The sequence below is a fragment of the Sciurus vulgaris genome (genome assembly GCF_902686455.1).
Source record: "Sciurus vulgaris genome assembly, chromosome: 1".
In the NCBI taxonomy this organism is placed as follows: domain Eukaryota; kingdom Metazoa; phylum Chordata; class Mammalia; order Rodentia; family Sciuridae; genus Sciurus; species Sciurus vulgaris.
In genome coordinates this window covers 87,325,127-87,441,567 of record NC_136461.1, presented here as the reverse complement: position 1 = coordinate 87,441,567, position 116,441 = coordinate 87,325,127, and the positions used below count along the sequence as shown (strand labels likewise).

Below are 116,441 nucleotides of genomic sequence, written 5' to 3'. Positions count from 1 at the left end.
TTCAAAACATGAATATATAAACTTTCATTCATATTTTCACATTCTTATGAATATTCAGTTTTACTTACATGTATATTCATTCCCTCACCCTAATCCTAACTCTGCCCAAAATTTAATACTAAACCTACCCTAACCCCTATATCTAAATGAATTTTACAGGAAAGCACATATAATAATTTGGTATTCTTGTGTATTTCCACTTAAATATATGATTATCAATGGTATATTTGCATATATATATAATCTCAAATTCATATATATCTTACCTATGCATCCTCAAATTAAAATAAGATTATTTATACAAATCTATTTAACCATCCCCTTTTTCAAAACCTATGTATTTATGTACATTTTCATACATATTTTTATGTATATATTCTTCAGGATATTCAAGTTTCCCTTTATACATTTTTATTCCCTAAACCTAACCCAACCTGATCTCAAATTTTATACTATTCCTATTCTTACCCCTATAACAGTTTAAAGGAAAGCACATATAGTAATTTGATATTTATTTGTATTTTCACTTATATATACCATTATCAATGATATATATGCATATATATTCATTATATATTCATCGATATATCCATACATCTGCAAATACAAATGGGTATTTATAAAAATTACATTAAATGGTTTCCTATTTCAGAACCTACATATTTATATACCTTTTCATACATATTTTCATGTTTACATTCTTATGAGTATTCACATTTTCCAATATACATATTTGTTCCCTAACCCTAACACTTGCCATACCAAAATTTAATACTTAACCTATTCCTACCCCCATACCTAAACTTAATTTTACCTAAAATCATATATAGTAATTTGATATTGATGTGTATTTCCACACATACATTCTATTAATAACTGTATACTTGCATAGATATTATTGTATATTCATGTATATAATTTGTCCATGTACCTGTACATTAAAAATGGGTATTTACATGAATCACATTAAAGTTCTTTTTCAGAAACTATAAATTTATATATATTTTCATGCATGTTTTCACATGCACATTTTTCTGAATATTCAAGTGTCTTGGTATATATATTCATTCTCTAATCCAGACCTAAAACCAAACCACAATTTAATACTAACCCTCTACTTACCCCATACCTAAACCTAATTTTACCTAACCCTAACCTAACCCATAATTTAATATTAACCCTATTCTTACTCCTATAGCTAATAATTTGATATTTACATGTATTTCCACTTATACATACAATTATCAATGTTATACTTACATATATATTATTATATATTCATATATTTAATTTATTCTTGTACCCACACAATAAAGAGTATTTATATGAATCACATCAGGCCATTTTCTCTTTCAGAACCCATATATTACATATAGTTTCATGGATATTTTTACATGTATATTCTTATGAATATTCTAGTTTCCTGATATATATATATATATATATATATATATATATATATATATATTTCCCTATCCCTAACCTTAAACCAACCCACAAATGGATACTATCCCTACCCTTAACCTTATATCTAAACCTGATTTTACCTAAACCACATATTTTGTTATTCATGTGTATTTCCACTTACACATACAATTATCAATGGTATTAGTTTATATATAGTATTACATATTCATATATATAATTTTTACTTTCATCTGCAAATTTAAAAGGTTATTTATAAAACACACTTAACCTTTCCCTTTTTAAAAACATATTTATACACATTTTCATACATATTTGTATGCATACTTTCTCATGAATATTTGAGTTTTCTCATATACATATTCACTCCCTAACCCCATTTAAAATTTAATACTAACCCTATCCTTACCCTTTCATCTAAACCTAATTCTACATAAAAGTATATAGAATAAGATATTTATGTGTATTTTTACTTATATATACTATTATCAATGGAATATTTGCATATACATATTATATATTCATATACATAATTTATTTCATCACCAAATTTTTTAGAAAGGTATTCATACAACTTGCAACAGATTTAATCCTAACTCTACCCATATATCTAAACCTAATTTCACATAAAAGCATATATAGTAATATGAATATTTGACATATATTCATTAATGGTATATTTGTATATATGTCATATTCATAATTTACCCATGCATCCTCAAATTTTAAAATGTGTATTTATAAGTGTCACATTAAATTCCCTATTTCAAAACATATGTATTCATATACATTTTTATCCATATTTTCACATGTACATTCTTATGAATATTCATTTTTCCCTATTCTTGTGCTTACCCTGACCATAACCCAATCCAAAGTTTCAAACTAAACCTAAATTTATGCATATACCTAAACCTAATTTTACATCTAAGCATATATAATCATATAAATATTTGTGTATTTTTACTTTTATTTTCAATTATAAATTTGTATACATATCATTATGTCTTTATATAGATAATTTATTTATGCATTCCCAAATTTAAAAAGTATATTCATGACTCATAATAAACCCTTCCCTATTTCTATAAAATGCGTTTGTTTTCATACATCATTTCATGCATATTCTTATGAATATTCACATTGCTGATATACTATTCAGTTCCTAACCTTAACACTAACCCATCCCATAGTTTAATACTAACTGTAACCTTACCTCTATATCTAAACTTAATTTTATACTAAAGCATATACAGTAATATGGACATTTATGTGCATTTATTCAATTATCAATATTATATATTATACAATATTACATGTTATATATTCATATATAATTTATCCACACATCTACAAATTTTTTAAAAAGTATATTCATAAGACTCACATAAAATCCTTCCCTATTTCAAGACATATGCTTATAACAGATTTGATACATATTTTCAAGCATACATTCTTATAAATATTCATATTTCCTGATATACATATTTAATCTCTAACCTTCTGTCCTAACCCAACCCAAAATTTAGTACTAAACCTTACCCCATACCTAAACCTAATTAAACATATCAGCACATATAATCATATGAATATTCATGTGTATTTTGAGTTCTATGTTCAATTATCAATGGTATATCTGCATATATATATTATTGTATATTCCTATATCTTATACCTAAACTTAATTTTACATAAAAGCATATATTGTAATATGATTATATGTATTTTGTCATACATTCAAATATCAATTGCATATTTGCATATGTATTATTATATATTCCTAGGTAATTTATACATTCATCACCAAATTTAATTAAAGTGTATTCATATGACTATCATTAAACCTTTCCCTAGTTCAAAACATATATAATATATATATATATATACACATACCTATATATATTTATGTTTTCATACATATTTTCACATGTACCTTCTCAGTCTCATATTTGAATTTCTTATTCTAATAGGCTATCAGTCAAACCAAAATAGATCAGGAACAACCAAAACATAAAAATTAGGAAGAACTACAACAAGCAAATGCAACCAAACCAAAAACCCCAAACCAAACCAATGAAAAAACAGATGTTCTATGTTCTTACATAAAATTAAATATCGTAAATATGTTAGTTCTTAGCAATTGTACTTAACAGTGCAATTTTAGAGAAATGGCTAATAGTTTTTGAATTTGAAAAATACGAACAAATAGCTGGGAATATGTAAGAAAATTCTGAAAAATGAAGAGTAGGGAATTGGTGAGAGTAAGGTGGTAAGAAAAAACTCTAATAAATATTAAGACAAAACTACAGTAGTTATGTGAATGTGTAGGCAGAGAACTTCAATGACGCACCCTAGATGTAGGTCCTCCTATTAAAGAAAAATTCAATGACTAGTAAAAGGCAACACCATAAAACATGTTCAACTCAAGTTTGGAGTGTAACAATTTGGAAAAAACCTAAATAATTTTTACCTCATATCAGATACAACTGTTAAAAAACTCATAAGCCCAAAAGAAAATAGAAGGAAAAGTTTGTTAAATTGAGTGTCTGAATGAAATTTGAAGGGACAGAAGAGATCAGACAAGTAACTTGAAAGATTTAATTAAAGAAAACTTAAAAGCTTTTGTGAGTTAAATAAACACACAAAAACTCCTTGTAGCCAAAATAACAAAACAAAATATATTAGGAAAAAATATATTAGGAAAAAAGTTGCAGCCAAAATGACAAGGTTTCAGTACTGTTTCATATTTCAAGGCCCATGCAAATAGAGAAAAACAAAATAAAAAACAACTAAGCAAATTCCTTCAGTTCATTATATTGACACATTAAGAGTAACAAGTAAACTTAGCAAGTTTGATAAGTTAACCTAAAACCATTTGATAGTTACAAGTTTAGATTTTTAGGTTAAGACCTTTTGTCTGAAGATAAAGGTACATATCTGCAGTAAAAAAAAAAAAAAAAAATGAAGGAATACTAATTAAGGCAAAAACTAAATAGATTCATTTAGGTTATTAGATGTGGTTATATATATATATATGTGTGTATATATATATATATAAACATACATATACACACAAATATATTATTCAGGAAATAATTAAAAGTGACAAAATATTTTTTGGTTACTTCAGCAGGCACATATATATGTATGTCTATTTGGATTGTAGTATTTGCATTTACTAAGTTGAAAGGCAAATAAAAAATTCATGGTATTCAAGACACACCAGGGGAATATATAGTTATTAATAGATCTATTTATACATCAAGTGTTTCTTTTGCTCTGAATTTTGATATGACTGGTTAAATAAATTACCAAAATCTTAAAATTCTTCCTACTTTCTCTGTCCTCACACATCTTATTAAAAAGGTAAGCACCCAAATAAACAAGTACTTAATCGGTAAATGACACAATGAAAGCAAAACACAGTTCTTTAGAAAACATTTTATTTTCTTGGCACACAGAGGTATAAATGACATTTGCCCACTAGATAGAGCAGTTAAGACTAATATCAGAAAGGATTACAATTCATATGTTACAATATTCATACATATGACAGGTTTCATGTTTCCTTAATTACTTTTGAATAGTTCCTAAAATATCACAGCACACTGGTAAAACTGGCAAGTTTACTTCTCATTTGAAGAGTAAGACTGATTTGGATTAATGAAAAACCAAGGCACAGATCATTGTCTAAATGTAATATAATAAAATAACAATTTTTCCAACATTATTCGGGAATGAAGCATTCTACCTAAATGTTCTTCAGTCAAATGGCATTTATCCTTCTAAAGTCTAAAACAGTTACTTTAACTACCAAGGATGGAATAATGCATAACATGCCTTTTTTTTTTTTTTTTTTGTGCGTGTGTCTGTGTGTGTGTGTGTGTGTGTGTGTGTGTGTGTATGTGTGCTGCTGGGGACCAAACCCAGAGTCTTGCACATTCTAGGCAAGGCTCCACTAGTGAGCTACATCCCCAGTCCACCTTTTTAAACTTTAAAGTAGACCATGCAGAATATGATAATGTTCTTTCATTAATACTCCTCATTAAGAATGCAATAACTGAAAGACTTACCAAGTGGGTATTTCCCCTACAGTAGATAAACTCGCACGGCTAGTTTTTCTAAAATCATCAACTTGGTATTTATTTAGTCACACTTAACTGTCAGTTGTTAGTTCTTGCTTTGGTTAAACATGGACACTTGACATTTGATGTATTTATAGATTTATAGATTTTTGGTACTCAGAAATTGTAGCTTGCATGTTTCTCTTTATTTTCATTTCTCAGTCTTAGTTAAGGTTGTTAAGAAAAATTCTACTGTATCATTATTTTATATATAAACATATACATATCCCTGAATAATATCAAATAGTAATGAAAGGATTTTTACGACTACTTTCTTCCAAATGAAGCTATGATGATATAATTTTAATTTACTCTCTTGAGATAAAAACAATAAAAAATTCCACATAGGAAATAAGTACTATTCAAAAATGTCAACTTATATAAAAGTTAAAAACTTTTTTCCTTTTATGTCATTTTCAGATGTAAGGTATCTTAATAAAAAAATTTCAAATTATTTTATTGGGTTCAAGATAACTACTAAATTTGTATGTGTAGTTTTTTTATATTAAGATTGTTCTCGGCCTAGGGGTGTGGCTCAGTGGTAGAGTGTTTTCCTAGCATGCATGAGGCCTGGGTTCAATCCTCAACATGACACACACACAAAAAGATTGTTTTCAATATTGAACTTGTCAATGTAGGTTTTCGTTAATAGGAACCAGTATTCATTATGATCTGTCAATAGATTTTTGCATAGAAACTGAAGAGAGCTATCAAGTTTTAAAAAATTAATATAACATTGTTTTCTTCTTGAAAGTTCTCACAAATATGACCAATTATTTCCATTTTGAAAATGTAAGCAATTTTCCACAAAACAGGGAAGTGGAACTCAAGGCTAATTTCACAAAACTGTTTTTATGAAATAAATTTCTTAATGTTCTGCTTTTCCCCCATTCTATGCATCATTAGCACAAGTCAGTTATCTTTAACAAACTATTAGCATTTAAAACATTTGAAAACATATTCATATATGAGTGAAAAAAATCACATCTTGAACAACTGTGCTTCATTTATGAATATATATTGTAGGTGGAAACTGATCATTCTATGTATGAAGTACTTCTGAAATATGTACTGAATAAGGTATTAAGAAGGCTATAGAAAATGGTGAGAATATTAATGAACCTCAGTCCATTCAGATGTATTGTTCTTGAATATATACCACAATTTGAAGATAATTTTCCATTTTTCCATTTTCACTTTTGTAAAATTTAAGATTATATAAGTTTTCTTTTTCTAACTCTGGATTTCTATGCTTGAAGAATACTTAATGAAATCAAAAGAAAATTCTATTGGTAATCATAATTTTTCTCTTATTCAAATTGAAATCTATCTTCATACATAAAAAAAAAGAAAAATCAATGCTTTTATAATCTTACCTAATTAGGCATCAATATTATATGAAAGATTTTTAAAATCACTTGCATTTGTGTACATAGGCATTTGCATTATGATCTTGCATTGCATAATGAAGTTGCATATATATTAAATATATTTGAACAAACTATAAATCATAAAGTGTTTCAAGAATAGTAGCAATTGACCAGGCTTGTGTTTCACAGCTGAAAGGACAATATTGGCCATTCTCATTGGTCAGTTCTGGAAGTCCTTTCCAAGGGGATCTGAAAAAAAGAAAGGAAAATTTATGAGATATAATCTAACACCTTTTAACAAGACAGGAAGCACCTCATGTTTTTTGCCTTCTAGTATAGAAACAATCATTTGTAACAAAATCAAGCAGAATATCCCAAAGTAGTCCATATAAAGAATTTAGATTAAAATTATTCTTTCCTATTTCATCCTTGGAATTTATGACTTTCAAATATAAAGGAATCCTTTTATGTGCTAGAAATATAGGAAAAGACCCTCACCATTCCAGGCAATGTAGAAATATTCTTTTAGGCATAATTTCATTATTTTAGAACAAGTTATGAGACTCAAGTTGCAATTATGTAGAGAGTATGCATGATTTTTTTGTGTGTGTGATACTGGGAATTGATCCAAGGCCTCATACATGGTAGGCAAGCAGTCTACTTTTGAGCTACACCTCCATGTGTGATCTTGATACAACTATAAAACTAAATAAAATAATAAGTAAACACTAAGAATTGTAATTGGGGAGAAAATGACAACTTTTGATTTTACTGAATAATAATAAATTTTACATATTATGCATTTACATTCTAATATTTAGTAATTTATATACATTACCTCATTTAATGCTCATAGTAACCCTATGATACAGGAGCTACAATTACTCTTATGGAGAATTAAGAGGTATTTATAAAGGTTAAATAACTTATTTGTTCTAGGTCTCACTAGCAAAACACAGCTCTATAATTATATCTAATTTATTCTTAATTTCAGAATATGCCCTAGAATATGAAGCAAATTTCAAAAAAATGAAACTATAGGAGTCTGTTATGTTTCTAAGTTGAGAATATATTAATTCCCTTATTTTGCTTTGTATCTCATGGCTGTGTTACACATATTCTTCTCATACATATGCAGTATTTCATAATAAAAATGGAAAAATAATTTCATTAGATAAATATGGGATATTTTTGATAATAATAACACCTGCTAGGAATTATATTTAGTGTTTAAATAAAGATATATATATATAGATGAACATATACCTTTATCTTATTTATTTTTATTTTTATTTGGTTCTGAGGATCAAACCCAGTGCCTCACACATGCTAGGCAAGTGCTTTTCCACTAAGCTATAACACAAGCCTGGTATTATATTTCTTAAAAAATCTTATCAAATAGAAATGTAAAATATAAAAAAATAACTTAAATGTCTCTAAGTATTAAAGTTACTTTAGGGCAAAATGCCAAATCTCTGAAGTTGGATACATGGGTACCTGTAAGAGGTTGAACAATATCCACAACATTCACATGTTGAAGTGCTAACTCCCAGTATCTTAGGATTTGAACCTTTTTGGAAATGGGGGTCACTGCAGATATGATTAGTTAAGATGAGGTCACATTGGGGTAAGGTGGGCCCTAATCCAACTTGACTGGCATCCTTATAACAGGAGAAATTTGGACACAGACATGCACACAAAGGGAATGTCCAGTGAATATTGAAGGTTTGCTGTCACAGCCCTAATGCCTTCAGAGAGAGCATGACTCTGCCCATGTCTTCTTGATTTCAGATTATTGACCTGCAGAACTTGAGACAATATCCTGTTATTTAACAGCTTCTGGGAAGTCACTCAGTTTGTGGTACTTTGTTATAGCAGCTCCAGCCATAGCAAAGTTCTACTGATATTATGTAACAAAACAAGGTTATAAAACTAGTAAAACTATAAGGTTATAAAACTATGCTGCTCATGATTAAATGTGGACACTAGTACATGGAACATACCCATGCTGGTATAGAGAACTCTCTTTTCCTGAAAAATTTATCCCTAAATTCATTAGGCAGGCAGAACAAGGAAGGTATCCACAATAAGGGAGAGGAGAAAAGAAGGAAAGGATAGTGTTATGGTTTAGATTAGGTGTTTCCCAAAAGCTCATGTGTGAGATAATGCAAGATTTAGAGGTTATGGTTGGGTTATGAGAGCCTTAACCCAATCAGTGAATTAATCCCCTGGTAGGGATTAACTGAGTGGTAGCTGTAGGCAGGTAGGGTGTGGTTGGAGGAGATGTGCCATTGGGGGCATGCCTTTGGGGTATATGTTTTGTCCCTGAAGAGTAGACTATTTTTCTGCTTCCTGGTGTGATGTCTTGAACTGTTTTCTTCTACCATACCCTTCCAACATGATGTTCCCCCTCACCTCGAGCCCTGAGGAATGGAGCTGAGCTCCAGGGAATAGAGTCAGCTGTCTATGCACTAAGACCTCTGAAACAGTGAGCCCCCAAAATATGTTGTTCTTGTCAGATTTTTTTGGTCGCAGGTTGAAAAAGTTGACTAAAATAGATAACAAGTACTTCAGAGCAAGAAGTCATAGCTCAAGAGGTATAAGGAAGGAGGTCACAACAGGTGTGAGGGTGGTCCAGAATGAGTAATAGGAGCTCAAGAGGCACAAGGAAAGCACTCACATGTAGAGGTTGCCTCGTATGGAGTGTTAGACAATATGGGAAGGGCCTTTATATCTCAGGGCATCCCAACAAGAGATGTCAGAGTCACAGCAGGCACAGATAGTTTGAAAATATAAGGATGGAAAAATATATGTTAGTAACAAATAAAATAAATATGGAGTGCTATATTAATATTAAACAAAGTAGATCTTGGAACAGAGAAGTATCAGTGATAAGGAAGGTGATTTCATAAGAGAACATAACAATCCTAAATGTTTATGCACTTAATAATAACACATGGAGCAAAAACTTAAACAACAGCATAGAGGAACAAGTATAGCAGGAAACTGCAATATTCCTTTGTCAGTAATTCATAGAAGTAGAAGACAGAAAACCCAGAAAGAATTAGAACATCACCATCAACCAACTTGAACCAACTGACATTTCTAGAACACTCCACCTACGGATAGCAGGATATATATTTTTTGCAAATGGAAAACAGATGAGTTACCTTGACAGAACATTCTGAACCATAACTACTGATAAGTTTATAAGGATTTGAGTGATACAGAATATATTCCTTGACTACAATGGAATTAGTTTTGAGAACAATAACAGAAATAACCCTGGAAAATTCCTGAACATTTTAAAACCAATGAATTTCTAAATAACCCATGGGTGAAAGATGAAATCAAAGGAGAAAATAGAAAGGACTTCAACTAAACTCAGAATGGAACCACCATTTGACCCAGTTATCCCACTCCTCAGTCTAAACCCAAAGGACTTAAAATCAGCATACTACAGGGACACAGCCACCTCAATGTTTACAGTAGCTCAACTCACAATACCTAAGCTATGGAACCAACTTACATGCCCCTCAACAGAAGAATGGATAAAGAAAATGTTGTATATATACATAATGGAATATTACTCAGCCATAAAATTAAATTATGGCATTTGCCAGTAAATGGATTGAACTGGGGACTATCATGCTAAGTGAAATAAGCCAATCCCCCAACAACCAAAGGCCAAATGTTCTCTCTGATATACTAACACACAATAAGGGGTAGAGGAATAGAAGGTTATTGGATTAGACAAAGGGAGAAAAGGGAAGGAGATTGGGGATAGGAAATACAGTAAAATGAACCAGACATTACTGTCCTATGTTCACATATGAACACACAACCAGTGTAACTCCATATCACGAGAATGGCAAGTTATACTCTCCATGTATGTATAATATGTCAAAATATATTCTACTGTTATGTATAACTAAGAAGAACAAATAAAAAATTTTTAAAAAGAAAGTACTTCAACTGAATGAAAATAAATATACGACATGTCAGCATTTGTGGGATATGGTCATCTAATAATTAATGGGAAATGTATAGCACTAAACACCATATTAGAAAAGAAGAGAGGCAACCAGGTGTCGTCACACACATCTGTAACCACAGCTACTCAGGAAGCTAAGGCAGGAGAATCACAAGTTCAAGACCTGCCTGGGCAAGTTACAAGACTCTGCCTCAAAATAAAATTTTAAAAAAGGGTTGGGAATGTAGTTCAATGGTAGAGTGTTTGCTAGATGTATGCATGGCCCTGGCTTCAGTCCTTAGTACTGCAAAACAAAAACACTAAAGACGAACAAACATACAACAATCATCAGATTTATAGAGAACAAGCATATTTAGGTGCCAGAAATGAAACCCAGAGAAGAGTAAAAAGAGTTAATAGTGTAGTTAAGAGCATAGCCTGGAGGACCTGACTGCCTGGATCTTAGTAAATGCTGAACCAGATTACTTGTTGTTTGACTTTGTACAAGTTACTTCATCTTCTTAACTTTGTTTATAAAATGGAGAAAATTAATGATAGCTCATATCTGATTTATTATCTTGTGTTTGTAACATATACTAATATCTCAGTCCTCTAAACAATCCCACCTCACTCATTACACAGATGAGAAAACCAAGGTTTACAGAAGTTAAGTAACTTCCCATGGTCACAGAGTGAGTAAATGGAGGAGTGGATAACAACCGTAATGTGGTGGTGGTAGTGATAATAACAGCAGCAATTTTATATATTTGTTTGGATTAAATGAGTTATTTTACATACATACATTCAGAATAATTCCTGGAACATGGTTAAGGGCTCAACAGATATTCCTTCTTGTTATTACAGTTAGTAGTACCAAGTAAACAAGTGAAAACTAGTGCTATTGGTACCATAAGGTTTCTCATGAAAACAGGAAAGCAACACTGTCAAAAACAATAGCCAAATCAAAGAAGAGAACTGAAGGGAGACATGGGGTCTGGACAGGAGAAATCTTGTTGAGTGGTTTATCCAGGGTGGTAAGAGCCAAAGCCAAATGAAGGTGGTAATGACTAAGCAGGTGTAGGGAACATTCCTCAAGCTCATCTGACAGCAGTCACTGACACCATGGTCTAAGTAAGCCAAACAGTCTGAACAGAGAAACTGAGGTAATGGTAAAGACTCGCCATGGAATGAAGGTCTTTGCAGCTGCTTAGGCTGAGTTTGAGCTAAGGGGAGGCCTTGTTCTGACATGCATCCCAGAAAGCTGTGATGTGAGCTCACCCACACTGCCTTGCATCATGCTGTGTGCTGGAGCTTGCCATTCCCCCAGTCCTTTGTCTCAGACCTGTTGCTGGGCAGAACTGCTTTAGGCATGCTTGGTTTGTTTACACTACCTGGACCCTCGATGTATAGTTCACCTATAGGCTGACTCTGTTATACTTTAACAAGCATGTTAACCTGATTGGATAATGTGCCTATATATGTCCGGTGCAACCCTAAATAAAATTAGATTTGTGCCTTCAGAGCTCCATCTCTGATGCCTGAGTAAGTGCGCTGGGTAAGGCTAGGTAGGGTAGGCATTATTTGTCCTCACCCTCAGCAAACCCGTCTCTGAACATCTACAAGTAGGTGGTCAAAAATGAAGAAAGAAGGAAGAGGTTACTCCTGAAGGAGACATGTGCTAATAAGTGAGACAGGACCAGGTTTGAGTTAATAACTGTATAAAGGGATTTTGTTTTAGAATGCGTTGACAGGTATCTTTGTAGGTTAAGTGGGAAAGATAAAGTGGAATACCAAGAGAAGATAATTACTGGAAAAGGTTGTATAACAGGTCTGAAGTGATGAATGAGATAACAGGTAAAAGTAGAATGACCTGATGCATGCCAAATAGTCTTTTAATAAACAAAAGGGAAGAAAGAGAAAATAAATGCAAAAAAAAAAAAAGAGTACAGGGCAATGACAGAGTTGGGCTTTCTGTGACTATATTTAAGCTAATGAAAATCAATGATGCAATCTCTGCAGTAACAGATTGAAATCCTTTATTTTCTTGTAAGAGAGCAGATAAAATTTATGCCAGTTATGCATAATTAGTCTGAGCAATAAGATGATGGCATAATCTATAATTTGAGAAATTATGATAAACTTCATGGAATTTGTTCCATGAAAAACATGGAACTCTGACATTGTTAATCTATTAATAATTAGGACAGAGGAGGTGAGAAATTGTTTTTAGAGTAACAGTCAAAAGGTCAATTCTGATATTTTAACTATAATGAGGACATTACTGAAAATTGTGTGTGTGTGTGTGTGTGTGTTTGTAATTTAAATTAATTAGTTTAAAAGAACTGGTCTGAATGTTTTGATATTTATTCTTTGCTAACCACATTCTAAAAATACCAGCTAAATTTTGAAAATCAAAGACTATTCCATTTGTACAAATCATACAATATCAAATCCTCAGCTTTTAATAACTAAAAATCTACACTAATAAGGGAAGGTAAAAATTCCAGGATGGTCTCTGTTGTGTTAAAGAGTAAAGGTTTCAAGTTTCATTGGGATAACTGGAGCACACAGAAATGAGCCCAAAGGAAACCTAACTTACTTAATACTGAAAGAACTGACTATATACCTGTTATAGAAATTATATGCCCTTGACAACTTACCTCTCAAGATGAACATAATGTCGGGAAAGAACATTTTTAACCAAAAAGATAGTCTTTGCACTAGTCTCTGGACCCATCAATCTGGAAAAATATAACTTGGCACGAAGAAAATACCCAACAGGCCATAGCCACTCCTAAAAAAAAGATGATTTGAAAGTAAAGTAAAGAAAAAGAACTGTGAATATCTAAAAATTATTTGAAAAATAATTCAAACTGAAAACTCAGAGAAATGAAATTCTTACAGGTCCTTGGTGATAATTGAAACCTCTAGCAAGATTGTAGTTGTCATTGTCTAAGGCATTGTCATATATTCCACAGTAAACCATATCACTGCAAAATGATTGGAACTTAAGTTAAATAATAGAAGCTCAGATATATAGAAAGCATTAGAAACATTTCAATAGCAAAAATAAGAGAAATAATCATTTTGACTTCCAATTTATAGAATAAGCTCAGCGTTAAAACATAATTTAACCTTAAACTAGAATATAATGAGTTCAGAGGCCTTTAACAATGTGTTTAGGAATGATTAACAAAGACTGACTAATATAAAAAATATCAAATATTCAGCTATCTTGCATTCCAGGAGTTACCTCGACACTAAACATTGGTTTAAAGTCAAGTATTTCAAAAGTTCACTATATGTAAATAATAATTGAAATGCCATGTAATAATTTAAATTACTAAACATTAAAGATAAGGTTTTATTGCTTATAGATCAGAAAGGTTGTTTTTTAAACTTCTCCATAAAGTTATTTAAAAATTATAATTTGGCATATTATCAGAGTACAAATGGCAAATCAATATAAATATTGATACTATGTAGAATTCATAACATACAGCAAACAATATTACAAAATTATTGCAACAGATAATACAAGAGATACTTATACTTGATTTAATTTAAAAAGAAAGTTTCTTTTAAGTAAGACAGATGTGGCCACATGAGGAAACTTTGTGTTTTAGTTTTGATCAATGGTTCTTAACTACACTGAAAATATGAAAATCTCAGAGGTAGATAAGAACATACAAAATTTTGCATCTTGTGATGGAAATGAGTACATAGTAAAGAACAAAAATTTGACAAATGTGAGGTTATGTCAGCAATTGATTCAGAAAGCAAACTGATAACAGATATCAAGTTTTAAAGAAAAATTGTAGAGGAAAAAGAGAAAGGTCATTAGAAACTCAAGAAAAAAACCAAAGTTGGAAAAGATAAGAAATACACTATGGCATGAACACACAACTATAAAATAAAAATGAAATAATTTGGGATACAAGGAAAAAGAGTAGTATAATTACATAGAAAGGATGGATAAGACTGATGTTGAGAACAGAATTAAATCCTCATTACTAGAAGTAAGTAATACCTAATGCTTAAAATAATGAAAAATAGCTGCATATACATATTTTTTATAGAAACGTGGAAGTAACTATTAGTAGAAACAACATAAAAAATAAAGAATGTCTTTGAGGGAATAGAATTTCGGGGTGAAGAAATGCAGCAAGAGCATGAATTTTTTGTGTGGTGTTGGGGATTGACCCCATGTAATGTTTTATATAAATTCTCCTAGGTATATGCACATATGTTCCAAAATTGTACAAAAATGTACAGATAGATCAGATGCTAATGATGCTTATTTCTAGATAAAGGGGTTTAAAGTAATTTTGTTTTTCTTTGTATCTATCTGTAATTTCTAATGTTTATAATAATCCTTTACTACTTTTATGATCAGAAAATATGCACATCAGAAAACATTCATGACATATTAGTTTTACAAACTAAAACTGATTACTGAAATTAGAATAAGACAGAGGCATTTTGAGTACTGATGCTTAATAAAGGTACAGATGATGCTTTCAAAAACAGTCTGAAATTTTGAAGATGTTATCAGTAAGAAAAAATAATGGCTGATGTTAATATATTTGGGTTAAATATAATATCAACAACATTCTTAATACTTATATTCCAACTTACTCTGGATCTAAAGTTTTCATGCCAAGGGGACCAAGTAATTTTTTTTCTGCAATCTCCAATGCTTTCCATGCTTTTTCTGTAGTAAAGAGCTCAGGGGCCTAATGAATGTCAAAAACAAATATATAACTTTTTCAGATCACAGAAGAATTAGTTTCTACCCACATATACAAATCATCAACTTGGAAAAGAATGAATATTATTTTAAAATGCAGTGTGGGCAGAATTTGAGAGCAGATGCCCAACCAGATCTAATTCCCATGAGATTGACTTGGAAGCACTGTTCTTGGCCTTAGAAGTTAGGGAAGTGTATGAGTACACTTCAAGTACAAGTCAGGAAAGTACATGAGTATGCTTCAAGAATGTACTAGTTGCAAGAGGAAGTCGCCACAGTTATAATGAATACAGAGCTCACTTAAACTCATCTAATTGATTCTTTAGAATATTTACAATAGTTTCCTTTAAGGCATATCTGAACCCACTTTCTGCTTTTGGGATCATAATAAAAATACAGGAGAGTATAAAGTTACTTGTGATATAGGGAAGGAGATAAGAATCTGCATTAATTTTGATGGTTGACCTAGAGTTAATGTTCATGATTAAATGAAATCAAATGCACAGTGAACCAAAGCTGTCCTATGTACCTTTGTGTTTTTCATTCTATTGTAATTTATAATACCATGTTTAGTCATCTTTCTGACAAAGTGGAAACAGCTCCTCAGGCCTGAATAAACACAAACCTCTATTTTACTGCCCTCATAGTTTAGACTAAGCAGAATTTAAAAAGGACAGATTCTAGAATCCTTGGCTATATGAAACGAATAAGAGCAATACAACAAAGAAAACATCATATGAATTTAAGCTATTCATGGTATTTCACTAGTTCAGAGCTTCCCAATAGCATGCTGAGGCACTGGTTGTGCCACAGATGATTGGAAATGAAGACATCTTTAGTTTTCAGGACAAATGGGTGGGTTCTGGGGGCTCATTGAAATAGTTGGATTTGGATTAAACAGTAAAGTACATTTAGCACAGTGTCTTGCACAAATATCATTTTCTAAGTGTATTCAGGATGTGAAAAATATATTGGGAAGCGCTTTGTTGGTTATCTTCCATTGTTTCTATTTTTTGATATTGAATGTTAAATGTAAAAGGTGATAAGCATATCTTTTTAATTAGAAAAAACTATTTAAAACTAGCTAATGAGCAATATCCTTTTCAGCAGTTCAATGAAAACAGTAATAACAAATTAAGTAAATCCAAATACATTTCTGACATAACAAACAATGCACTTACCACGACCATTGCTATGGTAAAATTAGGCCTGAGCTGGTAGTCACACCAAGGACTTGAAGCTCCGTAACTATCTTTATATATGCCACGTTTGTGAACTAGATTTGGATGCTTCTCATTAGAATCAGAAGGATCTTCTGAAACATGAAACAGTTTTTCAAAGTTGTCTTGTATTTTTCTGTTCCATTCTTCATATGAGACCGTTACAACCTTCCCTGAAAAATGAAGAAAGACACGTCTGTTTCAGACATTTAAAGCAACGGAAACCTCTAATAAGAGCCAAAATGTCATATTTAGTATACTCACTGTTATCTACTACAAAGAAAATAAATTGGCCACTTTTTGGAAAATGTAGCTAATATGAATTGAGGTGTGATATAAATGTAAAAACATTCACTGGATTTCAAAAACTTAGTATTTCCCAAAAGATTATAAAATAGCTCAGGAATAATTTTATATTAACTACAAAATGAACAATATTTGATGTACATTGTCTTATATAAAATGCTGTAATTAAGTTCATCTGTTTCTTTTTACTTTTGTCAAATGTGAGTATTAGAAAATTTTAAATTATGTATGTGGCTCAAATAACATTTCAACTGGACAAAATCTTCTCAAAAAAGATAAAGATTTCAAAATTTTTTGTGAAAATAGAACTCGTTCACGGTCACACTGAGGTAAATGAAAAGCACAATAAGGCAATAACTGTTGTTTTTCTTACCTCAGTTTCAAGGTGCTATCAAAAATATGGTTAGTAACTGGATTTTCTACAATTTTCATACAATAAATTAATGATTTTTCTTTCTTCTTAAAATTTAGGGTTTTGCAATATTAGCTAACTGCATCAAATTATGAGTACATAGTTGAGAATACAGATAGTATTAGAAGTATCTTTGTAAATAAAAGGAAGAACTTACCATGTCTTTTTATTCTAACTTCATGATAAGGAAAAATATTTTTTTTGGATAATTCCAGCAACCAACGAACAGCAGATTTACACAAGCCCACAATTTCCACAGCAGACCCATCTCTAAAATTAAAAATAAATTTTATTCTCTAAGTAGGATTCATTTAGGCACTATTTTAAGAAGGTATTCAATAAGTAATTGTGATGAATAGTATAACCATTGCATTTTAAAAATAACCATCTACTAAGAAATCCTGACTTTATAAGGAATATGTATTACATCATATATATTTTTGCTGGGGATTGAAACCAAGGCCTCAAACAAGTTAGGCAAGTGCTCTACCAGGGAGCTACACCCCTCAGTCCAGTAGCAACTATTTGACAATTACTTTATAGATAATTATGAGTAAAGATAAATTTTGAGGAAAACAGCTTCTCAGCTTAATACAGTGCAAGAAGCTATGTGCTGATAGCTTCTGAAATCAAAATGAAAAACTCTTAAATGACAAATTCTTGGACAAAAGTTTAAAAAGTTAGGGAGAAAAAAGGTTCCCTTTTTATGAAGTGAAAAGACTTCATAAAAGACACAATGACTGATTTTTTTCATGTTTACTAAAGATACACATAATGAAATGTTAACCACTGGAATACTGCATCATAAAACTTGATGTTGAAGTATTTGTAGAGACTGAAACCATAAGAATTTCCAAAAAAGAACAGATAGCTTTGTAACATAACATATATCAAAAGGAATGTATCTGCATAATGAGGGGAAGGAGAGGATGCATCTAAGAGGAAGCAGAAGAATGGAAGATAGATTTTTATTGATTTAATATTAAGAATACACCCATAATAGAGTAAAAGATTCTATACATATGTGTTTTTAAAAACAAGAATGGCAAGTTACACAAGCACTATAAAATAGTGCTTATTTATAGTGCAAATTACACAAGCACCATAAAATAAACACTACCTTGGAGTGGCTGGGATTCCTCTGTTTCTAGCTCTGTCACTTTCTCCCATTTTATCCATCCATGTACCACAATTTAAGCGATTTCCTCCATAAATAAATCCTGTTTTTTCATCAACCCCTGCAGTTATATTAAAGCCTAAAAAACACAAAACATTTATAAAACAAATGTTCTAGAACAGGTACATAATATATATAGCAAATGAAGATTAATGTCTAACATTTGATAATTTAAAAATATCTCAAATATTTTAAATAGTCCCTGAATATATACTACACAACATATATCACATGTTATTTGCACATACTTAAACAAACATGAAAGTTTAAAGCATAAAAATATACATGGAACTATTCAACCCTGATTATAGGATAGTCATTAATTCTAGAGAGGAAGGAAAGGAAAAGATAGATGAAGCTTTGGATATACCTGATATGGTCATTTCTTTTCAAAATAAAATAGAAATATCTGAAGAAAATATAACCAAATGTGAATACCTGTTTGATTTCAGTACTAGGTTCAAGGTATAATTTATACTACTATCTGTAAGCTGAAATGTTTTGTATTTAAGAAAAATTAATTTGAAGATATAAAAAAAGTTATTTAAATATAAAATCTATTTCTATTGACAGTGAAGAACAAAAAGTATCAGTGATTGTTAGCAGATGGCTTGGGTTAGTAGGGTTAGTATCTGGAGCTACTGCTACAAATATTAATGATTTTAAATTAATGTATAAAATGTAATTTTGAACATACAATATTTGCCAATTAGTTTAGTGAATTATCTGGACTAGAAAACTTAAAAGGTTTATTACTTTATGCTTAAAATGATGCTACTACATTAATATTAATATTATATTAATAAAAAGAGCAAGAAGAGTCCATAATCATATTTTAAAATCAAAAGACATATATTTCCATGTAATGTTTTCACACAGTAATATTTTCTTAAATTGTTTATATTAAGGTATTTTTTATTTATTAGTTTTGACATTCGTGTACCATATTTTCATAGATATAATTTTGTAATTTTTTTCATTCTGGTCATTAAATATTTTCTGCTAAGTGTAAGGGCATTTTCTTTCTTTTATATAATTATAAATGATGGTATGATCAACATCATTATGTAACATGACTTTCTTTGTGTTTTAGATTATTTCATAGGCTACCCAGGGGTGGACTAAATTCATGAAAATATATAAATATTTTATATCTCAATAAATACATTCGTAAATTTTCTCTTTCTGTTTTTTGGTACCAGGGATTGTTAACCCGCCCTTTTTATATGATTTTTCTAAGAAAGGGTCTCACCAAGTTGCTTAGGGCCTCACTAAGTTGCTGAGGTTGGCTTTGGACTTGTGATTGTCTTACCTCAGCTTCCCAAGCCAATGGGTTTACAGGCATGCATCACTACATCTGAATGCAAATTGTTTTAAAAAAGAAATGCCATCTGTAGTATATAAATACCTCTCAAAACTAAACACTTTTGTTTTTGTTTGAATGGGTCCCTCCCCCCAAATTTAAACATTGTAATCCTGCCGACCTCCAGTGTATCTGAATGTGACTTTATTTGGAAACTGAACTTCACAAAGGTAATCAAGTTAAAATGGTCATTAGGGTGGACCCTAATCCAATCTGGTACTTTCATAAGATGAAATTTGGACACAAACATACCAAGAGGGAAAATGATGTGAAATATAGGAAGAATGCCATGTGAACATGAAGATTCCATCTCTAAATAAAGAGATCCGAAATACATTTTTCCCTCACAGCCTTTAGGAGAAGCCAGCTTTGCTAAGAACACCCTGATTTTGAACTTCTAAGCGTCTGCATTGTGAGGCAGTACATTTTTGTCATTTAAGACACCCAGTGAGTGGTACTGTGTATTGCCATCTCAGCAAACTCGTACCCACTATTTTGTTGTTGCTATTAACAGACTTACAGTGCTTGCCTCCCATAAAGATCATAAAAGATAAAGTGAAAGCTCTACTTTGTGACATGCAGTGGGGTAGGATTTCTGAAACAAAATACAGTGATGTGTTGCTCCCTGTCAGGCAACAAGGTCCGATGTACCTCCTCAGGGCCCGCCTGAGGAGAATACTGGGCCGAACAGGATGATGAGTGTAGGCAGCAAAGGAAACACACCAGAGCCTGGAGGAGGCACAGCAGGAATCTCAGCAGGAATCTCGTTTATTGAGGAAATCACACAGCTTTTATGTAGGGTGGGGGCTAGGCAGGAACCAATCAGCTTAAAGGTCAGCAAGGCATGGGGGGTTCATGCAGGTGAGAGTTCCACATGAGTATATGGCAAGCATGAGCTGATCATGTTTGCGGAACTGTTGTTAACCAATCCCTGCCGGTGGTCCGATTTATCGTCATTAACAATTGAAACCGCCTTTGAGGCCTTGATCTTGCTCACTCGCCAGGGAGTAAGGAGTCAGCCTGAGTTAGTTAACGTATCATTAGTCCCAACAGTGATGAACACTATAGATAAAGTCAGGGTGGGTGTCAAGCTGGGAAAAAACATGAGTAATATCTAAAACTGACAATGGACAAATATCTAGAAGATACAAAGAACATCACAAATCAACATGGGAAATGGATGTCAACAGAAAGAAGAATAAAGGCAAATCAATGATTTATAGAAAAGAAAACTTCCCTAAAAGGACAAATAAACATCATAAGTATTCAAATTTATCAGTAACATAACTGAAATTAGGATTACATACTGCTTTATACACATATTAGTGGATAATGTGTTGACAAGTGTTGGCAGGCCTATGGGCTCATCAAAAGTCACTTTGATGGTTTGTGGGAACATAGATTGGAATTCCTTAGTAATTATGGAAATAATTTGTTAGTATTTAGTAAAAGGATATAAGAATATGGTATGTATATAGCTCAGATATGCATCTCTGCCAGGGAAATTATCACATATCTCTATAAAGATACCTCTAGGCACATCAAAATCTTGTCTGTGGTAGCCAAGATTTGGAGGCAATCTAGGTATCTATCCATGAATACACAAAATGTATAGATGCACATTATGTGGAATTCTATGAGACAGGTTAGAAGACTGACCATAAACAATAGAATGACCATATTTCAGAAACAATGCTAATTAGTAAAGAAAAAATAGATTTAACACATTATAAGTTTGTGTGTTTGTGTGTGTGTGTGTGTGTGTGAGAACCCAGGACCTTATGCACACCAAAAACACAGGTAACAAAAAATGAAACAGATAAGTTGGGTTTCAACAAGATTAGAAACTTTTGTGTATCAAAGGACAATTTCAAGTTGAAAAGACAACTTACAGTATGGAAGAAACTATACTGTTAAATAAATTTGATTTAAAAACTTTTAAACTGTATATGGTAAGAGTATAATATGCAGAATATACAAAGAAACCTATAATCTAACACCAAACCCCCAAACAACCCAATTTAAAATGGGGCAAAGGACTCGACTATATATTTCTCCAAAGAAGATATACATATGAATAAGAAGCACACAAAACAATGCTCAACATCACTATTCCTCAAGGAGATGCAAATCATCCACTAAAATGGCCATTATTTAAAAAAAAAAATAGTGTTGCAGAGGATGCAGAGAAATTAGAGTATTTGTGCACTGTTGGTGGGAATGTAAGTAGTATAGTCACTGTGGAAAACATTAAGCTCCTTGAAAATTAGAAATAGAATTACTGTGTGATCTACCAACTCCACTTTGGGGTACATATCCAAATAAATAAAAGCAAGATTTTGAAGTGATATGTATACCCATGTTCATTATAGCATTATTCATAAAAGCCAAGGAGTACATAATCCAAAGGCCTACTAAAAGAAGACTGGATAAAGAAAATGGGGAGTACACACACATACACACACACACACACACACACACACACGTACATACATGAATGCACACAAATGCACAATGAAATTGCAGCCTTGAAAAAGAAATTCTGTCAACTGCTATACTATGGATAAATTAACCTTGACTTCCTAAGTGAAATAGGTCATAAAAGGACAAATACTATATGATTTCATTTATATGAAATATCTAAAGTAGTCAAAAATCACAGAAACAGTCAGATATATGCCCCTGTCTGGAAGTCAAGGAGACCAGGTACAGTGCTGCCAATGGCCCACTGAAGGCAGAGGTCAAAACAAAATTTGAAGTATTTAAAGTGAATACAAAACTATTTCTGCAATTCAGATGATTAAGTGTGTAGTTGTGGGCAATGGTGCTGTTGGTAAAACATGCCTCCTGATATCCTACACAATGAACAAATTTCCATCTGAATATGTACCAAATGTTTTTCACAATTATGCAGTTACAGATATGATTGGTGGGGAGATATATACTCTGTGACTTTTTGATACTGCAGGGCAAGAGAATCATGACAAATTACAACTGCTGAGTTATCCACAAACTGATGTATTTCTAGTCTGTTTTTTCAGTGGTCTCTCCACAACTGAAAATGTAAAAGAAAAGTGAGTGCCTGAGATATTTCATCACTGTCCAAACACTCCTTTGTTGCTTGTGATCTCAAATTGATCTCAGAAATGATGTACTTTTGAGAAACTTGCCAAAAACAAACAGAAGCCTGTCTTTCCAGAGACTGCTGAAAAGCTGGCCATTGATCTGCAGGCTGTCTAGTATGTGGAATGTTCTGCACTCAAACAGAAAGGCCTAAAGAAAGTGTTTGTTGAAACAATATAGGCTGCCCAGGAGACTTCAGAACTGAAGAAAAGCCACAGGTGTGTGCCACTGTGACCATCTTTCCAGAGCCCTTTCTGGTATCATCATCATACTAAAAGTAAAATTTAAATCAAACTAAAGATTAAAAATTAAAATTTTTTTTCTGCATTAATGACAAATGCCTTGCACCTACACACATGCATTTATGTGAAACAAGGCCCATACCCGTGCCCCAATACTAGTTAATTTTGAGTAATTGTATATTGTCAGAAAAGTGATCAGTACTAGTTTTTGTTTGGTTGCTTCAAAAAAAAAATTAAAAACCTATTTTTGTCATTGTTTAAAAGCAAAATAAGCCAGGCACGTGGCACACACCTGTAGTCCCAGCAACTTGGGAGGCTGAGGCAGGAGGACTGCAAGTTCAAAGCCAGCTTGAGCAAAAGCAAGGTGCTAAGCAACTCAGTGAGACTCTGTCTCTAAATAAAATACAAAATAGAGCTGGGGATGTGGCTCAGTGGTCAAGTGCCCCTGAGTTCAATCCCTAGTACCCACCCCACCAAAAAAACAAAACATGCTTATGATGACTTTGTAACAGACCAATTTGTTGAAGTCATTCCCTGGTTCCAACCAGGAGAGTAAACTGGGACATCTTGATTTTTTTTTCTTCTTATTTTGTTGGGGCAAGGGGAATGAATGTTTGTGGAGTTTGATTTTCAGTCTTTTTTTAAAATTCATTAACTGGTGGACAGCTTTAGGTGATGCCACATTACACTTCCTTGATCTAGTTTAGAAAAGGGTATGCTTAGGAAGGAGTATGGAAAATGACTTATTAAATAATATACTCCTCTTTTTAAATTTTTAAAATTCTGATTCCTTGTACACAAATGGGGTACAACTTTCATTTCTCTGGTTGTACATGAAATAGAGTTACACCGTTCTTGTAATCATACATGTAATAGGGTAATGATGTTTGTCTCATTCTATTATCTTTCCTTCTCCCATCCCCTCCCAACCCCTCATTTTCCTCTACACAATCCAACCTTTTTCCATTCTTGCCTCCCCCCACTCTACCCTGTTAAGTTATTATCATCCACTTATCAGAAAAATCCTTCAGCCTTTGGTTTTTTGGGATTGGCTTATTTCACTTAGCATGATATTCTCCAACTCCATTCATTTACCTGCAAATGCCATAATTTATCCTTCTTTATGGCCGAATAATATTCCTTTGGGTATATATACCACAGTTTATTTATCCATTCATCTATTGAAGGGCATATAGGTTGGTTCCACAATCTAACTATTGTAAATTGAGGCACTATAAACACTGACGTGGCTGAGTCACTGTAGTATGCTGATTGTAAGACCTTTGAGTATAGGCCAAGGAGTGGGATAGCTGGGTCAAATGGTGGTTCCATTCCAAATTCCACCAAAAATCTTCTACAACTCATAAATGAATTCAGCAAAGAAGCAGGATGTAAAATCAACACTCATAAATCTAATGCAATTCTATTCATAAGTGATGAATCCTCTGAAAGAAAATTAGGAAAACTACCACACATCCATAGTAGCCTCCAAAAAAAAAAAAAAAAAAGAATACTTGGGAATCAAGCTAACAAAAGAGGTGAAAGAACTCTACAATGAAAACTACAGAACACTAATGAAAGAAATTGAAGAAAACATTAGATGATGGAAATCTCCCATGTTCTTGGATTGGCAGAATTAATATTGTCAAAATGGCCATAATGCCAAAAGTGCTATACAAATTCAGTGCAATTCCAATTAAAATCCCAATGATGTTCCAGGAGGTATCAAAATACCAGACCTTAACCTATATTACAGAGCAATAGTAACAAAAATGGCATGGTACTGGCACCAAAATAGACAGGTAGACCAATGGTACAGAATACAGGACCCAGAGACAAACCCACATAAATATGGTTATCTCATAGTAGAAAAGGTGCCAAAAACATACCATGGAGAAAAGAGAGCCTCTTCAACAAATGGTGCTGGGAAATTCATATGCAGCAAAATGAAATTAAGCCCCTATCTCTCAACCTGCACAAAACTCAACTCAAAATGGATCAAGGACCTAGGAATTAGAACAGAGACCCTGTACCTAACAGAAGAAAAAGTAGGTTCAAATCTTCATCATATTGCTTAGGACCAGACTTTCTTAACATGATTCCCAAAGCACAAGAAATAAAAGCAGGAATCAATAAATGGAATACATTCAAACTAAAAAGATTTTTCTCAGCAAAGGAAACAATCAACAATGTAAAGAGAGAGCCTACAGAGTGGGAGAAAATCTTTGCCATGCACACTTCATATAGAGCACTAATCTCCACAATCTATGAAGAACTCAAAAAACTTTAAACCAAGCATACAAATAACACAATCAATAAATGGGCTAAGGAAATGAACAGACACTTCACAGAAGATCTACAAGCAATCAACAGATATATGAAAAGATGTTCAGCATCTCTAGTAATAAGAGAAATGCAAATCAAAACTACCCTAAGATTTCATCTCACCCCAGTTAGAATGGCTATTATGAAGAATACAAGCAATAAGAGGTGTTGGTGAGGATGCGGGGGAAAAAGGTATACTCATACATTGCTGGTGGGGTTGTAAATTGATACAGCCACCCTGGAAAGCAGTGTGGAGATTCCTTAGGAAACCTGGAATATGCTCCTTTCTTTTTCTCTCCACCTTGAGTAGATCCAGTATTTGATGAAATTCATGAAAGCGGGTGGCAACTGTCCTGCCTCTTCTCTTTTCCAGTGTGCACTCTCTACATGCCTGTGACTTCAAGGAAGGTTGTTTGCTATTTGCTGATTTTTCTGGGGGAGAGGGGAGTTAATTTCTAACATCTACTGATAAACAAACAAAAGTACTGCATTTTTAAATATATCACATGGATTGAGTTTGTAATTAAAAAACAATTTTTTTCCTGTCAATCATTGTCTTATATACTTAGCATAGATTTGCAACTCAAAACTATGATATTCCTAGAACCCAGCTGAAGCCTGGGCACATAGAGGTTTGGTGCTAGAAAATAGATGTCTGCAGAATGACTGACATCCTTTCAGGTTTGAGGATGTAGGTCCACTTCATTAAGAAGCCAGGGATGTAGGCAGAACACTTAGCAATGAGGGGAAAAGCCAGGGAAAGCCTTTTGTTTCTGTTTTGCCTATGAAAACTCTATCCCATCTCTAATGAAAATCATGGAAAGAGTCTTGAGAGAATCTCCTTAAATTTTTAGAGGGTTTTTTCCAGCTTTATTTGGTTGTAGTTTCCAGTTTTTAAAAATGTTGGATAGAAAATTTAATTTTAGAATTTTTTATCACAAAAAAGACTAAAAAAAAGAGGAATGTAATTCTGACACACATACAACATAATTGAATCTTAAAAAGTTATGCTAAATGAAATAAGCCAGAAACAAAGGGTGGATTTTATTTTTTCAATTATCTGTGGTACACAGATGCTATGATTCAGATGTGCTAGAAGTTTGGTCCCTAATATAGTGGTTTTAAGAGGTGTGGCCTGTTGAAAGGTGGTTGCATCACTGGAGACATTACCACTAGAAAAGATCAATGATGGCCTTTCAGAGTGGGTTAGTTTCCAAAGAATAAGTTGTTATATATGAGTAATCTTGACCCCTGAATCTTTGGCTTTCTTTCTAGTCATGGGATCTCCTCCCACATAATCTCTCCCACTACGAGGTCACCTGGCACGGTGTGATGTAACCAAGAGACTCACCAGAGGCTAAACCAGCAGGGAAGACTGATCTTAGATTTTCAGCCTCCAAGCCTTTGAGCTAAACAAATCTTCTTCTTAATAAAGTAGCTGCCTCAGGTATTTCGTTATAGCAACAGACATTTGACAATACATTCAAATAGTTAAATTCACAGAGACAGTAGACTTGTAATTTTTAGGAGCTGGGGAAAGGGCTAATGTGTAGCTATTATTTACTGGATAGTTTCTGTTTGGGATGGTGAAAAAGTTCTGGAGATGGATTGTGATGACAGTTATACAACAATGGGAATGTAGTTAAAGCCACTGAATTGTACACTTTAAAATAGCTAAAGGAGGAAATTTTATAATAAAAAATTTAAAAAAATTTAAAAACCCTTAATAGTAAAAAAAACCCCAGCAATCCAATGGCAAATGACACAATTATGGAAGATGAATTGCAAATAAGTGCATGAAAAGATGTTTAACATTAGGGAAATGCAAATTAAAACCATAATGTGTAGCAGTCTACAGAACCATTAGAACTTCTTAAAAAAATTCTGATAACAACAAATGGTGATCCAATGTGGAGAAACTGGTCCTTTCCAGTTTGCTGGAGAGGAATGTAAAATGGCACAACCATTCTGGAACATAGTTTGGCAGTTTCTTGTAAAATAAAACATGTACTCATTATACAACTGATTCATATCATTGGGGCATTCCCTGAGAAATAAAAACTATGCGTCATGCAAAAATCTACATGTGAAATATATTATTTGTATTAATCAAAAAATGGAACTACATAACTGTCCTTCACTGGATGAGTGGTTAAATAAATTCTGACATCCATAAGAGGGAATACTATTCAGAAACAAAAAGAAATAAACAACTAAGACATGCAACAGCTTGGATGAATGTCAAGGGCATTATGTTTAGTGAATGAAACCACTTAAAAGGTTAAATACAGTATGATTCAATTTATAGAACATTCTCAACATAATAACCACATATAGCAAGAACTGATTAGCAGTTGTTAGAGATCTGGGTGGCAGCAGAGTGGGTAGATGTGACTATAAAGGCGTACACAAAGAACTTTGTGGCAATGAACTAGTTCTGTATCTTGATTGTGGTAGTGGTTACATGAAGTTATACATGAAGTCAAATTTCACAGAGCTGCATGCACACATACATGCAAGTGTGAGCATGTGTGCACAAACACATACACACACACACACATACAAATGAGATAATGTAAAGACTAGTGAAAATCAAATAAGGTATAGGCTAGTTGACATTATCACACTAATGTCAATTTCCTGATTTTGATACCATACTTCAGTTATATGAGACATACACATTGGGAGAAGCTGAGGGAAACTGGGTGAAGGGTTCATGGTCCTCTATGTATCACTTTTTGAAACCTTTATGAATCTCTAATTCTTTCTAAGCTATAAAGTTAAAAAATCAACATGCATGGCATTTGCTGTTAAATCAATGGAACTGGAGAATAACATGCTAAGTGAAAAAAGACAGATCTAGAAAGTCAAGGTTGTATTGTTTTCTCTCATATGCAGAAGCAGACCAAAACAAGGAAAAAAGAAAGGGGGGCAGATCTCATGAAAACAGAAAGGAGATCAATGGAGTAGAGGAAGATGGAGGCAGCACAGGAAAAGGGAGGAATGGTAGAATGAAATTGACCAAATTATGCTATGTATATAGATGAACATACCATGGTGAATTTTACCTTTATGTGCATCTATAAAACAGTAGAGCAGAGGAAAGGGAACATGGTGGGGTCACAGGGAATAGGGGAGGAAAAGAGGAAACACTAGGGACTGAAGTGGAGCAAATTATATTCCACGCTTGTGTGAATATCTCAAAATGAACCCCAATACTATGTATAACTATAATGTACTAATAAAACATTAAAAATGACATACAAATAAAATACCACGTTTTATAAAAAAATAAATATACGACAAATGCATTAGAATGATTCTGTAAGAGGAACAGGGGAAAATGAAACAATTAGCCTTGCACTGGTTGGTAGTGATAGTGTGCCATAAGCAATGTGATGAATTCTTCAGAAGTTAAAAAGTTTGTCAATTTTAACTTGATATACATATCCCCTTTTTATAAAAAATATTTTATAGGAGTCTAAGCCAACAAAAGAGACCACAGAGGAAACCCTAGTATACCACTTAGCAGCTGTGTGACTGGGAAGGCTACTCTTCAGTATTCTCATTTAGTAAAAATGGAAACAAAATAAATTGTTCCAAATGTTCTTGGGAGTATTAAATGGGAATAACATAGGTAAAGTAGTAAGCACAATGCCTACCACATGACAACTCATGGCAATTGATATTAAAGGTCATTATAAACTGTAACCATCAATATTGCCTTGAATATTGGCTGACAAATGATATAAAATTTTATATTGCCTCTAGAAATTAAAACCTTGGTGAGATTAGAAACAGTGTTATCTTTCTCATTGTTATATCCTGAGGTTTTGCACACAGTGAGTGAACCATTACAAGGTTTAATTTCTCTGCATCAGTAAATATTTACTATGGAGTTAAATTTACATACCTTCGTCCTTCATGTTTCGATCTATTTGTGGTCCAGCATTCCTTTCTCGGAACTGTATGCCCTGCATGTGTCTTTGCATAGCTTCCTGTATTACTTCAAACAATGGCTGATCCTGTTTGAGACAGCATGGATGTGACTGCTATTAGAAATTGCATACTATCTTCTCCTAAATCCCACAACTGAAGTAATGTAAAAACACTTATTTCTCCTTAGAGGGAGAAATAGGGATTGAGGTAGGGCTGTTAGAAAGCAGCAGCTCCCATTATTACACCAAGTAATACAGTTTGTCATATGAGTATTTAACATTGTTTTAACTATTCAGCCCTGTGACATAAAATAATTTGTAATTTTGCAGATATGTGAAAATGATGAGCTCAGATAGTTTCTATTAGAACAATAAATGAGTTTAGCTTGTCATATTGCTGTTCTTACTCATTTGCACAGACAGGTAATAGTGATAAATTATGTGCAAAAGTGGTATTCTCAAACATGGGAATCTATGATGACTTCAGAAAATATCCCCAGTGAATGTAAAGAGTCCAAAGATAATTTTCTTTGTCCATAGTAATAATAAATGTGATACTTGGGATCACATATAGGGAGATATATAAATGTATTTTTAAAAATAAGGTAAAGCATGTTAACTGGAAACAAAGTTTAGAGTCCTTGTATATTTGATTATACTTTATTTTAAAAAAACTTCTGAATAAATCCAAATCTATCATATAAAAATTATTGTAAATTATAAAATTTATGAAGCACATAAAAATACTGTGGAAATTTTTAACAAGTTGTGAGAAAATAGAGGTATAAAATACATGCATACTTGATAACATTAATCCATGTAGGACAACAGAAGGCAGATAAAGAATTATTTTTTTGAAAATGTTTTTTGAGTATTTCATGATATATATAAACGTCATGGGAGCACAAACATATGTTAGCCCTGAAGCAGTTTTCACCACCCCTGAAGTCACATATTGAGTACATGATAACAAAAGGAGATCAGAAGTGACAAAAATGTAGTATTATACATTCCTTATTGGGAAAAAAGTCAAAAATGTCTATCAGTTCTACATTGTTTATAAACTCTGAATTCCCTGGACTGGCTGCCAAGGCCCTCTGCATCTGGTTCACCCTTTCCACATTCTTTCACTACCCTAAGGTGTTCCATACAGAAAGTGAAACTAGGCTGAACAGTATGTCCTACACTGTTCAATTCAATATGCTTCACTATTCCTTTCACCTTTCAAGTCTTCCCAAAACTCCCCCCTCAACTCTCCTAAAATCCTACTTACCTTTTTATAGTCCATTTAGGTGAAATTTTAGCTACTTTATAAATCCTCCTTCCTGAGTCACACCTACTACTTCTCTCTCCCTTCTATGATACTGTACAGTACTACTTCTGCATCTTTTGCAATGACCATGTTTATGGACCCATCATCTCTTCTACCATGTTGCAAGCTCTTTAGGTAAGAAGAAGTTTTATCTCTGTAATCCCTCATAGGACCAGCAGGTGTTAAATAAATATTAATATTTGAATAATTTTTAAGACAGATTTTTAATTATATTTACTTTGTATTAGGAAATAAGTCATATTTCAAGAAAAAATGCTTTAAGAAATTATCTTTACCAGTGTACCAGCAGGCAAAGGAACAGAATCATCTGTTGGATACATTCTGGAAACTGGGCACTTGAGAATGTCTAGACCGTTTGGAACCATTTTACAGTAATCCTGAATACACTGCAGCCACCACCACACAGCATCCCGGCAATTATATCTGGCATAAGTTCCTTCACCGAGGAGATTAGGAATGAGACCATGCCTCAGGGTACCAGCAAATGCTAAAATAATATTCCTAAAACAATAGAATTAAGTGGATCATTTGAAATAAAAACAAAATTCTAAAATTGAAGACAAATATGGTCACTTTTGGTGACTGTGTCATGGAAGTATTTTCTCACCTTTCTTTCTTTATGTATGTATTTTTAGAAAGCAGTCATAATATGATAAACATGCAATGAATTAAAAGTAAGAGATCTTGGTGGCAGCCCTGGCATTTTCGCTGACAATTTGTGTGTCTATCCCTCTTTGGTACAGTTTTTTCATCTATGGAGTCAGGGATTGAACTGGGTGATTTTTTAAGTTTCCTCATAGCTCTAAATTCTACTTTTGAAATCCACAGTACTTCAAAATTCAAGTAGCTATTAGGCATAAACTTTTATAACATACTAAAAGTGAAGCAAATACATAATAAAAATGAATAGAAGCTGACTTTGAAAAACAGCTCAATTTAAAAACTTGGTATTTGAAATTTAAAAGTGTTATTTTGCTATCATACACCAAATAAGATGTAAGATTTGGAATATCTCATTTGTAAGATGGGGTTCCATTCTAGAAAGATCATGAAATTAAGAAATAAGATGGCTGAAGTCTAAATCCTAGCTTTGCCATTAATATGACCCTGGAAAAGTCATTTTAAAATGTCTAGTCTTTACTGCTTTTTAGCCAAAACATTCAGAAATTTTATTAATTAATTCTATGTTTCAGCTTAATGTCTCTCTAATAATAGTACGATAGAAATTTTTTTATTTTCTAAAATACAAAAGGGTCAGTATGCACAGTAACAGTCACAATTAATAAAAGATGAGCATGCTAGCAATCTTGACCATCCAGAAAAGTGTCACACAATGAAAGCTGAATAAAAAGATCTCTGATCCATGAATACCTCTACAAAGGGAGGAAAGAAAACCACCTGTGGTATAGATAGCCAAAATGGTTTTCCCATTTTTCATTTCCTAACCAGACTTCCAGTTGGTTATGGTTAGATGATGTGAATACTATTTCTCCTGTGAACCTTGTCCTCTCCATCCCCAGGATTAGATTCAGGGGGTCTGCCACAGGCACAAAGAATTGGCATGTCTAACAAGTTCTCAGGTGATCGTGACAATACTGGTTTGTGGAACATTCTGAATGGCACTGCTGCAGAAGTTTCTTTTCAACCTTCAATAAATTCATTGATATCATTGTGACATAAGAAAACATCATTTTAAATCTGGAAACTGAAGCTTGCAAGGTAGCAATAAACAGAAGAAAATCTGATATTTTTTCTATAAGACTCAAAAAGCTAGCAATACATTCATTATAGAAGACATATGTCAAAAATTTTGTCTTATTAAAATAAACTTGCAAATTCTGAAAATAAACTGACCTGTAGTATAAAGACTAGAACTTAGTAAATTCAAAGATTTTTCCTCCTTTACAATTTTATTATATTATTCAATGAACATACATATATATAATTAACATTGAAAAACCTACGGAAAACATACCTCTCAAATGTTGAGATTAGATGGATAAGAAGGAAAGTTTGAAGAACATATAGAAAAACATTAAGACATAAAACCGCACTGCAACTTTTCAGAGGATCTCTTACCTGGCTTCTAAATACCGTCCAGTAACCAGCAGTAAACCTTTAAGTGCAATAAAAGTATCCCTTCCCCAGCAGCGGAAAAGACCAGAAGAAAAATGAGGTAAGCCTAACAGAAAAGACAAATATATGTCAATATAAATATATGATGATCATATATGTAAATCATAAAAATAATATATCAATCAAAAATAAATGCAAATTCATGAGTTCTATTATCATACAATATTTACTGTAAACCTGGGGTAGAAGAGTGAGTTACAATATGTCTGCAAACCCTCTAAAATTATCTGCAAAATATATGTCTATTATGTCAACTTTTGTGGAATGAAATTCTACATTCTTATTTATTTATTTATTTATTTTGATACTGGGGATTGAACCCAGGGGCACTTAGCCACGGAGCCACATTCCCAGTCTTTTTTCTGAATTTCAAGAAAGGGTTTTGCTAATTTCCTTAGGGTTTTGCTTAGTTGCTGAGGCTGGCTTTGAACTCATGAGCCTCCTGCCTCAGCCTCCTGAGTCTGCAGGATTATAGTCATGTGTCACCCTTGACTCAGAGCAATTCTATATTTTTATCAGGTTCTTTTTCAGTTTGCTTATTGGAGATAGGTTCTTCCTATGCTGCCGCAGCATTCTCCAGTTTCAGCTCCTGATGCCGGGAATATGGCATGCACCACCACACTCGATTTACCATATTCTTAAAGACCCAAAGGAGATTAGGAATCAGAGCTAGATTTTTTTTTTTAAGGTTCTGTGGATAGTACCCAGGGACTCTTGCATGCTAGGACAGCACTCTACCACTGAGCTACATCCCCTGCCCCAAGAACAAGCACTAGACAACTGATTTGGAGATATCTTTAAACAGATAAAAACCTTTGTTTTGACAAATTAAAAGCAAGAAATCAAATATTTAACATACAAAGTAACATAATATGATACTAATTACATGCTTTAAAAGATTCTACCCTGTCTTTAAGGACAATAAATAAATCTAAATATGAAATGATTACCTGAATGAAAACCAATTAAATATGTTTATTAATCTATTATTCTAGAGCCAAACATCACCAAATTTCCTATTAATTTAAAATAACTTAATAGTGCTATACTTTGTACACAATAAATAAATGCAATGTTTGTCAATTAAAAATAAATAATTTTGAGGGGTGTGGTGGCAATAAGCCTCTAATCCCAGCAATTAGGGAGGCTGAAGCATGAAGTTTGCAACTTTGAGGCCAGCCTCAACAACTTAGCAAAGCCCTAAGCGACTTAGTGAGATCCTGTCTCAAAATAAAAATAAAAAAGGGCTGGGATGTAGCTCAGTGATAAAGCGCCCATGGTTTCATTTTCAGTACCCTGCCTCCCCAAAAAAGAAAAGCAAAAACAAATAAATAAATTTTTAAAAGGTGTTATGCTTTCATAAAAAATTTTTGCAGATGAAAACAAGGATTTTATATGTTAAATAATGAACATTCCTGGTAATTACAAGGTTTTTTTGCATAAGATAAAAATAAGATATGTAATGGAAAAAATGTAAAAATTTACCTTTAGACTGAGTTGGGTTTCTTTCTTTTCTTCACTGTGATGCTGGGGATTGAAGAAAGGGCCTTGTGCATGTTAGGCAAGTGCTCTACCACTGATTTATATCCCTAGGCCACTTGGTTTCTTATAAAACATTTGAAGAAATATGATTGTTATCTGTATTTGTACTAAAAAAACAATAGTCAAAAGAAGTAAAGCAGTCAGGCATGGTGGCACATGCCTATAATCCCAGCAACTTGGGAGGCAGAGGTAGGAGGATCACAAGATCAAAGTCAGCCTCAGCATCTTAGCGAGGAGCTAAGCAATTTAGTAAGACCCTGACTCAAAATAAAAAGGACTGGAGTTGTTATTCAGTAGTTAAGCACTCATAGTTTCAATCTCTAGTGCCAAAGGGGACAAAAAAAAAAAAAAAAGAAGAAAAAAAAGAAATATTGGAACTAAAGGCAATATTAAACATTTTTTCAATGCTGTCTCCAAAATAATGGTACAGAGTTTATAGTCTGTCTTTGTTAAAAAGTAAAGGCTATAAAATATGTATCACTGATACATGTAAATGTTTATATTAACTTTTAAAATTTGTTCTTTTTAGATATATGTGACAGTAGAGTGTATTTTGACATATTATATATACATGGAGGATAACTTTCCATTCTTGTGGTTCTTGTGGATGTGCAGTTACACTGGACACATGTATTCAAAATGTACATAGGAACATTATGTCTGATTCATCCTACTGTCTTTCCTATTCACCATCCCATCCACTTCCCTTCATTTCCCTTTATCTAATTCAATGAACTTCTATTCCTCCTTCCCCCTAACCCATATTAACCTTTTGATCTCTATACAACTTATAGATCATATACCTTTGGAAAAATTTCTGCTTTGTCAATTATTATAAAAGTTTGTAATTATAACATGTTTTGCAATACTATCACCAAAGGAATGAATTCCCAGCCATTTTAAAATGAATCTCCAAAAAACCTACCTGCAAATCTGAGTTTATTCTATTTTTGCCAGTAAGCACAAAACATTCCATGGTAGAAGTAAATATCAGAATTTCTATTTATTTATTATATCATACTTGGAATGTGAGTGTATCAGGTACTATTAACATATATTGGTACATGACTTATAAATAAAAGGATATATTATAGCATTATTTAACATAAGCAGCATACAATCAAAAGACTGAGATTACTATTTGATGTAATAAGCTTCTATGAAATAAGCTAAATCCTAAAATTCTTCATATCAGCCTTTTTCCCCCCCACAATGGCTCAGTTCAGTTTCATGAGCATTTGCATAGATTCACTGGGGAATGATAGGTACTAGAAGAGCAAACAATCGAGAAAATCTGAAACAAGTATAGAATTAAACCAGAGTTTTCATTTTATTCCTTTTTAAATTTTTTTTTTTTTTTTTTAATTTTTGTGATGACTGATCCTAGGGCCTCACACATACTTGGCAAGTATTCTACCACTGAGCTACATCTCCACTTTTAAAACAGTTTTATAATTTTTTTATGATCATTCTAAATGAAAAATGAATTTTTACTCTAGTTGTACCATGGAGCCTTTTCATCTGATCTGAGCAGATGCAAATTTAAAGAAAAATAAATTTAACAGAGGGAGTCATGTAGATATATACTTTCTATAATTTCACATATTTCAAATTAGTTTCTAGAATTCTCAACTTCAGTGACTTCAAGTATTAAGTATTTTCTAGAAATATGATGGAAATTTATTTAAAAAGAAAGCCTGTTCTTTAACCTATTTTGCTTACTCATATTTGTTATTTGATTCAAGTTTTTAATATACTTGCAGGAAGGGATGACAGTAAACATGGCTGGAGGTATTTTATGTCCAATCAACAGAATCTGGATGCATAATAATAATCATTTAAAATTTGTTCTTACAGGACACCTTTAAATGATCTTTAGATAACTGCAAAGTTAAGTTTATTTTTAAAAACTGGAAAGAAATATAGGAAAATGGGTAGAAAAATAATGATTTAAAACATGTATTTTAAATAATGATCTTAAACATTATTTAAAATATGCCATGAGTTGGAAATAATAGACACATGCAGAAGAAAAGGATTAACCAGATACAATAAAAAACACATATAAATGCTTGGTACATAGTTATAACTAAATAAGAATATGGTTAGTATTTTATGAGTAGCTATAAAATTTTACTAAGCAATAACAGTCTTGGATAACCTCATGAATTTTAAAAATAGTCTTTTTCTCATAGGTTTTCTATTTGAATAGTATTGACTTATACATTTTAACTTTCTACAAAATTCCTTACCTGCAGCTAGAGAAGCACAACACTGCTGCTTTTCTTTTGTGATCTCATTCAATCTATATGGTACATCTGGAAGTGAAGGTGAAAGAAGTGGCAGGGAAGGGAATTTTCCTACTCCACACATTTGAACTGAACCCAATGAAAGGTGTTTCACAAAGGTTGAACCGTTCTGAACAAAGCTGTAATGAAAGTGATAGGGTTTCAAATATAATTTGTAAAAATATAAACTTTTTGGCACTTTTATTTTTTCCCCTTCAAATGATTTCTCTACATAAATGTATAAAAATAGTAATATAGTAGAAAAAATATTGTTTGATTAGATTTGAAAGCTTCTTTCACCTAACCCATTATTTTAGCTGGCTTTAAGTCCAGGCCTTGCTGTAATACTAATGGTAGGACTAAAGTTCTCTTTTTCCCTGAAAATCTGAAAAGATGCCCAAATCAACTTGGTGACTCTCACAGTACATTTTCATTTGGGGTTGCATTTTAGAAAATTTCATCAAAAAAGGCAAATTTCATTCATAATAACAGCAGAATATTTTTTCTTTTAATTGATGAAAAATTAAAGAACTATATATGCATATTCTAAAAATTATATCAATTAATTTTAACAAATCAATGACTAAATAGAAATATATAGAAACAAATAACATAAAACAAATTAATTTTCCCAAAATGTATTTTATTGGCTTTATAGAACAGATTTTAAATAGGTTTTTTTTTTGTATTTTGTTTCAGACTAAAGAATGCTAATAAATTTACTAACCACTTAAAAATTTTTCCAGCCCTGAGTCTTCAAAATTCTTGCTTTGGTCTTTTAAGAGCATGTGTAAAGTGAATTTGTGTATAGTTTCTAGCAAACACTTAAGTTTGGTTGGATATACCTTGACATCTGCTTCCATGCTGTATCCAGAAGAGTGGTATATGCACCAATTAATATAGCATCAAAGTAACAAGGGATAAGGTATCGTGGGATCTGCTTCAAGTAGAAGAACATAGCCTGCAGCCATTTACCAACCTGTTGTAAAAATAATTTAAAAGTTATTTTGGTGTGTTGACAAGCTAGGTGTATTTTAAGAGATAAATCATAACATGCAACTGTACTATCCCATAATTCATTTATCGGATTTCCATGTATTAAAACTTAAAAGATGAAGGGAGGAAAACATGCTAATATCATATTATATACATATATATATAATATTATAATTCTTATTGTGCCTTTGATTATTTGGACTACAACACAGCATATTTATTTAAGTTACCACTTACTTCAGCAATAGTTCCTGATCGTGAAATTAGCCGGCCACTGACATAATCGATCATCCAATCTCCAGATCTCAAATTTTCACAAAAAGGATGCCCCAAGTCATTCTTTGGCCTTATTTCTGCCAATACGGACATTAACCCTGAAAATTCAGATATATCATTCTGCATTACTGGCAAAGAGTGAAAATGCTCCCATAGTTGAATTATGGCTAGTCCCTAATGATTTGGGGTAAACAAAGAGGCGGACACAAAGGCCACTTAGTCCACAATGGCACTCAGCATAGTAGGAGAAAAGTGTGGGGTATGGACTGGAACCAGAAAGCAAAGGCATGTTGAGGGAGACTATCCACAAGAGTCATATGAAGTGTTCCAAAAGTTATAACTTCTGGGACTGGTCTACTTTTTTTTAATGTTATAATAGTCAAAGTGAACTGGCATTCTTGTCTTAGGGCACGAAGGAGAAGAAAATCCTGTATCTTTCCATGAAAGTGGTAGATTCATTATTTTTCAGGCAAGGTTTAAGAAAAATCACAGAACTGGCTTCAGAGACAGCAAGAATACCTATGATGATAATAAGAATAAATCTTGCTTTAGAGGAACTCTGAGGAGGAACCTGGAAGTTAGCAAATTATCAAAGTGAGGTACTGGGCAAATTCTCAATTAGGCAAAATTATTAATTATTAGGCAAAATTCTCAATTAGATGCATTAGAATTTCTCTGTGTACATAGCAGATCTGTTATTACAATGAAATAACAAGTGCATTTCTTTTATCATTCAATTAGATAATCATAGCTTAGCTATTATGAATTATGCTGTTATAAACAATGATGTGCCTACATCACTGTAGTATGTTGATTTTAAATCCTTTAGATATATGCTAAGGAGGGGAACAGCTGAGTCAAATGGTAGTTTCATTTCTAGTTTTCTAAGGAATCTCCATTCTGCTTTCCAGAGTGGTTGCACCAATTTGTAGTCCCACCAACAATGTATAAGTGTACCCTTTCCCCCATATCCTCGCCAACATTTATTGCTACTTGTATTCTTGATAATTACCTTTCTGACTGGAGTGAAATGAAATCTCAGTGCCCTTTAAAAGACAAATGAATTTTTTAAAATGTGGTATATATACACTATGGAGTATTACTCAGTCATTAAGAAGAATGACTTTGTGACATCTGCCAGTAAATGATGGATCTGGAGACTGTTGTGCTAAATAAAATAAGCCAATTCTCAAAAACCAAAGTCAAATATTTTCTCTAATATGTTGAAGTTAACCTACAATAAGGTGGGGTGGTGGGGAGAAAAATAGAAGTTCAGTAGATAAGCAAAGGGGAATGGAGGGAAGGGAAAAGGGATAGGAAAAGAAAAGACAGTAGAATTAATCTCATATAATTTTCCTATGTACATATATGAATACATTACAGAGAATTCCAGCATCATGTACATCCACAACAATGAGGTCGTAATTAGAATAAGATATATTCCCTGATTGATAATTATATCAAAATACATTCTACTGTCCAAATAACTAAAAAGAACCAATAAAAATAAAAATTGAAAAAAAATCATTCCCACCTTATTAAAAATGTTATTTTGGTTTCAGTTATGTCAACTAAACTTATTCAGTTGGAATTTAATGAATTTTACTATGTATATGGCATATTTTGAGAAATAAATTTAACATAAAAAAGTTTTTCCTTCAAGGGGCTTATGATCTTTGGGAAATAAAGCTTAAAATACAAAAAATGTGGAAAGCAAGACAGTACAACATAACATTTCACATGTCCTAAAACTTTTATGAAAGATGAATGTTGCTCAGTAAGTGTTGTTATCACTGTTGAATAATGGAATGACATGATGAAAATAGTGTTTCAGGAAAGAGATCTGACAATGACCAAAGGGATGGAATGATATGTGGAAGAAGGAACAAGGGGTTGGGAAACTGGTTAGTTGGTTTGTAGAAAGGATACAGTCCTACTTACCTTGGATGGTAACTTTGGGAATAAAAAGGATATGGTATACCAAAGAGACTATGGAACAGAATCCACAAATCATAATTACTGATTATCACAGATGAAAGGAGCAGATGCAAAAATGGATTCCTAGATTACAACCTAACAGAATTCATAGCATTACAAGAAGGGAGTGTAAATTTGTTTAAGGGAGAGAAAGGTTAATGAAGTAGTTAAATTTGATTTAATTTGAGAATGCTTTTAACAACCTTTAGAAATAACCTATAGGTGGCTGAAATTATTAAATTACTACAGGGAAAAAAGATTGGTAAAATGTAAAAAAATAAATCAGATAAGGGCAATTATATTTTTAAAAGATAAGCAGAATCACTTTTTTTTTTTCCCCAGGGCCGAGGACTGAACTCATAGCCTTGCGTGTGCTAGGCAAGCACTCTGCCACTGAGCTAAATCCCCAACCCCTAGAATCACTCTTGAGAAGTGTAAAGAGAATTAGTAAAGAACCAGACTTAACTTTATGAAAGACAAAAGTCAGAAGACGAGCTTATAAAAGTGTGGTCTTTTTATTGAAGTAGAAGGAGTTCAACAGCTCAGAGTGAAAATGGAGTGGGACAACTGCTTCAAACAGCTAACACATACATTTGCTTACTACTCACAGAACAAAGCAGTTTGCATTGAAAATGAGAATGTTTTGCTAATAAATACAGTTCTCAGAAAAATTTATTAGAACTTATGTGTTTGATTTTGTAAGAGGTATAAAAGCTGGAGACAACCACAAAAAAGATAAAAATCTATAATCTTCTTTTTCAAGGTATAATCTACTTAGTAGAATTTTACAGTTAACAATGTCTGAGTGCCAATTATGAATGAGGTATTGTCTAAGTGTCTTAAATGTATTAATTCCCTTAATTCTATCCACAATCCCTTGTGGGAGATATTTTTATTAGCTCCATTTTTCAATGAGAAGACTGAACCGTAGAGAGTTTAACCACTCCAAGGTTATGTAGTTAGTCAGTAGAACTTAGGTCTAATTTTAAAGCCTGGTTCTTAAATGTAATGATAAACATTCACAAAAAGTTATAATTACCAAAATAAGGTAATATATTCCAAGTAGTATAGTAAATAAAGGTAATGGGTATCTGTCTGTAGAACAAAGATATTACTGCAAAAAGCAATAGTCTGTAAAGGTTCAGTAGGGCATGATGGTGGAAACCTGTAATCCCAGCAACTTGGGAGGCTGTGGTTGGAGGACTGCCAAGTTCAAGGCCAGCCTGGGCAACCTAGTGCAACTGTCTCAAAATAAAAAATAAAAAGGACAGGAGATATATAGCTCAGTGGTAGAGCACCCATGGGTTCAATCCTGATACTGCAATGAAGGTAATAATAAAAAAAAAAGAAAGGCTTTATAGAAGATGTAAGAATAAAACTGGCCCTTAAAGAAGGATTAGGTGGACAAAAAAATAGGAGTCAAAAGAGAGGCATGATAAATGGGCATTTCTCTCTCTCTCAGTGCTGGGAATCAAACCCGGGACCTTCAGCATTCTAGGTAAGTACTCTACCACTGAGCCATGTCCTTAGCCCTATAAGTTCTCTCTATAGGAGAAAACAAATATGAAAAAAACAACAAAAACCCAATTAGGGAGATCCAAGATGGCAGGCTAGAGGGTGACGGCATCTCCTGTCACTCCAGAACTTAGGATTCAAGATGGGGAGGTATTGAAAGACTCGGACCAACATAGAGCCACGGGGAGAGTTTCCTACCGGGTGAAGCTCGGCCTGGGCGGCAGGCCTGGACAGGGGGCAGCTTCTCGGAGCAGGGCAGGGCAGCGAGAGTCTTCCCCAAAAAGCCCTACTCCCTCCAGTGGCAGGTACATACATAGCCAGCTTCTTGGAGCAGGCCCGCCCAGTGAGAGCTTTTCCCGCGAGCAAACCCCAAGCCTTGAACCCAGCGGAGGACCCTGGCCCACAGGCAGCTTCTGGGACCAGGGAAGGACAGCAAGAGGCTTTCCGGAGCAGCCTGGCTCCCTCTGGCGGTGGCAGGCCCTGTCTACAACCAGCTTCTTGGAGCAGGCCCGCCCAGTGAGAGGATTTCCACACAGAACCAGCACTGAGACCTGGACCCAGTAGCGGGCTAGGGGCAGCTTTCTTCGGAAGCACTGCATTATCAAGTTCCTCCAAGACTTCAGGCTACTGAAGGATGGGAGGTGATATACTGGAAATCTACAGGGACACTATAAGCCAATAGAGGAAATCTGCAATATCTGAGTCCCACTGATATCTGACCAATATGAGAAAACAAGGGAAGAAAATGTCCCAAACAAACCTAGATACTATATCAATAAAACACAATGACAGCACAGCAGAAGAAATGTCAGAAAGGGAGTTCAGAATGTACATAATTAAAACAATCAGGGAAGCAAAAGAGGAGATGAAAGAGCAAATGCAGGCATTGAATGATGAGATGAAAGAGCAAATGCAGGCATTAAATGATCGCACCAATCAATGGTTAAAAGAGCAAGTACGGGAAGCAAGAGATCATTTCAATAAAGAGTTAGAGTTCAGTTATTTCTGAAAAATAACCAAACAGAAATCCTTGAAATGAAGGAAACAATAAACCAAGTTAAAAACTCCATAGATAGCATAACCAATAGGATAGAACACCTGGAAGACAGAACCACAGACACTGAAGACAAAATATTTAATCTTGAAAACAAAATTGACCACAAAGAGAAGATGAAAAGAAATCAGAAACAGAATTTACAAGATTAATGGGATATTATGAAAAGGTCAAATTTAAGAATTACTGGGATTGAGGAAGACTTAGAGAAACAAACCAAAGGAATGAACAATCTATTCAATGAAATAATATCAGAAAATTTCCCAAATCTGAAGAATGAAATGGAAAACCAGGTACAAGAGGCTTATAGGACTCGAAATATACAAAATTACAACAGACCCACACCAAGGCACATTATTATGAAAATACCTAACATACAAAATAAACACAGAATTTTAAAGGCTGTGAGAGAAAAGAACCAAATTACATTCACGGGGAAACCAATACAGATATCAGCAGATTTTTCAATCTATACCCTAAAAGCTAGAAGGGCCTGGAACAACATTTACCAAGCCATGAAAGAAAACGGACACCAACCAAGAATCTTATACCCAGCAAAACTTACTTTCAGATTTGATGACAAAATAAAATCCTTCCATGATAAACAAAAGCTAAAGGAATTTACAAAAAGAAAGCTGGCATTACAAAACATTCTCAGCAAAATATTCCATGAGGAAGAGATGAAAAACAACGATGCAAATCAGCAAGGAGAAGAACTAGCCTACAGGAACAGCCAAATAAAGGATAAACCAAGTCGTGTCAAAAAACAAAAATGAGTCAAATGACTGGGAATACAAATCATATCACAATAATAACCCTGAATGTTAATGGCCTGAACTCATCAATCAAAAGACATAGACTGGCAGATTGGATTAAAAAGAAAAATCCAACAATATGCTCCCTGCAAGAGACTCGTCTCATAGAAAGAGATACCCATAGACTAAAGGCGAAAGGATGAGAAAAAACATACCATGCACATGGACACAGCAAAAAAAGCTGGAGTATCCATCCTCATTTCATATAAAGTGGACTTCAAGCAAAAACTAGTCAGAAGGGATAAAGAAGGACATTACATACTGCTTAAGGGAAGCATAAATCAGCAAGACATAACAATCATAAATATCTATGCCCCAAACATTGGCTCATCCATGTACGTCAAACAGATCCTTCTCAATTCCAGAAATCAAATAGACCACAACACAATAATACTAGGTGATTTTAACACACCTCTTTCACCATTGGATAGATCTTCCAAACAAAAATTGAATAAAGAAACTATAGAGCTCAATAACACAATCAACAATTTAGACTTAATGGACATATATAGAATATACCATCCAACAAAGAACGAATACACTTTCTTCTCAGCAGCACATGGATCCTTCTCTAAAATAGACCATATTTTATGCCACAAAGCTACTGTTAGCAAATACAAGAAGGTAGAGATACTACCTTGTACTCTATCAGATCATAATGGATTGAAATTAGAAATAAATGACAGAATAAAAAACAGAAACTTCTCCAACACCTGGAGAATAAATAATACGCTATTATATGATGAATGCATAACAGAAGACATCAGGAGGGAAATAAAAAAATTCTTAAAAGTAAACGAGAACAAAGACATCATATCAAAATCTCTGGGACGCTATGAAAGCAGTACTTAGAGGAAGATTTATTTCATGGGGCGTATTCAACAAAAGAAGTAAAAATCAACAAATAAACGACTTAACACTACAGCTCAAAGCCTTAGAAAAAGAAGAGCAGACCAACATCAAAAGTAGTAGAAGACAGGAAATAGTTAAAATCAGAGCTGAAATCAATGAAATTGAAACAAAAGAAACAATTGGAAAAACTGACAAAATAAATAGTTTGTTCTTTGAAAAAGTAAACAAAATTGATAAACCCTTAGCCATACTAACAAAGAGAAGAAGAGAGAAAACTCAAATTACTAATATTCAGAATAAACAAGGAAATATCACAACAGACACGAGTGAAATACAAAACATAATTAAAAGCTATTTTGAAAATCTATACTCCAACAAAACAGAAAACCTCGAAGACATCAACAAGTTTCTAGAGACATATGAACTACCCAAACTGAATTAGGAGAAGATACACAAGTTAAATACACTAATTTCAAGCAATGAAATAGAAGAAGTCATCAAAAGCCTACCAACAAGGAAAATTCCGGGACCAGATGAGTTATCAGTCAAGTTCTACAAAACCTTTAAAGAAGAGCTCATTCCAATACTCCTCAAAGTAGTCCATGAAATAGAAGAGGAGGGAACCCTCCCAAACTCATTCTATGAAGCCAATATCACCCTGATGTCTAAACCAGACAGAGACACTTTGAGGAAAGAAAATTTCAGACCAATATCCTTAATGAACATTGACGCAAAAATTCTCAACAAAATTTCAGCAAATCACATACAAAAATATATTAAAAAGATAGTGCACCACGATCAAGTGGGTTTTATCCCAGGGATGCAAGGTTGGTTCAACATCCGGAAATCAATAAATATCATTCACCCTATCAAGAGACTTAAAGTTAAGAATCACATGATTATTTCAATAGATGCAGAAAAAGCATTCGATAAAATACAGTATCACTTCATGCTCAAAACACTAGAAAAATAGGAATAGTGGGAACATTCCTTAACATTGTAAAGGCCATATATGCTCAGCCCATGGCCAACATCATTCTAAATGGTGGAAAACTGAAAGCATTCCCCCTAAAAACTGGAACAAGGCAGGGATGCCCTTTTTCACCACTTCTATTCAACATTGTCCTTGAAACTCTAGCCAGAGCAATTAGACAAACCAAAAAAATTAAAGGGATATGAATAGGAAAAGAAGAACTCAAACTATTCCTGTTCACTGATGACATGATTATATATTTAGAGGAATCTGGAAATTCCACCAGAACACTTTTAGAACTCATAAGTGAATTCAGTGACGTATCAGGTTACAAGATCAATGCTCATAAATCCAATGCATTTTTATACATAAGTGATGAATATTCAGAAAGAGAAGTTAGGAAAACCACCCCATTCACAATGGCCTCGAAAAAAATAAAATACTTGGGAATCAATCTCACAAAAGAGGTGAAAGACCTCTACAATGAGAACTACAGAACATTAAAGAAAGAAATTAAAGAAAACCTTAGAAGATGGAAAGATCTCCCATGCTCTTGGATAGGCAGAATTAATATTGTCAAAATGGCCATACTTCCTAAAGTGCTATACAGATTCAATGCAATTCCAATTGAAATATCAATGATGTACCTTACAGAAATAGAGCAAGCAATCATGAAATTCATCTGGAAGAATAAGAAACTCAGAATATCTAAAGCAATCCTTAGCAGGAAGAGTGAAGCAGGGGTATTGCAATACCAGATCTTCAACTCTACTACAAAGCAATAGTAACAAAAACAGCATGGTATTGGTACCAAAATAGACAGGTAGGATCAATGGTACAGAAATGAGGACGTGGACACAAACTCAAATAATTTAATACAATTTTCTCATACTAGACAAAGGTGCCAAAATTATGCAATGGAGAAAAGATAGCCTCTTCAACAAATGGTGCTGGGAAAACTGGACATCCATATGCAACAGAATGAAATTAAACCCCTATCTCTCACCCTGCACAAAAATCAACTCACAATGGATCAAAGACCTCAGAATCAGACTCAACTCAAGACGGATCAAGGACCTTGGAATCAGACCAGAGACCCTGCATCTTATAGAAGAAAAAGTAGGTCCAAATCTTCAACATGTCGACTTAGGATCAGACTTCCTTAACAGGATTCCCACAGCACAAGAAATAAAAGCAAAAATCAACAACTGGGATAGATTAAAACTAAAAAGCTTTCTCTCAGCAAAGGAAACTATCAGCCATGTGAAGAGAGAGCCTACAGAATGGGAGAAAATCTTTGCCACTCATACTTCAGATAGAGCGCTTATTTCCAGAATCTATAAAAAACTCAAAAAACTCTACACCAAGAATACAAATAATCCAATCCACAAATGAGCTAAGGAAATGAACAGACACTTCACAGAAGAAGATCTACAAGCAATCAACAGATATATGAAAAAATGTTCAACATCTCTAGTAATAAAAGAAATGCAAATCAAAACTACCCTAAGATTCCATCTTACCCCAATTAGAATGGTGATCATCAAGAACACAAGCAACAATAGTTGTTGGCGAGGATATGGAGAAAAAGGTACACTCAAACATTGCTGGTGGGGTTGCAAATTAGTGCAGTCACTCTGGAAAGCAGTATGGAGATTCCTCCGAAAGCTTGGAATGGACCCACCATGTGACCCAGCTATCCCACTCCTTGGCCTTACCCAAAGGACTTAAAATCAGCATACTACAGAGATACAGCCACATCAATGTTCATAGCTGCTCAATTCACAATAGCCAGATTGTGGAACCAACCTAGATGTCCTTCAATTGATGAATGGATAAAGAACTGTGGTATATATATACAATGGAATATTACTCAGACATAAAGAATGATATAATTATAGCATTTGCAGGCAAATGGATGAAATTGGAGAATATCATGCTAAGTGAGATAAGCCAATCTCAAAAAACCAAAGTACGAATGATCTCACTGATAAGTGGATGATGACACATAATAGGGGGTGGGAGGGTGGCAAGAATGGAGGAAGGAAGGACTGGATAGAGGGAAAAGAGGGGTGGGAGGGGTAGGGGGAAGGAAAAAAATAACAGAATGAATCAAACAACATTACCCTATGTAAATTTATGATTACACAAATGGTATGACTTTACTCCATGTACAAACAGAGAAACAACAACATATATCCCATTTGTTTACAATAAAAAAAAAAAATCCAATTAGTCCAATTAGATGAAGACGGAAAAGGAATGTGTTATACTTATAATCCAGTTTCTTTTGGAGTCTAAACAAATATATTTTGCTTTTTAAACATAATAAACCAAGTCAAGAAATATTAACTAAGGTCAAAGTATATTTAAGAGTTATAAATGATCTGAATGAATGACACAGACCAGTAATTCTAGGTATTATTTACTGAATGAATACTTCTTGCTACACCCTGATTTTAGTGTTTTACTTGAATGATTCTTTTTACTCCTCACGGAAGCCTTCTGAGTTTGTCAATATTATTCACATCTTACTGAGGCAGAAACTGGGACACAGAGAGAGTATGTTACTCCCCAAAGGCCAATGAGCATGGAGCAGAGTCACAGTTTGAACCCAGGCAGTCGCACTCTCAGCCCATACTCACTCTTAGTTCTGTGAAGAAAACAGCATATAAAGGAAAAATGAGAAGCTTGTGTACCCTTATACTTGCTTACCTTGAAGACCTGCATATTTAAGGGATGACCAGTTTGGTATGTCATAGCAACCTCCACCATCTTCCTGTTCTTCTGATTCACATCGGTAAAGTATCTGATTTAGCTCAGCCAAAGTTAATTTGGAGGCAATACTAAGAATTGAAAAACAAAGATAACTGGTTAAATATACTGAATTTTACTTGCTATTAATAAAAGCAAAAGAATAAAACCTGCATTATAAAGTGTCTTAGCAATATACATTTTAGGATTCCAATATTAAAATAAACATCATAAATATGCTATAAACAGAAATCAAGGAGCACAAGATGCTAGAGATTAAGTTACAACTAATATTACTCCAAGACCAAGGACATGATTAAAGTATCACATTTTATTGATTGAAAGCATGATGGAGCCAGGTGTGGTGGTGCACACCTGTAATCCCAGTGGCTCAGGAGACTAAGGCAAGAGGATCTCAAATTCAAGGCCAGCCTCAGAAATTCAGCAAGGCCCTAAGCAACTTAGTGAGACCCTGTCTCAAAATAAAACATAAAAAGGCCTGGGGATGTGGCTCAGTGGTAAAGCACCCCTGAATTCAATCTCTAGAATTAGGGGGGTAAATGATGCAAAGATCTTTTGGTTTTTACATCCTTTATTTGATAAATCTGTTTTGCAGTCCTTCCAGTTAGACTTAGTTTTTTCCCTGATAAGTGTGACATCAAGAACTTTCATGCCATTTATCTTAAAACTCGAAATACCTATCAAAGGACCAGTAAAGGGACAATCAAAAGTCAAAATTAATCAACTACGCAGTCTCTGCCTTTGTATTTCTCTCCTTGAACTTTCTTTTAAGTTACACTGCCCCTCAGCTTTGTTATTCAAAGAACCAGGATGTTCTCAGAAAAAAAAAGATGTTTCTTGGTGATGGTTAGAGGAAAGTCTGTCATGGTCTTGATTTCCCTTCATTGAACTGGCAGTGAGACTGTATAACTGACTGCAACTAAATACAACTGAAGCTGTATTTTCTTGTACTTCCCGTTGCTCAGGTGACTTCATTTTCTATAACTGCCATTTTATGTGAACACATATCCTCTTTCCTTCTTTCTCTTTTTGTTCTGTCGTGGCTTACAGAATGGTGAGCTGTGCTTTGTCCCTGTCTCAGTCTCCCTCTTCACATCTATATTTCATGAATCAAGACTGAACATTTGCAGCCTCAGTACCAATCTGATTCTACGACATTATTTTTCAACATGTAGCCAGTGGACTCCTTCCATAAGAATAACTTGGAAAACTGTATAGAAGGCAGATTTCTTGCCTTGCCCTGAGATAATCAGATTAGGTTCAAGGGGGAATGTGTATTTTATAAGCATTATACAGAAACATACAGATATTTCATTGCAGATTGAATTTACTTTTTTAGCAACTACTTTGCTAAGAATGGTTTGAATTAAGGGTTAATGTCATCAATGAATAAATGCTCTCATAAAACAAGAAAAAACTTAACACTTTAGAAAATGGACTAATACATAAAATGACATTTCACCAGATAAACAGAAATGGACAAAAACTTAATTAATATTTTGAGATGTTATTTTAAAGTATTTTATGTTGCATATTTACCAATTTAATTAGTAATAACTAACATTCACGATCACTTACTGAATGTTAAAAACTATGTGTTTTACATGAATGATTATCACAACTCTCCATAACAGCACCATGTCTTGTTTCTTATAGCTAGTAAGAACCCAGAAAAATAAATCTAACCCTGTCTGGTTCTATACTTCAGCTCTTAATACTACACTACAATAATATATATTCAGTATTGGTTAGGATGGACACTCTTACACTGAGCTGAATATTCTCATTAATACAATCTTCCTGGAGGACACTTGGCAGTATGCAATAAAAGACACAATCATATAATGCAGTCTAAACCCAAAATTTAATTTCTGGAAACATCCTCGAAAGAATGACAGCAAACACACCAAGCCCTCAGGCATCCTGTTATAAGTGATTTGTATTTGCCTTATTTAACCCTTACAAAACCTAAGAGGTAGGTACTATTTACTATAAGCCCTTTTTCCCAGTGAGAAAATGAGTTAAATAAAGTGCTTAATAACTTGTCCAAAATCATCTTTATTGACTGGGATGAAGCTGTAATTGAATCTCGGTCTAAACTTCTAAACCCATATTATTCAGTACTATGTGGAACACATAGAAAGTGAATAATTAAGGATTTATTCAAAGAAGAATGCATCAAGACATAAATAATAGGGAATAATTACAGCATTCTAGATGTCCAAAATAGAAAATGATTGAGTAAATTGTGGTACAGCCATATAACAGAATAATATTTAGACATTTAAAGAAATGATGTGGTAAGGGGTGTGATGTATAGAACTTAGTCTCGGTTCAATAAAATTGTGTGTGTGTGTCTGCATATGTAGGCATGGATGTATCCATACTCAAAGAGAAAGACTGCACAAGCATGGGAAAGCATACATGTGAGACCCACATGAATAATAGCATAATAGGATAACAACAGCTGATGATGATATTACTGGTCCTTGGGCCACACATTGAGTAGTAAGGACTGAGAGGACCCTTAAAACTACTTAATTCAAGACAGCAGAAACTCACCAATTATTAAAGTGTTAAATCTATAAAATAAGGCATACTTACGAAGCAAAAGGGATTTTTAATATAGGATCTGCGTTGTCAACAACAAGGCTCCCAGATTTAAAGTGAGGACTGAACTGTGTCAGATGATTTCGAAGAATTCCAACAGCAACTTGTGCATGTGGATCAAGACTAACTCTGAATAATGTTAATAAAAAAAAATGGTTGATTTTTAGGAGTGATTTATTCAAAGTTAACAGGATATACAAACTGTTTTAAATATAAGTAAAGTCAACAATCTGAACTCTAATTAACATACCTGAATATAATAACACTTCCTGGAGACAAGTTTTCAAATTCTATTTCTTGAATATATTCATTGGGCCCTTTTGTGGCAACTCCAGCTTGTTTAACAATTTTACTTTCATTAAGCTTGAAAACGATTATGAAAATCCATTCAACAAATAATTCTCATGACCTCAAAATATTCAACATAGTAGAAAGAAGAGTATCTCAAATACCTGAATATGTTCTTTAATTTCTACTGTGATATTTGGCATTCCATTGATTGACTTTTCATCCTTCCTATAAGGTTTTGTATTTCTCTCAATAGTTCTGGCTTCAAGAACTACTTCTTCAATTTTGCCTATAAATACATAAAAAATTTAACAAAAAATTCTTCCTAGTGTACATTCAAAATTTAAATGAGAATATTACTAACCATTATATATTTTATTAAAAATTGAATAACAAAATACAGTTAAAATCACAATTTGTAGACTAACAGATGGAAATATTTTAAGAATCATCACTGACTAAAACAAAACCTGTGATAATACTACAATGATGGGATTCTGTAAAAGTAAATATTAGGGGGTGGGGCTAGGAGCACAGCTCAGTGGTAGAACATGTAGCACATGTGAGGTCCTCGGTTCAATCATCAGCATCAAAAAATAGAAAATAAAAAAATCTATGAACATTAGCAAAGATCAGATGAGATTACTAAATATAAATTCAACAGTTAAAGAAAGTAATGAATATTTAACACTAAAACTACTCAGGTTGATAATATTTAAAGATTGGAATTATGCATATTTAGCAACTAGCAATAAATACCTATAGATAATGAATATTTTTATGAGAATCTTCAATCAACAAAGTTGTACTGCTGTTGCTTGCACAAAATCATGCTATCATATACCATCAGTAATAATAAGAAAATAAAATATACATATCTAGAAAAAAGTCAAGCAATAATGACATATCTCAGGGATATAGTTTATAATTAAGTATCAAATGAGAGACATAGAATATAATTGCTACATGTTTAGCAAGAGAAATCACTGAGTATGTATAGGTTTTTCAAAGAGGTGGATCTTTAGTCCTTGAAGGATATAAATCATATACCGATAGAAGTAAGACTTCTTGGGAAACAGTGAAAATATCTATTTGGTTGAAACAGTGAAGTAACACAGGACTAGGACAGAGGGTGAGGATGAATTATGAGGAATCTAAAGTATTATTAAGACTATTTTCCATTGTTGTTTACATATGTGTATGTGTGCAAATATAATACATACTTATATACACATATATAAATATATGTCACATATACAAAGAGAAATACATATCTTATCCAGGGTATAAGACAAATACATGTTCATTATATACATATTAAGGGAAAAGTGAATGTACTAAGATGTAAACAAAATATTTTACAATTCAAAAAATGTTAACATTTGAGTGTTATTTCTATCCAGATTTTGTTCCATGCAGGAAAAATGTAGGTTATCCAAAAAATTCTAATTCCTCTTTTTAACCACATTTACACTTGCATTTTTTTTATGTAGGACATAAAATGATGATGTAATATGGCATTTCAGTATAATTTAATATAATGATATAATTACAATAACAATTTTTAGATTACATTACCAGGGATACACATTTGAGGCACTTCTTTGCTATAAAATGAAGTTTTGGGATTTCTGAAAGCAGTTCTAGATACAGCCACAACAGACTGATGGATACTGGGAGAATGTCTGGTTACTGCCACTATGTCTTCATCAACCTGATCCACATAAACCTGAAAAGTTAAAAGAGCAACTAATTAGCATTCAAATTGAAAATGAGCGCCCAAACTGAAAAGTTTTTCCTGTAAACTTACAGAAAGACATTTAGGAAACTTAGTTTCTTACCTGAATAAAACCTTTGGCTCCAAGTTCTTGATGAAGTTTATTGACAGCACGCCGGGCTGCAATAATTCCACTTTGGAAATTGACATCACTGGTATTTGATGGTGATGCTCCAGGATTCCACTTAGTGTAAAACCGTTCTTCAGAAACCACTGATATCTGGAGAAAGGTAAAACTTAACCATGTATACATTTTAATTACAATGAGAGTTTTCTGATAAAAGTGCTAATCATGTGGATTTTAAAAAACAACATATAAACAAACCTGATGAGGCACTAGTTCATCATAGCCTCGTGTACTTCCACTAGCACAACATGCCATAGAAACAATTGTGGTACTTGGGAGAGCATCATAGGCTGATCTATGCTAGGAAACAACAACAAATCAAAATACACTTTCTTTCAAAGGAAAAGCACAATTCTGTATCTCAAGGAAATAAAAGATAATTATACAAATACATTCTATAGTTAATTTGTTCTAAAAAACAGAACATTTTAAAAAATATACACTATAAATGCTTCTAAATCTAAGATTCTATTTTGAATGAAACATGTTGATATTCATGCCAAAGTGTCAGACAGCAAAATATCAAAACATCTAACAAAATAAGTAAATATAAGAAATGGAATGATGCTTACCACAATAGGACACTCGTTATCATGGGTAATATCCATAAACAGGGCATGTGCAATAGCTGGCATTAAGGGTCTCAAACAAGGCTGAACAAAAGATCCAACAGGTTCTCCTCCGTATCGGTAAACTAACCTGCCCTCTTCATGACTATTATATGCACTCATTGCCTCTGCAGAGCATTACAGAATATTTTGACAATCTCCATTACTTATGTCCAAGGAAAGGTTAAATTTCACAACTGATTTTTAAAATAAAGAACACATCAATATTATTAACAATAAAACTCCTTTAAGCAATTAATCAAATGTCTACTAGTATAACTTAGGAGGAGGTATGGCTCAAATAGGAAAAAAGGAAGCATCAGTTGTTTATTGAGATGTTGGCTACACAAAAATCAATAGAAAAAAATCTAAAGATTATATCATATATTTAGGGAGAAAATAAAAAAACAGATTTGTACATTTTCAACAACAAAAAATGGTTTTGTTTGTGAGCCAGTAGCTCATTCTGCCAACTTTTTGATTTGAAATGAGATCTTCTACACCAAAGTAGAAATTTTTACTGATAAAAATAAAAAGATTGAGTTAGATCAGAAACACTCAGACTATCCAAAAGAGTATTAATTGTATTAAAAATTATTAAGAATTGCATATAAAGTTACTAAATGTCTTTTAGTGCACTTAAACAAAAGCTAAAGTTTTAGATGGCAAACACACTTCAACAAGCCTACCTCTTATTAAGGAACTAATGCCCAGTCTAGTAACAAAGATATTGTCCAGTTCTTCGCTTCCCGTGAACAGTTCAGCTACTACATATAAATTGGGCTGTAATTTCCTAGCGGCATCCAACATGTACTGAAAAAAGCACAGTCACAGATGTACAAGAGAGAAAAGTGAGATGGGTAGTAAGGGAGGAGACAAGACTAGGCGTGGATTTAACATGTGAAGATATGTATGGCAAGACAAAATGGAAATTCAAAAAGAATTTCCAAATGAATTTTGTTGTACACAAGTGAGAAAATATCAAACAGACCAACAAACATATGGAACATGAGAATATGTACAGTAAAGCAGTTAAAAAGTTTAGATTTGGCAGAGATAGGGACACAAGGGAGAAAAAAAAAGAAAAATGTTAGTGCTTTTAAAAAAATGTAACCTTTATAACTGCAATTCTGCTAGTATTTCTCCCTGCTTCTTGTTTCTTTGTTTTTAATAACTGTAAGCAGATAGTTAATTTCCAGGAGGATATCTAAGTATTAGTGATAAATTCCTTGCTGGTGAATTACTTAGCTATGTAAAAATTAGGTCTGACTAGACAAATTGAAGCTTGCAGATAATAAACCCTTAACTCAAAAGTCCCATTTTCAATTTTGAAAATATTTCAATGAAATTGACACAGGCACTTAAAATAGGTAGGAAGTCATAATCTAGAGCTTACATGTATTGATCAAATTTATATTATTACATAATTAATCATATTATATAAGTATATGTTGTATAGTATATTTAAGATTTTGTATGTATTCCACATCTGGGATGATAGGACAAAAGAGATTAAACTCTAACACCCTATAATTTCCACTTCTGAAATTTATGTTCTACATTGGAACTATCTAGAACCAGAAAATACTAGCTTATAATAAAAAATTAGATTGGTTCCAAAAATTTTTTGACATAATTTTATGTAAAAGTTAACAAAATACCTGAATCCTATCAGCTAACAAGTACAATCCTAGAGTATTTTGTGATTTAAAATTAAGTGAATTAGTTATAACATTCAGTTGTGCCAAAATATTGTAAGTATATATATGTACATATGTATTTTTTTTTTTTTTTTTGCTATTCCTAAAGGCACAATATAAAGAAAAAAAGTTGCCAGTTTTGGATGTAAACAATATTTTATCAGCCAATGCTCTTAATTAATATTTACTTAATGTTTACTAAATCCCTCCAAATCAAATCAATTTTTCATCACAGGACTGAAACATATACATTATAATACTGTTTTAAAATTAAAGAAATAGATATTTTTCATATAAGCATATATTTCCAAATAATTGTTGCTAGGAAGCTATCAAGGAAATTATAAGCAAGATTAAAATTATAAGTGTTTATTTACAAAGTTGTATTAGATAGACAATAACATTATAAATATTGGTATTATTCAAAAGTTGCTTTAAAAAGTCCAAAAGAGGAATAGACAATAGTTATATTTACACTTATATTTTCATAAAAATTGATAAAAATGGAATTCATGACAAATATGACCAATCTTCCTGAATTAAAATTTTAAAATTAACTTGTTAAACATCTTATAATTCGGTACTCCTTAACGACTGCATTTAAAGATTGTTAGAATTAGTGAAATTATAGAAAAATATAATTCGATGCCCAGTCAATGCTGGTGCTCAACTAGCTGAGTGAAACAGGTATCTATATAGTCTACTTAAGGAAAGGTAGGAAGAAATCTTGAATATCCTCGCTTAATGTGGATGAATTGTTTTCTATACCTCAGCTACGTGAAGAGGTGTTGAGTGGCAGTTATCAAGACGCACTCCCTGGAAATAAGTTGCAGTTATTTCGGTATATTTTTTCATGTGTGCCCAGAGATAAGGGCAGTCCTCTGGTTTATTTCCATAGCGTAATTTAACACTGTCTCCCCAGCAAATCAGTTCTCTCCTCAAATAAACATCTGAACCTGTTAAGAAAGAAGCATGCTTTCAATGGTTTAAGAAATACAATAAAAACAATTACTTCAAGGAAACATGCCATTTTAAAATGGCATTATTTCTACCATAAATGATATACTGGTTAAAATCATATTTAAAATGATATGGGTCAAAGTTTTATATCTCATATCTATTTGGCAAAAATTCCACCTTATAGTCTCTTCTAAAAATTTGAGCTCAATTTCAAAAATTCAAGTTATAGCCTAAGGAAAAACAGGAATAGTATTATCATAGACTCTTAAAACTATAGTTCTACCAAAACCATTTTAAGGCTCCATCTCCAACTTGCTAACTCAATTTTGGCAAGAGGTTATATTAAACTCATGGCACATAGCAGAATTTCTTTTTTTCATTTAGAATGGCTACAAAAGACAGGGTAGAGAAACTTAAGCCCAAAGTTATATTCTTAAATAACAGCATATAAGATTTCTGAATTAATTTTAAGGTCACTATAATAATCTCCTAATTCTAAAATTTTGAAAAAAATAAAATGCTTCCTGGCAATAAAATGGTTGTTGAAAAAAAAAAGATGCTAAGAGTAAGTGGAACCTAAAAGAAAATTAGTTTCTGGTTTAATTGCCTTTCAAATAACTTACTACCTCTCTGGCCAATGACTGAAAATCTCTCTTATGGCAATGTAATTGTAATAGCATTAGTTTCAAAGTTCTACCTCCTTTTCTTCTCTCTCAAACTGATGAAACAGTTTAAAAACCACTAGCCTACTGGGGAAAAAAATCAATAAAACAGATCATATTGACCTTTCCATGAACTTTTTTCTCTATCCATAGAGAAGTCAAAAGTGATGTACCTGGTTCAGCAAAGTTTCGAAGAGGATCATCTCCCATCACCCATCCATTATGTGCCATGAAAAAACAAGCTTTATTTGGGAGGTGAATCATAGATTCTTCTGCAGATAAGTCCATTTCTTCAAATGGAAAAGTAAAATATCTACAGAGATAAAATATCAAATTCACACAAACTGCTGGGAGAGAATAGAATTAGCAACATTAAAAATTAAACTTTCCTTATGAGTAGAATAAATAAAGTTAGTTTGATACCATTTACAGGAAATAAACTTCAATAGAGGTAAAAGATAATAAACATTTTGAATAAATCTAATAGCATCTGAAGAATGGAGTTAACATTATACTATATAATGCTAACATTTTAAGTGATTTTTAAAATATCCTCTTGAAATTACAGGAAAACAAATGAGCTATTGATGCCACTTTGCAATGGCTTTTCTATCTTCTAGTTGCCCAACTTATGTTACATTTTACTTATAAAGTAAAGAGCTATTGGCTGGGGGGTTGCTCAATGGTAGATGGCTTGTTGAGCCCCTGTGATCAATCCCCAGCATTACCAAAAGAAAAAAAAAAAGAAAAAGAAAAAAAAGAGGAGGAAGAGAAAATTAGGATCTAGATGCTTGCTCAATTTGATTTACATTGTGTTTATTACCAAGTGCTATGGTTTGAATGTGTCTCCCAAAAGTTCATGTGCTAGAATCTTAATTCTTTAACGTGACTGTGTCAGCAGGTGGGGCTTACTTTTAGGTATTTGGGTCATAGGGGTGGACCCCTCACAAATACATTAATACCTTTCTCATGTGAGTTCCTGCTCTTAAGGGACTGGATTAGTTATCTTGAACGTGGGTTGTTTAAAAAGTGAGACTGCCCCACCTGTTTTGTCTCTTCCACATGTGCTCCCTTGCCCTTCCATTTTCTGTCATGAGTTGAGCCAGCTGAAGGCCTTTACCAGAAGCTAAGTAAATGCTGGCGTCAGGCTCTTAGACTTCTCAAGTCTCCAGAATCTTGAGCAAAACTAAATCTTGTTTCTTTACAAATTACCCAACCTCAGGTATTTTGTTACATCAGAAAACAGACTGAGACACAGTATGCAGTCCTCCAGAAACATTAATGTAAATAACAACTATAAATTGGTTCATATGGATGATAAATTTTCTAACTAAAGATTTGCTTAACATAATTAATATTAAGCCTAATGCCAAGTCAAAACTTCTTTAGTTTAAAAACGGTACTGAAGTTGTGCCTTAAAGGAAACATTTAGGTTAATTTATAGTAAAAACAACTGTTAATTTTGAATCATCCATGAACAGAAAACAAAAATGGAATACCTGGTAACTAAAGGATATTTTCTAGAGACAGGTCCTAGTTTAGGTCCATGGCCAGCCAGTCGTTCATAAAACACATTTCCCAAAAGGCAATTAACTGCCTGGAAAACATTAAATTCTATTGCATCATCATCAACAATAAAAAACAGTTTAAAGACTCAAAGAAAAACAACAAATATAGGTAAAACCTGTTCCTGATGATAGTTCATGAGTTGATGCTTCTCTGAATTCAACTCATCAATTCTATTTCGGAACCAATTACAGCATTCTTCAATCGCAGCTGGCCCATTGCTAGAGCACAGAGAACAATACAAACTTTAAAAAATTTTTTTACAAAACCTACATTTAAAATTTTTCTAAGAAGGGTCACAGAAATCTTAATCATCAGGATGTTATGACTGAAGAACTTTTCCAGCTGTAAAGATTTTTACATACATGCACAGGATTATGACCTGGCACATATAAAAAGCATGAATATGTCATGTGCTGAAATAGAATTACAGTGCATTACTTTATTTCGTTTATATAAAGGATTTCAATAAGCACTTTGAAAATCATATTAGCCACAAAGGTTTATAAGTAGTTGCAGTATTTATTTCACAGGGAAAATACATAACATACTCATGTGGTTTGAAAGTTGCTAGTGCAATGTTCATATCCACAGTGCAGCCAAGCCGTCTGTATTCAGGATCCTGAATAATCTTCAGATGCTGCTTTGGATCAGACTTGGTTACCCTCCTATTTCCTGAAAGAAGAAAAGATGAGTGCTTAAATGCAAATATAGTAGGAGATTAAAACTATCACTGATTTCAAATTTTAAATCTACAATTATTCCATAGAAAATAAAACAAGTATTAATTTCATAAGCATCTTCTTACCTCTCCATCCTACTTATCATCTCCCCAACTCACACACACATACAAATGGGGGGGAGATACAGAGACAAAAATATCATTATTAAAAAAACACAGGGATTCCTATCAGTCAACCAGTCAATTCAAGCCACACTTTTCTGCCCTCAGTCAATATTCACTTTTTCTTCTTCTTTTTTTAATGCTGCTGGTGATCAAATTCAAGGCTTTATGAGTGCCAGGCAAGTAAGTACTCAACTCCTGAACTACATCCTCAGCCCTACTTATTAAACTTTATGACATCTGGACTTTGGTGGTAAGCATTTTCTTCTCAATGCTACCAAATATTCTAACCTCAAGAGTTATGTTTCCTCAAAGATTGCTTCCAATTCTAAAGTAAGTCTTTTTAAAAAATTAACTTTTGTTGCATTCTCTGAAACACATGTGTTGGAAGCCCCGAATGAACTGCAGGGGCGTCTGAGCCAACTCTAAAGTGGAGGTGGGCCCTCAGGAGAACTCTTGGTGCAATTTCACAGATCTGAGACTGCTCCATGGCTTTGGCAGATATCTTGCTCAGAGAGAATTCTGTGATACTATGGAATTTATGGCTCAGACAGCCCTAGGTTCAAATGCAACTACCAGAAGGTGGAGAGAGATACTTTCTGCCCCAACTAGGTTTGAGGTGCCAGCTGCCTGGGAGAAGAAGGATTACTGAGCAAGTGATAAGCCCCCAGTCAAACCAACTTCCCCACAGCCTCCAGCTTCTTGTTTACCTTTGAGAACCCTTCCTCACAATAAATTCCTTTGGTGTGTTTCACTGTAAATAAAGTATTCACAGGCTTTTTCCTTTGTTATAAGGTCTCTTTCACCTGTCAATGCCCCAACTTAGAAAAGTACTTTTTCCTGTGTCTTTTGTGTTTATTTCTTAATATTACTTTTCTAGCTTTTTATTTCCAGCTGGCCCACACCTGCAGTGGTTACCTCTTCCTTCCCTGTGCAGGCCATAGGAGACACACATGGGTTTGTTTTTATGTAAATTATTTTCCATTTTTATCAACAACTATATTGTTTATATAATAAGAGTTAAAAAGAAAAATGTGGTTTTGGGGTGAATCTCCATTCTTTTCCCAAAACTTGTTTCAAGTAAACCAGGGATTATGCAGGATTGCCTCTACTAAGCTTGATTTCTCATTAAGTAATTAATTTGTCCTGGTTTATTCTAAAGAGACTTTGAAAAATGGCTTACAAAAACCCAAGTAATAAAATAAAACAGATTCTTAAAATCCAGTTTCTAAGGTTCACCTAGAAGAGTAAAACTGTTAAAAAAAATGCTTGAAAAAGAAAAAGAATCTATGCCAGTAGTGTCAATAAATAGTCTTCAATATTGGTAGAACTGAAGGCAGATCAATGGAAGACATAGATAACAGACTAATGTGGATATGGCTATATACTATGACTAATTTAGGATATGGCTATATACTATGAAGCATTGTGGTAGTATTTCAAATCAGTGTAAAGTGATGGATTTTCAATTTGACATCATTTAAAAAATAAAGCTAAATACCCTTTTCATGTGATACACACAAATTATAGCTACATTAAATATTTAATGGGAAAATATGAATAGTATTATTAGAAAAAAACCATTATGTTTATGAAAAGTCTTTTCTAAACATGATGTGAAATCAGAAGCCATAAAAGATTGACTACATTGAAAAAAAAAAAAAAAAATAGCACCATAAACAACAGTTAAAAGATCAATACCACACTAAGAGAATACATTTAAGGCCTATACAATAAGGAATCATCAAATATAATAAAGCAATTTGAAAAAGACAAACAGTTCAATAAAAAATGGGAAAGAAACTAATACGCAATTCATGTGAGAAATGTAAGTAGCTAATTAACATCTGAAAAGATATTTTGTTAATGTGAAAAGAAATATCACCGAAGACAAGATATATTTTGCCTGACTGACAGAACATTTTAAAGATTACTGGTATCTAATATTGGTGAGAGTTCTGTGATACATGTAAGTTGGTATAACTTGAAAAAAGCAATTTGATGATATCTATTATATTTGAATTTGCATATCCTTTGACCTAGTAATTTTATGTGTAACAATTTATCCTGTAGATCTACTTATATAGCAAGTAAACCCACATGTACAGGATATATTTTGGACAGTACTGATTATAATAATATAAGTTCCACTAGGACAAGGTTCTTGCTATGTCTGCCACTAAATTCTCATGCCTCTCTGTCCAAGCACACAGTAGTTGGTTCAATAAAAAAATGAACTGAATGAAAGAATGATGAAAAAATTGGGAAAATACTAGTAAAAAAAAAGTACTTTAAAACAGTGTATTGCTACATGGAAGTTAAGAAAAATAGCTGTAATAAATTCATATTGTAAACTAAAAGAACAAGTTAAACAGTCTTTGCTTTAGTTTTATGTGTGCAACATAGATATAAATATAAAACTAACATGTATCATTTATATAGAGAGAATTAAGTAAAACCACAGATAAAATCTGAATTTATTTCAGAAATAATCTGAAAGGAAACACAAGAAACTGTTGCTTGGTGGTTTCCTCTAAGAAGTAGGTTTTGTAGGAGTGGAAGTTACACATTGTATTTTATTATATTTTGAACTGTTTGGCTTTTTCTCTTTATAATGAGCACACTTTATTGCATATAAATGATACTGCTTACAAATACTGAAGGGCAGGTTAGATAGAGGCTTTTTGGTGAAATGAAATATAAAGCAAATCGCGACTAAAAGTTCCTGTATTAGGGTGATACATAACGGCGAAAGTTGATGTCTGAATCCAACTGAATTCTTGAATGTAAAGCCAACCTCACTTCTACTTCAAAGGCAATATTTTTGAGTCCTATTCTAGTTTTGGTCTCTGGACAAGACAATTTCCTATTTAAGGTACCCCCTGAACATCCTCACTGCTGGGCTGTCCTAAACTAATTACAAATACTTTCTATATAATCCTTTCTAATTTGTCTCCTAAAAACCTCAAGTTCTCTTTTAGTATGGTTTTTCCTATCTTACTGCGGGCACACCAATTAACTTGATTAATTATATCCTTAAATGAATATTTATTTCTTTACCTTTGGTTATTAGCTAATATGTGGCTTCGGCCTCACTAGTTGTAAGAGGGCACTTGTGGTGGGCACCATCAGTTGGAATTCCCTCTTCCATAATTAAGATTCTTAACCATAGACAGCAGAAGATTCACATTTCTCAATTTCAAAGCCTTGTTCAAGCCTTTCTCAGCTGAAGTAACCTGACCTACCTAATTCCCATTTATACTTTTAACAAATATATGCTGAGTTTGACTATATTCTGAGCATTCTGCTAAGGAACCAACAATAAGATAGACTCACCAAGGGAAATAATTGGTATATATTATTTATATTATTATGGCATACCCTTTAGATGTCTCAGCTTCCAGAATCAGTTTTCAAATATGAAAATAACACAAATATTATATAACAGATTTAATAATAATATTAACCAAGAGAAAAAAGTTATCCTTTTATTATAAAAAGTAATCTTAAATTTCTTAAAATGAATTGGAACAATATACTGTGCCTCTTTACCTTGTGTGAGAAGTCTTCTAAATTGTTCAACTGCTTTGTGAACGTCTACTTGGAAAAATTCCCAGAGTTGGATCTTTGGAAAAATATCCTCCCAAATTATTTTTCGAATGCACTGAAAAATTTCAAGAGTTAAAAAATATTTTTTAAATATTTCATCAAGTACTGTTTAACATATTAAAATACTTATTATAAATAATTTTCAACAATATATTTAATTGTTACTTAAGAAATTTTGTTATTTTGACTTAGAGTGGTATTACTGTATAAAGGCTTACATTCAAGTGGTGATCATTTTCAATCAAAGCAGGTATTCCTTTTTCTTTGTATTTCCCTTCTGCAACATCACAGGAAAAATGCCAGAATGCTCTGTCTAAGACCCAAGCAGGTTTTAAGTGTGGAGAATTCACAAGATTATATGCAGATTCTGGATGTTCCTGGATCCATTTGCTATTAGCAGCTTAAAAGAAAAAAACAAAGAGATGAACAAAAGAAAAAAAAAAAAAAAAAAAACTCAAATCTTGCAAATAAACTGAATATTTTGTAAATAAATGGAAAATGGTATCTATGTTAAGTTTAAAGATGAAATATCAACATCTACTACACATTTCCTCCTATAATAGGCAGTGATATTTTATACTGATTCTGTCATATGGGAAAAAAATTGGTTTTGGTCTTCTATCTGCTTTTTTTTTTAACTTAAATATTGCTTAGAAAATCCTGAAGGAAGAAAAATCAGTTCCTTCATACGTAACCTCTTTACATAAGCCAATCCTTTTTAAATTTTTTTTATTTTTTACAGACTGCATTTTGATTCATTGTACACAAATGGGGTACATCATTTCGTTTCTATGGTTGTACATGATGTAGATTCATACCATTTGTGTAATCATACAGGTACATAGGGTAGTGATGTCTGTCTCATTCCACCATTTTTCATACCCCCCTCCCTCTCATTTTCTTCTACATAAACTAAAGTTCCCCCATTTTTCTCTCACCCACCCGACCCCCATTATACATCATTCTCCACTTATCAGGGAAAACATTCGGCCTTTGGTTTTTGGGATTGGCTTATTTCACTTAGCATGATATTCTCCAATTCCATCCATTTATTTGCAAATGCCATAATATTACACTTCTGTATGGCTGAATAATATTCCATTGTGTATATATACCACAGTTTATTTATCCATTCATCAGTTGAAAGGCATCTAGGTTGGTTCCACAATCTAGTTATTGTGAATTGAGCTGTTATAAACACTGATGTGGCTACATTACTGTAGTATGCTAATTTTAAGTCCTTTGGGTATAAACCGAGAAATGGGATAACTGGGTCAAAAGGTCCATTCCAAGTTTTCTGAGATTCTCCACATTGCTTTCCAGAGTGACTGCACCAATTTGCAACTCCACCAGCAATGTAAAAGTGTGCCTTTTTCCCCACATGCACACCAACATCTATTACAGCTAATCCCATGGGTAATAAATATGTTGTTTTTATGAGACTGAGAAATTGCTAAGTTAATTTTTGAATAGACAAAAGTTATACAATGGACTAATGGCCATTTTTTATGTTTACAAGACTAATATCCCCTGAATCACACTGAGGTTGGAAAAATGGAAAGTAATAACCATTACTGAATACTTTACTGCACATGCAGAATGTTTTTAAGTACTTAAATATACTTTGTTATTCCTCATTTCCTCTCACATAATACAGAACATATTATGTTCCTCTCACAGATGAGGAACTAACGCACAAGGGTTGAGTAACTCGGCCAGAGTCACACAGCTAGGTATTAATGTAAGTCTTTCTTCAGAATCTGCAATTGTGACCACTTTGCTGTGCTGCTGAGATGACCATGCTGGTGCCTTATTGACTCAGCTGAGCACTCTGTACTACAGTTTTAGAAGCAGTATCATTTTTAGTTTCCGTCATTTATTTAGTATGCAATTTAGTTATTATTTATTTATACCCACAATAACCACTTAGATGAATACAGGATATATAAGGAACAGAGATCATATAATAAAAGTGAAATCAAAGCCCAGCATGGTGGTGCACATTTGTATTCTCAGCTACCTGAGAGGCCAAGACAGGAGGACCATCAGGTTAGAGGCCAGCATGGGCAACTTAGTGAGACCCTGTCTCAAAATAAAAAGGGCTAGGGATTTAGCTCAGTGGCAGAGTACTTGCCTAGAATGCATAATGCCCTAGTACGCCAAAAAAAAAATAATAATAATGTTAAAGTGGTAATTCTCCAAATTTGTACCATCATATTCACAAATATTCAAGTTTAAAAGATAAAATGTAGTCATATTTGTATCCAATTAGGATTTTCACTTACTGGGCAGGGGATGCAGCCAGTGGCAGAATGCTCATGAGCAAGGTCCTGGGTTTGATCCCCAGCACAGTACATGCATACATATACATTCACACATACACACACCCCATTATATGTGTGTTAAGGATAAATGCCAAGGGTACCCTGATTTTTTTCTTTTGATGTGAATTCTCAATATGTTGCACTGGTCCTGAATTAGTGGGCTTAAGCGATCTTTCTGCCTCAGATTCCTAAGCGGCCGACCACCTTCATATCTGACTCTACCCCAATTTTTTTAAGGGAAAAAAAAAAAAATCCCCAAACCTTGTTTCTTTACTCAATATTTTGATACAAAATCAAGTGGTGAATGAAAGAATTCTAAACAACATTAGGTAGTGAAAGTATTTTTCTAAATCTACAAAAGAGAAATCTACTCCATGGACTTCTGGAGTGGTACAGTATGGAACTCAGCAAGTACTATTCCCCACAATTTAACTGGTGAGAATTATAAAACACAATCATCTAAAGAATCTGAAAATTGTCCTGTGGACATTTAGCACATGGAGAACATTTATCTGATACAAGAACAGGAACTGTCTGTGGCATCTGAACCAAGACCTGTGCTTGAAGTTGACTGAATTTCTAGTATTGGCCTGTCACACCTGGATTAGGATGTCCTCCCCTACATGGTAGCCAGGTGGAGGAAGAAAGCTGTCCCCCTGGAATAGGACTTTTATAACATGGGATTGGAGAAAATGAGAAACACAGCAGCCTGCCCCTCAAAGGATAAAATTATAATCCCAGACTGGGAACTGGTAGGAGAAGAAGCCTCCATTTTGGCCACACTTCCAGGAGTAGAGCACCTGGGAGAGAGCCTCCACAACAGAGCTGCTGTGTAAGATAAAGGAATAGGTCTTGCTTCAGAGGCCACAAACTCATGTTGCTTTTACCAATATTTAATCAATTTTCCCTAGTAGGTTTTCACATTTCTTCATATGCCAAATGTTCTTAGGAAAATTTCTAGGGACTTTAAGTGACCATTTAAAAATAATTTTTACCAATTATAGTTGACTCACTAGTTAAAGGACGTGTGGGGCCTTAGGCTGCCATTCTGAAAGTTGAGCACACCCCCACCGATAATAACTTCTTAAATGCAATCCTGTTTCACAGAAAGGACATTGTGATTCACAACGCCTTCTGAGTTACAGAGTGGTGAAGTACAATTTTATATTGCACAGAATCTCTCTAATGCTTTGAAAATATAGTCTGTGACAGAGGCTGCTGCTACTGTACTTCAATTTTCATCCTTTCTTCCTTGGTGATAGAGTGCCCAAAGTTCAGTTATATACATGGCTAGCAAACTAAAGATGACACTGAAAGTCTCCTTTATAGTTAGGTGTGAAAAGGGGAAAATTCTATCTAACGCAATATGAGCAAAAGTAACACATGTATCAGTTTATGCCCTTAGAAGGCAAGGCTTCTCTACCATTTCCTCTGGGTGGGATATGATATTAAAAGCAGGAAGCAAAGCACTGCCGACAGCAGAGCTACAAGAGAAACAACCTTCTTTCCCTGCACCTTTGAGCTAGTACTCTAGTCTTAGAATGCCTATGTAATCTTTTGTAAAACTTAAATACAATCTCAATTTTAGGTCATTTTTTCTGTCTCTCTCTTACAGCTACCTAAGCCATATTCTAACTTCTACAATTTGTAACTAATACAATGCTATTACATGATTTGATGAATTTTATTAATAGATGCCTAAGTAATTACCAATACTGTCAATTTTGTAAGTGATGAATACTTAGTTGTTGGTTACAATGTTTTCCCTGCAGACTTTGAAGCTTGGTTTCCAGGCTCTTAAAAAACACCAGTGTTAGAATATATCTACTTTTTTTAACCTAACTTTGCTGCTATTATTGGAGATTATCATCTATATTGATGAAACAGATAAATAAGCTTTTAAGTATCTTCATAATCCTTATGGTTACTGGGAAAATACCTCATGAAATAGCAGATTTCTTTTGAACTCTTGTACCACTCAGAATTCCTGTTCTATACATATGCAAATTAGCGGTCTCCACACTCTTAAACATGTGGCCCACATGGAGGGTAATATTTGTAAGTAACAATAGGTTAAACTGAAAATATAGCCAGAAGTATGATCAGTTCAAACTCAGTTGCTATGATAGTAAGGGGAATAATTTTCTCCTTGAAGATCATCAGTTGAAAAAATATATTTTATAGAACTCTGTATAACTAAGGTATCTGGGAAACAAAAACAGTTTTATGTTACTCTTTCTTAGTGATGGAGATAATCTAATAATCTTTTTTAATCTTTTTTTAAAAAAAAGATTTAACTTCTGAGAGTGTACTGATAATTTCCTCTCCAATAATAGAAATCATTTAGTTTTTTTCATACATGCTATAGTACCAGATATTTTGCTATATAGAATATGTTTGTTAGTCTGGAAAGTATTAATATTCTTATGTTGAGATACGATTAGTAGGTCCTTTCTATAATAACTCTATAAGTATCACATGCAAACTATATATTGACTCTATCTTTAACTAGCACTGTTTTCTTGGAAAGGAAAAAAGTGATACTCTATACAATGATGTTTTAAGTTAAAAGACATAATTTCATGTGTGTCTATAAAATTTACATTATGTAAGGAATGATGATGTGGATTGATAATGGAGTACTTGCGTAACACTCATGAAGCCCTGAGTTCAAGTTCCATCACTGAAAAAACTGTTATATAAAATATTAAGTAATGAAATAATCAGAATTTAATATTTTCTTCAAAATTAATGAAGCTCATACCAGTATGATTGTAGACAACATCTGTAATACAAAGAATATTCCATTCTTTTTTCAGTTTTTCCACTACCTGTCCAACATCATTCCATGTATACTTTTTATTAGGTCTTGAAAAGTCAGGATTTAATTCTAACTGATCAGCAAGAGAGTAGCATGACCTAGATAGTCCAAGAGTCTGCAGTGGGGTGAAATGAATCATGTTGTAACCTGAAAAGCAAGACAACAAAGACCACTGTAAGAAAAAAACAAACATAACCAACATAAAACTAAGAAAAATATCTATGTGAACTTTCTTAAGCAATATAAATAGGGAGCCCACCATGATATTGGAAAAGGAGTCAATGACTTAAGGTGCAAATTCTAACTGTACCATAAGGAATTTTAAGCAACTCCACTTAAATCTTTCAGAATATCAGTGTCCTCACCTATGAGACCAGGGTAATGAAATAATGTATTAGGAAAAAAAAATGACAATAGTGCTTAGTTATTATTAGGGGTTAAATTTATATTTGTTGACTAGATATATTTATAACACAAATATGTCAGTACACACTTATCTCATAATTTTAATGTTTCACAGTATTTGTACTCATAGCACATAGTTATGCCAGTGAACTTTTAATTCCTTTCGTCATCCTATATTCAACTTGAATATAGAAAATTAATGTTACTCTTATTTTACTTAAGAGTAAAATAACAAGTTTTATCTTATTCTTTGTATCTTTGGCAGCACATGCCTTCCATATGGAAAATCAATATTTACTAATTAAAATTACACAATAATACATTTCCTCTACATTTTAATAGTTTGCCACTAATTTTATATGTCAAAGCAAAACTCTTGGAAATAACAATGGTCTCATTTTATTTAGAGGTCCTTCATTTAAGTTGAACCACATAACTTGGCAATTTTATAGATTAAAAAGGGTCAACTATAAAAATTTTCAATAGTTTTATTTGTATTACTAAATATATTGAGCTGAAATTAAAAGTAGGAGCAAAACCTTTAAAATCTGTATTTCAGAGGTTAACTACTTTTATTTTTAAAAAGAAAAGGAAAAGAAGCCAAGCTGACATCACCTGATTCTTTTGCAACCCTCAGTCTGTCTTCCCATTCATCCAAAGGTCCTAAACACTTGGCTAAGAATGTCTGCAGAGTAACACAGTCCAAGTGTAACACATGATCATCAGTGCCAACACGTAAAACAGGGTCCACAACTATGTAACCTCCACCACTTTTCTCATTTCTAAGGAAAAAAGCAAAATAAAAACTTTCCATTTAATGAGAGGGAAGAAGAGAAAATTGTCAGTAGTATGAATAACTGGAAGGAACTGTTCCATTTAAAAGCATATATTTCTAAGCATATAAAATAATTTACAAAGTTGCAGCAAAAAAAAAAAAAAAAAAAAAAAAACTTGATGGAAAGCAACTTTTTACCCATTCTCCATTACTACATAGTTAATACTACTACATTACATAATTACTACATATTTATAACACATACAACATATATAATATCCAATAATGTCGTTTTAATGAAAAACAAATGTATTAGTCTATCAGAAATAGCCAGGGCACTGAAATAAATATCATCCTATAATCAGGTTGCAGGAAAAGACAAGATAATCTCATAGAAATTGAAGAACCATATTATATTTGCACCTCGAAAAGCACTGTAAAAACTGTACTACAGTGATTGATAAATTTTATAAATTACATAACTTTAAGTCACACAATGAATTAACTTTTTTGTCCACATACAGAACACCTGACTTACCCTTGAAGGAAGTAATACTGAAATGATCCAGACTGTTGCAGATTAAGTTTACAGTATTTATCAGAATCATCTTCTCTTTCTGTTGGATTTTCCCAATCCAGGGAACGGAATTTTTCTCTATTAAATGTTTCTCCAGGAAATGGGTAGTTTGTATACACAGTAACTGCTTTTCCCTGCAAAGTTGGGCCTAATCGGAACTGTAGTTCAAACCCTAAATAAAACCACATTTTTAAATAAACTCATTGTAGGACTTAAAATTACCACATTAAAATACGTTTTATTTTAAAAATATCAAAACTAACACTCTGATTTAGCTGAATTTTATGTTTTACCAAGTACAGCAAACATCACAGAACAATCTGTTTTATAATGTCCTTTCTTTCTTTCCCTGGAAACTGATTCCTATTCAAATAGATACTTTAAGATGTGAAAATTCGTACATCCTTTTTTACATTGATCTTGTTTACATTGATCTCCTCAATTCCTCCCAGTACCCAACCCTCACCCCTCAATTGAACTGTGTAAAGATGTTCTCCAGTATTTTTTAAACTGCACAGCGAAAGTGAGTTTCTCTATGGTGTCAAGAGTATGGGATTGTATGTGAGATTGGCATAAGAGTATGAGATTGGGATGTAAACTGAGACAACTATCCTACTAGGCAAAGAAAATGAGTCTTCACTGAAAGAAGTCACACTCAAAAGAGACAGAATTTGAATGTTCAACAAACAGTTCTGAAGGCATATCAGCTCCTGAGTGATGTCTGCTGAAATACAGTGGTGTGCTAAGAAAGATGCAGCGACTGGCTGGAGGGGTGGGAAACACTAACCTGTAGTACTTGTTGACTTCCTGGTAGGAACAATCCCACCATGGACAATCTAAAGCTACTGAAGCCACATCATTGAATGTGGAATGGGAAGGGAAGAACACCATTGGTTCTTGTGAGGGAGTACATGAACCTCCACATGAACTGTTATCCCTACTCTTCATACTTTAGTTATTAAAGTCTTTGTTGGAATCCTGACACCCAAGATATTCTCACTCTTCCCCAAGTCATGCTATTTCTATTAAACTATACCTGAGACTTATACACTGTATTACAAGTATTTTACCATTAGAGGCAACAACAACAATAAAACCACATTACAGTTAAAACTATACTGTGGAAGAGAGTTTTCGTTGGTTGAAGGCAGACTTTAAACTTTTGTTACAATTATTAGAATATGAAAGTTTTGATCACATGTAGTCTGTTAGGAACATAAGGCACATACCTTTTAAATATGACGTATCTCAATTAATGATAGAAACAACTGAAGAAGGCAGGGAATTTAGTTCTGTTAAGCATGATTTTTAATGCTTAAGGAATACTTTTGAGAAGATAGAAAACTACTAAGTTATAATGCATTATTTATTAAACATTCAATAAAAAATATTAAAGACTGAGCACCTACAGGGAACAAAATAGAAAATTACTCCCACCCTTGCAGTCTGGAGTTCTAGAGAGGAAAGAGCACATTAAACAATGAACTTCACAAATAAGCAAGTAAAAGAAGAGATAAATATTAAGGAAAAAAGGAAAAATCAGAACATTTTAAGAACAACAGCAGAGAGGAAAGATGTTAAGACAGTGGCAGAAATTTTAAATAGGATGGTAATTGAGAACCTAAAGGGCTTGTGAGAAGTAAGGCAGTTGGTTACATCTCTATTATGGTCATCTAGGCAAAGCACTGACTATGCAAAGAAAATAGGACAAGAGACCTAGGATTGAAGTATGTGCTGGTTTCAGTAAACACAAAGCAGCTTAGTATAGCTGGGTTGGAATAAGCTGAGGGAAGGGAGAAAATTAACAGGGAACTAGATCATGCAGAAACCTGTAGGTCACTGTAAGTATTTTGGCTTCTGACTGAAATGAGAATCCAGTAAATAGTTTAGAGCAGAGGAATGGCATGACCTAACATATATTAAAAATATCATTCTGAAACAAAAGGGGAAAATGTCTGATTCTGGCCATGGTAGAATAACTGGACTAGACTTGTTCTCTGCTGAAAAAATACATGAAATGTCTGAAACAACTATTTATAGAGGTAGATAGTAAAAGGATCTGATCTCTGAGAGTAACAGTAATCTTCAGGACTCTCCAGCTTTCAGAGTGGTAGAACTTTTAGAAATGTGGCATGGGGGACTAGGAACACTGGCTTCCCTGAGTTGGACAGGCAGACCAGAATGTGGGGAGGTTGAAGAGTTAATTATTTTGGGGGGTGTGCAATGTGTGTCAGAGAAGAGAGATGGAAAAAGAATTCTCTAGATATTTACCTAGGTGCACCTTGATTCTATCTAATACTAAGCTATACATGGACTGGGTTCAACTGCATGAGACTGAACAAAGAACAACACTGGGAATTATAAACTGAAAAATTCCTAGAACTCATACAGGCCTGGGACCCATCTGCTTTTTGACTTGTCAGAGTAATGAGAGCCTGTTGAATCCATGGAGTATTCAGTAGAGAACCCAAAAAGAGCAATGTTTTAAGTAGAAGGGCTAAGGTAAGCCCAGAGTTAAAACCATTACAAATCTATCCTATCAAAGCTTAAAAACAATCCTCAAAAGGATTAAGATGATCCACAGGTAATAAAAGTGGCTTAAGACAAAATTCACTAGTCCTTTAAAGTAAGACAATGAAATTCAGAGATATAACAGAATATACACAATCTCCAGCACCCAATAAAAAACTACTGAGCAGAAAGAGTTGAGACAGTTGGCCACACAGATATCTGGGGAAGAGCATTCCACATACAGGAAACAAAAGATGTAATAAAAGGTATTGGACTTATCCTCCTATCTGAAACTCAAAACAAGCAAAAATATCAGACAGAATATATGAATGGTTTTCAAACTTCTGAATAATAATCAAGAAGGAATATAGATCTCTGTGAGATGAAAAACAAGGTAATCTTGCAATTGCCCCACCTACTGTTTTGAGAGTTTCTAGGATGAAGTATAGAGAAGAGGAATCCAGGCAGACTCCATCTAACTCCATGAGCTGAGGAGATGGAGCTACGAGTCTACAGAGATCAAGTGCTCTAGAATTTGCAGAAGAGAATAGAGAATGAGGAGAAAGCTACACAGAAAACTCCAGAGATCTGCAGGACTTCCTCGAGTATCCAGCAGAGTACTGATGGTTGCATGGCTATGAGGAAAATAACTAAGACAAAAATAGTGCTTGCTCTTATGAGATAGAAAGGTTAATAATTCAGGAAGCATTTAGTAGAAAATTCACAAGAGATTTCTCAGCAGTGGGGAAGCCCTAGACAGAGCATAACTCTAGACTAGCTTAACAAATCAAAATTAAGACCCAAAAGGATTAAACTATTTCCAAGTAACTTAACTTCATTCCAGAACAAAGACCAAGAACATTTATTAAAATATGAAAATACTGAGCAATATAAGACCCATAATGCCTGGCATGTGAATGATTACCAGACAAATTGAGAAGCAGGAAAATACAACCATAATGAGGAGATTAATAAATCAACAGAAGCTGACCAAAGAAGGAATCCAACAAATATTGGAATTAGTAGATAAGAACATAAAATGGTTCTATTTTATATATGTTCAAAAGTAGAGACATGAAAATAATAAAAATCCAAATCAAACTTCTAGATGTGAAAACTAAATCTGAGATGAAAAATACACCAGAAAAAATTAACAAGTGGTGAAAGATGACAAAAAAGTTTAGTGAATTTGAAAACACAATAGCAAAACCTATGCATAATGAAATAAGAGGAAAATAATCTAAAATATTGAAAAAGAACAGTGACCTATGGGACAATCTAAGAATCTGAGTATATAGGTAACTAGAGTTCCCAAAGGATATGAGAGAAATGAGGATATTAAAAAATAATGTGAAATAAGAGTGGGTAAAACTATTCCAAATTTGATGAAAAGGACAAATCTACAATCCAAGAAGTTCAACAAATCCTCCAACAGGAAGCATGAAACAAATTACATCATGGAACATAAAAAATGAATTGTTCAAGAACAATAAAGAAAATATTTTGTAAGTAGCCAGAGGGGAAAAAAGATAGTATACACCAAGGAACAAAGGTAAGGATGACAACAGATTTCTCAGGAGAAACAATACAAACAAGAAGACTGTGAAGCAAAATATTGAATAGTACAGGCAAATCCTGTTTTATTGTGTTTTACAGATATGGTTTTTCTTTTTTTCTTTTATACATTGAAGGTATGAGGCAATCTTGCATCAAACAAGTTTGTTGGTGCCATTTTTCCAATAGCCCATGCTTTCTGTCTCTGTGTTACATTTGGGAAATAATCACAATATCAAATGTTTTCATTATTATTACATTTGATAATGTGATCAGTCTTTGATATTATCAGTGAAATTGATAATTTCATGGGGGCAACCATGAACCTCACCAACATAGAAAGAGAACTTAAAAAATAAATGTAAATATTCTGACTGCTCCTTTGATGGTTGATCCTCCATCTCTCCCTCTCCTCGAACCTATTTCTTGAGATAGAATATTAAACTTAGGCCCACTAATAACCCCACTCTAAGTGTTCAAATGAAAGGAAGAGTCACATGTCTCTCACTTTAAATCAAAAGCCAGGTCTGATTTAGTGTAGTGAGGAAGGCGTGTTGAAAGCCAAGACAGGTTAAAAGCAAGGCCTCTTGACCAGACAGCCAGTCAAGGCATGAACACAAAGGGAAAGTTCTTGAAGGAAATTATTACTGTTACTCCCATGATATGTGAATAAAAGAGCAAAAAAGCCATAATGCTGATATGGAGAATGTTTTAGTGATATGAACAGAAGACCAAATGAGTCACAATAATCCCTTGAGCAAAAGCCTAATCCAGAGGAAGACCCTAACACTTTCCAATTCTATGAAAGCCAAGAGACGTAAGAATAGGTTGAAGTTAGCATAGGTAGGCTCATGATGCTTAAGGAAAGAAGATGTTTTCCTAATATAAATATCAAAACAGACTCCAAAGTAGCAGCTGCAGTTAAGAAGATCTAGCTAAGATCATTGATGAAGGTGGCTACATTAGACAAAAGATTTTACATAGAGATGAAACAGTCTTACACTGCCATCTAGGATTTTCATAGCTCTAGAGAAGTCAATGCATGGCTTCAGAGACAGGCTGACACTCTTGTTAGGGGCAATGCAACTGATGCATTTACACTGAAGTCAGTACTCCTTACCATTCTGAGAATCCTAGGGACATTAGGAATTATAGTATACCTACTTTGCCTGTGTTCTATAAATAGAACACCAAAGCCTGGATGACAGCACATCTGTTTACAACGTGGTTTACCAAGCCCACTGTTGAGACCTACTGCTCAGAAAAACAAGACTCTTTTCAAAATATTACTGCTCATTGACAATGCACCTGGTCATCTCAGAGCTCTGACAAAGATGTACAATGAGATTAAAGTTTGCATGCTTGTTAAAACAACATCCATTCTGCAGCCCATGGATCAAGGAATAATTCCAACTGCTAAGTACATACGAATGTATTTATTGAGTGGTACTAGGGATTGAAACGTGGGAAGTCTTTATCTCTTAGTTATATCCCAGCCCTTGTTTTTAAATTTCTGTTTTGTTTTGTTTTGTTTTGTTTTGAGACAGGGTCTCAGCAAGTTGCTCAAGCTGGCCTCAAACTTGTGATTGATCCTCTTGCCTCAGCCACCTGAGTAGCTGGAATTAAAGATGTGTACCACTGTGCCCTGTCAATCTTATTATTTAAGAAATACACTTTATAAGACTAAAGTTGACATCAGTAGTGATGGATCTGGTCAAAGTAAACTGAAAACTTCTGAAAAGGATTGCTACTCTAGGTGCTTCTAAGAACACTCATGATTCATGGGAAGAGGTCAAAATATCAAGTTTAAAAGGCATTTGGAAAAAGTTTACTTCAATCCTCAAGGATGTCTCTGAGGACTCAAGACTTCAGTGGTGGAAATGATTGATGTGATGAAAATAGCAAGATAAGTAGAATTATAAGTAGAGACTGAAGTTATGACAGAATTGCTGTAATTTAATGATGAACCTTTAATGGATGAGGAGTTATTTTGTATGGATGAGCAAAAAAGTAATTTCTTGAAATGGAAACTACTGGTAGATGGGGTGTACACTGTTGAAATGACACAAAGGATTCAGAATATTGCATAAATTTGGTTGATAAAGCAATGGCAGGGTTTGAGCAGACTGACTTCAATTTTGAAAGAAGTTCTATGTGGATAAAACACTATCAGTGTCACATGCTATAGAGAATTTTTGTGAAGGAGTCAATTGAGATGGCAAACTTCAATGTTACCTTATTTTAAGAAATAGCTACAGCCACCCCAACCTCCAATCACCACAGTGCTGATCAGTCAGTAGCCATCAACACTAAGAATGATCATTAAAGTATCGGATGATCATTAGCGTATTTTAGCGATAAAATATTTCTTTCCTTTCCAACCCTTCCTTTCTTTTCCCATGCTGGAAATCAAATCCAGGGTCCTATACAGGTGAGGCAAGGACTCTATCACTGAGCTACACCTGCAACCTTAATAAATTATTTCTTAATTAAGGTATGTACATTGTTTTTAAAGACAGAATGCTACTTTACACTTAATAGATTACAGTATAACAAAAACATAAATTTATATACACTGGGAAACAAAAATACTGTGTGATTTGCTTTATTGTAGTGGTCTGGAACAGAGCCTGCAATATTCTAGGTACGCCTCTATGGTCAGCATAGAATTCCACACCTGGTAAAACTACCTTTCACAAACAAAGGTTTTAAGAACCAGGTTTTTCACTGTCAGAGAAAGTTGTTACAAATAAACAAGGTGTGGGAGAACTACAGTGAATCTTGAACTGGATATGATTCAGAGGTAATAGTATAAATTGCAGTTTATAGTCAGTTTGGGTCAGGTGTAATGGTGCATACCTGTAATCCCAGCAACTTGGGAGGCTGAGACAGGAGGATTGCAAGTTTGAGTTCAGCCTCAGCAACCTAGCAGGGCCCTAAGCAATCTAGCCAGGGCCTGTCTCAAAATTTAAAAATTAAAAAATATGGCAAATACTAATAATAGGATTGGTGATGTAGCTCAGTGGCAGAGAGTTTGTCTAGCATGCTGGAGGCCCTGGGTTCCATCCCTAGGGAGGGAAGGAGGGAAGGAGGGAAGGAGGGAAGGAGGGAGGGAGGGAGGGAGGGAGGGAGGGAGGGAGGGAGGGAGGGAGGGAAGGAAGGAAGGAAGGAAGGAAGGAAGGAAGGAAGGAAGGAAGGAAGGAAGGAAGGAAGGAAGGAAGGAAGGAAGGAAGGAAGGAAGGAAGGAAGGAAGGAAGGAAGGAAGGAAGGAAGGAAGGAAGGAAAACAGATTAGTTTTTCTACAATACAATACGAAATAATGAAAAACATATTTTCTGCAAATATTTCAGTAAAACACGAGAGAATAATAGACTAGATAGTGTTTCAGTAAAACACTAATCGAATTCTGTGACTGCCAAGAGAAATATAGTTTACTTTTATACTGCAATATGGATAATGTAAGTAAATAGAAGTTCTAAGCATTTCTGAACAAAGTTATTATCTAATGATGAGTACTGTTAATTACATTCCTGGATTGGACCAAAATATGGATATACATGTATTCTTAGTAAATGGTATTAGCAAAACAAAAACAAATTATCCAAATGGTGTTATTAAGAAACTAAACACCCTGAAACTCACTTTTCACATTGTACCATAAAATTAAGAACTTCTTTTCCAATGAACTATATACACAATTTTTTCTATAAAATAATTCAACACTAATATATTAAGAATTTTTATAGTTTTGACCTAATACTTTTATATAGGTGTATATTTTTTTGAGGAAATAGTGATGCAAACAGAGGTCATGCATTAGAATATTTATATTTTTTTCTTTTTTGTTACATTTTATGTGTCTATATCAAGCTTTTGAAATCTTTTCGAGAAAAAAGTATGGCTGAAACATGGTAGTAAGAAGGTAATATACATTCAATAACATAATAAGCAGTGGGGAAAAAGCAGTTACAAAATTGTTTAGATGGTGTGATCCCAATATTTTTAAACAAAAAAGTACAGAAAAGTAGTCTTTTTTATACATTCTTATAATTGGGGAAAGTCATTTTAAAATTAGAGGTATAATATGAAAGGATAGATTGAGAAATAATTGCACATAGAACTAAAACATGAAATAAAGTAGTGACTATGAGAATCATATATATCTATATTTTTATAAGAATGATTAAATTTATCATAAGGGAAAATGGTGACATTTCGAACATGTAAAAATATCAGAGACTAGCTGATTGGACATATTTAAACAAACTGTTACCTGTTACATTTATACAAATATTGTTTTTCTAATTACACAAGGATTTAGAGAATTTGTAGTACAAAGGTAAATCTCATCTAAAATCTTTATACAGTACTTGGATAAGTAGTCTAACTTCAGGAAAAAAAAGACAAGCATTCTTAAAATATGAGTATTTATATAATATATAAATTCAACAGACTATGTGAAACGCCAGAGAAAAATTAAAGGGATAAGATACAAATGAAACAAACACTTCTTTAATAACTGATTTTATTTATTAATAAATGAGAAGTCTTTCAACTCTCAGTAAAATTAACATTGATACTGTCTGTGAAAACAATGTGATTAAATAAATTTCATTATTTTTAAAGGTCTTTAATATTCTGTAATAAAGTGATTCAAAGTTCAAAGTTCTATATTTTGATGAGTGGTTTTAATGGCCTCAAAGATGGAAAAAATATTGTACAATGATACCCAAATCCAAATAAAAGGCAACCTTAGTGGCTTTGTTCACTAAACTATGATATTAATCTTTAATCCCATTCACCAACTGTGTAAAGACTTTTGTTGAAATGCTAGTGAATTTATATTTTCTCTGACATCAGCAGTTGTTTTTACAAGCTAATCACACAAAATTCTGAAGCATGAATACAATAAACTAATGATTTGAAAACCAACTGAAATTCTTTATGTGAAATATTTTAAACAGATTGGAAAATTGGTTATCAATTTTATAAAGTGGGCAGGGGTTTGTTTACATGGGTGAAATCATACAATGACGGAAGCATTTCTAAAAACACATATTCAAATGCTTTTGCTACAGAAGGGAAACTATGCCCAGCTCAATATCTGTTTCTGTAAATCAAGTTTCTTTGGAACACAGTGATACCCATTCATTTATGTATTGCCTATGTCTGCTTTCAGGCTATAATGGTAGAGTTGATTAGCTTCAACAGAATGGGTAACCTGCAAAGCTGAAAAGATTTGCTATCTGAATGTTTATGGGAAAAAAAATGTGCCAAACTCTGCTCCACAGTTATCAATTTCCTTCAGTAAAGCAATTAACTTGTATCATCTGTGTATCTGAAAGAGTAAAAGGTTTTTGATTTTTTCTGACATTTTCTAAGTTTCATATTACAAGGCTACCTGTCATTCCTGAAAAAGACAAATCTCAAAGGGCAAGTCTCAAACACTTTCTAACTCATCTTTGACAACTTCAGTAGGGTAAAAGAGTCATTCCTGGTTATTCTTCCTCTCCTTACAAAGTTCTGGAAAGATTGTTTTGTTTTGTGTTTGCTGAATTGGGCTTTGAACCCAGAACTTCACACGTGCTAGGCAAGCCCCCTACCACTGAACTACATTCCTAACCCCTGTTATTTAAAATAATATAACTTGTTTATCTACTTAACTTGGCTTAAGTACATACATAATTCATGGTAACATACTGCAAAAAAACAAGGGTTTAACTGGAAGGTCCCCAGACCTATTACTTCAACTCTTTCCTCATAATGTCTTTTTTACTTTTAACTTATCTGACAGAAACTGGGAGTGTCAATATTAATTAGTATATTAGCAAAATTAAATACTTTTTTTTTTTGGTATTGGGGATAGAACCGGGGTACTTTATCACTAAGTTACATCTCCAGTCCTTTTTATTTTTATTTTGAGACAGGCTTTCCCTAAGTTGCTAAGGGCCTTGCTAAGTTGCTGATGCTGGCCACGAACCTGCAATCCTCCTGCCTCAGTCTCTCAAATGACTGGGATTACAGGTGTGTGCCACTGCACCCAGCTTGAGTTACTTTCAAAAAATTAAAATGGAAAAGAAGAAAAGGAAGAAAAGGAAGAAAGGAAGAAAGGAACAAAGAAAGAAAGGAAAATAAATTCCTATGTTGTCTTTCTGTGTCCAAATATATAGATCAGTGCATACTCCCAGAGGTCCAGAGTCACTCTATACCTCTAGTCCAAGTCACAGAAACTAAAATTTTTATATACAGTAAACGAAATACTAGAATGCCTGGCCTATGGAATAGGGCCTATTAATTATGGCCAATATTCCATAATTATTTACTCATCCTGCTAAAATTGGCTTAGATCATAGCAGTACATAGTGTGGCTATCTTATTCCTCATACTAAAACTAGGAATACTTTATTCAGATTTGTAATACATAGTACAGATTTTCAGACACAGGCAATACATATCCCTCTTGTACTCAGCTAGCAAGATGAGTGATAAAGTACTATTGTAAATAGAAATTCTTCCCTCCACATGATTTAAAGAAGCTGAAGCTCCTAATCAAGGAACCTTTATATGTAAACATTTTCTGAAATAGTAAAAAATGATAAATTTGACCAACCTATATAAAAGATGGAAGAATTCCAAATAGGGGAATACTAATTGTGTTCATTATTATGCCACTAAGTGACATAAGTAAAACAGGAAAAGACTCATGCTTTGGCTGAAAAGATAATTATTTAATCTTCTTCTTGTTGAATTAAAAGAATCTACAGAGATGTCAATTTTGAAAATTAAAAGAAATTCTTTTTTAGGGAAAAAAGAAAAGAAAAATGAAGAAGGGTTTAGTTGGTTGTCAATTAACTATGAAGAACTAAAAATTTCCAGTTTTTTCACTCTAATTGGTCACTAAGTTCTATGAATTTTAAAATGTCTCATTCTGTCCCCCTTTTCAACTCTGATATTGTTAAATCCTTATCTTTAACCAGATGCCTTTTTAAAGCTTTTTTTTTTTTAAGTTGTAGATGGACACGATACCTTTATTTTTTATTTATTTATTTTTACGTGGTGTTCAGGATCAAATCCAATGCCTCACATATGCTAGGCAAGTGCTCTACCACTGACCTACAACCCAAGGCCCCAAACATGTTTTTTAAAGAAACTCCTCAACAATTTCTTGTCCCAGTGTCCCCTTTCTTCAATTCATCTTTTATATCATAAATAAATTCTAAAATAATATGATCATATCATCGCTACAAAAAAAGCAACATATTCCCATTCACTGCATTTGCACAAATTTACTGTTTTTAACTAGTTACAAAGTCAACCACATCATTCTTATTTCAAAAGCTCTTCACAGTTCCCTCTTCAAATAGTTTAGCTGAATTTGCAATTTTGGGTAGATTTAATTGGAGTTGTAGGAGTCGATCAGCAAGTAATTATTAACTGTCCTACACTGTAGAAGGTTTGTAAAACTGTACTCATCTTTACAGATCTTCGACTCCAGTGGGAGTAAGGCTAACGATTGTTTAGACACTGCTTCATTGTTCAGTTCTTAACTGTTCTGTGCTTATTTTGTAATTGGATATTAAAGAAAGGAGTTAGTGAAAAATTAAGCAAAGATTTCACTGAGGACTCAGGTAGAATTTCAGATGAAAGCTGAACACAATGATAGTAAAAGGAATTTAATAGATAACAGAGGAATCTGATAGAAGTGGGGGTAAGGGCAAGAAAGAAAAAACACTGGGGAGGGAATTAACAAGAATGAACGGGGCACTATAAAGCTATCAGACACTAACGATGAGAAGCAATGAGGTAAAATCTTGGCTTAGAAGGTACAATCCAATCGTAGACTGTCTTGGAAGTCAGGCAGAGGTGTTTACCTTCAACTTTATGGTAGCCAATAAATAAAAAGGGAAGAGATTGCAAGAAAAGATTACCTACATGGCAATGCACAATCATCGCCACTCATTATCATATATTCATGAGTATTCCACGCATCCTAACCTTACACCACAGACAGTTTGGCAATAAATGATTTTTAAGTAATACTGGCATACTTTTTTAAATAAAAAGCTTCACATAAGAGTCACACTCCACTTTTTTGCACAAAAACTTGGCATAAAATCTGTGACAATTATGAGGTGATATATGGTATTTTAGCATTTATATTTGTTCATACAGAAGAGAAAGAGAGACAAGGAGGAAAGATATGTGAATACAAATTATAGGGTTTAAAGAAAGATTATAGATATAGAGAGAAATCACCAAAGAAAAGTATAAATTCTAGCCTGGCGAACTATGAAAACAACGACATAAAGAGAAATAAAGAAGGTTTAGGAATGGAGAAGGTATGGTTTTGGACACATGAGATTTAGGCATAACCAAGTAGAGCTATCCTAAGGCTATTCTGAAGTGCAATAACAGGACGAAGCCAAGATCCCCAATGGGAATTGAGAGGTAGAGACATCTTACCCGTGCTTTATATCTATGGAGGACTTTAGCACTATAAACCCATGTTATTATTAATTATGAGACTCAAAACTCAGGAAGTTTGTAGAAGGGCAGAATATCTTCATTTCACAAATAGAAAAATTAATGCTAAAACTTAATTCAACTTGCCCAAAGTCACACAGTTTGTTAGTAGCAGAGTGGGGAAAATGCTGATTCCCTACACTTATCATACACTTACTCAAAAGCTTTCATGAAGAAAGTAAAGCTCAAAGACCTCTTTTCAGGAGTTTTTGGCATAAAGGAAACAACTGAGGCATTAAGGATGCATAATTCTTTGAGGCCGGGAGAACAGAAGAAAGGATTCCTAGCAGATACTTGCAATTAATTAAAATGCAGAAGGGAGTCCAGTGAGGGACATTAAGTTGACAGGAATATAAAGGGGGTAAAGACGGGGGAAAAAGTCAAAACCAGAAAAGTGCAAAGTCAGGAAAGCCAAAAATGGAGTAAGTACTCAGTGATCTTAAATGCCACACAAAGTTGGAAGAAGAGGAGGGTTTGGCATGGTGTAACACATGAGATGGCTGAAGTTCAAAAGAAAAATAAATTTAACTCTTCCAATATTACAGAAATAACAAAATTTCTTCAAAATGTTTATCAGTGTCTATTTGGTACACCAGTAAGAGGGAGCTGTATTTTATTTTTCATATATTTGATTTCTATTTCACAAATTATATTCATATAAAATTACTGTGAAAAGTTTTTCAATGCTGAAAAATTACAAAACCTAAGAAAATAAAGCATCTATGAATCTGTTTTATAGAAATACAATCTGATCTTGAAATCACAGCTCAAATATATTTCAGCATAATTTCATCAGATATTTTTTATTTGGCAAGAAAATATTTTCAGTTTATCTTTCTCACATTTGGGAGCATTTTGATAAATATAAAAAATAGCTTATATTTCTGATGTATTCTATTTTACTAATTCAGAGGTTCAGTAAAGGAAAAGAGTGAGTTATAAAAAAAGCAAAGTAACATATATACTAAATGCAAAATCACACAGAAAGTATTTTCACTAAGTTTTAGAAATGCTATCAGAAATAATGTGGTCAATCTTCAGAGCATATATGCAGCTTCTATATTAATGTGGGAGTTTGCACACAAAGAAAACTGACCTATTTTATCCTTGTTCTAACATGACAGACATAAAACAGCTTTTAAATCAACTGTAATTAGTGAAATCTGTAGAAAATAGATCAAATTTTAAAAAGATTCTAGAAAACTTATCTAACTCAAAGTTTTGTTGTTTGGTGCTGGGGATTGAACATGAACTTACTCATGTTAAGCTCAAGCTCTACTACTTAAAGACATCATCCCAGTCACTAACAAAGTTTTTAAAATTTTAAACTGTATAACTAAGAAGAACCAATAAAAAAATTTTTAATTGCCCATTCATGAATTAAAATTTAAAAGACACAAAGGAGTTATTCAAACAACTTGGTACTGACCTTGTTCAAGTCTGAAGAGGGTCTTTTCCAGTTTTTCCATTTCGTTTAGTAGTAAAATTCGAATCTGTTTACTGTGTCCCATCTTGGCTTCTGGAGGTTTTGAAATCTTTCAGAAGAATTAAAGGAACTCCAAAATAAAATGAGTTACCCCTATGAAACAAAAAGGAATTACAAAAAAGAAAATAACTATTACCTTAAACTTTCCAGGACTGACAGTTGCACTTACATGTTCTAAATGTGATTTAACGTTAGCAATGAGAAAGAAGGAATCTTATAAAGATCCGAGAAGGCAAATTGTTTTCCCTTAAAACACAATGAGGAAGACTGAAGCAAATATACTGTATTGTAGATTCTTACAATGAAGACATAACAAAACCAAACATGTTAAAGCATTCTCAGAGAAAAGCAATACTATGTAAGAAAGCCGGAGTTGGAGGGGAAAAAATTCCCCGGTCCCAGGCCAAATGGCTGTCAAGTCTCCAAATGGCACTTCTGCTTACAGGAGATTAGTCTGCTCAAAGATAACAGGTGGGAGATCGCCCCATTCCCAAATTCGGGTCGGAAGCCACCAATGGGGAGATGAGAACAGAGGAAAGCAGTTGTCGCTCCTGGAATAGCTGTTGTAGACATAGGATGGACAGAGAGCTATAGATAGAAAGAATGCATTTCCCCCAGAGGCCAGCGGCATTCCTAGCACTTACGGCGAGCAAGCTATACGCGCGGCGTCTGGGACACCACAGCACCCGAGGCTCTGGCGCTAGTCGGGGGAGGGCAAGGGAAGGCAAGCAAAAGGGGAAAGGCCGGCTGCCCAGCCGTGGACAAACGCCGCAGCCCAGGGAGGCAGGGCGCGCTGAAGGGCAAAGGGAGGGGCGGTGGCGCGGGCACCCGCCTGGGCGTGAGGCCAGCGGGGAGTGTCCCCGAGACTCCGCCTCGCGCAGGCCCCCAGGAGGTCCGATTCCATCAGCCAGGGCAGGCACTTGCTTAGGTGGGAGTGAACCTAACCCTCGTCCACTTCCGGGAGCCTCCAGACCCACTAGCCCAGACCCGCTAGTCTCGCGAGAGTGTGTTCACCGCGGAGTTTGAGGCTGCAGGAGGCCGGCGTCCAGAGCGGCGGCTGCCGGCCCAGGACCGGAACCGCTGTTTCTCCTCATTTTAGGGAGGGTGCGGCGGCCTGGGTGCGCCCCTCCTTGAACAGCCTTCGAGCTTTAAAATTCTGTAGTTCTGGGCTACGAATTAGATTGAGCTGCCCAGCGAGATCTTCTCGTGGGAAGGGCTGAATGCTGGGGGTCATGCAACCTAGCTTCCGGTGCCCCTTCTACCACTGTGTTTCTTTGACTTTTTTCTTTAAAAAGTTGCCTAAGTTCTCTGAGCCTTGATTTCCCCGTGTTTGAAATAAGGTACCTGGTGACAGTCTCTGACATACCATCCTTACTGGGCTCCGTGGTGCACCCCTATAATCCACCCTATAATCCACCCCTATAATCAGGAGGCTCAGGCAGGAGAATTGCAAGTTCAAGGCCAGCCTCAGCAATTCAGTGAGACCAGCTCAAAACAAAACAAAGGAAGAGCCCACAACAACAAAAACAACAAACAAAAAGCATATCCTATCGGGAACATCTTCCTGAATGCAAACACAGGACTAAGTGGGTGAAGTGTGGCCAGTGTACAATGGAGAGAATGAATACTCCTAGTATTTACAACATCTGGTTGTATCAGATGCTCATCTGAGATTAAGCTGTACATATTTTACATCAGAAATTCTGGATTCTGTGCAGACGCCTAAGAAAATTTTATGCCTGAGGGAAAAGGAAAACCCATCTCCAGAGTTTTTCAAGGACATCTAATGGTCATGAGAAAATGGAAAAGAGGTTGAGGTTGTTGGCCAGGTATGGATAAGAATCTTGTTTTATTGTGAAATTATAGTTTTGTGGGTCCAAAAAGGATGCTGAGGGTTTTGTTTTTAATGCTGAAATATATGTTTCAGTAGATTTCTGAGGATGGCTTGTTGCAAATGGTCCAAAACTGAGTTAGAGAACCCACAACTTATTTTGCCAGGCACATGCGTAGTGGGCATACAACCATAAAACAACCATACTCTCATAGAACTCCTACATTTTATTGGTGAAAAACAGGTAAATAAGTAAGATGTACAGGATAATAAACAGGGAAAGAAGTGTAGAAGAGTCAGGAAAGGTAGTATTGTCTTAATACTCAGTAAAGTGATGCCAGCTTGAGAAAAAGAAGAGGCTATCCAGGGTAGAGGATTACTTGGAGAGGTAACAGGAAGTGCAGAGGCTATGAGGTAGAACCATACTTGGAGAACTGAAGACAATCATAGTTGACTGAAGAGAGAGTAAGAGATTAGACAGATAGATGGTATGTCATTCAGCTTTCAATTACTGTCATAAATTGCTTTTAAAAGATAATTGCTCATAATTTCAGAAGGTTTGAGTCCATAGTTTGGCTCTGTTGTTTTGTGGCACATGATGAGGCAGTCCATCATGGTGAAAATGCATGGGCAGGGAAGGAAACTGTACACATAGCGTTAGGGGAGAGGAGGGTGAGAATGAAAGAAGCCAAAGTCCCCAAATCCTCTTCAGGCATATGCCCCCATAAGACTGGGAGATTTCCAATTAGACCTACCTCTTAGAAGTTCCACCACCTCTTAAATAGTGCTGTCAACTGGGGACCAAACCTTCAACACATGAGCCTTTGGAGGACATCCATCCAAACCACTGAAGATGGAATGAGTTAGGTGGTCAAATCTTGTAAGACTTTGCAGGCCATTCTATGGACTTGGGCTTTTACACTGGGAAAAAGAGCCATTGAAGGACTTTGAATAGAGGAGTGACCCTTTGAAAAGTATCACTCTGCAACTTTGTGGGAGATCGCTGAATAAACTGAAGAGGGCAGCAAGGAAGGAAGCACGGAGACCAGTTAGAAAGTATTTACATTATTCAAGCAAGAGAAAGTGGTGTGTTTGTGCATGTGTGCGTGTGCGTGTGTTTTTGGGTAAAAGTATAGCAGTGAAAGTGGTGAGAAGTTGTTGAATTCTACTGTCTATTTTGAAGGGTAAGATTTGCTCCTGGAGATAAAGGTGTCAGCTATGATTCCAAGGTTTTTAATACATGAAAACAACCATAACAAGCACTGTCCTGTAGAAATATTGAGTGTAATTGAGAAATTTCAAGTAGTCACATTGAAAAATAGGTGAACTTTTTGTATTAGTAATATAGTTTAACTATGTCTAAGGAATTATTTCAGCATATAATCAATACAAAAGTCACTAATGGGCAGTTTTGTGTTCTTTTTTCATATTAAATCTCCAGTCTGGTATGCATTTTATACTGCTAGCATGTCTCAATTCCAACAGCCACATATCATGTGCTCAGTAGCTTCATGTGTCTAGCTGCTACCATGTGGATAGTACAGAAGAAGTTGCCATTTTTTTTATAAAAGAAATAAAAAGAAAAAGGGTAGGAGTGGATGATGAAAATCAGGAGTTTGTAGCAGTAAATTTGAGAACATTGTTAAACATTCTAGTAGAAATATCAAGTTAGCATTTGTATCCCTGGCTTCAAAGTAATGTTTTTCAAATTATAGATTGTAATTCATTGGAGGCTTATAAAAATTTATAAGTTGCAAGCAACAGTTCTTAAAATGAAATAAAGAAGGGGCTGAGGTTGTAGTTCAGTTGTGGAGTGCTTGCCTGGCATTTGTGAGGCACTGGGTTTGACCCTCAGCATCACATAAAAATGAACAAAATAAAATAAAGGTATTATGACCATCTACAACTAAAATAATTTTTAAAAAGAATATATGAATGAATAACATCTGATAAAAGTATTTCATAAAACTTCAGTTTGTATTTCTTAATTTTGATGTATTGAATCATGATTTCTGCTGGGGATCATGATTTTAAAAAAGTTTGAAAGTAATTGCTGTCAGGCTCTGAGTGCTGGGGATATAGCTCAGTTGGTAGAGTGCTTGCCTTGTAAGCACATATAGGCCCTGGGTTCAATCCCCAGCACCACAAAAAAAAAAAAAAAAAAAAAAAAAAAAAAAAAAAAAAATAATTGCTCTGGAATGCATGCTATGTAAAACTGTGATTTATTACTGTGAAATAGTGCCTGGGTTTGATTCCCATCTCTTCCACTAACTGTGACGCTTTGGAAGGTACTCAGCCTCTTTGTGATTGATTTTTTTCAACTGCAAAATGGGGATAAAAATAGTACCAACTACAGATCCAAAGCAATCTCCATCAAAACACCAGTGATATTATTCTCAGAGCTAAAGAAAATAATACTAAAATGTATATGGAAGAACAAGCCAGGCATGGTAGTGCATGCCTATAATTCCAGTGACTCAGGAGGCTTAGTCAGGAGAAACACAAATTCAAGGTCAGCCTCAAAAATTTAGCAAGACCCTGTCTCCAAATAAAAAAATATAAAATACTGGGATGTGGCTCAGTGGTTAAGCACCCCCTGGGTTTAATCCCTAGTACAAAAAAAAAAAAAAAAAAAAAAAAAAAAAAAAAAAAAAAAAAATATATATATATATATATATATATATATGAGAACAAAAGCCTGGAATAGCCAAAGTAATTCTGAGCAGAAATAGTAAAGCTGGAGGCATCATAATACCCAACTTCAAATTATACTATAGAGCAATATTATTTAAAAAATAACTTGGTATAGACACATAGTATAATGGAACAAAATAGAAGGCATTGAAACAAACCCACATAGCTAGTCATCTGATTCTTGACAAAAACTTACATTAGCAAAAAAAAAAAAAAAAAAAAAAAAGCCTTTTTAACAAATGATGCTAGGAAAACTAGATACCCATATGTAAAAGACTTAAACTACATCCCTGTCTCTTACCCTGCACAAAAGCCAACTCGTAATGGACCAAAGACCAAGAAATAAGACCAGAAACTTTGCAATTGCTAGAAAAGAACAGGGTAAATCCTCCAATGTATAGATTTAGGCAGCAACTTCCTCAATAGGATCCCTATACCTCAGGAAATACTACCAAGAATTCTCATCAAAGTGATATAATTTGCAGGAGGAGGATGGAAGGCTCTAGGAGGAATGTCTCCAAGAAAAATAGAAAAGAAAGAAAACTGATTATTTGATGTCGGTGACCACATGCACTCCATTTCTATCAGAAAATTTCATGGTGAATCAGTGTTGAACACAGAGAAAACACACACACACACAGAGTGCTATTGTAGAATGCTGCTTTACATCTGTCAGCTGAATATGTTTGCTAAAACTAAACTGTAGAACTGAGCCAACTTTTCCTCCCAGTCAAAGAAGGACTGGGGGAATCATGCTTGCTGCATGCTCATTTCCAAGAACAAGGATGGAGGGGAGCCAATCTCATATAGTTTTCTTCCTAAAACCAACCAGATAAATCCCACTGTTTCCCCATTAAGGGAGGAAGTTAAAAAGTAGAGAATCCAGGATATCGTTTAGGGAATCTCTCCATTCAAAGAAAAAAAGAAATAGGAAAGGCATCTTTCTCTGTCGTCATGCAAGTCATTTAACCTCTTTTGTGCCTTAGTTTCTAAACTATTATTGATCTTCTCAGGATTGGGAAAAAAAGTATTAAATGTTTTGGAAATCAATATGTGCCCTATAAGTACTGAATAACAATTCATATTTAATAAGCACCTAAGAGGTTCCAAGTACTGTTCTAAGCTCATTAGATGAATTAATTCAGTACCCCAAACAATCACTATTATTACCCATAATCTAAAGAGAAGGAAACTGAGTTCCAAGGTACAAGTAACTTGTTGAAGGACACATAGTGAGCAAGTAGATGGATATGAATTGACTGCATTCTCAGTGATTCTGTTCAGGAAACTTTACATCTAGGGGCACTGATGTTATTCCTATGGTCAAATATCAATAAAGACCTTAGAAACTGGAATGGAATATCACTGACTTTCCTGTGGCTATGTCAAGAGTAAATATCCCCTGCTTCCATGGACATTCTGGCTCTACTTAGACTCGGTGCCTCAGAACATCATTGCCAGGAGGTTTTCGGCTGCCTTGCTTGCCATCTCATGGGTCTAGTTCGATGCTCTTTTAAGCTCCTTTGTTGTAGAATATGTGATATCATATTGTATGAAAATTACCTTTTAATTTTCTCCCTTTCCCACCAGAGTTTCTGAGACAGGGACTATGTTTTATGTCTCTGGATGACAGATACAAAATTACTTACACTGCTTAGATATACTAAGAGAAGTAAATTTTATTCTTTAAAACTTCTCTGATCATGTTTCTCATTCTCCACCTGCTAGGCAGGCATAGAAAACAAATTTTAGTCTAATCTGTTTTAAAATTAATTCTGATCATGTTGTTAAAAATAATCTTATTATCCGTATTTGAAATAACTGTCCTATCCTTTTAATACTCTTTTCCCTCCTTACTTCTTCTAAGGTGATGCCTGGCACTCAGAGCAGTCTCACTTGAACATGAATGAACTGGTTATTGTTCATGGCTGAGCACCACCAGAAACCATCTGTCTCGTCCTGCTCCTGGTTATGCTTTGGCACAAGCTACTCATGTCCTAAGCTGATAATTTCCTAATCATTTCTTCTTGGCTCTGTCAGGGTCTAAATCCATCCCTGTCAATGCTTCTTAGCCTTCCTTGAGTTCCGACTTTCACTGCAGATCTTTCTGAGTATCTGACCAGTTCTGTACCTGGTTCAAGGCCCAAGATACTTCATAAGCCTTTGCTGGAATCACCTCACCTCTGCTATGGTGGATCTGTGAAATGTGCACTGGGCATGAAAATCAGATCCTGTCTGAAACTAACCTCCTTAATTTACCCTCTTAACTACGCTGAGACCCCTCTTTTTGGACCTCCCTATACCCCCTTTTTGCCTAGCATAGCACTTTACACCAAGAGTCAGAACAAAGAGCAGAATGCAAAGCCCTCTGTGCATCCAACAAACTTGTCCCTACTATGTGTTGATCACTGTTTTATGCATTAAGGATATAGTAATGAACAAAAAAGAGAAAAATCCTTGCCCTGTGGGGCAAGTTGAAAGGCAAATGAGAAAGTTGCATCAATACTGTTGAAATATTAACCTTAGGTCTGAGGGTGTAGCTCAGAGGCAGAGTACAGACCTGGTATGCTCAAGGTCATGGGTTCAATCCCTAGCACTGCAAAAGAAAAAAGAAAAAAAATTACCTCTTTCTATCAGCGTCTCCAGTTGCCTGGTGTAGTGCCTGGTACTTACAGGCATGCCATTATAAATTATGTTTTATGAATGATTTTACTAGAATATCTATATTTTTGTTTCTGGTTTAATGAATAATTAAACTGTTTTTTAACATCTTGAATATTTTTCCCTGTGTTTCTTTTTTTTCTCCCTTGATTATCTCTTAGAAAAAGACTTCCAGAACAAACACACTACACTGTATTTCTTTCTTTTCTCCCCAATTAAAAAAAAATCATGGTAAAACTATACAAACATAGAATTTACCAATTTAACCATTTTTAATTGTACATTTTAAATTTATATTTTTGTGCATCTGTATCATCTGTTCAGAACTTTTCTTTTTCTTGAGTGGTGCTGGAGATCAAATACAGTGCCTCCCACATGCTAGAAAAATGCCCTATCACTGAGCTACATCTCCAGTTCCTGGTGAGCTTGTCTAGTATGGTGCTCACCATACTGCATTTGCCATTTTTTTTTTCCCAAAAGTAGCATCCTTCTTCTTGTTTATGTTGGTTAGTTTTTAAACTTAATTTTCTTAGCTATGAATAATAAAAATTGGTTTGATAGCAGTTTTTATTGGTTCTTTTCCCAATTAAGGATGGAAAACAATCAAATTTCTCAAAATCAAGCTTCTTACAATAGAAGAATTTGTGAGAATGCATCAGATTTCCCGCCCTAGCAGTTTGTCTTCCTTAACAAAGAGTGAGCTCCTTGAGAGGAGAACAAATCTTTTCTCCTGAATCTCCAGTAAGCATAAGTTGGTCTATTATATAGCAATCACTTAAGATCTTGAGAATGAATCAAAGAACAACAGTATATTGCCTTTTCCCCACTCCTTTCCCCAAGAGAGAATAAGTCAAACTCAGTAACTTCCATGGAGTTAATTTACTGTGAAGTATGAATACAAAAGTATTTAACTTATGCAACTACTGCAAAGGTAAGCAGTTATGGCATTGGACTTGGGGTTGTTGAACTGAAACGTTTAGTGTTTTGTATTAAGAGAGGATTTTTTTTTTTAACCATGCCATTATTGATTGCTTTCTCTTTTCAAAGCATTATAGGCTCATGTATTATTCAATTCTCAACAGTTTAATTGATAGATTGTCAGATGGTAGGTGGCCAAAAGGCAATCTGCAACCAAAATTGGAAAATAAAGTTACTTTGACTAAGCTCTCAAAGTTATACAGAACAACATATAGTACATTGTGGGAAAATAAAGTTAGATGACATATAATCTATGAGTGATACCTGCTATATGGATTTTATGTTTGATGACCAACACAACCAGAGCACTTGTCAGAAATATTTCACTGCCAATTGAGTAAACTCAGAGAAAAGGTCAATGGTATAACTGCAAAGGCCAATCTATTTTAATTGCCTGAGGTTTAAAAAAAGCCTCCTTCTCAATTTACTGTGACTGTGAGAGTCATTTTCCTGCTTACACAGTGGTAAAAGACTTGTACATCTTGAATGCAACATAATGGAAAATTAGTAAAGCACCAAATGAAGTGAATCAGTCCTTTGGAACATTTATTACATGACTATAACCTACATATTCTATTAATGCAAATGATTGCTCATTTGGTTATATAGAAAAATATCAGTAAGGTTTCATATTTTAAAGTGTTTTACTAGAAAGAATTTATGTGGAGATTCAAACACAACAGGTACATCTTAAAAATACCTGAAATTAGGACTCCAAGATGGTGAAGTATAGAAAAGAGGCACTTCCTACTTGCTTTGCTGTTTGGAATTGAAATGACAGGAATACTGCTTCATAACAGAGTGAGTGTCTGAATAAAATCATTATATATCAATATTTGTTGGTCAGAGATTTGAAGAAGTTCATTCTGGTTTTGTGAACAGAGAATAGAAAGGAATACACCTGAGCCAGCAGCAGCAGTGGTGCTGTGTCTCTGCAAGGGGAGGGGCAACACAAAGGGAAGGAGAAGCACAGTGGACAAATTTGGCACATAACCACCTGTAATAGGCAGTCTAAACTGCACAGTGAACTGGTGTTCAAAATGTGCTCTATGTTTCTCAACTTGTAAGTGAAGAACTGAGGAGTTTATGCTGAATCTTCTTCCTGTGAAACCCAAAGTCCTAAGCAAATTCTTCCATCGTCTCAGCCAGTGCTTACTTCATGACCTAAAGTGCACCTGGCAAATCACAATCACAGAACAGTTATAGAGAATAGTGAATCCAGAGGGAATCAAGGCAGAGATACAGAGAAGGTAGTGACTGCTTTTGTGTACTTTGGTTTGGTTTGGTTTGGTTTAGGGATGTTTGCTCTATTTGTTCACTAGTTTTATTACACTTATTCTCCTAACCTCTCCATCTAATAGCAAAATATCTAGTTCTCTTTCCTCAACTTCTTAACTTTCTCCTGCTTTAGGGTCCTCATGTACTACCTTCATTCCACTTTCTCTGCTCTCACCTTTTGAATATCCCAACTTTCCTTTTGCCTTTATACCCCAACTTCTTTACTCTTAATGAATTATAGTATTTCATATATATAGTTTTTCATGAATCTTTATTTCATTTATTTATATGTGGTGCTGAGAATTGAACCCAATACCTCACACAAGCTAGGCAAGTGCTGTACCACTGAACTACAACCTGACCCCATGAATTATATTATGTAATCTTGAAAACAAAATCAACAATAGAAAAAAGATAAAGGACTATGACTAGAATGTACAAGAAATCTGGAATAATATGAAGAGACTAAATCTTAGAATGACTGGTGAGAGTAAGGCACCAATATACAAACTAAACTAATGCATCTTTTCAATGAAATTATATTAGAAAAATTTTCAAATCTTAGGCATGACAATTTAAATACAGAGGCATGTAGAACCCCAAATAGACAATACCAAAAACAATCCTCACCAAGACACATTAAAGTTAAAATGTCTAATACACAAAAGAAACATAGAATTTTAAATGCTTCAAGAAAAAAATGGGCCCTCCCCCATCCCCAGGTTGGAAGCCATAGCTGAGCCCACCTGCCCCCTCCCACTGAGGCCTGAACCGGCACTGAGCCCACCCCCCACTGCAGATGGACTTGGCGCTAAGCCTACCCGCCTGCCCCCCTACTGCTGTGCCTGCCTCCGAGCTGACGCTGCACACCCTCATGGGCTCCCAAGCTTCTTTGGAGGCTGGTGCAGGCATTTTTAATTATTTCTGAGGGCATGGCCATAATCATTGGAAGGGCGGCTCCCTTCATGAGATACCCACAAGAGACTGGAGGCCCTTTAACAGGTACCTCTATTTTCTCACATCCTACCTCCTTCCCCATCCTCTTGTTCACAACTACAAATACTGTAAATAATAATTGAACTGATCCTGTTCATTACACTAATGTTACAGTCTTTATAGGGGCCTGGTTCAGGGGTGCATATTCTCTGTATTGGGTGCTACTGGTATTGATCTCCCCTTCAAGGAAGAGGTAGTGGAAAACTGCTGCAGGGTCATAATAAGCCTGCAGGGGGAGGTGAACTTCAGTATTTCTGATCTTCACTGCTAGAGGGGAATATATAGAAACAAAATGAAAAACCAGGGGAAGAAAGGAAGAAAGTGTCCCTAACAAACCAAGATACTATTTTGATAGAGTCCAGTGACAGCATGGCAGTAGAAATGACAGAAAAAGAGTTTAGAATCTGCATACTTAAAATGATCCATGAAGCGAAAGATGAGATAAGAGAGCAAATGCAGGCAATGCATGACCATTCCAGTAAACAGTTAAAAGAGCAAATGCAGGAAGCAAAAGAACACTTCAATAAAGAGATAGAGATTCTGAAAAAAAAAAAAAAACACAAACAGAAATACTTGAAATGAAAGAAATGATAAACCAGATTAAAAACTCAATAGAAAGCATCACCAACAGAATAGACCTCATGGAATACAGAATCTCAGACATTGAAGACAAAATATGAAATCTTGAAACTAAAGTTGAACAAACTCAGATGTTATGAACTCGTGAACGGAAACTCCAAGAATTATGGGATATCAAGAAAAGACCAAATTTAACAATTATTGGAATTGAGGAAGGCACAGAGATATGAACAAAAGGCCTGGACAACCTGTTCACCGAAATAATATAGAAAATTTCCCAAACTTGAAAAATGAAATAGAAAATCAAATACAAGAGACTTACAGAACACCAGGTGCACAAAAATTACAACAGATCCACACCAAGACACATTATAATGAAAATGCCTCACATACAAAATAAAGATAGGATTTTAAAGGCTATGAGAGAAAAGTGTCAGATTACATATAAGGGGAAACCAATATGGATATCAGCAGATTCCTCAATCCAGACCATAAAAGCAAGAAGGGCCTGGAACAATATATTTCAAGCTCTGAAAGAACGCAGATGCCAACCAAAAATCCTATACCCAGCAAAACTAACCTTCAGATTTGACAATGAAATAAAATCTTTCCATGATAAACAAAAGTTAAAAGAATTTACAAATAGAAAATTTGCCCTACAGAACATTCTCAGCAAAATATTTCATGAGGAGGAAGTAAAAATCAACAATACAAGACAGAATAGGGAGGAACTACCCTAAACGAAAAGCCAATCAAAGGAGAAACCAAGTCAAGATAAAAATGAAAAATAAGCCAAGATGACCAGGAATACAAATCTTATCAAATAACCCTGAATATCGATGGCCTAAACTCAATAATCAAAAGACATAGACTGGCAGATTGGATTGAAAAGAAGCAGCCAACAATATGCTGCCTTCAAGAGACTCAACTCATAGAAAAAGACATCCACAGACTAAAGGTGAAAGGATGGAGAAAAACATACCATGCACATGGACCTAATAAAAAAGCAGGGGTCTCCATCCTCATATCAGAAAAAGTGGACTTCAAACCTGAGTTAGTCAGAAGGATAAAGAAGGACATTTCATACTGCTTAAGGGAAGCATAAAACAGCAAGATATAACAATTTTAAATATTTATGCCCCAAACAATGGAGCATCTATGTATATCAAACAAACCCTTCTCAATTTTAAGAATCACATAGACCAAAACACATTAATAGTGGGGGACTTTAACATACTGCTGTCAACACTGGATAGATCCTCCAAACAAAAACTGAAAAAAGAAACTGTAGAACTAAATAATACAATCCATGATATAGACTTAATGGATTTTTACAGAGTATTTCATCCATAATCAAGCGAATATACTTTCTTCTCAGCAGCTCATGGATCCATCTCCAAAATAGACCATATGCTATGCCACAAAGAAGCCATTAGTAAATACAAAACAATAGAGATCCTACCCTGTATCCTATCAGACCATAATGGAATGCAATTTGAAATGAATGATAAAATAACAAACAAAAACTATTCATACACCTGGAGACTAAATAATATGCTATAGAATGATGCAATGATAACAGAAGACATCAGGGAAGAAATAAAAAAATTCCTAGAGGTAAATGAGAACAATGACAAAACATACCAAAATCTCTGGGACACTCTGAAAGCAGTACTAAGAGGAAAGTTCGTTGCATTGAGCACATACATTAAAAAAATAAAAAGTCAAAAACTAAATGACCTAACATTACATCTCAAAGCCCTAGAAAAGGAAGAACAGATCAATACCAAAAGTAGTAGAAGACAGGAAATCATTAAGCTCAGAGCTGAATCAATGAAATTAAAATGAGAAACAATTAAAAAATTGACAAAACAAAAAGTTGGTTCTTTGAAAAAGTAAACAAAACTGATTAACCCCTAGCCACACTAACGAAGAAGACAGAGAAAACTCAAATTACTAGAATTAGTGATGAAAAAGGAAAGATCACAACAGACACCATTGAAATACATAACATAATTAGAAGCTACTTTGAAAATCTATACTCCAACAAAATAGGAAATATGGAAGACATTGACAAATTTTCAGAGACATATGATTCTCCCAGACTAAATCAGGATGACGTCATACATAATCTAAACAGATCAATTTCAAGCACCAAAATAGGAGAAGCCATCATAGCCTACCAACCAAGAAAATCTAAGGACCAGATGAACTCTCAGCTGAAATCTACAAGACCTTTAAAGAAGAACTGATACCATTACTTCTCAAAGTATTCCAGGAAATAGAAAAGGAGGGAACCCTTCCAAATTCATTCTATGAGGCTAGTATCACTCTGACACCAAAAACCAGACAAAGACACATCAAGGAAAGAAAACTTTGGACCAATATCCCTGATGAACATAGATCAAATATCCTTAACAAAATACTGACAAATCACATACAAAAATATATTAAAAAGTGTGGTGGGCAAAACCTGGGTCCCAGGGTTATACCACGTGCATCTAAAGATGGCGACTGGCAGAGAGCAAAGGGCGACCTGATTATGCCTGGAGAAGGGCAGGAAGCGTTTACCATTGGCTGTATGATAATCAGTTCTGCCGCCTAGCGCGTGGACAGATATACTTTACATGTATGCTCGAGCGAGTGATCGCTTGACCTTTAACAGGATTGGGTGGACATATCTGGTTACAATTGCTTATGCATGAGACTGCTTATATATTGAAGGTATTATTTGAATAAAGGGAACCTGCTTCATGAACCTCTGAAGTGTACGTGTTTTTCGTCCCGCTGGTCGGGCCATAAGAGAAGCAACTGTGGAGCCTCTTGGAGCAGCCGGGCAGAGATGCCATGGTTTTCCATAAAAAAGAGAGTGCACCATGATCAAGTGGGGTTTATCCCAGGGATGCAAGGTTGGTTCAACATCCAGAAATCAATAAGTGTCATTCATCACATCAATAGGCTTAGAGTTAAGAATCGCATGATTATTTCAATAGATGCTGAGAAAGTGTTTGATAAAATACAGCACCCCTTCATACTTAAAACACTAGAAAAAATAGGAATAGTAGGAACATACCTCAACATTCTAAAGGCTACCTATGCTAAGCCCACAGTCAACATCATTCTTAATGGAGAAAAACTGAAAGCATTCACTCTAAAAACTGGAACAAGACAGGGATGCCCCCTTTCACCAATTCTATTCAACATCATCCTTGAAACACTTGCCAGAGCAATTAGACAGACCAAAGAAATTAAAGGGATACAAATAGGAAAAGAAGAACTAAAGCTATCACTGTTTGCTGATGACATGATCCTATATTAGGAAGAACCAAAGAACTCCACTAGAAAACTTCTAGAACTAATAAATTGAATTCAACAGAGTAGCAGGATATAAAATCAATATGCATAAATCTAACGCATTTCTATTCATAAGTGATGAATCCTCTGAAAGAGAAATTAGGAAAACCACTCCATTCACAGTAGCCTCAAAAAAAAAATTCTTGGGAATTAATCTAATGAAAGAAGTGAAAGACCTCTGCAATGAAAACTACAAAACATTAAAGAAAGAAATTGAAGAAAACCTTCGAAGATGGAAAGATCTCCCATGTTCTTGGATGGGCAGAATTAACATTGTCAAAATGGCCATTCTACCAAAGGCACTATACAGATTCAATGCAATTCCAGTTCAAATCCCAATGACATTCCTCATAGAAATAGAGAAAGCAATCAAGAAATTCATCTGGAAGAACAAGAGACCTCGAATAGCCTAAACAAATTTGAGTAGAAAAAGTGAAACAGGAGGTATCACAATATCAGACATTAAACTATACTACAGAGCAATAGTAAAAAAAAAAAACAGCATGGTATTGGCACCAAAATAGACTGGCAGACCAATGGTACAGAATAGAAGACACAGAGACAAAAACCACATAAATATAGTCACCTCATACTACACAAAGGAGCCAAAAACGTACAATGGAGAAAACATAGCCTGTTCAACAAATGGTGCTGGCAAAACTGGAAATTCATATGCAGTAAAATGAAATTAAACCTCTATCTCTCACCCTGCACAAAACTCAACTCAAAATGGATCAAGGACATAGGAATTAGACCAGAGACCCTGCACCTAATAGAAGACAAAGTAGATCCAAGTATTCATCATGTTGACTTAGGATCACACTTCCTCAACAAGACTCCCAAAGCACAAGAAATCAAAGCAAGAATCAATAAATGGGATTTACTCAAACTAAAAAGCTTTTTCTCGGCAAATGATACAATCGATAATATGGAAAGAGAGCCTACAGAGTGGGAGAAAATCTTTTCCACACGCACTTCAGATAGAGCACTTATCTTCAAAATTTATAAAGAACTTACAAAATTTTACACCAACAATACAAAGAACCCAATCCATAAATGGGCCAAGGAACTGGACAGACACTTTACAGAAGAAGACATAAAGGCAATTAATAAATATATGAAAAAGTGTCCAATATCTCTAGTAATGAGAGAAATGCAAATTAAAACAACTCTAAGATTTTATGTTACTCCAATTATGTTACTCCAATCAAGAACACAAACAATAGTAGATGTTGGTGTGGATGTGGGGAAAAATGTACACTTTTACATTGCTGGTGGAGTTTCAAACTGGTGCAGCCACTCTGGAAAGCAGTGTGGAGAATCCTCAGAAAACTTGGAATGAACCCACCTTTTGACCCAGTTATCCCACTCCTCGCTTTATACCCAAAGGACTTTAAATCAGCATACTACAGTAACATTGTCACATCAGTGTTTATAGCAACTCAGTTTACAATAGCTAGATTGTGGAACCAACCTAGATGCCCCTCAACAGATGAATGGATAAAGAAACTGTGGTATATAAATACACAATGGAATATTATTCAGCCATAAAGAAGAAGAATATTATGGCATTTACAAATAAATGGATGGAATTGGAGAATATCATGCTAAGTGAAATAAGCCAATCCCAAAAACCAAAGGCTGAATATTTTCCCTGATAAGTGGAGAATGATATATAATAGGGGTTGTGGTGTGGGGAGTGAGTGAAGAATGGGGGAACTTTAGATTATGTAGAAGGAAATGAGGGGGGTGTATGGAAAATGGTGGAATGAGACAGTTATCATTACCCTATGTACATGTATGATTACACGAATGGTATGAATCTACATAGTGCACAACCATACAAATGAAATGATGCACCTCATTTGTGTACAATGAATCAAAATGCAGTCTGTAAAATATTAAAAGATAAATTAAAAAAAAGAAAAAAATGGCCGGTCGCCTCTCAAGATAAGTCAAATAAAATTTCCACTGATGTCTCAATTCAGAAACTAAAAGCTAAGAAAATTTGCAGTCATATATGCCAAGTCCTAAAAGATAATGAGTGCCAATCAAGATACTAAGTTCAGTAAATCTATCCTTCACAATTGAAGGAGTAAAAAATCTTCCATAATAAGCAGAAGCTAAGAGAATTCATAACCACTAAGCCACTAGAAAACATACTTTATGAAGTAGTGCACATAAAAGAAATAAGAAGTAAACTATGAAATTTACAAAAGACTCACCTTTATAGGCAAAGATATACACAGGCTGAAAGTGAAATAATGGAAAAGTAGTACCATGCAAACGGAGATTGGTAAGGAAGCCGAAGTAGCTATTCTAATGTCTGACAAAGTTGACTTCAAGCCAAAATTAATCAGAATAGACAAAGTAATTTCATACTGGTTAAGGGAATCATCCATCAAAGATATAATAATTGGAAATATTTATGCCCCAGATGTTAGTAGGCCTATGTATATAAAACAAACCCTACTTTATATAAAAACTACTACAATAATACTCTGTAATTTCAGTGTACCTTTCTCACCAAAAGGTAGGTCATCTGGACATAGACTAAGCAAAGACTCTTCAGAAATAAAGAACACTATTCAACAAATATACCTAACAAACATCTATATCCATCAATAACCAAATTCACTTTTCTCTCAGATCGATGTGGAACCTTCTCTAAAATAGACCATGTTTTAGCACACAAAACAACTCCTAGAAAATACAAAAAAAGAGATAATTCCTTGCGTTCTAGGAAATCATAATGGAATGAAATTAGAAAGTAATCACAAGATAAAAAACAGATACTATTTTGACACTTGGAAATCCAATAACACATTTTTGAATGAGGAATGAGTCATAGAAGAAATCAGGGGAGAAATGGAAAAAAATTTTAAAAATGAATTAGAAATGAGATGCAATGTGTCAAAATCTTTGGGATAGCATGAAGGCATTTCTAAGAATAAAGTTTATAGCATTGAGTACCTGCAAAAAAACAAAAAACAAAGAACCACAAAGATCTCAAATAAATAATAAAATGTTATTCCTCAAGGCCCTAGTATTGCAAGAAGAAACTAATTCCAAAATCAGTGGAAGATAGGAAATGATTAAGAGCTAAAATTATGAAATTGAGAAAAAATACAAAGGATCAATACTACAAAGAAAAGATAAACAAAATTGATAAGTCTCTAACCAAAATAAAAAGACAAGTCCCAAATCAATAAAATTAGATCAAAAAGAAGATATCACCACAAATATTTCCAAAATCCAGAGGATCATTAGGAATAATTTTGAAAATTTATACTCCAATAAATTGGAAAATCTAGAAGATATTTACAGATTTTTAGACACATATGACCTATTCAAATTGAATTAAGGGGATTTAGAAAACCTAAACAGACTAATATCAAGCAATGAGATTGAAGCAGCAATTCAAAGCCTCCTAACAAAGAAAAACCCGGGACCAGATGGATTCTCAGCTGAATTCTACCAGATCTTTAGAACAAATGCTAATCTTCCCCAAATTATTCCACGAAATAGAAAGGAAAGGACCACTCCCAGATTTATTCTATGAAGATAGTATCACCTTAATACCAAAACCAGGCAAAGACACATCAAAGAAAAAAACCTACAGATCAATATGCATATAGATGCAAAAATCCTCATTAAAACATTAGGAAACTGCATTCAAAAGCACATTAAGAAGATTGTACACCATGATCAAGTTGATTTCATCCCAGGGATGTAAGGTTGTGTCCATAAATCAATAAATGTAACTCACCACATAAGTAGAGTTAAGGATAAGAATCACATAATCATCTCAATAAAGGCAGAAAAAAACTTCAACAAAATCTAGCACCCATTAATGTTAAAAATCCTAAAGAAACTAGGGTCTGAAGAAACACCTCAACATGATAAAGGCTTTGTATGACAAACCCAAAACCAATATCACTGAATGGAGGAAAACTGAAGGCATTCCTTCTAAAATCAGGAACAAAACAAGGATGTCCACCATCCTTTTCAATATAGTTCTTAAAACTCTAGTCAAAGCAACCAAAAAAGGGAAGGAAATTAAAGGAATATAAATAGGAAAAGGAGCCAAATTATTTCTCTTTGCTGATGACAGGATCCTATAGATAGAAGACTCAAAAGTTCCACCAGAAGACTTCTAAAGCTGATAAATGAATTCAGCCAAATAGCAGAACACAAGATCAAGATACAAAAACCAATAGCTTTCCTATCCTCCAACAATGAATCTGCTGAGAAGGAAGTCAGGAAAATAATTCTGTCCACAATAACTTCAAACAAAGCAAAACAAACTTTGGGAATAAATCTAAACAAGGAGGTGACCCTACAATGAAAATTATAGAACACCGAAGAAGGAAATTGAAGACCTTAGAACATGGAAAGACCTCCCATATTCTTAGATAGCAAAATTAATATTGTCAAATGGCCATATTACCAAAAGCATTATATAGACTCAATGCAACCCCAATCAAAATGCCAATATTCTTCACAGAACTAGAAAAAAAAGTCCTAAAATTCATGTAGAAGAATAAAAGACCCACGATAGTCAAAAGAAAATGCTTAGCAAGAAGAATGAGGTATCACAATAATTGATCTCAGATTATACTACAGAACTACAGTAACAAAAATGGCATGGTATTGGCATCAAACAAACACGAAGACCAATCTAACAGAATAGAAGACACAGAGAAAAATCCTACTAAATACAGTCATTTGATACTTTACAAAGGTGCTATACAACAAATAGTGCTAGGGAAGCTAGGTGTTCATATGTAGAAAACCAAAACTAGATCCCTGCCTCCCTGCACAAAGTTCAACTCAAAGTGTGTCAAAGACTTAGGAATTAGATCAGAAATTTTGCAGCTGAACTGCTGGAAGAAAACATAAGGCCAACACCCAAACATTGATGCAGGCACCAACTTCCTCAACAAGACCCCTAAAACTCAAGAAATAAACCCAAGAAGTAGTAAGTGGGACATCATCAAATTAAAAAACACAGACAAGGAAATTATCAAGAACATGAAGAGAGAGCCTACAGAATGGTTGAAAATTTTTGCCAGCTACTCCTCCAATGGGCAATTAATATTCAGTATATATAAATAACTCAAAAAACTTGGCACCAAAACCTCCAAATAATCAAATTAATAAATGTACAAAAGAATTGAACAGACATTTCTCAAAAGAAAAAATATAAATGGAGAACAAATACATGAAAAATGTCCAATATCCCTAGTAAGCAGGGAAAAACTAATCAAAACAACATTGAAATTTCATCTGACTCCAGTTAGAATGGCAATCGTTGAGAATACAAATAATTATAAATGATGGTGAGGATGCATAGAAAAAGGCTCACACATACATTGTTAGCAGGACTGCAAGTTAGTTCAACCACTTTGGAATACTATATGGAAATTCCTCAAGAGACTAGGAACAGAATCACCCATATGACACAGCTATCCTACTCCTTGGTACATATTCAAAGGAACTGAAGTCAGCTTTCTGTAGTGATACAGGTATATCAATGTTTACAGCAGCACAATTCATAATAGCCAAGTATGAAAGCCACACAGGTGCCCATCAACAGAGAAATGGGTAAAGAAAATGTGGTATAAATAAACACAATGGAGTTTTGCTCAGTCATACAGAAGAAAGAAATCATGGCATTTGCTGGTAAGTCAATGGAATTGGAGAATAGCATGCCAAGTTAAATAAGCCAAACTCAGAAAGTCAAGGATCAAATGTATTCTTTTGTATGTGGAAGCTAGAGGGAAGTAAAGAAATAAAAAAGGTGAAATCCCATAAAAACAAAAAGGAGATAAGTGAAGTAGAAGAAGGGGATTCAAGAGGAAAGAGAAGAGGGATTGGAAAAGGGAGGAACCACAGAAAGGAATTGACCAAATTATGCTAATTATATATTAATTAATTACACCTTTATGTATAGCTATAAAATAAGGGATACATTCCAGTTCTTATGTTACATATTAATAATAGCATTGAAATCAAGGGTCAAAAATAACTTTACTGTGCTCATTATTCCATACTGTTTAAGAAAGATGATCACATAAAAAGAACACTACTGTATATGTCAGGAAATCAACCCTAGAACCTACTGAACCATTAACTAGCTTGTAGACAAGCCACTGTAATAGCCTTAATTTTGTATCCACATTGTGATCTCCAATACAGAATGCAGAAACATAAAAATCTACATTTTCTACTTGCCCAATTAGATACTATTCATATTAAAAAATCAGAGGAATTTCTGCTAGAAACAGTGACAATGATACTGCATTTCAGGAAGACTTGGAGAACTTTGGGGCTACCTAATTCATGAGATAGCTGCCTTCTGGGAGGTGGATCAAGGAAACCCTGCCATGCCTTCATTGATATGCCCTCACTCAGCAAGACAAGGAAGCATAGAATGAGGAAAGTCTTCATGCATGTTGCGATTTGCACCAGGATTTTCTCTTCCAGAGTTTAGAGAAATTCTGGGGACTCCTGTGGACTGATCCCTAGTCCACTGTTGACATTGCACTTTCTGCTGCATAATTCCCCTGTTAGGGGTACTGTACTGTGGATCAGACAGACCTCCAGGCAGGCTCAAGAATGCTCATCACAGCTGTCCTCTTCCCTAATTAGTGGCTCAGCCACAGGGACTCTGGCCACCACTCTGGAAAAGATAACTCTTAGTTCTGGCATTCCACATGTCTTATATCCATCTCTTCACTTGAGATACCGTGAACATAGATCCCAAAGGGATTTCTTAGCAACTCTGAGAAATACTTGCTGAAATAATGTGAATTTTTGTGCATGAATATTGTGAAACCAATACTTTTTGTTTGTATTTCCCAAATTTTCTACAATTAAAAAATGTTATTCATGTGGTCAGATTTACTATAGGTTGCATTATCTCTGGTTTCCCAAGTTCCTTGACACTGATTATCTTGAATGTTTACTGGATACTTAGTGAGGATAATCTATCTCATATCTGATAATGATCTTATTGGTTTATAATGCTGAAGGTAGGAAAATTCTAAATCATGAAGTATAGCATTCGTTTTCTTGCACGGAACAAGTGAACCACAAGTGGTGCTGTGGTAGTCACACACTCAATAGTTGTGTCTTGTTGGTTATGCCTGTGAGAGTGCTTGAACATATGCAAGTCAGTTGCATTTTATTTGATGACATTACTACAGATCAAGTTGTCCCTTTAGTCCTGTTACTTCATTACTTCACCTGTGGAGTATTTAGTTTATTCATCTTCTAAATTAAACTTTCAACATCAGTGATAGCATTTGATACTTACCATTTTACAGATTTTCAAAGTATTGCAATATTTAAAATTCACTTTAATCCTTGCCACAACTTTGTGAAAAAAGAAAGCCACCAATTCCATGGTATAGATAGAAAAAGGAAGTCATAGGTAAAGGCAGCAGCCTGTTTCCCATTCTGTGTCACTCATTTCCTGATCTTGTGAAGGCTATTTGTTTCTATGGCTGAATAAATATGTGGAGAGTTTCTATTCACGTTCCCTGGGTGGAATCAGGAAACTTTGCTTTGCTGAATGTGATCCAAAGACTAGCAACATTGGTATCACTTGGAAACTTGTTAGAAATGCAGACTCTCAGGACCTAAGCTGGACCTGCTGAGTTGGAGTCTGCATTTCAACAAAATCTCCAGATTATTTGTGAACACATTTGAACTTGAGAAGAACTAATCATTTCTTTGTACCCCAAGTTCATGACTTCTTAAACTTTCATTTTTAGGGATCCTCTACTTCTTACTTTGGTGAGCTCTATAGAGAATCACAGACAATTCAGTTGGATGACTTTTTTTTTTTAAATTCTAAGATGTATCACCAAGTGTGCTCTAAGGTGTCCCTCTTTTATTTTGTCAGGGAAGGGAGACTTACTTTTCTTTTAAGTTCCCCTTATTTTCACCTCTTTCTCCTTGGTGCTTTTGTTTTCTGGAAGTAGAGGATTTCCTGTAGCTTTCAGAGGACATTTCTGCTCTCTGATCAACCCGAAGGTTTCTTTCCTCCTAGGACATATCCTTCAACAGCATAACAGCATTCATGTGCTGAGTTACTTTTTGCTGTTCGTTTCTCAGAAGAGGTGAGTTGCCATTAATTTTAATATTACAATGTCTTAGATAGATTTAGAGTAACTTTAATTTTTTTTTAATTTGTTCTTTTTTGTTGTATAAAACTGTAGAATGTATTTTAACATATACATTCATAGAGTGTAACTTTCCATTTTTGTGGTTGTACATGATGTGGAGTTAGTTACTCTGGCCATATATTCATATGTAAACAGGAAAGTTATGTCTGATTCATTGTACTGTCTTTCCTATTCCCATACTCCTCCCTTCCCTTCATTCCCCTTTGTATAATGCACTGAACTTCTATTCTTCCCTCCCCCTGCTTATTGTGAGTGAGCATCTGCATATCAGGGAGAACATTCGGCTTTGGATTTTGGGGGATTGGCTTATTTCACTTATGATAGTCTCCAGCTCCATCCATTTACCAGCAAATGCCATAATGTCACTCTTATTTATGAATGAGTAATATTTCATTTTATATATGTACCACATTTTCTTTATCTATTCATCTGTTGATGGGCACCTAGATTGGTTCCACAGCTATTGTGAATTGAACTGTTATAAACATTGACATAGCTGCATCACTGTAATATGCTGATTTTAAGTCCTTTGGGTATATGCCAAGGAGTGGGATAACTTGGTCAAATGATGATTCCATTCCAAGTTTTCTGAGGAATCTCCATATTGAATGTGATCCAATATGTGATCCATACTGCTTTCAAGAGTGGCTGCAATTTGCAGTCCCACCAGCAAAATATGAGTTTACCTTTTCCCCCACATTCTTGCTAACATTTATTGTTACTTGTATTCTTGATAATTGCCACTCTGACTAGAATAACTTTTGAATGAAAAATACTACAGACAAGGAGTAACTTGGAACTTTCTATGTCAAACTCAACTTTTTAAAAATGCATTTGTTAGTTATACACAACAATAGAATCTATTTTGATATGTTTATATAAACATGGAATATATCTTATTCTAAATGAGGATCTCAGTCTTGTGGATGTACATGATGTTATCAAACTCAATTTTTTGTTTTGTTTGACTTTTTACATTATAGAAAACTTGAATCTCAGACTGTATTTTATTTATTTTTTCTTTTCTTTCTTTTTTGAGGAAGAATGGGTACTGGGGATTGAACCTAGAGACACTTTACCACTGAGCTAATCCTCAGTGCCCCCTTTTAATTCTTTTTTAAAATTATTTTTAAACAAGGTTTTATAAATTTGCATAAGGACCTCACTAAATTGCTGAGACTGGCCTTGAACTTGTAATCATTCTGCCTCAGCCTCCCAAATCAGGATTACAGGTGTGCATCTCCACACCTGGCTATATTATGTGTTTCTTAGTCATTAATCTTATGTTATTTTGATACTACAACTCTGACACAATTAAGGAAAAAAAACTTCTTTGAGATAGGACTTCGCTATGTTGCCCAGGCTGGTGGCAAACTCTGGGTTCCTTCTTGTCTCCCAAATACTGGAACTATTAGCACATACCAGTGTGCCCAGCATTCAAAAAATATTTATTGGACATGTTCTCTTCTCTGTTCTAAAAGTTTGTTTTCCACTTTTTCCATCTTTGTTATAAAAGAAAAAAACCCTCATGCTGCCATGTCAAACCTTAGGTATTTATGTATGTGCTACTTTTGCTTATGCATCTAAAGTCATATTTAGAAACATTCACTGTAAGTTAAGCTTAAAGCATTTTGGTTGGTAAGTGCCAAAAACATCATGGTTTGTTTCTAAGAGCCCTCTTCACTTTGAAACCACATCCTCTGTTTCTTCATTTTTCTCTAAAAACCACAAGAATGATGAAATAAAGAGAAGTCTTCTAAGAAATGCTTACAATGAGCTATTCTAAACATCATTTGTTCAATGACATCAAAAAATTTATAACACAGGCATTGGCATTGTCTGAAAGTAACTCTGTGAGCTAATTCTTGGTCATGTGAACTGATAGGCCATGTGAGACCAGGGATTATTCTCCAACCAGTGGGAGAAGCCCCAGCTGAACTGTTATGGTTTAGATCTGGAGTGTCTCCCAAAGTCTCATTATTCGGAGGTGGGGCTTTAATCATGAGGATTCTGACCTCATCAGTGAATTAATGGATTAATCCACTTAGGAGGTGGGACCTAGTTGGAGGAAGCAGATCACTGGAGGCATGCCCTGGAAGGATATATCTTTTCCCTGACCACTTCCTCTGGCTATTGCTCCCTCGTGTGGAACTACAATTTTCTTTGGTCCCCACTATTCTCAGGTGCTAAACACCTAGCTTTTGGTCACCTTCTCTAGCTAGAACAAAATTTCAAACTAATGTTAATGTTCAAGTTGTCTGATTATCTCTTCTGATAATGTTGCCATCATGATTGCCCACTAACAGTATGTGTGTGGGGGATTGTTTCCTTGAGTATCCATGATATGGTTCAGAACTTACATATCTTTTCATGGGTAAAATGGTAGAATCAAAGGACTTGTTATATTTGTTGTTGCTGACAATTTTAAAGTTTGCCTGTTTTTTAAGGCTTACAATATATTTAATATTGTAAAACTTATCCTGAGCTCTGGTGAACCTCATATGATCACCACAAAGACACTCATCTTTCTTTTTTTTTTTTTTTTTTTTTTTTGGCAGTGCTGGGGATTGAACCCAGGACCTTGTGCTTGCAAGGCAAGCACTCTACCAACTGAGCTATTATCCCCAGCCCAAGACACTCATCTTGAACAACACACTTACTGATGATAATCAAAACTGTTTTATGTACATGGAGTATCCTGTCATTATTTACCTTTGGGACATTTCATATAAGTGCTCCATATCAGTTTGTATTACTTATAACTTGGTTTGAAGTTACTAGCCATATTTCATATTTATGTCATTTTTTGTGTTGGATAAAATATCCTCCTATATATGTCTGTTAATGTGTACATTTTTCTCCCAATCTATTTGTTATCCTATCCACATCCCTTTTGTCCATCTAAAATTCCATGATATGTTTTCTTTTGTTTTTACTTTTTTGGTACCAAGGACTGAACCCAGGGGTGATTAACCACTGAGCCACAACCTAAATCCTTTTTTATTTTGAGACAGGGTCTTGCCAAATTGCTGAGGATCTCACTAAGTTGCTGAAGCTGGCCTTGAACTTGTGATCCTCCTGCCTCAGCCTTTTGAGTTGCTGGGGTTATAGACATCTGCCACTGCGCCCAGCCACTCTGATATATTTTCAAAAATGCTTTTTCCTAAACTCCCTTCCGGTTCTGTCTTTTTATGTGGCATCTTCCCAGGACTGCAACAATGAATAATCCAAACTGTCTACTTTCTCTGTACCCATGCCAGAACAAACAAGCACTGCTGGAGAGAGTGCTTCCATGGGGCATGTTGATCTCACAAAACAATAATTAAAACAATGTAAGTGGATCTCCACATCGTACAGGAATCCTGTAATGATTCTCAGTCAATAACGATTCTTTCAAGCCTCCTCAAATTTTCCTCTCATTCCCTATGATTCTCAGAAGACCGTCTTGACTGTTACAGAGGAAAACAGAAGCCATTAAGTGGGAACTTTGTCTCCAGTCCTATTTCCAACACACAGCCCTAAATGCTTCTCTATTCATACTGTTCTGTTTACCTTCTGTTACAATAGACATGTAACTATTTCTCTTAAGGCCAAATCTTCCTTTTATTTTTTTTCTGCATCTGCCTTCTCAGCCACCTTAAATTATAGATTATCTGTTCCTAATTTGAATGTTCAAATTCTTTCTCAATTTTAAAAACAGGTTCAGTTTTTCCCCAATTAAGACAAGAAAGGGAAAGAGGAAGAAAATTCTCATTTGAATCTCTCATTCCTTTCTAGCTATTGTCCTACATCTTCCTCTTTACAGAAAAAAAAAAAAAATTCAAAGTTATCTGTATCTACTGTTTCTATTTCTCCCCCTTCTTTTTAAAAAATTTAAATTTAATTTTTTAAGTCTTTTTTTCCACATTTTTTATTGGTATATTATAGTTGTGAATAATGGTAAGATTTGTTCCCCTAATAATTTCAAACCCTCTCCAATCTAACTTCTGCTTTCATGGCTCTGGCTCTACCTTTGAGTTTTTAACCTGCTACACAATTGGTATTTTAGGTTAGCTAAGTGTATGTATATAATATACATACACATATATATACATATGTATGCATACATATATATGTATGTATGCATTCAATATGTGCGTGTGTGTGTGTGTGTGTGTGTGTGTGTGTGTATACTTTTGAGTGAGGACTGTACAATGCATTTAGGATATTTAGAGGTCTACTCCTCCAGTAGCCTATTCCTGCTCTTCAGTGTATTCTCCCACTTCAAACATTGACAATTGATCAATGTGGGACAAAAATCTCCCCAAACTGAAAAACACTACTCTATCTCCACATCTCAGCTTCTGCTGAGGTCACCAGGGATTTTCACAGTATTAAATCTCATTTTCTGTCTTACTTGGTATCTCACTGGCATTTGACATTGCTAATCTCTCCCTTCTTGAAACACTTTTCTCTTGTCTCCAGTTGGAAGTGGTAAAGCAGAGTGGATTGATTAAGTTCAGGGATTTTGGAGCCAAGGTTTCTTGACTTAGAATCCTGGCTCTTAATTTCTTTATGCTTCAGTTTCCTCATCTTTAAAATGGGGATGGTAGTAGGAGAGTCTACGATGAAGGATTGTTGGGGTTGTTGCAAGCCTTACATGATTTAGTATATACGCAATGCTTAGAACAGTGCCTGGAGCATGGTAAGCACTGTGTAAGTGCCAGATATATTTTAAGAGCAAGCACAGTAAGCACTATATGAGTAACTTACTCAGGTGGGTGAGAAAGTGGGGCAGAAAGAACCTGGCAGAACTAGCTGAGGTGCTACTGTAGAAGCCTTGCCAATCAAAGGGCTAAAGGTGCCAAGTACTTGCCCTAGCAAGAGTCACTTCTTAAATTCTAAAAATTAAAGCACTTCTTAAATTCTAAATCCAGGTGTGTGGAATGCCTTTGGGAAATCCCAGGGCATGGTGGCCAGGGTGTGCATTGGCCAAGTTATCATGTCCATCCACACCAAGTTGCAGAACAAGGAACATGTGAATGAGACCCTACTGGGCCAAGTTCAAGTTCCACGGCCACCAGAAGATCCACATTCTCAAAGAAGTGGGACTTTACCAAATTTAATGATGATGAATTTAAAGGCATGGCGGCTGAATGCCGGGGTCCAGCCCTAGCAGGAGTCCATGGGTTCCACACTGGTAAACGGGGCGCGGGGAGACATCGTCGGCAATGGATGGAGAATGAAAGACACAGACTCTAGTTCTGGTGCAATCAATCCCATTTTATTCTGGGGAAGGCTGGGTTTATATACATTTTTCTTCAGGCTTTGATGATAGGCTTGTGATTAATAAAATCAAAGAAGTTTCCAAAGCATAGGCAGGTATTGTTCTTAACAAGGAACCGAAAGATTATGAGAAAACAGTAACCTTACAGATCATCCTTACCTAATCACAATTGTTTTAAGCATATCTAACTACATCAATGAGCTAATACAATGTTTATTTCCTTAATATCTAAACTCTACGTGACCTAAGACTATTCTTATTATTCTCGCGGTTAAAGCGATAGACAAGTAATCTCATGTGACCATTTCTAAAGTAGGTCCATCTGGTTAATATCTAAATTGCTGAGTTAAGGGCTACAGGAGGGCAGCGGTCCCAATGGTTATTGTGCACCAACATTTATTATAGGGGTGACATGTTCTTTGTAGGAAGGAAGGAATGTTGTGAAACCTTATTCTCTTACCTCACCACCACACATAAACAAAACCATCGTTAGAATTTAACCAGCCTGTTGGAGACAAAGGCAGATCTATAACTATTTTCTCCAGAGGCTTTCCTTTAGGGAGGGTACCAGGGCTTGCCATTGATAAAATAAGCTGGTCCATATCTAGTAGCTACTGTGGGAGGTGTTTTGTGCTTAGAACTTGGGGAAACATTGTTATCTATAAGTTTCTGTGCCCCAACAGGTTCTGGCTGTGCCAGTAAATGCAGTGTTTGATTTTTAACATAATAAAAACATTCTTCTGTAGTGAGGTTAACATCACAGGGTTTCAAGATGTATTTTGTCTCCATGATGTTTTTCTGGAAATTTGTAGACTTATTCCCATCACCTCTAGCAAGATCCCCAGACTGAAGTGAGTAATATATTATTAGAAAAACTCCACAGAATAACATCCAAGCTAGGGAGGCATACATCTGGCATGCAATCCTTTTAGGATGAGTCTCTGCAATCATCCTTGAGTGGAACTCTGTCAAGCTGCAAGGAGCTGAAGAGTGGCTTATTCCCCACAGCTGAAAAGTGGCTTATTCCTGGTGACTGTGGGGTCAAATATATCCCCATTTGTGGTCCCGTGGACAAGTGGCAGACCCTGGAGTCATGAGGGCTTCCACTGTATGGTCGCCTCCTTTACCACACTTATGAATAAATCCACGATCGTATCCAAACACACACACACACACACACACACACACACACACACACACACACACTAGGAAGAAATGACAGATCTAACTTAACCATTAATTACCAATGATAAGGACAAAACAGAAAGCTTTCCAAATGAGCAATAGTAAAACGAAAATGTATCGCCCATGCTGAGAAAAAATTTCTACTGTTTTTCTCTTTTTCTGATAGAGAATTATGTAAAAAGACATTGTAATTTGAAGAGATTATTTAAAATATTAAGTCAAAAACTGTAGAAAAGATATTACAGAAATTTTAATAATATTGCTCCATCATATTTTTTGAGTTATATGATGTTATATTGTGCTTTAAAAATTTGTAAATTGTTCAGATTTTTGTGCGCATATTAAATATTTACTTTCATGTCTAATTTTATTTTGGGGGGGCGTGTATACTGGGGATTGAACTTGGCCACATCCCCAGTTCTATTTTATATTTTATTTAGAGACAGGGTCTCTCACTGAGTTGCTTAGCACCTTGCTTTTGCTGAGACTAGTTTTGAACTTGCAATCCTTCTGCCTCAGCCTTCTGGAGCTGCTGGGATTATAGGCTTGCACAGCCGTGCTCAACTCATGTCTAATTTTTTATTCACGATGTTGTATTCATTTTAAAAAGCTGCATCTCAAGTTACATAGGCTTCAGGCTGAACAAAACCTGAACCAATCCCTGGGCTTAGTATTTTCTCCTTCTTTCTCTATCTTTCTGCTTTTCGCATAATTTCTTTTCATGATCTTAAAAATGGGACATACACTAATATTCATGGGACGTAAAACAAAATATTAATCAAATATATGATTTGGTGTCTTCAACTTTAGAAAACAGCCTTATTAAGATTAATTCCTCCTTCCAGATATTAATGCTTTTTAGTTATCAGATGCAACAGATATAAGCATTTTAAACCATGAAAAGAAAATTCAAGTCTATCCAAATAATTCTCAGTTGCTGGTACTGTTCATGTTGTCCATGATTCCTTTTAAAAACACTTCATTATGACCTAAGATTAGAATTTGTCCAAAATATGTAGTGCATTCATAGCCAAGATAAAAAATACAAAAATCCATAATTTCTAATTCAGTAGATTATTTTTATACTAATTTCACTTATTTTATGCTACAATGAATTTTTTCTAAGTAAAAGAGAAACAATCAAGTCAGTAGAAATTTGGTAAGTATAGATAACAACTTTCTTGTATATTTCACAGAAACTCTGAAAATGAGAGGTTTGAATGATGAAGTAATAAACACTTGTAAATCAGGTAGTTTCCAATTCATTGCTTTTATTGAAATTTAAGTTGGAGCTAAGTAGTTTGCAATCCAAGTGGATCATTAAAACTAACTTTTGAATTGATTAATGTGTGATCATTGGCATTTAACTTAGGGGGTTGAAAGAAATGAGTGATATTGCTGACAAAACTTCTCTTCTATATATACATACAAGTAAGAACAAAGTTTTTTAGTACTAAAAATATAAATGGAAAACAGGAATAACTAAATCCTGATTCATTCTAACAATAAAGCAATATTAACCCATGAATAAACTTTTCTACCATCTAAAGCTATTTAAAATATTAAAAGACCAACTTTGAAAGTTTGTAAAGGACACAAGCAAGAATATTTGGAGACAACTAATCTGGACAAGTAATTGTGGAAGGCTTTATAAATCAATCATGTAAACCCTTAGAGGAGAGTGGCCATCTATTTTTAACTGTTCTGTTGGCCGACTTGGGCAGACAGCTGTGTCTGAGGGATGGAAGCTGCCTGTGGTGTAGAAGAACACTGTGTTGACTTAGTTATTTTTAGTTGTGAAATCCTTTTTTCAATCCCTAATATTTAGAAAAACTTACTGACGGTGAACCCTGGGGTTTAATCCCCAACCCCAGAAATAGACTAAAATAAAATTAAAAGTTAAGAACACCTTTATAGCTTTGAGTGGAAGCAATTCCCATGAGTGCTACAGGACACAGAACGTGGAAATCTACACGCTTATATCAACAGCAATTCTAGCCCATTTCCCTCAAAGCCCTCCTTCTGTTTGTCCAAGAATCTTTGTGTGTTTATTGTCGGCACTTTGGAGCCACTTAGAGTGATGGTGTTGCATCCAGATGGCCTTGATACTGCCCGATTGAAAAGTCCTCACTGCACAGGGTGCTGGTGCACCAGCAGGAATTGAACTTGAGGATAGCTGATCTCATCTCCCTGGTTACTCCTGGTGAAAACTGAATAGTTATTATGCCCAATACACACTTAGAACACACAGTGAATATGGGGTACCCATGATGGTGAGACAGGGGCAAAGGACAAATAGTCCAAATAGATGGTAAATGATGGAGTTGGAAAGATGAGGGCTGATTATCAAAGAAAAGGAAATGTGTTGCTAATACCTCAGATCCCACATTAACACAAGTGATTACCCCCTGGGATGCTCCTTCCTGCCCTTAGGTACACAGGGAAGAAAGAGAAGGTGGAGAAGGAGAGGAAATCTGGGATTTATAAAAGAGATAAGACTACCCCCTCCCACAGGCACCCAGTTCTGGGCCCTGACTTTTCTCTGGAAAAGTCTGCTACCTCTGTTCTGTCTCTTTCTTAAATAAAACTTGCTTTCTACACTTGCCTCATCATTTCTCTGGTGTTTAATCTTCAACACTGAGGGAACAAGAACCTGATCCTTATTTTCAAGACCAGTATCAGTGGCAGTGATTTTAATAGATTCATTTGTACCTACATACTCCGAAGGAAATTATGACTGAAAGATACAGAAAATGACAACCCTGGAAACTGTCTGATTCTGAGGAAGATGGAGGAGGAAGGCAATCATTAATCCTCTCCCAGTAAATCCCTTCCCAGTAACAATGAGCCCTAAGGAAAAAAAAGCAAACTTTCCCCAGCATCTCCACAAAAGCAAACATTCACCCCTTCCCAACCACAATGGGTCCTGAAGGGAGGAGGTGGATGCTGAAACAGTGGGCCCTGGACTTTTACCCTGTCCTGGAAGGAGAAAAGCAAATAGCGAAGCTCTAGCTAACAATGGGTCCCAGAGGAACAAGAAAAGCAGTGAACACTGAGTTCTGAGTTTTTCCCAGTAACAATGAATTTTGGACTTTTTACAACTTTTTTCCTGACTGCCCAAACCAACACATTCTGCTTCAGCCTCCAATGATTAATTCACTTTCATTGTAACTATAAAACTCAAGACTCCTTCTGTAACCAGTGGGCCATTTTCGTACTCAGAAAATGAGCACACCCTGCCCTAGTGCCTAATTGATTGACTTTGCTGCAGAATAAATGAAAGCTTGCTGATGCGTTTGAGGTCTGCTTGCATCTCCGTTATTTGTGTTTTCACAATGGTGCCAAAACTGTGTTGGTTATTTTTGCTTCCAATGACTACCACTTGAAGAAAAGAAAAAACTTCCCCAAGGAATATTT

General features: G+C 34.4%; 1 protein-coding gene and 1 pseudogene across 4 annotated transcripts; one reads left to right on the top strand and one right to left on the bottom strand.

Annotated features, from left to right (window-relative positions):
* Window positions 1–6,070: 6,070 nt before the first annotated feature.
* Window positions 6,071–84,935, bottom strand: AGL (amylo-alpha-1,6-glucosidase and 4-alpha-glucanotransferase). 3 transcript variants are annotated; one of them, XM_079102857.1, is made up of 34 exons: window positions 84,652–84,935; window positions 83,951–84,100; window positions 69,895–70,105; window positions 69,197–69,363; window positions 68,120–68,323; window positions 63,250–63,431; window positions 62,975–63,086; window positions 59,130–59,253; window positions 58,697–58,799; window positions 58,512–58,609; window positions 57,186–57,325; window positions 56,159–56,346; window positions 54,380–54,503; window positions 53,655–53,818; window positions 53,281–53,382; window positions 53,020–53,175; window positions 52,757–52,907; window positions 51,343–51,467; window positions 51,141–51,253; window positions 50,885–51,019; window positions 48,221–48,351; window positions 38,281–38,417; window positions 37,893–38,026; window positions 37,012–37,187; window positions 33,161–33,263; window positions 31,357–31,582; window positions 29,724–29,835; window positions 18,701–18,836; window positions 17,738–17,850; window positions 16,824–17,035; window positions 15,531–15,628; window positions 13,795–13,882; window positions 13,553–13,686; window positions 6,071–7,168 (listed from the first exon to the last, which is right to left on the bottom strand). In XM_079102857.1, exons 2-34 carry the CDS (start codon window positions 84,030–84,032, stop codon window positions 7,051–7,053), a joined length of 4,599 nt encoding a protein of 1,532 aa, XP_078958983.1. In that variant the 5' UTR covers window positions 84,033–84,100; window positions 84,652–84,935; the 3' UTR covers window positions 6,071–7,050. The 3 variants fall into 3 exon arrangements, with proteins under 3 accessions (XP_078958983.1, XP_078958985.1, XP_078958984.1); XM_079102859.1 differs by lacking the exon at window positions 84,652–84,935 and adding an exon at window positions 84,451–84,627; XM_079102858.1 differs by lacking the exon at window positions 84,652–84,935 and adding an exon at window positions 84,177–84,423.
* LOC306666629 (cell division control protein 42 homolog) lies at window positions 20,861–26,091 on the top strand (annotated as a pseudogene). The gene has a single exon. The product of its transcript is annotated as a cell division control protein 42 homolog (transcript).
* Window positions 84,936–116,441: the final 31,506 nt, after the last annotated feature.

What these genes read in the sequence shown, in the direction of transcription:
- AGL (XM_079102857.1), bottom strand. Translation starts at nt 84,032, where the DNA reads ATGGGACACAGTAAACAGATTCGAATTTTACTACTAAACGAAATGGAA. An exon ending in GCAACTTTCAAACCACATGA is followed by an intron (nt 58,800 to 59,129) that starts GTATGTTATGTA and finishes TCTGTGCTCTAG; the next exon opens with CAATGGGCCAGCTGCGATTG. An exon ending in CATTAGTTCCTTAATAAGAG is followed by an intron (nt 53,819 to 54,379) that starts GTAGGCTTGTTG and finishes AATGCTCTGCAG; the next exon opens with AGGCAATGAGTGCATATAAT.